Genomic DNA, 143,439 nt, shown 5'->3' with positions numbered 1-143,439 from the left:
ATATCCTGAACGCTGATGTCTCAGCTCCCAGCGGGCTAGGGCAGCGACAAGTGCCCGACTGTGTGCAGTGGAGACTTACAGCTGCTTCCAAACTGGCTTTTGGCCAGTCCTGCCGCTTTCTCCCCTCACGTCCACTTCTAGAGGCGCCTGGAGCTGCCAGCCCCAGAGCTTCCCGGAGCTCTGCAGTAACACCAGGTCCTCAACTGTTCTCGTTTCTTTCCTACGATGTCATTTTCTTGGGCACTTCTAAGTCACTTACCATTCATCTATTTTCTTGAGAGCTTCCAAAACTTTGTTGCCATTTATAGGCATTTTAGTGGATTTATGTTTTAAAAAATTAAAATTCCCTGTAATTTTAATGGGATTTCAGGAAGAAACTATGATAAATAGCCACATCTAGTTATAAGAAGTCTGCGAAGTGAAGACTTATTCAGAGCATTCAAGTCTCCAGTAATAACCGTGGATTCTGTTATCATAGACACAGACAATGGATAGTGAAGAACCAGCAATCCCTGCCACACGGGCAGCTGGTTTTTGAGACAGAAAGTGAGGCCATTTTTCAGCAGAGCAGGAGAGGTGTACATCTACAGATGGGCCTGGGGACTGGTGTGAGGAATGAAGAAAATATCTGAAATATTAATAGCAAATACAGAGACATGCCATGGAGTCATGGAGAAATGAATAAATGCTTTATTTAGTTCATTCATTCCCAAAGCTTCACAACTCACCCTCCCACTGTCAAAATAAGTCACATGTGACACAGTGCCCACCTCCCAGCCAAGAGAGCGCTGTAGGGACAGTGTCACCACGATGCAGCCACGTGCTTCCGACATTTTAGGGGCTCTTTCTCTTCAGACTAAAACCCGCTAAGTGGAACAGGCTCACCCCAGTTTAAACCTGTGCAGCACTATGAGTGCCTCCCTGGAGCACCGGGGCCCCCGGAGCAGTGGAGAGAAGCCGGGTAGACTCCCATTTACTGATGCCCCCTCTGCAAACCATGAGAAACTCTCCGGAGAGCCACTCCTCTACCTGAAATGCATATACAAAGATGCCACGTGATCAATTCTTCTCTCCAATGAGATAAACAGTACACAGAATTAAGGCATTTGGGGGGAGTCAACAGGGACTAAAGCATTCATTACAGTTACAGTAACCTATCAAAGATGTCCATCCCATTTCTGAAAGCTCCTAACCAGGCCCAAGTGCAGCAACAGCCATGGTCCCAGCTGCCGCAGACAAGCGCGGTCACTACCCAAGAGAAAGGGAGGACCCAGGGCTGATGCCAGCGCTCCTGCAGCACGTGGGCTCCAGGGCATGTCACACGGCATGTGCCCAACACCAGACAGAAATCACGGGGGCTGGGCAAACACTGCAGGGAGGCGCAGGGGTGCTGCCGGCTAAGCCACAGCAGCAAACTGAGGTGCTAACACACGGGATAGCCGCGCTCAGACACCACACGGACCTGGACACATGTACACGCACACATCACACGGTAGAGGTCTGAGATCCAAGCAACGTAAAAAAGAAAGGATCCTCATGCCTCCAGACACTGAGCAACTATGAGTTAAGGCAACAGAAGCCACCTCCACCCTCACTCACGTCCGCATCCAACCGTCTCCCTACCATTTATGGCGTATGTTCCATAGACCGCTGCACTTCAGAACCTGCATGTCCCTCCCGCGGAACTCTCCGAGGACAGGATCGCACTGACCACTCATGTGTGCATTTCAGTCATTCTATTCCACATCAAAGGAGTCAGGTTGGAGGGCGGGGAGCATGAAAAGGAGAGTGAGGCCTAAGTGAGCCAGGGAGAGATGTCAGGCGGCTGAATGAGACACTTCCAGGAGGGAGAGCCGAGCTGGCGGGGCACCCAGGCCCCTCAGGCCCGGCCACTGAGTGCCTGGCAGGCAGCCCCAAGGGCACGGGAAGAGCCTGAGCCCCGGCACCAGAAGGCCCACCCCACCACCAGCGCCAAGCCTTGGGGTGCCTCAGGTGCCCAGGGTGAGCGGCAGCCCCACTGAGGAGCCATGCTAGCTTCCTGGGAGGGTCCTTCAGGGGTGGCCAGCGGCCCATCACCTCAGGGATGGCGCTGTCTTCACAGACACAAGCACGCGCTCCTGACCCTCCGGGTGATCACAGGGCCTGTCCCCAGACTACCAGGCAGCGGAACCATGGGCTCTCCTTCAGCTGCGGACAGGCCGCTGGAGACTCCAGGAGGAACTCCTCAGTCGTGAACACAGGCTATAGACAGACTGTGGGTCCCGACACTGGGTCTCAGAGCCTGGCCAACTTAAAAAGAAGTTCTGGGATCTGATGAATGGCAGCCAACATTTTATTCTACAACCAGGTGCATTAAAAAAAACCAACAATGTCGCCCTCTATTATCACCTTCATTACATAAAAGAACATTTTATCACCCAAATTAGGAAGAACATAATCTCAGACTAAAAAACAACCCTCTAAATGGAGTAAACTTGCCTTCCCATGTGATTTCACGTGCACCCTTGCCCTTCTGACCTGTGCAGGAGGCCTGTGTCACGGTCACCGTGACTCTCACTGTCCCCCGGGCACAAAGCCCAGCCGACCAGCAAGGCCACAGGCCGTCATCACCTCAAAGGCACATCCGCTGAGAAGAGGGACCACGCGTACAGAGACAGCGCTGACACGTCACCAGGACGGCTCAAGTGCCTGGTGCTTTCACAGACATTCTCCCGTGTGTCCTCACAAGAGCCCCACAGGAAAGGCATGGCCGGCCCGTAGCCGGGCCTGCTCAGGGCCAGACAGGAGGCAGCTCAGCACAGAGGAGCCTTCTTCTCCAAGGCGGATTTTCCCTGGCTGGGTCCAACCTTGCCTGCAGGCTCCTCTCTTACACTGCTCCATGAAGAAAGGGGAAAAATGATGGCACATAGGCCTGATAACAGAAACATATTCAACATGAGCAAATTGTGTTGAAAAGAAAAGAAACTGTCCTTTCTTTTTAAAACGTCCTGTTTAACAAGCACATGTTGACTAAAACTTATCAAACGTCAAAAGAGAACATCAAAACTAAGCGTGACGACCTTGAACCCTTTCCTGGAACAAAGCAGGGCATAAATAAATAAATACATAAATACCAAAAATAATATGAAAAGGCACGGATACATATGACATTGATAGGTTTTGGAAATACATTCAGAACTCCCACCAGGACACCAAAGCGGAACCCTCTGTGAGGTCTCAGCACTGCCCCACCTCCCTAGGTCCAGCCCCACCCGTCCACTGCAGCCAAGGCCCTGAGCACAGGATTCCTTCAGCCGAACGGCCCTCAGGCGCCCCAGCAAGTGAGCACACTCCTGAGACAGGCTGGGGGCCCCGGCTTCTGCCCACTGGTTTGTCGTGCCCCGCCCCATGGGCATGGTGCTCTGGGCCACAACCTCATCACCCATGTCCACATTTCCTGGCTATGTGGCAGTGGGCACCCTGGGGTTTGGAGACTGGGCTTTTATAAAGTGCTCTGTGGACAGAGTGACTCCTTCCTAGTCTGTACCCTACCTATCCCTGCCAACAACAGAAAAAGGGAGCTTTAGTAACGTGAGGCTCAAAACAAGAAGAAATGGCCCTAAGTATATATAGCTATGCTGTTTTCAGAGTTGTGTGTGGCACATACGGAATTTCAAGCTAGAGACTGAACCTCAGTCGCTGGGGGTCTGAAAAATTTATCTAAAGGCTGGCTGGACACAGAAAGTCAACCTGCCTCTATAAAGGACGAGTAGCCCTGAGCCCACCATGCTCTGGGGCGCACCATGCGGGGGCCCCCACTCCCTGGCTCAACCCCTCCCGAGTCCCAGTCCCTCCCTGGCCAGGTCTGGGCCAGGCCCAACAGTGAGGATCAACTCAGTCCAGTCCTCTAGAGAGACCCCAGAAAAATGGTTCCATCCCCCAGAAACAAGTCCTGCACTCACATCACCCTGCACAGCAGCCCGACAGACACCCCGCCGGGCCAGCCAGGGGCCCCTGCCTCCATGCAGCCCGACACTCCTGCCTGGCAGCGCCCCCGATGCTGCTTTCCAGGTCTGTGAACAGTCACCTCCCACCCCAGGAAAGCTCTGTCCCTAACAAACCCCTGCAGACAATGCCCAGCAGGGCACACAGGGTCTCGCGAGCCTGCAGCACAGCCCCCAGGAAGGGAATCCAGGCCAAAGGGCAGCTGCAGGAGTGCAAAGTGAGGTGAGCGAGCTGCTCCTGAGACCCCTCTAGCCAGACTGAGAAGGGGACGTGCTGCCTTGCCAGGGACACTCCCTCCAGTGGTTCCGCCCCCTGGCTGGCAGCTCCACCCCCTCCTGTGGCTCTGTCCCTCTCCAGCGGCTCCAGCTATCCTACAACCCTTCCCTATACGAGGGAGAGCCCTCCCCCAACAGCTGCGATGGAAGCCACTGCCCAGAGCTGGTGAGTCCCAACACGAGGGCCACCGGCACACTATTGCTCTCCCAGACCAAATCTCAGCAGTGCTCGGATCTGGTGGCAAAGGTGCCATCTGCCACCCGCCCGCGGCCCCTCCTCTCTCAGGACGCCTCTCCTGCTGCAGGTGGGACCCCAAGCTCTGAATGCAACCCACCCAGCAGGTTCGCAGCCAAGAGCAGCAGCCTACAGCCCACTTTTGAGCCTCCAAGGCCGTGGCCTCAACTTGCAACGAACTCCAGTGGCTGCATCTTCCCCTCTGAATCACTGAAGACTTCTCTCCCCTCAGACCTCATTCGTGTGCACAAGGGCCTGCCTGGCTTCCAACACATGTCCACCCACGCCAGGAGACAGACTCAGAACTCCATCCTCAATCACGAAGACCAGGACCAGACGCTGCTGGTCTAGTCAGTGAAGACACACAACAATGCTGATAATTAAATAAACCCATATCATTTGTTCAACTCTTATAGAAAATCTAAACGCAGATGTGAAATCTGTCCATTTCTAAACACTTTCCATGGATCCACAAAATGGTCCTGAGGCCTCAACAACCAGATGTGATTTCCCTGCAAACAGTGGCACCTGGATACTTCAAAGAGGCAGCCACTGGCCCACCTGTGCCGGCGTGACACACATCTGGCTACGCAGCCCTGACCACAGCCGAGCTGTCGGGTGATAACCCAGCTCAGTCCTCTCCCTCCCCCAGCCCCCGGCAGGCCATAGGAGACCTCTAACCTCACTGCTATCCCCTGTTCAGTTCTAGGAGCAACTACCAAGACATGAGGTCCAAACAACTGAAGCACAATCAACCAAACACCAGATGTTCTGTCCACAGGACACCACAGAACTGAAAGCTCTGAACTACCCAGAAGACGAGTCAAGTTTCCACTTCGCAGTGCATGCACGGACTTGTTAGAACTGGCAGTGGATGCTGCTGGACGGTCGTTGGTCCGAATGGAGGCAGTGGGCCTCCTGAAATCAGTGGACTTCTGGAAGCTCCCAGAGTGAAATGGCAGAGAACTCGTGAGACCTGTTGGCATGATGCTAGGCACGGCTGGGCATGGGGCTAGGCGTCGAGCTCTGAGCATTACCTAAAGAGACTGTGAACACTGTAGGTACTGACCTTGAGACAGTAAAGCCAACCCAAGTGGCCAGGAAACCATCCTTGAATGAAGCCAATTGACACGACACCCCCACCACATGGAGAGAACACTGAGGTGGCAAGGAAAGCGTGTGTGCGTGTGTGTGTGTAAACATCACATGTTCAACCCAAGAGCTGGGAACACAAACTCACAAGTTCAGGAACTGTGTCTCTGTACTCTACTTTTTACCAAAACTCCCTTTTTCATTTGACTGCAATCAAGCCATCAAGTTGAGAAGTGAACCCAGAAGCAGTCTGGAAGATGCCAGTCCTCTCTACTCAGGATATCAGCAGGCCTCCAGCCTCAGCCCCAACTTGCTCACATTTCAAGGCCCACTGCATTAATTTCCAAACAGACTGAAGAAGCACAAAATAAAGTTGTGTAGGAGCCTCCCGGCTGATACTGATACTGACCCCAAGACTGTCCGATGCCCAAACACCTGAGATAGAGCACAGTCCGGGGGAACAAAGCCGGTCCTGCTTCACCTGCAGCCGGGCGGGACTCGGCAGCACAGGACGTGGTCACGGGGCGAGAGTCGGTGTCAACTTGCACTGCAGGTCACCACCGCCTCTTCACTGCAATCAACAGCACTCCGGAATTCTACTCGTAAAGCAGAAACTTTTTTACGGGGTCTGGCAGAGGCAGCAAGGGGATCAGATGAAGGCGGTATTTGCCGAGCGCTCTTCTCACAGCCACGCGGCACAGATTCAGCAGGGACCTGGGGACACCTGGAACGGGTGGGAGGAAAGGAGAGACAGAGGAAGGGGGGGTTAATCCAGTTTCTCCCCTATCACCTCAGACCAGAGGCTGGTGGGGACGGCAGGCAGGACACACCATTGCTTGCTGTCAGCATCCCAATTTCAGAGGCGAGCCGGCTCTGGTGACAAAGGCCTGTTACTTGCTCCTTCATCTGCACAAGGAGCAGAGTCTTCACTATCCAAGCATCTGCTCACCTCTGCTGAGTTCCCTACGCAGAGAAACTAGAGCTGACCACTACGAGCCCTGATCCTTGCCCTCTGTCAGCCTCTGCTCTTGGTCTACCCCAGAAGCTCCAAAGGGGTTTGAGGGGGACAGACCAAGCAACAGAGGAGGGTAGGCTGATAATTTTACTCTGGGTGAAAAAAAGCCTCATTGTGTCTCTGCCTCATGAAACAGGCATGAACACAGGCAGCCTAACTAATAGTGTGGCTCCAACTGACCAGTAACCAACTCTCAACAGGAGCAAGTTTTAATGACCGGTTTAGGGAAAGCCAGTAACAAGAACACAACACACAGAAGTTCTCAAGAGGTAAGGCACTGGGGAAAGGTGGTCACTCAGATGCTCTCAAGACCCAGGTGGGAAAGAGGCCGGGTGTGGGCAGGTCAGAGGGAGCACCGAGGGTCAACTCCTGAGTCCCGGAGAATGACAACGAGACCAAGCCACGGATCAACCCCAAACTCCCTGTCCATCAACTTAATTCCCTGGCAAAGCCTTCTTCATAAATAAGCAAACCTCAGACTTAATTCGAGCAAAAATCAGGCTTAGTTCACAATCCAGAATGATAGTATTTGAGTGGAATTGAAGAAGGGGGAGTGAGGGCCCCAGAGAAGGAAGAACTTGAAATCTATTGTAAAGCAAACACTCAAAAGCCATAAACGTAAAAGAATTACAGATCACAAAGTAGAGCAAAGGAGTAAAGAGAACATAATCCCAGGAACTCTGAGAACGTGTATTTTTATAGATTCCTTGTTATTAACCTCTGGTGTCCAGGAATTTAAAAAGAAACTAATCTGGAAGACTGTTCTAAAAATTCCTAATCCTAACTGAAGGTTCTGACCAAGTGCTAATTAGGAAATTTTATTTTCATTGCTGCAACTTGGTTCATTCAACCAATTTAAAGAGACTGCCAGGCAGAGCTGAATTAAAGCCACTTACTTCTGGCTTCTTTAAAGACCTGCAGCGCCTCGGGATCCACCTTCCTCCTGCCTCTCGACTCTGGGCCCAAGGACTCCCACTTGACCAGGTTCAGGTTGGCTCCGAACTCCACCAGCAGGCTGACGAAGGCCGCCTCGCAGCCGTGACGCAGGACGGCATCCATGACGCAGCCGGGCGAGCCCCTGTAGAAGCCCTGTGTGTTGACGGGGCCGTTGCAGTTGAAGTCCGGGTTCGCCCCCGCCTGCAGCAGCAGCTTGAAGCACTGCAGGTTGTGGTAGGCGGCGCTGATGTACAGCGGGCAGACCACCAAGGAGGTGAGCCGCCGCGAGAAAGGGGGCTGGGCGTCAGGAGTCAGGTGGTGGTTGACATCGACGTCCGCCCCATACCTGCAGGGAGACACACGGACAGTCAGGCTAGCACGGTCAGCAGATCCCGACCGCACCTGCGGGGACGGCCCGACACCCAAGCACCGGAGCGTCCCCTGCTCGCAGTGGACCCATGACTCCCAGCAGGCACCACGGGAGTTCAGAACCTTGGGATCCTCTCACACAAGAAAACTCATAAGGGAATTCTTTCAAACCTATGAAGACCCAACAATCCCACGGCTATTTTAACTATTTCAAGCAAAGATAAAGAAGGAAAATCCCCAAATTCATCTTATGCAATTAACGACAGAATAAACCCCAAACCAAACAAAGGTCACACCATAAAGAAAAATTACCAGTGACCTGCACTTATGAGCATCAACTTACAACCTCCAATAAAACGTCAGCAAAGGGACTCCAAAACATTAAGAAAGCAACACACGATGACCTCATGGGGGTTATTCCAAGGGTGGTTCCTATATTAGAAACTCTATTAACATAATTCATCATATTCACAGAACTAAGGGGAAAAGCTGAGGATGTGACTGGTGATGGAAGCAAGGTCCAGTGCTGTAAAGAGAAATATTGCATAGGAACCTGGAATGTTAGGTCCATGAATCAAGGCAAATTAGAAGTGGTCAAACAGGAGATGACAAGAATGAACGTCGACATTTTAGGAATCAGCAAACTAAAATGAACTAGAAGGGGTGAATTTAACTCAGATGACCATTATATCTACTGCTGTGGGCAAGAATCCCTTAGAAGAAATGGAGTAGACATCACAGTCAACAGAAGAGTCAGAATATGCAGTACTTGGATGCAATCTCAAAAACGACAGAATGATCTCTGTTCGTTTCCAAGGCAAACCATTCAATATCACGGTAATCCAAGTCTATGCCCCAACCAGTAATGCTGAAGAAGTTGAAGCTGAATGGTTCTAAGAAGACCTACAAAACCTTCTAGAACACCCAAAAAAGATGTCCTTTTCATTATAGGGGACTGGAGCAAAAGCAGGAAGTCAAGAAACACCTGGAGTAACAGGCAAATTTGATCTTGGAGTACAAAATGAAGCAGGGCAAAGGCTAATAGAGTTTTGCCAAGAGAACACACTGGTCATAGCAAACACCCTCTTCCAACAACACAAGAGAAGACTCTACACATGGACATCACCAGATGGTCAATACCGAAATCAGATTGGTTATATTCTTTGCGGCCAAAGATGGAGAAGCTCTATAGGGTCAGCAAAAACAAGAACGGGAGCTGACTGTGGCTCAGATCATGAACTCCTTATTGCCAAATTCAGACTTAAATTGAAGAAAATAGGGAAAACCACTAGACCATTCAGGTATGACCTAAATCAAATCCCTTATGATTATACAGTGGAAGTGACAAATAGATTTAAGGGACTAGATCTGATAGACAGAGTGCCTGATGAACTACAGATGGCAGTTCGTGACATTGTACAAGAGACAGGGAGCAAGATCATCCCCAAGAAAAAGAAATGCAAAAAAGCAAAATGGCCATCTGAGGAGGCCTTACAAATAGCTGTGAAAAGAAGAGAAGCGAAAAGCAAAGAAGAAAAGGAAAGATATATCCATGTGAATGCAGAGTTCCAAAGAACAGCAAGGAGAGAGAAGAAAGCCTTCCTCAGTGATCAGTGCAAATAGAGGAAAACAACAGAATGGGAAAAGACTAGAGATCTCTTCAAGAAAATTGGAGATACCAAGGGAACATTTCATGCAAAGATGGGCTCAATAAAGGACAGAAATGGTATAGACCTAATAGAAGCAGAAGATACTAAGAAGAGATGGAAAGAATACACAGAAGAACTATACAAAACAGATCTTCATGACCCAGATAATCACGATGGTGTGATCACTCACCTAGAGCCAGACATCTTGGAATGTGAAGTCAAGTGGGCCTTAGGAAGCGTCACTATGAACAAAGCTAGTGGACGTGGAGGTGATGGAATTCTAGTTGAGCTATTTCAAATCCTAAAGATGATGCTGTGAAAGTGCTGCACTCAATACGCCAGCAAATTTGGAAAATTTAGCAGTGGCCACAGAACTGAAAAAGGTCAGTTTTCATTCCAATCCCAAAGAAAGGCAATGCCAAAGAATGCTCAAACTATTACACAATTGCACTCATCTCACACGCTAGTAAAGTAATGCTCAAAATTCTCCAAGCCAGGCTTCAACAATACATGAACTGTGAACTTCCAGATGTTCAAGCTCGATTTAGAAAAGGCAGAGGAACCAGAGATCAAATTGCCAACATCCTCTGGATCATTGAAAAAGCAAGACAGTTCCAGAAAAACATCCATTTCTGCCTTACTGACTATGCCAAAGCCTTTGACTGTGTTCGGTTCAGTTCAGTCACTCAGTCGTGTCCGACTCTTTGCGACCCCATGGACTGCAGCACGCCAGGCCTCCCTGTCCATCACTAACTCCCAGAGTTCACCCAAACCCATGTCCATCGAGTCGGTGATGCTATCCAACCATCTCATCCTCTTTCATCCCCTTTTCCTCCTGCCCTCAATCTTTCCCAGCATCAAGGTCTTTTCAAATGAGTCAGCTCTTCGCATCAGGTCACCAAAGTATTGGAGTTTCAGCTTCAACATCAGTCCCTCCAATGAACACCCAGGACTGATCTCCTTTAGGATGGACTGGTTGGATCTCCTTGCTGTCCAAGGGACTCTCAAGAGCCTTCTCCAACACCACAATTCAAAAGCATCAATTCTTCGGCGCTCAGCTTTCTTTATAGTCCAACTCTCACATCCATACATGACCAATGGAAAAACCATAGCCTTGATTAGATGGACCTTTGTTGGCAAAGTAATGTCTCTACTTTTGAATATGCTATCTAGGTCGGTCATAACTTTCCTTCCAAGGAGTAAGCGTCCTTTAATTTCATGGCCGCAATCACCAACTGCAGTGATTTTGACTGTGTATATCACAACAAACTGTGGAAAATTCTTCAAGAGATGGGAATACCAGACCACCTGACCTGCCTCTTGAGAAATCTGTATGCAGGTCAGGAAGCAACAGTTAGAACTGGACATGAAGCAACAGACTGGTTCCAAATAGGAGAAGGAGTACATCAAGGCTGTATATTGTCACCCTGCTTATTAACTTATATGCAGAGTACATCATGAGAAACGTTGGGCTAGAAGAAGCACAAGCTGGAATCAAGATTGCCGGGGGGAAATATCAATCACCTCAGATATGCAGATGACACCACCCTTATGGCAGAAAGCAAAGAAGAACTAAAAAGCCTCTTGATGAAAATAAAAGAGGAGAGTGAAAAAGTTGGCTTAAAGCTCAACATTCAGAAAATGAAGATCATGGCATCTGGTCCCATCATTTCATGGCAAATAGGTGGGGAAACAGTGGAAACAGTGGCAGACTTTGTTTTTTGGGGCTCCAAAAATCACTGCAGGTAGTGACTGCAGCCATGAAATTAAAAGATGCTTACTCCTTGGAAGGAAAGTTATGACCAACCTAGATAGCATACTAAAAAGCAGAGACATTACTTTGCAAACAAAGATCTGTCTTGTCAAGGATATAATTTTTCCATTGGTCATGTATGGATGTGAGAGTTGGACTATAAAGAAAGCTGAGCACCGAAGAATTGATGCTTTTGAACTGTGGTGTTGGAGAAAACTCTAGAGAGTCCCTTGGACAGCAAGGAGATCCAACCAGTCCATCCTAAAGGAGATCAGTCCTGAATATTCATTGGAAGGACTGATGCTGAAGCTGAAACTACAATACTTTGGCCACCTGATGCGAAGAGCTGACTCATTTGAAAAGACCCTTGTTGGGGGCCGGCATGAGGCACTCCGCCCATGGCAAAGGTCATGAGGAAGGAGGCTCGACATACGCAAAGGCGGGATCGAGCCTCAGGAGTCCCGCTGGAAATCCTCGAGCATCTACCCCCATAACCAGAGCCTGCCTACTTTACTACTTTGTGCTCTCACCTACACCTCTGACTTTACGGGGGGCTGTCCCCCACCACCTCTTTCGGAGAAGGAGTTAACTTAAAGCTCCAGTTGATAAAAACCCCTGGGCGTGACAAGAGTGTTTTAACCTACAAACTCCTCTGAAGGTTCTCTAGCCTGCCTGACAGGCTTGTCCGGCCACATGTGATTGCTCACAGCCTCCCAACCATGAGAGGCACAAGATGCTTTAAACCTTCTAAAAACAGGTTCCTTAGAAAAGTTAGAAAATTATTAGTATAAGTATAATGGGCTGATTAGAAATCATATTGGTGAAGGGTTTTTCATTTGTTGAGCCAATGTTTACTGCTAAGTCTCCACATCCCCTGCCCTTATACACATTAATGAATATATAGAAGAAATAAGTATTAACCTTTGATATTAATCACGTTAGACCTTAGGCTAAGTAAATTCTTTCCTTAACTAAAACCCACTACACCCTCACCCTATAGGAATGTAACTTTATTTGGGTGGCGTCTGTTTTAAGAATAATCACCCCTGGAGAAATAAGTGTCCTGGTTGACTGACCGCTGTCACAAGGAGAGGGTCATAAATTGTCAGCAGGCCCCCTGGCCAGAAGATGATGTAACACCCCTAAGACCTCTGTATACATTTGTATGAAGCACCTGACTTTGATAAAAGTCAGGACTGCTGACCCCACGTGACTTTTGCATAACACCTCAGTGTATAAAAGTAGACCATGGAAAATAAAGAATTGGGATCAGTTCCTCGAAAGACTGGTCTCCCCATGTCTCTCTCTCTCTCTCACTCTGGTTGAGTCTCCATCTGGAGCGCGGAACCCACCATGCTTACTAATTATGCCTGGGCTTCTAAGATCCGACCGGGGAGGCCTCAGTGTCTCCTCTCCTTCGGGAGAACGGAAGGACGCGTGCGGCCTACGTAAGTGGTGCAAGCTTCTTGTCTTGAAGTTTTATTGGTCCCCCGCGTAAACCAAGCTACTCAGCCTCTTTTCTCCACTGAATTTTCCTACTGAGCTATCCTTATTCTATTCCTTAATTAACGTTTAATTAAGCAGTTGTTCCCTGACCCTCGCCTAGCCGTCTCTCCTTCGAATACCCTGGATCAGCTGGGGCTGGTCCCCGGCAGACCCCGATGCTGGGAAAGACTGAAGGCGGGAGGAGAAGGGGACAACCGAGGATGAGACAGCTGGATGGCATCACCGACTCAGTGGACATGAGTTTGAGTAAACTCCAGGAGCTGGTGATGAACAGGGAGGACTGGCGTGCTGCAGTCCATGGGGTTTCAAAGGTCGAACACGACCGAGAGACTGAACTGAAGGGAAAAAGCCATAATTCTTTCTCAAACACAAAAGAGGCATATGACAAAATTCAGCACTTCAGTTCAGTTACTCAGTCGTGTCCGACCTTTGAAACCCCATGGACTGCAGCATGCCAGGCCTCCCTGTTCATCGCTGGAAAAACCATAGCCTTGACTAGATGGACCTCTGTTGGCAAAGTAATGTCTCTGCTTTTCAATATGCTATCTAGATTGGTCATAACTTTCCTTCCAAGGAGTAAGCGTCAAAATTTTAATTTCATGGCTGCAGTCACCATCTGCAGTGATTTTGAAGCCCAAAAAAATAAAGTCTGACACTGTTTCCACTGTTTCCCCATCTATTTCCCGTGAAGTGATGGGACCAGATGCCATGATCTTCGTTTTCTGAATGTTGAGCTTTAAGCCAACTTTTTCACTCTCCACTTTCACTTTCATCAAGAGGCTTTAGAGATTCGACACTTAGACATGTTTAAAAACACTTGATAAAATAGAACATGAAGAATACTTCCTCAACATGATGAAAAATATTTCTTCATCCCAGAAGTCCGCATCTTACCTAATGGGCAAACATGAGCAGCAGCTCAGCCAGGAGCAAGACACACCGTCCCACTTTCTGGCCACTATTTCTAAAGGCATGTTTTTCTTTTAAAGTATTAGTGCAATTAGACAGAGAAAGCAGTTAGCTGATTAAAACTGGAAAAGAAGAGGTAATTTTTCCTATTTACAGAGGACATGACTATGTCTGGAAAGCCCTAGATAATTAATGAAAACACAATTAAGAAGCAATGAAGTACCACGTTTTACACCAATAGCCTTTACATAAACAAAAACAAGTCACAAGATAAAGTGACAAATACTTCATTTCTAACGGCAAAATAAACTTTAAAGTGAGACAGCTAAGCATAAACTTAACAGTAAACGTCCAAAGTTTGCATGAGGAAGACTGTATTTTATAATTAGAAAAAAACTTTTTTTGAAAGTCACAAAAGCAGACACAAGCAAGAAAGACATACCAAGTCTTGGATAAGAACACCCAACACCATTAGGATTTCACTAAGCATATTAATATAAATGAAAATACTCTTCCTAGACCTAAATAAGTTGATTATAAATATAAATACATAAAAATAACATCCCTGAAGCTAAATAAGTCAATTATAAAGTTCATTTGGAAGATCAAACAGGACAAGATATAAAAACAAAGTTTTTTAACATGAAAATTAAAGAAAACCTTTTTCATGCCAAAAAAGCAGCAACAGTAAGTGAAAAATTGGAGAAAAGGTAACGAACAGTTAACATCCTTACTCTATAAAGACGTTCTGAAAGGAGATCAACAGCCCTACAGGCACATGAGCCAGAGATAGAGGAAAGGATGGTTAGCCTCGCTCATAACAGAAACGCAAAGTAAAACTACTCAGAGACAGCACTTCTTGCCTATTGGACTGCAGAAGATCCAAAAGCTTACTGACCAGGCTTTAAAGAAAAAGGAAGTCTTATCCATTTCTGGGGTCATACAAAATGGAGCAATCCCTGCAGATAGAAATCTGTAAAATCTGCAAAACTCCGAACAGCCGATACACAGGCAGTTCATTAAAACAGCACCCACAGCAGCCGGAGGCAGGTGACAACCACAGGTTCATCAGGAGGGACTGAGTGATCGGTGGCCAACCCAAGGTGGCCCATCCGACAAGGGACAAGGGGCAGGGCAGGTGCTGCCCTGGAACAGTCTCCAGGCCACTGGCGAGTGCGGAATGCAGGACGAGGAGCAGGCAGTACACTGCTGCCCACCCTGCAAAGAAGGCTCCACGGCAAACATGCATATGACACACACCTAGACACGCAAGCGTGTCTGCTTAGTGTTCAGTATGCAAGGATAAACCACAAAACTTCTTCAGTGGTTCTCTACAGGGCAGGGATGAACCAGGTGAGGACAGAAGCTAGACTTCTTTTAATACACTTTGTTTACAGATTTGACTTTGGAACCATGTAAATACACAATGTAAAAAACTAAACAGCAATCCCTAAAAACTGAAAGCAAAAGCAAACACCTTAACACCACTGTGGGTCCAGCTGGTGTCTGTCCATCCTGCCCACCAAGCTGGCTCTTCTTTCAGGCCCATGGAACATCCAGAGCAGCCAGACTGTTCTGAGCACCAGATTCGCCTGCAAGGCCTACAGCTTCGAGCAGCCCCAGAGGTGGGAGCACTCTCCCCAGCCCTGAACTAACCTTTACAGCTGTCCAGGAACCCCTCTCCCGACTTTCAAAGGCAGCCTGGATGTGAGGACGAACACAACACCGGCAGACACAGGAGCCACCTGACCTGGAAGCCTCATTCTCCAACAGAGCCTTCAGGATGCCCTCGAGGCACCTGCCCTTGTCACTGCGCTCAGAGACACCCAAACACATGGCTTTCTATCAGGCGTGTAAAGTTCCCCAGGCTGAGGGCAAACGACCTGCTGGTCATTTCACTCTAAGCAGAGGCCACTGACCACAGCAGGGAGGGTGGCCTGGCTCAGAGTGCCGCAGTCCAGGCCTCGTCAGGACGGTGCCCGCTAAGGATGCTGCCTGCTGAGGGAGGTGAGGAGCCCCACGTGGGAGGGGCAGGAGCACAGGAAGCTGGTTACACCGAGGAATAAGAAGCACATCAGAGGTAAGCGGAGGGGCTTCCACGGCGGCCCAGTGGTTAAGACTGCTTCCACTGCAGGGGGTGCAGGTTCGAGCCCTGGTTGGGGATGCCATGATGTGCGGCCACAGAAGGAAAGAAAAAAAAGTAAGGGGAACCAGGTCTTTCAATGTCGAAATCATAAATTTGGAAAGGGAGAAGGGCAGGATGACATGGGGCAGCTCGGAGCAGCCCCACAGGTGGGAGCGCCCTCCCCAGCCCTGAACTAACCTTCACAGCTGTCCAGGTGCTGAACTGGACTAAGGCCGCGGGCTGTACTCTTTAACCATCGGTGTATAATAGACACAGGAATGTAGGCGGAAACGTGTCCAGTAAGAGGGCCTGCAGACAGCAACACCTGACAAGCAATAAGCACTCCCAGTGTCCAGATCTTGGCTTTTCAACATCATTCTCCTTGGAGAAATGACAAAGCCCAGGGCTGAATCAGGCAAAGTACGTATGAGCCCAGAATAACTCTAACTCCACAGGAAACCATAAGTCGAACATACATAAATGGATTAAAAATTTGATGAGGAATAAGATATATACATGGTTGCAAAGTACCTATCCACGAAAGTATTTATTAATCACAGAGGGAAAAAGAGGAGCTTCACAACAGAGAAAGCTGGCAGACACCGCCCTGGTCAAAGAGCGAAAGGGAACATCAGTGGTACTGGGACCAATGAAACCACGCTCAGCTTGATCGGATGCACCGAGAACAGAGCCTGACTTCTGGGCGAGTCTGCCCCGCCCTGGAGCTATCACGGGAAGGCAGCACTGCGCACGGACCCCCACCGCCCTCCCAGCCCCCAGACGCCTCACGACGCCGTCGGCAGAGTCTGTCTCATGCGAGGGCAGGAGGGATGATGACGGGGTCCGCCATGCAGGGGTCCAAGGGTGGAGAGAAGAGCAGCGTTGTCAGGGCTTGGTAAACACGCGGGCCAACACTCACAGCCGGCAATCCTGTCTCATCACCCATCTCTTCCCCAGAACAGACACCGTGGTGTCTCAGCAGCACAGAGCTGAGGAAGACAACGGCGGCACGCGGACCCAGGGGCTCACAGGACACCCCGCTTCCCCTGTGACGCCGTGGAGCACCATCAGCCCTACAGATGCACATGTCACCTGTTCTATAAACTGTCCTAGGAACAACCTTCTGACACACAAACCAAGCCAGGCAGAAACCGCTATTTCATTTCACACAACCAATTAAGAGGCCCAGATTTCAAGCACTGAAATCTGCTTCCTCCTTACTCTTAGGAAGAGGTTTCCCAGAATGTTTGTCACTTTGGGCAACACGACAATCTGGTATTAGCTGAGCTGTGGGAAAGACAGCCTTCATTCGCTCATAAAAACCTACTGGCTGGGATCCAGTTAATTTTAATCCTGAGTATTTTCCAAAATTCCCATACTGCTTTTAATATCGCTGGCCAGGAACCATGGAACAACTGCATAAATCAACATAACTTTTGCACGCACAGAAATACCACTCCTTACCTTTATAAAACAAAACACCAAGGGAAATGAGAAGTAACAAAACGGAGGCTACTTGCAGAGGGACGTCAGACCACAAGAGTGACAGACAGTGCCCTGCCCGTGAGGGACAAGGACACAGGGAAGGCAGGAGTTGAGTTTGGACTATATGTAGGTTGTGTTATTTGTTCAGTAACTTAACTCCATTCTTCAGAAGTCAATTATCGGGTCGTTTAGAACATAGGAAACTTTACAATACAATAGTATATGCTCTTGGTACCTTACCGCACAAGTGACATCCTGCACTCCAGCAGGAAACAGAATGTCTGAGTGACGCTGTATCAATAAGGGCATCTGGGCATGTATCTCAGAGCCAAGCCTGCGGCTAGTTCAAAGCAGCAGTGCATCATGAACTGACTGAAGTGCCCAGCGGGATGTGTGGAACCAGGACGAAATTTCATGGACTGATCCTCTGCCTGTGCTCAGTCATCAGTTGTGTCTGACTCCTTGCGGCCTGTATGGAGCCCGCCAGGCTCCTCTGCCCATGGGATTTCCCAGGCAGGAATAATGGAGGGGGGTGCCATTTCCTCCTCCAGGAGATCTACCTGACCCAGGGATCAAACTCACATCTCCTGCATTGGCAGGCGGGTTCTTTATCACTGAAAGTGAAAGTCGCTCAGTTGTGTCCGACTCTTTGCAACCCCATGGACTATACAGTCCACAGAATTCTCCAGGCCAGAATACTGGAGGGGGTAGCCTTTCCCTTCTCCAGGGGATCTTCCCAAACGAGGGATCGAACCCAGGTCTCCCGCATTGCAGGCAGATTCTCTACCAGCTGAGCCAAGAGGGAAGCCCAAGAATACTGGGGTGGGTAGCCTATCCCTTCTCCAGTGGATGTTCCCGACCCAGGAATCAAACTGGGGTCTCCTGAATTGCAGGCAGATTTTTCACCAGCTGAGCTACCAGGGAAGCCCTGGATTGACCCTACTGGATCCATTTCCAAATTAATGACTTACATTCTCCAAGATGCAAAGATACGGGACTGAAGTGCCTTCGATTCTTGGGCTAGAAATCCTTAAAAAGAAGGGGGTGGGGGGAAGCATTGCATTCCTTTATCCCTCTAACATAACAACCATGTCACCCTCATTTATCTTTCCAAAAGCCAATTCCAGAGCCATGTGATACATAAAACCTTCTGATATAATAAATATATTTTCAACACCTAATTTAAAAACCATGTCTGCACTGGGTTAGATGCCCTCAGAACCGCCCACTGTGGCCTGTAACAATGCTGTAGTCCTCTGCAATCCTTCCTGACACAGACAACCGGCTAAATAAACTCCACTCAGTCCAACCACAGAACAAACTGCCTCCAGAGCAAGGGAGGGGAGAGAAAGCATCAGTGATAGAAAGAACTCACTGGAGCACAGGACTGAAGATGCAATCTCGATCAAACTGATTAAATGACAATCATTAGTGCAATTAAAGTAAGACCATAAACCGTCTAAAACAACAGAAAGGGAAAGCAAAGAAAACACAAATCATGGAACACAGACATTGTATAGTTAAGACAGAAAGATAACAGAAACAAACCTAAAATCAGCTATAGCGATAATGTTAATTGTATTCAGAAACGAAGAATCCCAGACAGTCAAATAGTAACAGTGAGCACACAAAGACACAAAGAGTTACTTAAACCCACTAAGATTCAAACTAGAAGTGACAGAATGTTACCTAAATGAACCCTCAATGAAACCAATGGTTTCCTCCTGCTCTCATAAAGGGCATAATCCACAGGCAAGAATTTTAATGAGCCCAATTAGCATCAACATACAGTAAGCAAAATTATGAGAAATACAAGGGGAAACTGACAAATCACAACAGTAATTAGATACTAACAGACTTCTCTGAATCTGGGGCAGATCCAATGGTTAAAAATGTAAAAAACAGAGAGAGGGAGTCTGAATAGCATTAACTGAGGCTACCACCTTGTCCTATGAAACTACAACACCTGTGATTTGTACTTTCTTTCAAGGAGCCACAACAAAGCAGCCTGATTTTAAAAAATAATTTTTTAAAAAAAGAATCTTCAACATGGACATTATATGGTCTGTATTATCTGGGCACAATACAATAAAATTAAAAGTTCACAGAGGTTTTTATTAAACTGTTAAGAGCCTCAAAACCTATAAAAACAAAGAGGAAATCAACTTCACTTATACCTATTTTAAAAGTTAAGCAAAAACAAAGCTCTAGGCAAAAGTAAGTTAATAACCTTAGATGTTTACATTGTTATATCAAGAAAACAACGAAGAAGCATGCAACTCAAAAGTTAAGAGAAAAAGTAAAGGAAAATCAAGGAAAACAGGGAAAAAGATAGATAAAAATAGAAATTAACCAGTAAGAAAATAAGAGAACTGATAAAGCTAAGAAGCAACTCTTTAAAAAGACAAAACGGACAAATCCTGTCACAAGCCTGCTTTGAGATGGGGAGAAAATAAGGACTGAGGAGGTGGCTGCAGGCACCGGCCCCTGGGTGGCCGCTGCGGCGGCGGGGCGCAACCCGAGCACTGACCTGATGAGGGCCTTCAGGATGTCCGCCCGGCCCACGCGCGAGGCGTGGTAGACCGGCGTGCTGCGGTGGTGCCGGCTTCCGTTGGGGTCTGCGCCGGCCTCCAGGAGGATCTGGGCGCTCTCCAGGTGCCCGTTCACCACAGCCACGTACAGGGCCGTCTGTCCCTTCACGTCCACCAGGTCCACCTCGGCCCCCTTGCGGATCAGGAAGTCCACGCAGTTCCCGTGGCCCGCGGTGGCGGCGATGCGCAGGGGCGTGCAGGGGAGCCAGCCGCAGCACCACACGGACTTCTCGTTGATGCGGCTGAGAGAGAGCACAGGGAGCCAGGCTGGGAGGTGCAGGACACGCCGCTGGGAGCAGGGGGCAGCCCTCGCGTTAAGAACGCCTCCAGGGGCTCGGCTGCAGGAGACGCTTTCACACACTCCCCCTGCCAGGCCCACGCCTGCCGCAGGAGCCCCAGCCCATGGACCAGGAAACCTGAGGCACAGCTAGACAGCACCGGCGCCAAGAGCGCCACAGCAGAGGGACACCGGCCAGGCTCAGCCCGAACGCAAAGCGGCACTCAGACCGAGAGCCCCGTCAAGGAACACCACGGCCGTGCAGTACACGGACCCACCTCATCATCAGCTGAGGCGCACGTCACCTCACGCTCCCCGCTCCGAACAAAGCCCAAGGACCCAGATCACCGAAGCAGTGACCCAGAAACACACAGCGCGCCAGGGCTCCTCCTTCAGCTGTGAACTCGCTTCCACTGGCCAAGGAGGCCAAGGAATGCTCCAAGCACTCATCACCAAAGAAATATATCCCAACAGAAAAATACCATCAAAACACTGGAGATTTGTGGATCCCAAGTATTAGAAGAAACAAAAACAGTACTTGAAAAAGCAGTACGAAACTGGTCTAACACCTAGCTTAACTCTCCTTTGTTCTATTGTTACATCTGCAGTACCACAAAAGTTTGATGCTTTCTTCTGACTTGAGTCATTGATATTAGATACTCGTGCAGTCCATCTATTCGCTCTGTATGATGAGCCTTTCTGGACATTTGAGACTATTTTTAATAAAATTATCTGTTCTAATGAAATGATACTAAGACATTAGAAGAGAAGGAGAAAACCTATTTCTGTATTGTCAGAAATCCTTCTCTAGGGAACTGTCCACAAAAAAGGGGGTACAAATTTCAGGATCAATATGCAGGCATTTCTCCCATCAACTCACTGCCAGCCAGCCTAGGCCCGAAGGGGAAACAGACACACAGAAAAAGCCTGGAGTTTCCAGCTGCAGATGAGTTTCAAACCTATCTGAGACTCCAATCTCAGACACATAGACAGCCAGCAGAGTCTCTGTGCTCCCCCGGGTGTCTCGAGGAGGGAGACGTGATAGCAAGACTCTGATGCTACTGATCAAGGAAGGGCTTGCACTGGTCACGGGAGGTGGCAAGGCAACAGGCAGGGTGCTATCAACAAAAGGAGCCAGAAGGTAGACACCCAGACCTCCCTGGGCGACGAGACAGCAGGCCAGAGGCTGAGCCCTGCGCCCTGCAGGCCGACGCCTGAGGGCCTGAAAAGCCAGGGCAGAGCACGTCAGGGGTGCTGCCAGGTGCGGTCCATCAGGAAGGCTGGACACACGGGGGACCCGATGCAACACTTCAAGGAGGAGACTTTCTGTACCCGACTTAGGGTAAAAGCCAGATGAGGCTCACAAAGGGGCAGGGCCGCTGCTGAAGAGATAACGAGGCTGGCATCAGGGGTAACCTCAGGGAAACTGACACCCAGACAGCACCAGACGGTCACTGACGGAGCTGGACCTGAATTCGGGTCTCCACACCCTGCCTCTCTGGCTACCGCCCACAAGCCTGACGGTGCTTCCCTCAGTCCCCTCTCTCCCCGCCCTCTGGAGTTGGAAAGTATCAGAGGCTCCCGGGCTCCGGGCAGCACCTCAGCAGCGCTCACCTCCGGTAGCTCTCTTCCTGTAGCAGGTTCCGCAGGGTCTGCAGGTCCCCCACGTAGGCAGCGTCGTGCAGCCTCGTGTCCTCGCAGTGCTCCAGCGGGTGGTCACAGAATTGCTCCCTCAGCCACTCCTTCAGATTAGGACCTGCACTGAAGAGAGGGGCGCCTGTCAGCTCCGGGAGGCCTGGCAGGGGAGCCGCCCACCAGGGTTAGTCCTTCAGTTGTGTCCCACTCTTGCCGACCCCATGGACTGTAGCCCGCCAGGCTCCTCTGTCCATAGAACGCTCCAGGCAAGAGTACTAGAGTGGGTTGCCGTTCCCTTCTCCAGGGGATTTTTCCGACCCAGGGATCGAACCCACGTCTCAGCACTGCAGGTGGTTTCTTTACTGCCTGAGCCACCAGGGCCGCCCTTCCCACCGAGAGGGTGCTCTCCAACTTTCAACAATAGTACATCATTCCCCTGCCTCCAGAAACTTCCAGAGCCAGAGAGACGTAGAAAATCTCCTTGAATAAAGCTAGCATGTGCCCAACATCAAACCAGGCAAGAATATAATGTTTAAAACTTTTGGCAGGGTAAGGCATCAAAATCCAAACCTACTTAAGAACAGAGACGATCCTAAATAATATATTAGCAAAGCAAAATTTGAAATATACATCAAAAAAAGTCATCACAGGACTTCCCTGGTGGTCCAGTGCTTAAGACTCCAAACTTCCACTGAAGGGGGCCTGGGTTCCACCCCTAGTCAGGGAACTAAGATCCCACATGCCTCAGTGTGGCCAAAAAATAAAAAATAAGTCAACATAAAATTACTCTAATTTATTCCAAAAATGTATTGGGGGAAAAAACATATAATCCTCTCCTACGTTACAAATAGATGCTTGAATTTAGCAAAATTCAGTACCAAAAAAAATACTGGTCCTTATACCACAAATGACTCCGCCACGCTGATCTAGGCGACAGCCTCGCCACACAGGAGTCCCCGCGAGTGACACACATTTTGGTACCTCAGATGGGTGCACTTTACTGAATGTAAGCTGCACCTCAGTAAAAAGGAAAAAAGTTTAAAATACAACGATATAAATAGAAAGCCAGACCTATGTAATGAAGACTATAACACTGAGTAACAATAAAGGCTGGAATGGATGGTAAAAACCGCAGTGTACAGGATGAGAGTCAGTGCTAGGGAAATTTTAAGTGATACCAAATAAATTAAGGGATTTAACAAAGCTCTCTGGGGCCTTTACATGAGATATGACCAAAATATTCTAAAGGTTTATTTGGAAATAAAAATAAGAAACACTTTCAGTTTATTCAGTATGTATGAGAAGACATCTACCCTACTAGACAATAGAAATTCTCTCTCATTAGAATTAAAAGATAAATAGAACAATCAAGTGCCCAGAAAAGAGCTTAGCATAAATAACATAATATGTCAGAGTGAGTGAAGTCGCTCAGTCGTGTCCGACTCTTTGCAACCCCATGGACTGTAGCCTACTAGGCTCCTCTGTCCATGGGATTTTCCAGGCAATAGTACTGAAGTAGATTGCCATTTCCTTCTCCCAAGGGATCTTCCCAACCCAGGGATCGAACCCGGGTCTCCCGCATTGTAGACAGACGCTTTACCGTCTGAGCCACCAGAGAAGTCAGAAAGGGGCATCAAAGTTAAGTGAGGAATGGGAAGAGTAGTTGCTATAAACGGAATGCTCGTGTCTCCCAAAATGTTCTGCCAAATAATATGCTAGGAGTCCTAACACCCAGGTGATTATTAAGAGGTAGGTAGGACTGTAGTGGTTAATTAGGTCATGAGGGCGAAGCTGTCATGAATAGGATTAGCACCTTTATAAAAGAGACCCTGGAGAGTTCCATGGCCCTCTGCCACATGAGGACACGGCAAGAAGATGGCCATCTATGAACCAGGAAGCCCTCACTGGACACGAAATATGCCAGTGCCTTGGTCCTGGACTTACCAGCCACCAGAGCTGTGAAAAATAAATTTGTTGTTTATAAGCCATCCAGTCTACTCTGCTATCACATCCTGAATGGACTAGACCCCAAATACTGCTCACTCTTCAACAATGCATGTTTGATCTGCAGGAGTCCACTTACACGTGGATATTTTCAGCAGTAAACACCACAACACTGCACTGTGGTTGGTGACTGGTGGAATCCCCAGATGTCCGGGAATCGCACATGCAGAGGGCCCCCAAGTTGTCCCAACAGTGAACTGTAGTCAACAAATTTGTACAATGACATACCTACAGCTGACCCTTGAATAGCATGGTCTGAACTACGTGGGTCCATTCGCACACAGATTTTTTTCACTAAAAACACACTACACTACACAGTCCATGGCTGGCTGACTTCTTGGATGCAGAACCTCAAATATGGAGGGTCAGCTGTGAAGTCAAAGAAGGATTTCTGACTGTGGCGGAGCTCTGGTAACCCTCTGGGTTGTCAAAGGTCAACTGTGATTGAGCTCCTCACCTCACCGTGGAGCCTTAAATGTCTCCAGATAATTAAGAGTTCTTTAAACTTAATTACATAGACAGGAGGCAGAAGGAAAGAGCATGAACTCAGACTGCTTCACCAAGTCCCCACAGTGCCAGGCGGCCTAGCCTGTGACCCTGCCACAGGTGGGCTCTCCAATCCTGAAGTTGCTTTTCATATCCAAATCAGATGTTTTGCCTACCTACTGTGTACAGGGCTGGGCCATAGTACACTCCAGGATTTGACAGTTCATTAGCAGAGGTTAGACACAAAGGCCCCAGGTCACTGGGCAGAGCAAGGAGGGTCACTCAAGCACCCGCCACGACCAGGCCTCAGCAGATCAAGGCATCAAGAAGCCCTTGGGCCCCCAGGCCAATCCTCCTCCAGAAGTTATTCTCCACTGAGTTACCCACAGAGTGGAAAAGTTCAAAGCAGGAATAAGATTCAGAAGGTGTAAGGAGACTGACACACTTTTGCGAAGTTCTCCTCCAAGCGTGCCCTGTTGGCCTCTTCCAACCTACCACCACCGAGCTCCAGATTCAAGATAACTTTGTTTGCATTTTTCTGATCAGCTTCTCCAACGACCATACACCACTTAAGCATCAACCTTGACCCCTCTACTCCCAGGCCAGCAACACAGTAAACGCTAAAACAGCACCGCCTGGATATTAGGGTGCCTGTGTGCAGGGCAGAGTCAGTCTGCCTTCCTTCCCCCAGACCATCCTCCACACCGGGAAGCAGCAGGCAACCCTCCTCGTCCTACTGGACTCCTCTCAGTCCTTCCCTCACTCTCATAGGAAATGATGTTCAGGACCCTAAGGTCTGGCTGTACCTGGGGCTAGTCGATACCAACCAAAGCCTGGGATGGAAGGGGCTTTGTTTGTGTTTTTGTTCACTGGGGTATCAGTTCCTCAATCAACTGTTCATTGGATGAATGAATGGAGGGAAGGATGAAAAGCACTACTTGCACCTGTCTCCAAATCAACATTATATCTTAAATTCTGGCACATTTAGGAGTAAGAGTAAAAAAATTCTTAGTTTATTACTACCTAACGAACTCAGTGGAGGGGTGTCTCATTGGACGTGTGTACCGTCCGCAGCACAGAGAAGCACCTAGTACCCAGGGCAAACTCAAACAGGCAAGGAGGGGAACCGCCACCCACCCACCCCAGCCCACAGATTGAGAGGAAGCCGCTCCCGACCGCGAGCAAATGCACTCCCCCTGCGGATTCACACCTGCACAGCAGGAAGATTTCAAGGTGGTGACCCCCCAGTCCCGTGGCTATTCTGGGCAGTGGGCGTGAGCCTTTCTAGCCCGCTAGACTCTGTCAGGGCTGCCTCCCCGGCGGGGGGCCAGGGCCCCTGCAGCGGACCTGCTGTGTCACTGACAGCTCGCTGGAGGTGGCGTTATCGCGGTCCCTTGCCCGTGCTAGGGCTGGAGGCGGGGCAACAGAAAAAAGGGCTGACCCCTGGGGCTCTCCACACCTCTGGTGCGCTCAGAACTGGAGAATGACCTACGTCCTCTCTTGACGGTTGGAGGCGGGGGGTGTCGCCTCCAACCCCCCAGGCCAGCGGGCTGGCAGTGACCACGCAAGCTCCACAGGAGAGGAAGCCGAGCACCCGGGCCCCGGCGAGCCGCGCTGACCGACCCCGGCGGCTCCGTGAGGCCCTGCCGGTCACGAGCCGACGCGGCTTCGGCGCGACTGCCTCGGCCCCCTCCCCGCCGCCGCCCCCGCCGCCCGGCGGCCGCGCGCGCACGTTACCTGCGGGCGCCGGCCCGGCCCGCCCGCCGCCCTCCGCCATGGGCTCCGGCCTCCAGCCCGTCCGCAGCCGCCTCCCCCCGCGCGGCCCGCCTCAGAGACCCCGCCGGCCGGAACCACTTCCGGAGCCACAGCGCGCGCGACCGCTTCCGGCGCCGAGGGCAGTGGCCGTGCCGAGGACGCGGCTTCCGGCGAGCGCGCGCCTCCCTCAAGGGCTTTTGGGGCCTCGCGCTCCCGCTACGCTCGCGACGTAAGGCCCAACGGGCGCGGGCTGCCGCGGACGAGCTCTGGGGAGTGGGGGTGGGGCGGGGGGCGGGGCGGGCTGTCGGAGGCGCGCCCCGTCGGGCACGGCCAGGGCTGTTTGTCCACAGGAGGAGCGGAGGAGTCTGGGAAAATATGCCGCCTGGGGGCGGGGCCTAATTTGCATATCCTAAGAACTCGGATTAGTCGGGCCCGCCCCCGCCCCCACTGGGAGGGCGTAGCCTTCTGCCTGGAGAATGTGGGAGGGACCAAGGGAGGGTCTAGCTCCGGGTTCGAATCCCAGGGAAGCCAATCTGATGGGGCAGTGCGCTGGGGTTGCTTCAGTCATGTCGGACTCTGCGACCCCATGGACTGTAGCCCTCCAGGCTCCTCTGTCCATGGGATTCTCAAGGCAAGAATACTGGAGTGGGTTGCCAGGCCCTCCTCCAGGGCATCTTCCCGACCCAGGGATCAAACCCACGTGTCAGGTCTCCTGCCTTGGCAGGAGGGTTCTTTACCACTAGCCACCCGGGAAGCCTAATTCCTTCCTTGAAGTCAAGGATCCTATCTATCAAAGTATAGCCCAGTGCCTGACACAAAGCGCTTATTGAATAAATTAGTGAACAAGGTGATCATTTTCTTGCACACGCGCTTATTGAAATATTGTCAGACCTGAGTTTTGGTTTGTAAGCATGGATTCCTTTGGCTCCTTCCATGCTCCCCTGGGAAAAGGGCTCCAGCAGATGGAAGTGGGGGGTGGGAGGGGTGGGGGGGAGGGGTCGGGGGGAGAGCAGGTGGCTGAGGACAGGTGAGACTGGAGACCCCCAACAGTTGTGTTGTGACCCGCTGGCCTGCCCTGCCTTGTAACTACAGGACCACGTCAGTGTAAGAGGAGCCACAGCGGCGGGGCTGGTGTCCCCAGGGGGGTGCTCAAATGCAGTAGGTGGTACCACCGGGCTGCAGGTCTGCAAGGGTGTTGGCTGGGGGGAAGGGAGCTGCCTCCAGCTCTGTTTGGACGTGATAACCCCCGAGAGCACCAGTGGCAGGAAAGCTGGGCGTGATGACCACATGCTACACTCCAGGGAGCCAGGGGCACGCCCAGACCCACCCGGCCTGCACCTCAGAACACCTGGGAGCTTGAAAGGCAGGGAAACCTGGTAACAGTTCAAGTGTCCATCAGAGATGTTGGGTAAACGGTGTGGCCTGTCACGGGGTGGGTTATTACTAGCTTTAAAAGGGAAGGAAGTCCCAACAAATAGGAGCACATGCACGAACCTTGAGGACATGATGCCGAGTGAAAGAAGCCAGCCAGCAAAGGCGAAGACTGCTGCTTGATTCCACTCGCGAGTTTCCTAGAGGAGCCAGTTCATGGGGACAGAAAGTGGATGGTGGAACCAGGGGCTGGGGGACAGGGGAGTTGTTTAATGGGTATGAGTTACAGGTTGGCACTGCAGGCGGATTCTTTACCAACTGAGCCACAAGGGAAGCCCAGGAATACTGGAGTGGGTAGCCTATCCCTTCTCCACCAAGTCATCCCTACCCAGGAATTGAACCAGGGTCCCCTGCATTGCAGGCGGATTCTATATCAACTGAGCTATCAGGGAAGCCCATCTTACCACAATTTGTTTTTTTTTTTAAAAGCAGGCCTGATACCACCCCACCCCAGAGATCCTGATGCAGGCGATGTAGGGTGTGGGCTGGGCATGGGGATTTTGGAGGCTCCCAGGTGATTCTCATGCAACCAGGCTGAGACCTCTGTCCCGCCAGCTTCAGCAGCCCTGTCCCCCAGCCCCCTGTCCCCTCATGAGGGCCTGGGCTCCAAGGGGTTAAACAGCCTGAGCAGGTGTCACTTCCTGCGTGCACCTGGCTCTGATGCTGCTCTGGGATCTTGTCTGTTCTCTAGATAGACCTGAGATCCCTCTGGATCAGAGGCATCCCACCCCTCCCTCTAACTGCCTGCTGGGCCCGGTGCTCTCAACACCAGCAGGGACTGGAGGTGGCACTGACCCTCGCCCTGCTTCTCAGGGCCCTGATGTCAGGGAGGCTCGGTGCTGTGCCCACAACACGCTGCCGCCCAGCCGGGGCTCAAACCCAGGACTGTCCAGCCCTGCAGCTTCTCCTCAGGCCTCACCATCCCGCCAGGGTCCAGTAAGCCCAAAACACCCACCAACACAGGCTGCAGGTGGATCTACAGACAGAATCATCAGATCATGCAACCACCCTGGGCACACCCGTCCTGGGTGGACACAGGGCCAGCACTACCTCTGGCAGAGTGGAGACTGTCCCTGCCCCTTCCAGGTCCCAGGGGCACGCTAGCTTTTTCCCACCTGCATTGCCTCCTGCCATCTGGCAGCTCAGGGCTGTCCCTCAGCCACCCACTCATCTGTGTCCCCAAAATAAAAACACCCTACATCCCCAAATGACCCCTCCTTGAAGTCTGGCCCAATCTTTCTGGAAGGTAGCTTGGCATAAAACGTTTGTAATCCTTGACCAGAAATTGCGCACCCCGGGCGCCCCTGTCTGCACCCTCGGCCATAGGACCTGCCCCCCAGCTCACCAGAAGCTCCCCCGGCCCCCACCTCGCCATCTGGGTGACCGGGCTCCCTGCCAGCCTCCACCCACACATTCTGGGCCCCCATCTCGTCTCACCTTGACTTATAGCTCGGGAGGAGCCGTCTTATCTCTCTGGGCAGAGACATGGCTCCCTCGAAAGCTGTTTCTGCTCAGACAGATGTCTTAATTCACTTGCAGGAGCTCGCCGGGACTTGATATTGAACAAATGGTCAGAAGTGACAGCCACTCGGCCTGATGAGGGTGAGCCGGAGTGGACGCTGACCACGGAGCCTGTGGTCCAGTGAGGGAGTGAATAGGGTTCTCTGAAAAGATAAGTCCCCCTCCTAACCCCTGGGACCTGTGAAATGGACCTGATTGGAGGAAAGGGTTTTTGCAGATGTAGTTAACTTAATGATCTCAGTCATCCTGGATTTAGAGTGACCCTAAATCCAACAGGCCTTTAAGTCTGAAACAAAAAGGGAGATTTGAAACTCGGACATGGAGTGAGAAGCCCGTGTGAGCAGACAGAGCCTGGAGGGATGTGGCCCCAAGCTAAGGAAGCCAGGACCACCAGGGGCTGGAAGAGACAGAAAGGGTCCTGCCCGAGAACCTCCATAGGGATCATGGCCCTGACAACACCTCGAGTTCAGATCTCTGCCTCCAAACTGAGCAAGAACACGTTTCCATTGGTTTCCGAGTGTGTAGTAATTGTCATGGTGGCCACAGAAGTTCACACCCAGTCATGGACGAGAATCACAAATCACCCTGGGAGTGAGGGCCAAGAAGGAGGCTGGGGAACAGGAGGCAAGGTGTAGGGAGTTAACCACAGAGAAAGGCCCCAAAGTCAAGGGACCAGACAGGTGGGAGAGGCCCTTCCTGAACCCAGGAGGGAGGCTCTGTGGGCCGGGTGATGCCCGGTGCTATCCCATGTCACCAGGTTTTACCAAGCAGTGTTGTGATCTGACCCAGGTTTGGGCGGGCCACACTGACTGCTTGGGAAATCAAGGAAGAAGAGGGTAGGGGGGCTCCAGAGAGACCCAGGTGACCTTGCCAGCCATGCCACCCAAGGCGACAGAAGATGAGGGCCTTCGTAGGGCCACTGCCCCCACGTCCAACACCGCATGGTTGCTTGCATCCCTGGGAGCTAAGAGTTTGTGCTGCAAGAGACGGTCAAGTGACAAAACACAGACCAATTCAGTCCATTTGCTCGGTCGTGTCCGACTCTTTGCGACCCCACAGACTGTAGCATGCCAGGCCTCCCTGTCCATCACCAACTCCCGGAGTTTACTCAAACCCGTGTCCATTGAGTCAGTGATGCCATCCAACCATCTCAGCCTCTGTCATCCCCTTCTCCTCCCACCTTCAATCTTTCCCAGCATCAGGGTCTTTTCAAATGAGCCAGTTCTTTGTATCAGGTGGCCAAAGTATTGGAGTTTCAGCTTTAGGATCAGTCCTTCCAATGAACACCCAGGACTGATCCCCTTTATAATGGACTGGTTGGATCTCCTTTCTCAAGAGTCTTCTCCAACACCACAGTTCAAAGGCATCAATTCTTCAGTGCTCAGCTTTCTTCACAGCCCGACTCTCACATCCATACATGACCACTGGAAAAACCATAGCCTTGACTAGATGGACCTTTGTTGGCAAAGTAATGTCTCTGCTTTTGAATATGCTATCTAGGTTGGTCATAACTTTCCTTCCAAGGAGTAAGCATCTTTTAATTTCATGGCTGCAATCACTATCTGCAGTGATTTTGGAGCCCCCAAAAATAAAGTCTGTCACTGTTTCCCCATCTATTTGCCATGAAGTGGACCAGATGCCATGATCTTAGCCAGACATCCCCTAAAGCTGGTTCAAGTCCAAGGAGCCTTTGGTTTGGTCTGGGGATGCGGGGTGGCCAGGGTGTCTGGCTGAGCTGACCTCAGAAGCCTGGCTGCCTGGGACCAAGGAGCCTGTCTGATCCTGTCTCTCTCCTTGACCTGCTGAGCCTGTGTCTCTCTGTGTCACTGGCTAACAAAGCAACAGCCTCGAACCACAACCAGCTGGTGTCACCGCGTGTAATAACACGTGGTTTCTGTGGACAGGAGTGTGGACGGGCACAGCGGGAGCGGCTTGTCTCTGCTTCACGACTGGGGCCTCGGCTGGGAGACCCCGAGGCTGGGGTGGGGCTGCCTGACAGGACAGTGCTCACAGGCTGATGCTGGCTGCTGGCTGTCCAGCCTCTTGGCTGCGAGGCCTCCTCTCTGTCTGTGGTTAACTTCTCACCTTCCCTGCCTCCCATGGAAGCCCCCTGCTCCCTGGCTCCACTCCATCCTTCTCAGCCCTCATTCCCAGGGGATCAGTGATTCTGGGTATGAGCTTCCTGTGGCCGCCACGACAATTTCTACACACTCGGAAACCAGAGGAAACGTGTTCTTGCTCAGTTTGGGGGCAGAAGTCTGAACTCAAGGTGTCATCAGGGCCATGATCCCTACGGAGGCTCTCGGGCGAGACCCTTCCCGTCTCTTCCAGCTCCTGGTGGTCCCGGCTTCCTTGGCTTGTGGCCCCATCCCTTCCAGCTCTGTCCGCTCGCATGGCCTTCTCACTCTGTGTCTCAAATCTGGGGCTGTGGTAGGAACACCCACACTTTGGGCTTCTCACAGCATGGTGACTGGATAACAGTGGGAGGTCCGGGGGTGGGGAAGACAAAGAAGAACAGGCAGGGGCAGAGAGGGAGAGAGTTGGGGGGGACGCCTGTCCTATGACCCCTTGGAAGCTGTGAGCATCACTCCCGCCACATTCTGTTGGTCCAAGAAGTGACTGATGTCCACCCGAGGTCAGGGGGCCAGCAGGGACCCCGCCCATCTCTCTGTGCAGGAACGTCAGTGTCACTTCCAGGGAAAAGATGTGAGAGGGGATATATTTTGCTGGAGCTGTTTGGGGTCATACAGTCTCGCCTTCTCTGTCTCTCTCTCTGTCTCCCTGTTTCCCTGACCCTTGGTGTCTCTCTCTCTGTCTCTCCTTCTCTCTGTCTCTCCAGCACGCTCCCTGTCTCTCTGCCGGCTTGTGCAGGGCACGTGCCCAGCCCCTTTCTGCCAATGGACTTCCTCGGGCTTGCTGTCTCTTGGCTTCTGCCCTGGCAGCCCTCAGTCTCACTGTGTGAGAAACTCCAGCCTGACCCTACATGACCATCAGTTCAGGCGTTCACCTCTCCCATATGTGGACGTTCTGGGGACAGAGCCCTGGCCAGCCAGTTGGCCACGGTCAGCTTCCTGTGGCCGAGGAACCACCGCTCCAAGCCTGAACTCCAAAGGCTGTGCTGCCCGGCAGAGTCTGGCCACCTGAATAATTAAAAGCCTTTGGCACGGTCTATGGGTGAGGGTGAGGGCATCCCTCCTTCACACAGGGAGTGGACGCTGTGTCAGAAGAGGCTCTGCTCAGACCAGTGAAGGACAGTAGACTCTGTTGGTCTGCTGTAACCCACGGGCTCTGGAATGTCTGCAGGGGGAGAGAAAGGAGGGCCCGGGAGTGGCAGCCCCTACTTAAGGCAGGGCAAACTGACTGTAGCTCACACCTCGGAGGCCTCAGGATCTGGCTGAAATCGGAACCCACCATTTCCACCCTTGATGACATGCACACAATCCTTGCCTTGGGGTCCGTCCTGGGGACAAGGAGTTGGCTGGCAAGTCTGAAATCTGGCTGGCAGGTAGAAACTCAGACAAGAAATAAGTCTGTACGGCAAATTGTTGCTATTGTTCATTCAGTCACTAAAACATGTCTGACTCTTTAGCAGGTTAGCAAGCTGGGCACTCAGACAGGGTTTCTGTGCTGCGGTCTTGGGGCAGGATTCCTTTTTCTCAGGAAACCTGTTTTTGCTCTTAAGGCCTTTGACTGATTGCCTAAGACCCACCCAGACTATTCAGGGTGATCTCCTTAATTTAAAGTCAAAGGGGGACTTCCCTGGCCAGTCCAGTGGTTGGGACTGTATGCTTCCAATACACGGGGCATGGATTTGATCCCTGGTTAGGGAGCTAAGATCCCACATGTCCATGGCACAGACAAAGGGTTTAAATAAATAAATCAGTCAGTGGATTGTAGATGCTGATTCCATTTATAGTATACCTTCATAGAAACACCCAGGCGGGTGTTTGACCAAATAACTGGCATCGTGACCTAGCCAAGACGACATACAACTTGAATCATCACACCCACAAGACATCTACAGAATGGGAAGATGAGGATGGGATGGTCTTCAGGCACAGCTGGATCCAGGAGCTCAGGGTCTGGCGCTAGACCTCATCTTTCTCCAGACTTGTGCTCCTCCGTGTTTGTTCTGCGTTGCATCCCCACAGGCCTTCAAGCTCCTCACTCAGTAGCTGCAGGAGAAACCTCTCGGCCTGCATCACACATCCATCCCGGAGAATACTCTGATTGGCCTGCTGGGCCACACGCCCACCATGAGGACTGGTGCACACCCGTGGCTGTGTCCTCCACCAGGGCACTGGGATGAAGGCAGAATTCCCCAGAGAATTCGACACAGGCCATTCTAACCATCCGCGGGCCCTGAAATGGTCACCTTCGTCCAAAAAAGGAGACAACACGGGGACTTCTCTGGTGTCCGGTGGTTGGGAACCTTCATGTCATTGCAGGCAAACAGGTGTGATCCCCACAGGCCACGAAGCAACTGGGCCCCCAGAGCCACAACTACTTAAGCCTAGAGCCTGCGCTCTACAGCCAGAGAAGCCGCCGCAATGAGAAGCCTGCACGCCGCAACTAGAGAAAGCACTCACACCGCAAGGAAGACCCAGCACAAACAAAAATAAACGAAAAAAATTTTTTAAAAAGGAGACGATATACCACGTAGCTCCCTAAGCCGTGTAGCTCAAGGCTCATGACTCTGGTCACTTTCTCCTTTAGAATTTATGATGTTTGAAGATAAGAGGAATGTATTTTATTTTTTCAAAGGTGGCAAGTCAGAAAACACAGGCCATTCGACCGTCCGTGGGCCCTGAAACGGTCACCTTCGTCCAAGTGACACCACGCAGGCTGCTCTGCTGTTCCCAGCAGGGGTCGGTCACACTGCGGTCAGGACCAAAGGCGCATGCCCTGAACACAGGTCCCGGTGAAAGGCTGCTTCTGAATCTGCAAAGGAACAGAAGAACGCCCTGGGTTACAGTTAATAAAGGTCATTGTTCCTAGACGTGAACAAAGCCGGCCTTCATTTCTTTATTTGGTGGCCCATTTGGTGAAGCACTTAAGACGTGCCCAGGCCAACATACACATATAATGGTTTTAATTACATCCTGTGAATTTATTTTTCCAGAGAGAAATATTTCTGGGGGAAATGTCCATAAAAGCAGCGTTCGCAGCAGTGTGATTGTGTGTGTTTCCCAGAGGAAGTCTGTTTAGTTCAAGTCCCACTTTGAGCACAACTTTTTGCAAAGACAGGGGTCCTGAGAAGGCGGCCAGCAGCCCCAGAGGTGGCGATGTCATGGGCGGGGATGCCGGGTACGCTGGGCGAGCGGTCCACCCCCCACGGAAGGCAGGCAAAGTGACGGAGGGCGGCGTGCTTCCCACTGACTCGCCAAGCTTTAGTGAGATGGCAGGGCTCTTTCTACCCAGTTCTGCCTGCTGCATCACAGGTTCCTTAAAGGAAATTTTGAAGGACCAGTTTTAAAAAAGGACACTTACAGAAAGAAGGAGGTGGTTCCAGATGGAAGGTCTAAGATGCCAGAAGAAATGATGAGCAGATATTGGTAAATTTGTGAACGAATGTTGACAAACCTTGGCTGCCTAAACAACAACAAAATCCTTAATTTGTAAAACTACAACAAGGTGCCACCTCACACTGGTCAGAATGTCTGACCAATCAGACATCATCAAAAGTCTGTAAATAAATGCTGGAGAGAGTGTGGAGGGAAAGGAACCCTCTTACTCTATTGGTAGGAAGGTAAATTGGTGCAGCCAGGATGGAAAACAGTATGGGAGGTTCCTTAAGAAACTAAAAATAGAGCTACCACATGACCCTGCAATCTCATTCCTGGGCGTATATCCAGAGGAAAACACGGTCAGAAAGGATGCACACACCCTGATGTTCACTGCAGCGCTGTTTACAGTGGTCAGGACAGGTAGTTAACCTAACTGTCCATCAACAGAATAATGGACAAAGAAGATGTGATGCACCTATACAATGGACTGTTACTCAGCCATAAGAAAGAAAGAAATAATGCCATTTGCAACAGAGATGGACCTAGAGATTATCATACTAAGTGAACTAAGTCAAAGACAAATACATGATATCACATGTGTGGAATCTAAAAAATGATACAAATGACCTTATTTACAAAATAGAAACAGGCTCACAGACTTCAAAAACAAACTTAACGTTAACAAAAGGGATAGGGAGGGGGAGGAATAAATTAGGAGTTTGAGGTTAACATATGCACTGCTGCTGCTAAGTCGCTTCAGTCGTGTCCGACTCTGTGCGACCCCATAGATGGCAGCCCACCAGGCTCCCCCATCCCTGGGATTCTCCAGGCAAGAACACTGGAGTGGGTTGCCATTTCCTTCTCCAATGCATGCAAGTGAAAAGTGAAAGTGAAGTCGCTCAGTCGTGTCCGACTCCCAGCAACCCCATGGACTGCAGCCTACCAGGCTCCTCTATCCATGGGATTCTCCAGGCAAGAGTACTGGAGTGGGGTGCCATTGCCTTCTCCAACATATGCACAATACCCTGTATAAAGTAGATAGTCGACAATGACTTACTGTATAGCACAGGGAACTCTAGCCAATATTCTACAATAACCTATATAGGAAAAGAATCTGAAAAAGAATGGACGTATTTATATACATACCTGAATCGCTTTGCTGTACACCTGAAACTACACAACACTGTAAATCAACTCTAGTATAAAATAAAAAACAAATTCAAAAAAGGAAATCTATAAAATTTTAAAAATTAAAATTAAAAAACTTTAAAAACAATTTGTGAGCAAAAAAACAACAGGATAAAGCTAAAAATCAGATGATACAGTATTTAAGTAGAGGTTGTCCTTGTATTATTGGAAGAAAGTAAAGATATTGATCAAACTTAGTGGGATTAAAGCAGATTAGATATCAAATTAACAACCAAAAAGTACATAACTCTCAAATTAGAGAGCTCTAGGAAAACTGAATATGAAAAAGAAGCTAAAAACTTTCCTGTTTCCAAAACAAGGCCAGAAAAACAAACACCAAAAGAGTAGGAAAAGTAAAGTATTCTTAATAAGACAGAATAATAAATCCAAGTAGGGTAAATTATCCAGGTTAAAAACAAAGGTTACACAGCTTTAGTGTTTACAAGAGACACAGATAAAATGTAAACATTAAGAAAGATTTAAAAGCAAAGGATGAAAAAATATATCAAGGAGAAATCTATCATCATAGTGAGTTGTTGTTTAGTCACTAAGTCGTGTCCAGCTTTTTGCGACCCCATGGCTTATAGTCCACCAGGCTCCCCTGTCCATGGAATTTCCCAGGTAAGAATACTGGAGTGGGTTGCCATTCCCTTCTCCAAGGGATCTTCCTGACCCAGGCATCGAACCCGCTTCTCTTGCGTTGCAGGCAGATTCTTTACCACTGAGCCACCAGGAAGCCCCACAAATCGTACAATACCTTTTTATAAACTCCGTGTAGGTCGACAGTCAAGGTGCTCCCCTTTGTTGCTTCTCATCGCAGCGACTTCTCTTGTCGGGGAGCACAGGCTCTAGACACACGGGCTTTAGTATTTGCCGTGTGTGGGCTTACTTGCCCCACAGCACGTGGGATCTTCCTGGACCAAGGATCGAACCTGTGTCCCCTGCATTGGCAGGCAGGTTCTTTACCACTGAGTCACCAGGGAAGCCCCTGAGCAAATAGTAACTAAGCAGAAAGCTATGAAGGCCAGTAAGACAAAGTAGAGCAGTAGCTGTGTGAGCAGAGCCCAGGGAACCCCCAGGGCCACCTTCTGGTCCCCGGGATCAGCCACTCAAGCAGGGTCAGCGGAAGGGCACTGGGTGGTCAGAGACCTGCGCCCGCACCCCCTGCCTTCCCAGGTGCAGGATGCCACTGGCGGGACCCCAGGTGGGGGCAGCCTGGACCCTCCCCTGGAGTCCATGAGGCCAGCTCCGCTCTGTCTGCAGTGCTCCCACCCCACCCCGCCCCCAAGTCCTCTGGCTCTGATCCTGGAGACCCAGCTGATCCCAGGGAGGACCTCAGTACCCCTGAGCCCACCAAATCCAGGGGCAGGGCCCACACCCAAAGCCCCTGAGTGTGTCTGTTTGAGAAAGCAGAGCCTGGAGGAGCTGTCAGCTCAAAGGCTGTTTGGTCGGGAAGTGGGACAGGTGTGGTCACTTAGAAAGCAATCGGCACACGTCGCCTGCATCCCCTGCATCCCCTGCAGCTCCAGCGGACCAGCCCTTTACAAGGACCTCGGGACCCGGCAGAAATGCAGCCTGAAGACCCCACTGTGGAAGGTCAGGTCTGGGAGGGGGACAGACACCCCCACCCCCGCCGTCACTGCTCCTGAGAAGGGTTTGCAGACCTGCCCGGGGCTGGGAGCCTCTGACCTTTCCCGGAGCCCAGATCCCCTGCCTCCCGCAGGGATGAGGCCCAGAACTTTGAGGAGGCCCCATCAGAACCAGAGGCCACACGGAAGACCTCTCCTCCCCTGACCCGAGGGAGGGGAGTGACAAATAGCATCAGTGAGACCGTAGCTAACAATATAGTCTCAAAATGGTCGTGGTGCAAATATGTGCAGCACATAATTTACAAATAATTAAATACACGATGTTGTTTAGTCACTAAGTTACATCTGACTCTTGAGACCCCCTGGCCTGTAGCCCGTCAGGCTTCTCAGTCCACAGGATTTCCCAGGCAAGAATACTGGAGTGGGATTCCATTTGCTTCTCCGAGGGATCTTCCCGACCCAGGGATCGAACCGAGGTCTCCTGCATAGGCAAGTGGGTTCTTTACCGCTAAGCCACCTGGGAAGCCCTATAAAATACACAATACTCTATTACAAATGCCATGTAGGTCGATAATCAAGTCTCATAGAATGCTTTTGTGGATTTTTGCTGAACACTTGGGTTCACAGTCAACCTACGGTGGCAATTGCCAAATGCAGCCCTGGCCTAAATGTGGGTTAAGAGTTCCACTTGTTTCCACGAGTAAGAGGAAAGATATTCGACCAATATCTGCAGAGGAACCTGGCTCGTTCAGCAGTGACGTGAGTGATTTACTCTGCTGAACTGAATGATCATTTTTGAATACTGAAATGAACTGCCTCGATTTCTCTTGTGCTATTCCGCATGGAATGGCTGCAGATACACACACTTTATTATCACTCTCACTGGGTCAGATCTTCCAGTTTCCCTGATGTAAATACTCCAGCCTTAGCCCAAAGTGACAACTGACTTTGGATCGGGCAAAGTACAGATAGTCTATACTCTACTCACCCGACAGGTGGCCCCGAAGGTGCAGACGAGAGCAGAAAGTAAGCTAAGCGGCGATGAATTTTCAGCATCCACTTCCTTCATTTTTAACACAACACCTCAGAGTTCCAAAAGATTTAGCAATCACTTGTGCGAGCAGCTCCAGCCCACCCTGCACCCCCTGACCTGTGCTCAGGCCCTCACGATGCCAGTGTCTGTGGCAGGGGGCTTTGGAGGTCCAGAGGGGTCTCTCGGGCAGGGCCCTGCCAGGCTTCTCCTGGAGGGTTGGTGAGGGGAACGCTCACCCCGGAGACCCACGCTGCTCTTTCCTCCTGTCACTAAGGAGTCTAAGAATCTCACTTTAAAACCACAAATGGTGTTTTGGCAGGTGTCAAAATAGGGGGAACCCTGAGAGGGGCGTGCAGTTTTACAGGCGGTAGGGGACAGTCTTGTGGGGGGCTGGAGGCTGGTCCACAAGCCCCGTCTCGGGGGCATGCTGGCAGAGGGTCACAGAAGCCACCGCTAAGGGGAAAGGCTCCTTCCCCGGTACCGCGGGCTGAAGGACCACGGTCATGCGGGGAGGTGTGATTTTGCCCCCAGCTGAACGCACTTAATGCCTGCCTGAAAGCCATGGTTTCAGGGTTTCTATTTGCGAGTTCTATTTTTAAGTGCATCCTGGTGTTTGTGTTGAAACTGCCCCAAAGACGCTTTCCTTCAGAGCCCTAATCCCTGGAAATGGAAAACCCACTGGAAGAACAGGGTTCCGCTCTGCTCTGGGGCGCGTCCGGGAGGCGTGGGGGTGAGGTCCCCTCCGCGGTGGGTCCAGCCACACGGGGCTGGGACGGCCTGAGTCCCAGCGGCCGGGAGGCCTCAGGCTGCACGAGGGCCCACGGCAGCTGAGCCTCTGGGGGCCCTTCCTCCACAAAAAAATATTAAAAATTCTATTTAACAACCACATTGCTATAAGGGCAGATGTATAACCATTACACACTTAAACATTTACTCCGACCTGAAAGTTAGTTTTTTATTATAAAAAAAGCACTTCCCTGGGCTGGTAGAAGCGCCCTGAGCCCTGGCACTGTGCCTGATGGGTCGGTGGGTCCAGCCCACAAGCCCAGTGCCTGTGGCCCCCAGGCGGATGGGCCAAGTACTAAGGTCTGGGCTCTGGTGTCCGGTTTGAGGCCGGACAGGGGATGACCCGCGGCCGCTGCGGTTGGTCAGCGCACCGTGTCCACACCGGCCGCGGCTGCCCTTGCTGTGGCACCAGCCAGAACACCCAGGTGTTTGTAGAAATCACCCACTCACCCTTAGCTTTGTGCTCACCCAGACGACACAACAAGCAAGAGGAACCCACCCCGGGGACCCGCAGGCCACGTGTCCTCAGCCCAAAGGCCAGCGATACCCTCTGAGCTGCCTGCCCCCCTGGGATCCGGAGCCAGCCTCGTGCTCCGACACCCAGCCCAGGCCTGCTTACCCCAGAGGCCACTGGACGACACACCTGGGACTTAGACCTGGCCAAGACCTGTGCTCTCACGGCCTCGGTTTTCTCATCTGGAGAACGGGCAGCTAAGGCCCGACTCCCAGCCCCGGAGAGGCTCACAGGATGGAGTGTTAGTCGGCTGTGTCCGACTCTTTGCAGCCCCATGGACTGCAGGATGCCAGGCCTCCCTGTCCATCACCAACATTATATGAATACTTTTTTTTTTCTGGCTGGGGTCTGTGCAGAAGGGAATGGGTGGGGGGAGACCCCAGGGTGGGCTGTGTTCTGAGAGCCGAGTCCTCCCTTGTGGAGGCCGTGGCTGCCACGGACCCCGCTCACTGGTACCTTCCTTCTCTTTCCAGAAGGAAAGAGTGCTTTTCAGTGCTTATAGAGAGCTACTACAAGCCAATTATAGATCTTTGTACTTTATAACCAGTCACACATTTATCCTCTGACAACATCCTGTGAAGCCGTAACCATGTGGATGAACCCAACCACACACAGGGGAAAGTGAGGCAAAAATGTAGGCCGTTTGCCCCAAGTAACCAGCTAACAAATGAGCCCTCCCCTCCCTGGGATGAGGGCTGGACACCCTGACCTGCCAGGGTCCCAACTCCGGCCACTCTCTCCAGCCTGGATTCCCAAACTCTCTGCCCTGTTATTCCTGTAGAATAAGTCCAAATGTTGGTCTCCGGATTCTTCCACGAATTGACTGCTTATTTATATCTTCCTTCCATCATTCAACTGGGCTACAAGTATTTTTCTTATTAAAGAATATTATCAATATTAACTCTTTGTTAAGAGATATTGCAAACATTTCTCCCAGTGAGCCATTTTTTACTTTTGCTTGGTTACATAGAAGTTTTTATTTCTTACAGAGCCAAGTATCAATATAATTTTTTTTTTCATTTATGGCTTCTGAAAAAGGAAGTTCTTTTTCACCCTAACATGTTTAGCACTTCGTATGCGCTCATCTTTTTAAATGTCTATATTTACCTGTTTGGCTGTGCCGGGTCTCAGCTGCAGCTGGGGCCCGTGGGATCTAGTTCCCTGACCAGGGGTCCAACCTGCGCCCCTCGCGCGGGGACCGTGGGGTCTAAGCCGCTGGACCACCAGGGGAGCCCCTGTGCTCTCCTCCAGTGCTTTATTCCCACGTATCACACTGCCTCTCACAAAACAGAATTATCACAAATAAATTTATAAATAGTATGATGCATATATCAATATATTATATAAACAGTTTTACACATGCTATACGTATTCTCCGATTATTTTCTTCTAGTATTCTCGTATCTTTGGAACTCTCTAATTTTTTTGGAATTTATTTTTGTATGTAATAGTCTTTGCCATATGGAGAACCATATGTTCCAACACCATTAATTTGGACAACGATCTGAATTATTTCTGAAGTACCACATTTATTAGAAATTAAAATTCCTAGAATTTATGTACCTGGCTGAGGGTTCCTATGCTCTTTCACTGATTAATTTATATTTTCCCAGACTGGTACCATCCTGCTTCATCACTATAGTGTTACAGCGTGTTACCAGCTTACATTTCTTCAGTAACGTCACGGGGATTTTTGTTTTTACTCTCCAGTTTACAGACTGGGGAGAAAGGTCGACGTGTGTCCCCGAGGGCTGCACCCGCTGTGGGCTCTGCACCCACCGAGCACGTGGACTCACCTTCTCTCGTGCCCTGCCCTGCGGTGTGCCCTGGCCCACCTCCATGGCCCCCTTCTCCACTTCCCAGGCAGCGGTACCCAAGGGTCCCGTCCCGTGTTGGGGAGTCCTTCACTCACTCAGCCTCCTGTTCTGGGGGGGCGTGGGCACCCTTCCTTATCTGTTTCCGTCCCTCTGCGCTCCCTGTGGCTAGGACCAGGAGAATGGCTGGGCCCGCCCGGCCCCGTCTGTCTGTCCACCAGGCAGGGTGGTTAGCGTCTGCTCGGGGTCCTGGCTGCTCACTGCCCAGGCCAGAGGGCTTGATGCACTTTACAGAGAAGCCTCAGCCCCGAAGGGCCCCACGCTCGGCTTTGGGACCACATCCCTCCTCGGCACCAGCAGCTAGGAGGCCCGAGTCCCCCGCAGTGGCCACAGGCCGAGGCAAAGACGTGTCTGTGGCGTCCAGCCCTGTGTGTCCTCGGGTGGAGGCTGGACAAGACTTGCCTCGGCGCACACCACGGTCTTGGCCTCCCCCAGGAAAACGCTCGCGACCAGCACTCCACACACAGGAGGGAGCAGTCCCGGGCTTAACGTGCGTCCAGGGCACGTTCGCACCACGGGGCGGGAAGGAGACGTGGGGCCCCCTGCCAAGCTGACGGGGACCAGCTGCCCTGCAGGATGGAGGGGTGGGCAGGAGCCCCATGTGAGCCAGAACTCTCGAGAAGCCCTTGGTACTGAGGGGCTGGTGACCCTGTCCCGGCATCTGAGCTCAGGGGTGGGGTGGGAGGCGTCCAGGCCACACAGACCCAAAGTCCTGAGCTCTCCCCAGACCCCTGGCCTCCTTCCCACCAAGTTTCCTGCCTTAGCCTGTGGGGTTTAGGGGAAAGAAGCGCCTGTCAGCAAAGGAGACCACCTTGACGAGGGCAGAATTCACTTGGAGAGGTGGGGTCTGGCTGGGAGCAGGACCTGCACTCCCCTGCATGGTGCACTCTGGTCCTTCTCTGCCGGTCAGCAGGCAGAGGGGAAAGGTCCAGGAGTCACGGAGCGGGGCACATCCCGGCCATAACCCCGGTGGCCAGTGAGATGTGCCCCCGGCCGGCAGGCCACCCCCAGCTTCAACAACTGGCCCATCTGCCCTTTGCTGTCCATGACGAACCTTGTCTGGGCTTTGAGACACCAAGGTGCTACCCACGGACACGATGGAGGGCAGTGATGGGAGCAAGTCAGTGTCCAGGCCCAGCCTTCGATCTTCAGATGTGTAGGGGGCCTTCGGTCTACAGTTCAGAGCAAGACCCAGGGCCCTTGGCAGTGAAACCATGGAGTCCTAACCACTGGACCACCAGGCAAGTCCATGAACTTCATTTTCTTACCAGAAAGACCAACTTCCTCGGTTTAAGAAGCTGATAATCAATCTGGAACTCAGCTCTAAATATGGACTTAAACGCTAGTTTTCATAGCTTCAAAAGCCATTTAAATGTCATTTCTCTCAATGAATTTTTTAAAAAGTCCTCTTCAACTTCCCTCCATAGAAACACACATAACCAGAGGGGGTTCTTTCAGGAGCTTCCTTCCGCCCGCTGGTAAAGCCTGTGTTAAACTGTGCTTGCCAGGACACTTTTTAGAAAAACACACAGCCTTTTTATTAATAAAGAGCATCACGGGACGGAGGTGAGTTTGCTCAGGGAGTGGACCTGCTGGAGGCTTCCTCCTGTCCCAGCAGCCCTGGGACTCACACACCTGCTTTTCTGGCTGGTGGGCTCCTGACGGGACGGGGGGCGCGGGGGCCATGAGGAATGAGGTGACCTGTCTCTGCCTCCCTGCGCGTGGGTGGAAGACCCGGAGCTGGGAGTGGAGTCCAGTCTGTGCGGAAACCCTTCAGGGTGGGCCACCTGAGCACAGGGTCCTACGGGCAATGTCATTCTTCTTTTTTTTTAGGAAAAAGGAGAAACCAAATAATTTTTATTCCTTTTTGGATTGTTTCTATAAACTTTTCAGGGAAGATACATCCAACGGCAGTCTCATTCTGAACCCAGTTTTTGTGGGAGCTCAAGCTGGTTGGTCACCCTAAGCCTGTGACTGGGGACACCACGCTGTTTATTCAAAAGCCGGGAGAGGTCTGGCCGCCTCTCCTCTTGCTCAAGTCCCACCACGCTGCACACGTCAGCGGAAGACACATCCCGGTCAGGTCAGGGCGGCTTGGAGAAGTCGTCCAGGAATACTTCGGGGGCACCTGTCGACAGGCTGAGGACTCCAGACCCCCCAAGGCCCCAACTCCACTTACACTGTCACTAAACACCACCACCTCTCTTCCTAGAGCCCAGTTACTAGTTTTCAAGTTGCTTATTGAGAAGAAAAATAAGTATGAATATCAAAGTAGAAAGCTTGAATTTTAGTCTCCAAGTTATTTTTTCAAAGGTTGACATATTTCCTTTAAATATAAATGTGTCAGTCCAACCAGCTCGATTGTTTTTAATTAAAATGTCTAAAGTATGACTCCAGTACTTTCTGAAAACTTACATGCCATAGCAGAAGAAAACATTTAATAATCCTATTTGCGTATTTTATCGAAATCATTAATAACAGGATTTATTCATCTGTGTTGAATACAGTCATAACCACATGCAGCGACTTCCTAGGACTTCATGAATGATCATAAAATTACTGAAAAGTGTTTACCTGTCTTATATAAGACTCCAATTTATACAGAAAAGGGGTGTCATGAGTGAAAATATAAATTTGCCTGAACTGTCTTCACAGAAAAAAAAACTGCACACATGCTGAAGTTTTAAAAATCCATATGCTTTTTTCCAGGTGTGAACTGAACTGCATAACCCCATATGCTGATAGAAAAAAAACAGGTGATTATTTTTAATGATTTATGTATAAAAGAAAAATAAATTTTATGATACAATTTGAGAGACTATTCCATACAAAATTTGACTCACATACAATGTATGCGATTTTTTTGCAACACAAGAACTCTAGTCTTACGTACAAATTCATAAAAGGTAGACTTCTTAACCTGACGCAAAACAGGGTCCCTTTGGGGTGGTGGCTGTCACTTGAGTCAGTGGAAAAGAGACTGTGGACGTAGGAAGGCCTGAGTCACTGGTCCACCTCCCCTCCTCCAATGACGTGTTAATATCTAGTGTCATTTCAGCAGACAGAATTTTATGGTTAACTACAGAAAGGAGAAAAAGACCAGTGTTTCACAATGGCACATCTTAATAATCCAATCTTGAACTTCGCTTCAAAAACCATAGAACGACCTCTGTAACAGATTTACTTTGGAAATGACACTAAGGAAAAACTTAACTGTGCCATCTGTGCTAATCTTTTAAAGAAACAAAACTCTCTCAGGAAATTCTAACATTTAAAATGACACTGTTCGGGTTACATCATAAATAATAGTATGTAGAACAGAAGTGTCAGGACCCAGACTTTAAGACCCGTAAGCATGTCTCCAAACAGTGAGATCCTTTATACACAAATACAAGACTTAAGTATTTACAATATTATACGTAGTGAAAAACTAAATATAAACCATGTTTTTTTAAAAAAACTTTCGCTTTAAAAAAAATTTTCTAAAAAATGGTAACATCAAAAAATTTTGCAAATCTGTGCATCCTTTAATTTTATTTTCTGTGCATCCTTTAAAGTCTTCCTTCTGCAGGTTCTTCCTGAGCCACCTGTCTCTGAGGTGCCCAGATGCTTACACCTGGGCAAAGGAACAGGCCTGGGCCGTTGGCTTGAAGAGCAAGCTTTGCCTCTAGAGAGGATGAGGGGTCCCGCAGCTGCACTGATGTGCTCGCGGGGAAGCCCAGGGGCTCGATGTTGAAGAAAGTGAGGATGCGGCCTATAACACTCTCAGGTCAGACGATGCCCGCAAAGGCCACAGTCAAATCTCCTTTTTAAATATATGAACTTTTAAGGGCTGGAAAAATAAGCAAAACATAATAGGGAGCAATAAGAAAATTGCGTTAAGGTACACGCAATGACAGAGAGGTTAAAAACTAGAGTTCGTGGGTACCTTATAAAGACACGGGCTGAAATGAACCCTTTGCAAGTGGAAGTGAGCTAAAAATATAAGTCTCTGCTTTTTGGGCCTCATTGTATTTATAAGGCTCCTGTTAAAATGTGCAACCAGCCTCACTCGGGGCTCGAGCAGTCCTGTCAGCAGGCTTGGAGTCTGCGGTCTTGGACACCCGTGTCCCGGGTGGTCCCAGCACCGCTCACCCGCTGGACGGACCGGCCCAGAACCCAACAGCTGACGGCAGAGACCAGGCTTGCAGAGAAATGTCTCACACCGGAGGTGTCCGCAAGAGCCGTTTGTAACTAGTGAGTGTTCCAGTGGAGGAAGGCAGGGAAACACGGTCTCTCCCAGACCGAATGTGCCTAAGGTGGTAAAGCTCTGAAAACCAGGAGGATGATGCTGTGAGCTGCTCACCGCCGCCTTCAGACTGAAACCTCACACCGGGAGCGAAGAGCCAGCCTCCTCCTTAAGTGCAGGCTGAGGGACCCCCTGGAGTCTGCAGCTTTGAGCTCTCACCTCCTGGAACTCAGGTTGATGCTGTACACCATCTTCTGGATCTTCTCCTCGTTCTTCAGGATGTTCGCCTTCACGGCACAGATCTTGTCCTGCTGGTCCCTGACGAGCTGCTCCAGCTCCGCCAGCTCCGCCTTCAGGGGCTCCACAGCGCCGTCAGTGATGCTGCCGGGACACAAGCCGGGGCTCGTGAGGACCTCTCTCCTTTCCCATCTGATGCTTTTCGTCGTGCGGCATGCGGGGATCTTAGTTCCCCGACTGGGGACTGAACCCAGGGCCCCTGTGTTGGGAGTGCGGCGTCTTAACTACTGGACCACCAGGGAAGTCCCTACACTGGCTTCTTAATTAAAACAATGGAAGGTAACAAAAGTAAATTACTCATTATATCCAAAGGGGTGGGGGGGGGGAGATAAAAATATAAATGTTTTTTCAAGTAAAAAATTTAAAATACTTTCAAATTACAGTCACAAAACTTTGGGGATTTTGATAAGACACAAGGTAAACATGGTATCCAAACTGCTAAGTTTCCTGCCTTTTGAATGTCTAAATCTCGGGATTCTGAACACTGAGTGCAGATCTTTCCTAGCTGCTACAGAGAAATGCACATTATGTTGTGAATGAAGAAGTAATGTACTTTCCTTGGGAGAGGAGGTAAGAAAGAGGGTTGAGAGGGCTGGGTTCTCCAGAGGTCTCCCCCACCCCTCTCCCAGTCCCCCACGCCCTTACCCTCCCTCCCCCCGCCACTCCCCCAGTCCCCCTCCACCGACCTCCCCCCCACCTCTGCTCCTGCTGCAGGGCCTCCACTTGCTGCCCAGGACTGTTTCCCCCTCTGTCCCCCCACCCCTCCCCCAGCCCCCCTCCACCGACCCCCCACCACCACCTCTGCTCCTGCTGCAGGGCCTCTGCGTGCTGCCCTGGCCTGTGTCTCCCCCTCCCTCCCCCCCCACCTCTGCTCCTGCTGCAGGGCCTCCACTTGCTGCCCTGGCCTGTGTCTCCCCCTCCCTCCCCCGCCCCCCCACCTCTGCTCCTGCTGCAGGGCCTCCACTTGCTGCCCTGGCCTGTGTCTCCCCCTCCCTCCCCCCCGCCACCTCTGCTCCTGCTGCAGGGCCTCTGCATGCTGCCCTGGGCTGTGTCTCCCCCTCCCTCCCCCGCCCCCCCATCTCTGCTCCAGCTGCAGGGCCTCCACATGCTGCCCTGGGCTGTGTCTCCCCCTCCCTCACCCCCCCACCTCTGCTCCAGCTGCAGGGCCTCCGCATGCTGCCCTGGGCTGTGTCTCCCCCTCCCTCCCCCCCCACCTCTGCTCCAGCTGCAGGGCCTCCGCGTGCTGCCCTGGGCTGTGTCTCCCCCTCCCTCTCCCCCCCCCACCTCTGCTCCAGCTGCAGGGCCTCTGCGTGCTGCCCTGGGCTGTGTCTCCCCCTCCCTCCCCCCCCCACCTCTGCTCCAGCTGCAGGGCCTCCGCGTGCTGCCCTGGGCTGTGTCTCCCCCTCCCTCCCCCCCCCACCTCTGCTCCAGCTGCAGGGCCTCCGCATGCTGCCCTGGGCTGTGTCTCCCCCTCCCTCTCCCCCCCCCACCTCTGCTCCAGCTGCAGGGCCTCCGCGTGCTGCCCTGGGCTGTGTCTCCCCCTCCCTCCCCCCCCCACCTCTGCTCCAGCTGCAGGGCCTCCGTGTGCTGCCCTGGGCTGTGTGTCTCCCCCTCCCCCCCCACCTCTGCTCCTGCTGCAGGGCCTCCGCGTGCTGCCCTGGGCTGTGTCTCCCCCTCCCCCCCCACCTCTGCTCCTGCTGCAGGGCCTCCGCGTGCTGCCCTGGGCTGTGTCTCCCCCTCCCCCCCACCTCTGCTCCAGCTGCAGGGCCTCCGCGTGCTGCCCTGGGCTGTGTCTCCCCCTCGCCCCCCACCTCTGCTCCAGCTGCAGGGCCTCCGCGTGCTGCCCTGGGCTGTGTCTCCCCCTCCCCCCCCACCTCTGCTCCAGCTGCAGGGCCTCCGCGTGCTGCCCTGGGCTGTGTCTCCCCCTCCCCCCCCACCTCTGCTCCAGCTGCAGGGCCTCCGCGTGCTGCTGGTTCTCAGCATGCCACAGCTGCAGCTCGTTCTGCATGGCGTCCACGTCCTCCTGGATGTAGTCCATGATCTTGCCCAGGGGAAGGGCGCTCCGGCACAGGGTCTGGATGGACACCCGGAGCTTCTCTATTTCCTTGGAGACGATGTCCTTCTCCTTCTTCCAGGACGACTCGAAGACGAGCAGCTTCTCCTGGGAGGAGTGTGAAGGGAGAGGAGCACACTTACTCCTGAGGGCAGAGGGGCGCGGGCGCGGGGACAGCACTGGTGCGGGACCTGCCGGATTGTAGACGGGGCTTCACACCCGTGACCCCGAGGCTCGGCCAGCAGGGCCCCGTGAGGGCCTGTACAGTAAGATCTTCATCTCCCAGGTGACCGGAAACCTACAGCTGTTCTTGTTACAAGAGCTCAGGCAGGGACACAGAGGACAGTCCCCAAAGGAAAAGGACCCAGGGCGCACGTCACTCCCTGAGGGCCCCACCTCCCGACTTCACGGGGCTGCAACCCCGCCTGCCCGGAGCAAAAGATAACCCGCCCAGCAGAGAAGGGGAGGGGAGGGGAGGACCACTGCAGAGGGAGGAGCCAGAGCGTGTGGACGGAGGGCATGGCCAGGGCAACGCAGGGCAGCAGGGGAGGCTGAGGCCATGGGGCCTGGGGCCGGGTAGGTGGCGGAGGGGCTCCCACAGCTGCTGCTGAAGGAGGGGGGCAGGGAGGTGACCAGAGACCTTCAGTCGGTTTTGGCCAGGGGTTCTTGGGCTCTTTCACACAAGCAATACCTAGAATTCTCTTTGTATGAGACTTTACCACTGACATCTCTGAATCTCAAGAACCGACAGGCATCTTGGCTTGGGGACCTTTCCTGGGGAAATTAACACTCTTCAGGAACACCCCCCCCAGCCCCCGCCCCGGTGCTCCCACTCCACACAGGCTGACTACATGCCCCTGCTTTACCCACGGACAGCAGGAGTCAGATGAATTAAGTTATAACTGATCAACTTCTTTTATTTCTAGACTTGTTTAACGAAGTGACACATAATCGCTCGTGTCACTTCTAATCCGGTTTCAGACCAAGAGCCCAGAGGGCAGGAACCTGCGTCTGGTCCATGTAAGTGCTCCTTAAAAACCTGCCAAATGAACAGATGATGTGAGTAAGAGATTTATGTGTCAAGATCTGAGCTCCACTGTGTTCTGGCCTTTAGCAAACACATGGAAAGCCTTAACACAGTGCCCGGCACGCAGAAGCATTAAACGAATAGGACTACAAACAGAAGGCAAAGCTCACAGAACTAGTGAGTTCTGCAAGGTTGCGAGATACAAGATAAACATACAAAAATCAACTGTTTCTATTTGCTGGCAATGAACACACGGCTACCAAAATTAAAGATACATCGCCATCTATTACTGCTCACGAAAGAGAAGTACCATTTGTAAATCTAACAAAATATGTATAGAACTTGTGTTCTGAAAACCATACAACGTGGATAAAACAAATCAAAGGAGGTCTAAAAAGTGAGAGCCATACCCTGTCCATCAACTGCAAGATTAACACAGTAAAGATGTCAGTTCTCCCCAAACTGATATACAGGTTTAATATAATTCCTACCACAGTCCCAAACGGTTTGTAGACGTGGACATGACTGTCCTAAAACTTACACAAAAAGGCACAGGATCTAGCATGGCTGAAACATTTTGAAAAAGAAGAAATACGTGGGAAGCATCAGGCTGCTGGATCTCAGGGCTTAACTAGAGCAACAGCGCTCAGGACGGTGTGGTCAGGGCAGGGTGGACACCCAGATCAGGGGACAGAGCAGAGAACCCAGGTCCTCCTCACAAATACACCCAGCTGAGTTCTGACAAAGGTGCTACGGCAAGCCCGCGGAGGAGAGGCAGGCTGCAACACGCAGCACTGTAGCTGCTGGACACTCAGGCAGAACGGGCCCCTGAGCGCAGTCTCACACCTTACACAGAGACCGCCCTGAAACCGGCCACGGACTGAAATGTAAAACGCAAAACTATAAAACCTCTAGGGAAAAAACCTAGAAGAAAGGCCTCGGGATTTAGGGCCAGGTAAATAAACAGTTTTGACTTGACACCAAAACATGATCAGTTGAAGGAAAAACTGATACATGGGCGCTGTCACCATTAAACGCTGTCCATGGGCAACAACCCTGCCGACAGTGTGGGAGGCACGCTAGACGGTGAGGGCGTGCGCTCAGACATAGGCCTGGCAAGGGTCAGGGCCCAGGGCGCACAGACTCCTGGACATCAGCAGCAAAAGCAAGCAATCGAGCTGGAAAATGGACAGAAGAACAGACACTTCACCTAAGACGACACACAGAGGGCCGAAGAGCACGTGCAAAGACATGCAAAGTCATTCCCCGCCAAGGAAACGCGATTAGCAGCACAATGAGATGTGACCCACACCTATCTGAAACAGTGACCACGGCAGACGCTGGGAAGGATTCAGAGCCTGGACCCCTCAGTCCCGGCTGGTGGGAACGCAAAACGGTACAGCTGCTCTGGAAACAGTGTGACCAGGTCTTTAAAACTAACTGTGCAACCGCCATACAAGCCAGCAACTGTACTCCTGGGCACTGACCCCGGAGAAGGGAAGACGTGCTGACACAAAAGCCTGTGTAGGTGTGTTGATGGAAGCTTCATTCAGAGCAGCCAAGCACTGGACACAGCCCAGATGCCCTTCAGGGAGTGAATAAATACACTATGCTACAGCCATATCATGGAATACTACTTGGCAAGAAAAAGGGAATGAACTGCTGATTCACACAACAACCTGGATGGACCTGCTGAGAGTTACACTGAGTGAAAAAAAGCCAGTCTCAAAATTTACATGCTGCACGATTCCATTTCCATAACAGTCTTAAAATGATAACACTATAAAATAGAGACCAGATTAGCAGTTGCCAGGGGTTTGGGACAGGGTGGGGTGGAAGGCAGAGGGTGGGTGTCATTATAAAAGGGCAACAAGAGGGATCCTTGGGATGCTGGAGATGTCCTGTATCCCGACGGCATCAAGGCCTGCATCCTGGGTGTGACAATGCACTCAGCTTCGTCAGAGGTTATCAGCAGGGAGGACCGAGTAAGGGGTCCCTGGGGTCTCTGTTATCTCTTATAAATACATTTGAATCTATAGTTATCTCAAAATAACTTCAATTTTTTTTTAGAAAAAGGTAGTGGCTATAAAAGTGCTTTTGAATTAAAATGCTAAGTGACTAAAATGAATCAATACAATGATAAATTACTTCCCAGGAAAAAATGTGCTGTCCTTATTATACTGACTACTTTTTGTGAACTATACAAAAAAGATCTTCATGACCCAGATAACCACCATGGTGTCATCACTCACCTAGAGCCAGATACCCTGAAGTCCGAAGTTAGTGGGCCTTAGGAAGCATAACTATGAACAAAGTTAGTGGAGGTAATGGAATTCCAGCTGAGCTATTTCAACCCCTAAAAGATGATGCTATGAAAGTGCCACACTCAATATGCCAGTAAATCTGGAAAACTCAGCAGTGGCCACAGGACTGGAAAAGGTCAGTTTTCATTCCAATCCCAAAGAAAGGCAATGCCAAAGAATGCTCAAACTACCGCACAACTGCATTCATCTCACATGCTAGCAAAGTAATGCTCAAAATTCTCCAAGCCAGGCTTCAACAGCACATGAACTGAGAACTTCCAGATGTTCAAGCTGAATTTAGAAAAGGCAGAGAAAACAGAGATCAAACTGCCAGCATCCGCTGAATTATCGAAAAAGCAAGAGAGTTCCAGAAAAACATCTACTTCAGCTTCATTGACTACACTAAAGCCTTTGACTCTGTGGATCACAACAAACTGTGGAAAATTCTTCAAGTGATGGGAATACCAGACCACCTGACCTGCCTCTGGAGAAATCTGTATGCAGGTCAAGAAGCAACAGTTAGAACTGGACATGGAACAATGGACTGGTTCCAAATTGGGAAAGGAGTACATCAAGGCTGTATATTGTCACCCTGCTTATTTAACTTCTATGCAGAGTACATCATGAGAAACACTGGACTGGAAGAAGCACAAGCTGGAATCAAGATTGCCAGGAGAAATATCAATAACCTCAGATATGCAGATGACACCAGCCTTATAGCAGAAAGTGAAGAGGAACTAAAAAGCCTCTTGATGAAAGTGAAAGAGGAGAGTGAAGAAGTTGGCTTAAAATTCAACATTCACAACACCAAGATCGTGGCTTCCAGTCCCATCACTTTATGGCAAATAGACGGGGAAACAATGGAAACAGTGACAGAGTTTATTTTCTTGGGCTCCAAAATCACTGCAGATGGTGACTTCAGCCATGAAATTAAAAGATGCTCGCTCCTTGGAAGAAAAGCTATGACCAACTTAGACAGCATATTAAAAAGCAGAGATATTACTTTGCCAACAAAGGTCCATCTAGTCAAGGCTATGGTTTTTCCAGTGGTCATGTATGGATGTGAGAGTTGGACCATAAAGAAGCCTGAGTGCCAAAGAACTGATGCATTCAAACTATGGTGTTGGAGAAGACTCTTGAGAGTCCCTTGGACTGCAAGAGATCCAACCAGTCCATCCTAAAGGAAATCAGTCCTGAATAATCATTGGAAGGACTCATGCTGAAACTGAAACTCCAATACTTTGGCCACCTGATGCAAAGAGCTGACTCATTTGAAAAGATCCTGATGCTGGGAAAGATTGAAGGCTGGAGGAGAAGGGGACGACAGAGGATGAGACGGTTGGATGGCATCACCATCTCGATGGACATGAGTTTGAGCAAGCTCCAGGAGTTGGTGATGGACAGGGAGGCCTGGCGTGCTGCAGTCCAAGGGGTCGCAAAGAGTTGGGCATGACTAAGCGACTGAACTGAACTTTATTATAGTGATGATATTGATGACTGACTTAATTGAGACATTTAAAATTCTGCTTAAACCCACTCATAATGATATGAAGTAATTCCTATGTATCTGGCATCGTACTGACTCTAACATGAAACTGTGCAGGGCAGAGACCTCGGGACGGGGACGAACGCGCACAGCACCTGCTAAACTCGGCGCGCCCCGCCTGGGACAGCACACCCAGGGGCTGTCTGCCAGCCTCCGTCAGGATTCTGTGTCGACACCAAGTGCCACCGGGGACACACACCGCGAAGTTCACAGTCTTACTTTTGAGGGGTTACGGACTTTTAACACAAGATTGGGATAGGATTATGATAGCTGGGAGAGGCTTTTCCCATTGCTGCAAAATATCAAAATTCTGGCATTTTCCAAGCTTTCATTTAAGGCGGCGGGTAGAGTGGGTAAGTCAAGACTGACTCTGTGCTTTAAAAAGCACCCCCACTGACGACAGGCTCTGATTTATACACAGCTCGTTCTGCTGTATCAGCAACTTTCCAGACAAACGCAACCATTATAAACCCCAGTTTTATAGACTTTTAATATGTACAGTAAAATCTGAGAATCCACCACTGTACTCACCACACAGGAATTAGTCATATGAAATATGCTTAATTTTTGAAAATGGAAGAGAAAAAAAACAAGAGAAACTGTATCATTACCCCCAAATAGTGCCTAAAAGCCGCTGGAACGTGGGTGGACTAGGGGGCGGGCGTGGGCGGTCAGGCCCGGGCGCTCCGTGGGGACCCAGCCGGCCTTCCGCCTCCTCCGAGCTTTACGGCCTTCGGAGCGCGGCCTGACCTCGCCCTGCCTCGGTCTCCTCACAATAAAATGGAAATGCTAATATTTACCCTGCAGGCAGGATTCTATGGGGTAACATAAAGCAAGCCGCTCAGCGCCTCGCACATAGTAAACCCTGGACGAACGGTCGCCGCTGTCATAAACGCCAATGCCGCGACGGACGGGGCGCCGGGCCTCGGGAGAGGGCGCGGGGGACGCTCCTGCAGGCGACACTCGCCTGCTGTGTGCTCAGCGCCAACCCACGCCGCGTTCGCCCGGCTTCAGGCGGACGGCTCTCAGGTAGGAACATCATTTACTTTCCTCCCTGACACATTGCTTCCTGTCGTCACTTTCTGAAACACACACAGCCCACCCCATGAGACGCGCTCTTGAAGCTCTTCACGGAAAGGCTGCGGTTCTGGGCTCGGAGCTGAGCTGAGGCCGGCGGGCGGCACCCCAGCCGTGGGGGGCCGCTGCAGGTGACGCGGGGACACTCGCCCGTCCCCGGCGCCCTCCAGCCTGCTGCCGAGCGGGCTCCAGACTGTTGACTCAGCTGCTGTCGGGCAGCGGGGACCTCTGGCAAAGCGTTTCCTCGTTTGGCTGGCCACATCACACATGCTTCGGAAGAAGTGACTTTCCAGGATCTTTCGGGGGAACAGGTGCCTCTGGGACTGAATATTAATTGCATTTGCCACACACGTACTTGTCCCCAGAAGTGTGGGCATTTAATTGTGTTTATAGTGACTTTTTAAGTTTATAATTATTATTGTAAGTCATACACATAAAAAGCATTAACCTGAGAGGTTTGTTTCTTGACATTTCAACACAAGGCTTCAGGAGAAGAAAGTACTGTCGTTAAAATAATGCTGCAAACCCTGACCTGCAGGTCTCGCCAGAATCTCTCAGGAGCGGGATCAGGCACAGCCCTTCCCTCCATTCGGTCGCTGATCTGAGGGGTCCTGGGACCTCCTGGGAGAGCTCTGCCCCACATTAAGCAAACCCAATAAACAATGGCCTGATGAATCAAGGAGGGGGCAATAAATCAGAGCATGTGGGCATCTGCTTTAAATAGCATGCTCCCCCATGACCTCAGGAAGTGATTCATATACAGCTTGTCAGAAGTTCCTTTTCTTCCTAAACCGAGGAATGCCTGTACCCAAGCTACACGAGGAAAGCAGAGACCCCCCAGGAGGACTATTCTGAGGGTCCCATCCACCCAGGGACACTCCGTCATCAGACTTCTCCGTTCACATCCGGTGTGGGTCAAACGGAACACATGGGAAAACGGTGTGGAACCAAACACTTTAACGTTTAACCTACAGGAAAGCACCTAAGGCAGAACTGCACAGCCTGAGAGAACGACGCGGTGCCACCTGCAGCCACCGCCTGCGTCAGGAGAGCAAACCCTGCCAGGGCCCCCGGAGCCCGAGGTGCCGCTGCCGGCTCGAGTCCTGGGTCTGTGTGACCAGCTCTGCTGTTCGCATACCCGCCCGCCTGTTCCACGTGTGCAGGATGGAAGGAAGGAATCTCACAGACAGACAGACACACACACACACACACACTCTCTCTTTCTCACGTGTCCGTGTGTGTCAGCCTCCGTCCCTCGGCACTGCTGAACGGCGACGTGACCGTATGAATACACCGACCACCCATCCACTGCTGTGCTGGTGGACACGTGGTGGTTCCTGGCCTGGGGCACAACAGACCACACAGCTCTGAGCCGTCTCACAGGTGTATCCCAGCACACGGGCGCACAGGACCCTCCGGCACACGCAGTGAGAAGCGGCGCTGCTGGGCCAGCGGGTGTATCTGTCTTCAGCTGCGGCACAGAGCTTTACGACGTGGTTGCACCAACGTACATCACGTATTTTCCACCAGCCAGGACTGTATTTCTGTGCTCTGATGCCAGAGCTGGTACCTGTGGGCCCAGATGCCCTGTTTCTTTGGCATGGCGCCCTCGCAAGGTGCTGTGACTATTCTAACTCACCCACATGTGGCACTGAAAAGCTGAAATCTGTAATTAATCTGCCAAGGAATAAAGAGAATAACAGGAAAACAGCAACAACAACGCTGATTCCAATCGTACTACCACAACCTGACCGCTGCAGGTAATGACTGCTGAGCACCGGCCGCAGAGAGAAAGCCACCGCTCCAAGTCAGCGGCACGCTGTTAAAAAAAACCTTCCAGATGACTAAAAATCTCACAGGGACTTCCCTTGTGGCCTTGCAGTCCAGTGGTTAAGAATCCGCCTGCCAGTGCAAGGGACAGGGGTTCAATCCCCGGTATGGAAGATCCCACACGCTACAGAGCGCCTAAGCCCACTCACCACGGAACTGCGGAGCCCGAGCGCTACAGCTGCTGAAGCCCGCACGAACCTGTGGTCGGCAGCAAGAGAAGTCACAGCAGTGATCGGGCCCTGCATCAAACACGAACAGCCCCGCCTTGCCACATCTGGAGAAAGCCCGGGTGCGGCAACAAAGACCCCAGGCAGCCAAAAAAAAAAGAAAAAAATCCTGCTCATTACGGCCACTACAGATAAGAAATAAAACACAAGCAAGAAAGCCTTTAGAAAGCACATGCGCGAAGCTGTGTAGTGTGAGGCTAACTCCCAGACTGGATGCAGGCAGACCTGGGTGACATCCTCCTGTCTATGTAATCTCAGACACGATAACTTTTGTGCCTGTTTCCCAACTTAGCAAATGGGATAACACCTATCTCGTAAGTTCCCGTGAGGATTAAATGGAGTGACAGATGCAAGTCCCAGGGGCAGTAACTGATGTACTGACATCAGCTGTTGAGAACAACTAAGGGGTAAACCTCAACAGGAGAAGAAATGCTTATATGGAACCACCCAGCACCTGCTGCAGAGGGAAATCAAAAGATCATTAAACGTCAGCTACTTCTACAGACATTACTGTCCATGGAAAGGAACAAGGAACACTCTCGGAAGGCTGTGTGAGTTCACTGCAGCTGAAGCCCGAGGTTACTGCACAGAATAGAGAAGACGCAACTCCAGACAGGTCTTTCTGACTGACCCCAAAATGGAAATAATTTAAAAATCATCTTGTCACATGGAAAACTGATCAAAATGACACCAACAGAGCAGGCAACAGGGAAATGTGGAACTCAGACTCCCAGCTAGAGAGATTCTTTCTCTATTTAAAGGAATGAAAGTGAAGAATACATTACTGGCCTAAAACTGGTCCTTTCGAGCATTTTTATGAAAGGCTATGACCATGTCTTTATTCTTTCAGATAAAACTTTTTTATTTTGGCTGCACTGTGCAGCAAGTGGGATCTTAGTTCCCCATCAGGGATCAAACTTGCACCCCTGCCCTGGAAGGCATAATCTTAACCACTGGACCACCAGGGAAGCGCCTCACAGAAACTTTAGAATATCCTTCACCAAATTCCGAAACATCCATTGAACATTTATTGGGATTGCATTATACTTATAAGTCAATTTGAGAGAAGTGACATCTCTGTAATAGTGAGTTTCCATGCAGAACACAATGTCTCTCATGACTTTTTCCAAGCCTTCTATATCTCTTGGTAGAATTCTGTGGCTTCTCAATACAGTTACTATAAATTCTTAATAAATGCACACATGCTGTGGAAATTTACATTTTTGTTTCCAGTTCTGGAGGAAGAGCTTGATACACATTGTTTCCAACTGGTTATTGCTGACATATAGGAAAAATACTGACTTTTGTCTATTTATTTTGTCCCTGGCCACCTTACAAATTTTTTAAACATATTTAAAGTTTAAGGGGTTGACTGACTTGGTAGACCGCTGTCATCTTCAAATGATGACAATCCTGTCTCCTTTCCGGAATCCAGCCACATTTCTCTCTGCACCGGTTAGCCCTCCAGAGGGCATCAGAAGGTCTCACTTCACTTCCTTGCTCCTGAATTCCACGGAGACACCCACAGCCCCGTCCTGCTGTGTAGGATGCTGACCACTCCATGCAGGACCTCTCCCTCTTGCGGCCAGAAGCACCTTCCTACCCCAGTTCACTGCAAGCTTCCAGTAATAGTGGACACTGAATTTTACAGTGCCATTCCTTCTCTCTTTTTTTTGTTGTTGTTGCACTGGGTCTTCACTGCTGCACGAGAGCTTTCTCTAGTTGCTCCCCATGAGTGATCCCCACGGTGGTGACAGTGAGCTTTGATGGACAGCTAGTGAACTCAAGCAGAAAGCCGTCCTGAGTCTGCAAAGGGAGAGAGCACACCTCCAGCGTTGGCTCCACTCCTGGGAAGGCGGAGGGAGGCCGTGAGTACCCAGCATGGAGCTGCAGGACACAGAGAAGGCACCGAAGCGGAGGAATTCCACAAGGGACGAGCAGGAAACAGGACTGAGTGCATCCAGAGGAGGTGAGAAAGCCTCGGGCTCCCTAGCAGTGCTGGTGGAGGATTTATCTCCCAAGTCGCTTAGTAAAGACTGGAGGGGCTGCTGCTACTTCTAGTGTGAGGACAGCAACATAAGGCGCAGGGAACGTGAAAAATCAAGGAAATACAGCACCACCGGCGTGCTTCCAGTGTGACTGACTCCACAGACACGAGGGTCTGCAAGTTAGCCAATAGAGGACCCGAAACAGCTATTTTTAGGAAGTTTGATGAGCAGAACAAAACACAGACAACTCAACAAATCAGGAAAATCATACAGGGAAAAAATAAGTTTCACAAGGAGAAACAGAAATTCTGGAGCTGAATAACATACTGACTGAAATGAAAAATGTGACCAGAGCATCAACAACAAAACAGTTCAAGTGGAAAAAGAATGTGAGAAGAAGACAGGACCTTCAAAATTATCCAGTCCAGGGGGGAAAAGAGTGAACAAAAAAGAGTGAAGAAAGCCTATGCAAGCAATTGGAGTGAGAAAGAGGCAGAAAGCTTGAAGAAATAATGGCTGAGAACTTCCAAAATCTGGAAGACATCTGGACATCCAATTCGTGAAGCTCACAGTTCATCAAACAAACTTCACTTAAGGAGATCTTGGGCTTCCCAGGTGGCACTCACGGTAAAGAACCTGCCCACCAATGCAGGAGACATGAGAGGCATGGGTTGGATCCCTGGGTCAGGAAGAGCCCATGGAGGAAGGCATGGCAACCCACTCCAGTATTCTTGTCTGGAGAATCCCCATGGATAGAGGAGCCTGGTGGGCTACAGTTCATAGGGTCTAAAATAGTCAGACACGACTGAAGCAACAATGGAACAAAATAGAAAGCCCAGAGATAAATCAACACACATATGGACACCTTATCTTTGACAAAGGAGGCAAGAATATACAATGGATTAAAGACAATCTCTTTAACAAGTGGTGCTGGGAAATCTGGTCAACCACTTGTAAAAGAATGAAACTAGAACACTTTCTAACACCATACACAAAAATCAACTCAAAATGGATTAAAGATCTAAACGTAAGACCAGAAACTATAAAACTCCTAGAGGAGAACATAGGCAAAACACTCTCTGACATACATCACAGCAGGATCCTCTATGACCCACCTCCCAGAATATTGGAAATAAAAGCAAAAATAAACAAATGGGACCTAATTAACCTTAAAAGCTTCTGCACATCAAAGGAAACTATTAGCAAGGTGAAAAGGCAGCCTTCAGAATGGGAGAAGATAATAGCAAATGAAGCAACTGACAAACAACAATCTCGAGAATATACAAGCAACTCCTACAGCTCAACTCCAGAAAAATAAATGACCCAATCAAAAAATGGGCCAAAGAACTAAATAGACATTTCTCCAAAGAAGACATACAGATGGCTAACAAACACATGAAAAGATGCTCAACATCACTCATTATCAGAGAAATGCAAATCAAAACCACTATGAGGTACCATTTCACACCAGTCAGAATGGCTGCGATCCAAAAGTCTACAAGTAATAAATGCTGGAGAGGGTGTGGAGAAAAGGGAACCCTCTTACACTGTTGGTGGGAATGCAAACTAGTACAGCCACTATGGAGAACAGTGTGGAGATTCCTTAAAAAACTGGAAATAGAACAGCCTTATGATCCAGCAATCCCACTGCTGGGCATACACACTGAGGAAACCAGAAGGAAAAGAGACACGTGTACCCCAATGTTCATCGCAGCACTGTTTATAATAGCCAGGACATGGAAGCAACCTAGATGTCCATCAGCAGATGAATGGATAAGAAAGCTGTGGTACGTATACACAATGGAGTACTACTCAGCCATTAAAAAGAATACATTTGAAGCAGTTCTAATGAGGTGGATGAAACTGGAGCCTATTATACAGAGTGAAGTAAGCCAGAAAGAAAAACACCAATACAGTATACTAACGCATATACATGGAATTTAGAAAGATGGTAACAATAACCCTGTGTACGAGACAGCAAAAGAGACACTGATGTATAGAACAGTCTTATGGACTCTGTGAGAGAGGGAGAGGGTGGGAAGATTTGGGAGAATGGCATTGAAACATGTAAAATATCATGTATGAAACAAGTTGCCAGTCCAGGTTCGATGCACGATACTGGATGCTTGGGGCTGGTGCACTGGGACGACCCAGAGGGATGGAATGGGGAGGGAGGAGGGAGGAGGGTTCAGGATGGGGAACACATGTATACCTGTGGCGGATTCATTTTGATATTTGGCAAAACTAATACAATTATGTAAAGTTTAAAAATAAAATTAAATTAAAAAAATAAAAAATAAAAAAATAAAATAGTCAGACACGACTGAAGCAACTTATCACACAAGTAAGGAGATCTTCCCTAAGATGTATTATAATAAAACTGTCAAAAATCAAAAACAAGGAGAGACTCTTAAAGCAGCTGGTAACTTCCTGCTATAAAGCAATCTGAAGATTTGTCAGGAGAAACTTTACAGGCCAGAAAAGAGTGGGGCAAAATATTCAAAGAGATGAAGGGGGAAAAAAAAGGCGTTAGCTCAAGAATACTCTATCCAACAAAGCTATCCTTCAGAAATAAAGGAGAGGTGAGACTTTCCCAGACAAACACAAGTTGAGGGAGTTCATCACTACCAGACCTGCCTTAGGAGAAACACTGAAAGGAGCTCTTCAGGCTGAAACAAAAGGATACTAATTAGTAACAAGAAAACATACAACATAATAGTGAAGGTAAGTATACAGTGAAATTCAAAATACTCTACTGCTATAATATGATGGAGGTATTAATCACTTAATGAAAGTTTGAGATAAAGTATTAAAAATAATTAAAGTCACAATAATTTTGCTAATTAATAAAGAATATAAAAAGAGGTAGACCATAACATCAAAAACACATGAAGGGGGAGTAAAAGCATCGAGTTTTTGTACACAATTGATGTTAAGTTGCTATCAGTGTAAAATAGACTGTTTTATCTACAAGATGTTTTATGTAAGTTTCAGAATAACCACAAAGCAAAAACCTACAGTAGATACACAAAGGATAAAGAGAAGAGAACCAAGGCATACCTCTATGGAAAGACATGAATTCACAGAGGCAGGCAAAAAAGATAGAAGAAAGGAACACGGGAACCACAAAAAGTCAGGACAGCAGCAGGGCGGCATTATTCAGCACTTTGTTGTTGTCCAGTCGCTCAGTCGTGTCCAACTCTTTCAGACCCCGTGGACCGTAGCACGCCAGGCTTCCCTGTCCTTCACCATCTCCCAGAGCTTGCTCAAACTCACGTCCGTTGAATCCATGATACCATCCAACCATCTCATCCTCTGTCGCCCTCTTCTCCTCCTGCCTTCAATCTTTCCCAGCATCAGGGTCTTTCCAATGAGTCAGCTCTTTGCATCAGGTGGCCAAAGTATTGGAGTTTCAGCATCAGTCCTTCCAAAGAATATCCAGGACTCATTTCCTTTAGGATTGACTGGTTGGATCTCCTTGCAGTCCAAGGGACTCTCAAGAGTCTTCTCCAGCACCACAGTTTGAAAGCATTATTCTTCGGCACTCAGCCTTATGATCCAACTCTCACATCCATACATGACTACCGGAAAAACCACAGCTTTGACTACACACATATTTGTTGGCCAAGTGATGTCTCTGCTTTTTAATATGCTTTCTAGGTTGGTCATAGCTTTTCTTCTAAGGAGCAAGCGTCTTTTAATTCCGTGACTGAGGTCTGCATCCACAGTGATTTTGGAGCTCAAGAAAATAAAGTCTGTCACTGTTTCCATTGTTTCCCCTTCTATTTGTCATGAAGTGATGGGACCAGATGCCGTGATCTTTGTTTTCTGAATTCTGAGTTTTAAGCCAGCTTTTTCACTCTCCTCTTAGCTTCATCAAGAGGCTCTTTAATTCCTCTTCACTTTCTGCCATAAAGGTAGTATCATCTGCATACCTGAAGTTATTGATATTTCTCCTGGCAATCTTGATTCCAGCTTGTGGTTCATCCAGCCGGGCATTTGGCATGATGTACTCTGCATATAAGTTAAATAAGCAGGGTGATGATATACACCCTTGATGAACTCTTTTCTCAATTTGGAACCAGTCCATTGTTCCATGTCCAGTTCTAACTATTGCTTCTTGACCTGCATACAGGTTTCTCAGGAGGTAGGTAAGGTGGGCTGCTGGTATTCCCATCTCTTGAAGAATTTTCCACAGTTGGTTGTGATCCACACAAAGGCTTTAGCATAATCAATAGATTCTCTTGCTTTTTCTATGATCCAACGGATGTTGGCAATTTGATCCCTGGTTCCTGTGTCTTTTCTAAACCCAGCTTGTACATCTGCAAGCTCTCAGTTCATGTACTGTTGAAGCCTGGCTTGAAGGATTTTAAGCATTACCTTGCTAGAATGTGAAATGAGTACAATTGTGCAGTAGTTTGAACTTTCTTTGGCATTGCGTTTCTTTGGGATTGACTTCCCCAGTGGCCTAGATGGTAAAGCATCTGCCTACAATGTGGGAGATCCGGGTTCAATACCTGATTCAGGAAGATCCTCTGGAGAAAGAAATGGCAACTCACTCCAGTACTCTTGCTGGAAAATCCCATGAATGGAGGAGCATGGTAGACTACAGTCCATGGGGTCACAAAGAGTCGGACACAACTGAGCGACTTCACTTTCTTTCTTTTCTTTGGGGTCGGAATGAAAATTGATCTTTTCCAGTCCTGTGGCCACTGCTGAGTTTTCCAAATTTGCTGGCATATTGAGAGCAGCATTTTAACAGCATCATCTTATAGGATTTGAAATAGCACAATTATTCTACATGTAAATGGATTAAATTTCCCAATCTAAAAGACAAGAGAAAGACAAGTCCTGTATGGTAGGGGGTGAGGGGAGAGGGAACTGGAGGCACCAAATTCCAGTTATTAGACAAATAAATACTGGAACGCACTGCTCAGTGAGGACTACAGTGAACAGTGTACGTCATATACGACAGCTGTTAGGAGAGCAGACCCTGAGCGTTCTCAACAACAGGAAAAGATTTCCTTCTTTTTTTCTATCTATATGAGATGATGGATGTTAGCTAACCTGTTCTGGCAATTATTTCACAATATATTTAAGTCAAGTCATTATGCTGTATACCTTAAAAGTACACAGTGCTTCATGTCAATTATATCTCAGTAAACTGGGGGGCAGGAAAAGGCAGAGAGCTGGTGGGATAGATGAAGCAAGACTCAAGTATCTGCTGCCTACAAGAGATTCACTTAATCTGTAAAGACATACAGAGGCTCAAAGTGAAGGGAGAGGAAAAGATATTCCACAAAAATAGAAACCAAAGGAGAGCAGGGGTATCTATACTTTTGGCAGACCGAATAGACTTTAAGGCAATAACTGCAACAAGTGACCAAAATGGTCAGTATATGATGATATACTGTATATAAGTGGTCAACTCATCAAGGGATTACAGCAACCACATGCATATGCTCCCAACGCTGGAGCACCTAGATACAGTAAGAAAACTCTAATAGGAGGGGGGAAGGCAAACTCCTGGGCTCCAAGCTGCCCATCTGGCCTAGAAGTTCCATGGAGACAGAATTCTGGAAACCTGCCAAGCCTCCTACTGAGCCCTGCCATCGAGGCAAGAAAAGCCATGGCCCAACATTTTATAAAGAGGACAGATGACTCCGGGAGTACCCTCAGAAAACCAGACCAGAGGTGCCAGGCAGAGAAAACTGGAATTGAGCACGCAGAGGAATTTAAATCTAGAGAAGACATTCCCAGGAGGGCCGTGCTTTCCATCCACATCTCCATTGCCACAGTGCCCACATTTAAAGAGGCAACTGATAAACCCTCAAGGACAAAGTCACTGACATCCTTTTACGCCATTTTCTTTACATCTCACGTTCCCTTAGCCTCTTGACAATCCTGTATTTGCTATTTAGATTTCTCAGGAGCTCAGAGATTAAAAAGGTATGTGCGGGCATTTCTTGTAAAAAAAAAAAATACTGTTAGGATGCTGTCACCTTGGGCAAGCGGGGAGAGCCCTGGGGTAAGCGTATAAGGGTGGAGGGGCTGGGCTCAAGCAAGCCAGGGCCCACAGGACACAGCCCTTCCCCCACCCCCGACACAGCAAGCTGGGCAGACACACCCCCTGCACGTCAGCAGGAGGAAGGCGTGCAGGGACACACAGCGCAGGCGGGGGTGCAGCGCAGGCGGGGTGCGCACTGTTGGTTAGGATGAGGCTTTTAGGTCTCCTTAAGTGCGTAGCTCCCAGCTCCCCACCCACATGAGCCAGGTCCAGGAGGATGGGGGCAGTGGACGGGCTCCTTCTTCCCCAAGCATGAAGGCCCCGGGCCTTCTGAGCCCTTGTGGCAGGTACCGGAAGCACAGGTTAAGCAGCCCCACCTCACGCCCCCAGGGACGAGTGACCACCTGGAGCAGAAGCTCCAAGGTACCGTCGTGTTCCCAGCTGTGCCTCCAAATCACCTGGGAATGTTTCAATCAAAGGTATCGTCGTGTTCCCAGCTGTGCCTCTGAATCAGCTGAGAATGTTTCAAACACATCCACCCCGGCATCCTGGCCAAAGACCAATCCGTGGATCTGGGGCAGACCCAGCACCAGTATCTAACAAACTCTCTCTGGGTGAGTCTCATGCACAGACTGCTCTGAGCAGATGCACCTTAAGTAAATTTCAAAGGATACAAGGTTCTAAAGTTCACTTGCTTTATGATTTACAATTGCCTCCCATGATACAGGCAGTGGCAGCGAATGAACCTAAGTTTAAAAATACACTTTAAAAGTATTTTTCTCTCTCCCCAATCATGGCTGGCAATGCGCATTAGGATTATTAAATTATTTTGCTTTTCCTTTCCATCCCTTTCTTAACTAGTAGAATCCGCCATTTTAAATTCTTCTAAAATATTTATCATTTTTCTATTGAGCCTATTGCTCCCATCTTTTCTTACAAGTTTGGCTCCAGTTTCATTTTTATATATTTGTACTTCTAAATTCAGACCACAGCTCCAAAGATATCAGATAAAACAAGCACAGCCAAATTAACCATTAATCCCAAAAGGCCGTTACTGGGCAACGGGAACCCAGTGGATTTCCTGGTTGGCATGTGAGCTGGAGAAGAATTAAGACCTGTAATTGGAAGTAGCCAGAATATCAGAGATCTCAGCAGTAAATGAACTTCACAGAATTAGCAATGAACATAAGGAGTGTGCCCAAGGAAGGAAGAGCAAAGGACATTCAAATACAGGAGGTGGGGTCCCACAAACCCTTGAGGCAGGAGCGTGGATGCAGACGTCATGGTGAGGTTGGGCTCAAGCTGGGACTCATTATTAGTTGTGCCTCCAGCAACCAAAAGTCAACCCAAAGATACACCCTAGAATTCAACACGTCTTACCCTACAGTTCCTGCATTCTTCATGGCGACTGATGTCAGGAAGAGAATAGTCGGGCCGGAGACTGGTGGGTGATGGCTGCATGGAGGACCAGTGTACCCAGCAGACAGGCAACGCCCCTCTGAAGAGGGGACATGTGGGCAGGGACCCGATTGGGGGCTTTCTGTTGACAGGTCCTGATATGGCCCACCAGGCCGGGATTGCCTTCAGATACCTGCAGCCAAGGCCACCTGCACAAATCCGGGGAGGAGGAGGCCCCTACAGTACCCTCCAGACCGCCGCCCCGCCTGCCTCCCACGGACAAAACTCGAGCAAGCACAGAGGGACAGACCTCAGCTCTAGGACATCACTGAGAGCCCTGTCCCAGAGCTCCTCCTGGGGCTTCCCGGGGTAGGGGCGGCGAGCTGAGCCCCGTGTATGGGAGGAGCACAGACACTCCAGGTTAATTTCACTGGAACACAGATATAAACTTCCATTTGAAAATATCAGTAAAGTGAATATAGTTTTGCAGGCGACAGATAATTATCTATGAGCAAAGACATGACTGAACAACAAAGCAAAGATCATTTTAGGAATGTAACAACTGCTCAACATCAGTAACTCTATTAATATGTGATCATCTCAACAGCTGCCAAAAGATATCTGATAACAGTTAGCATCCGTTTCTGATGAGACACCTAGAGCAGTGGCTAGGATGTGGCACGGGATGAATTAAGTGGCTGATGAATGAATGAACACTGACTTTTAAAACCAGATAACTTATCATCATAAAACAACTTAACATTAAGGTTTAAAAGAGGCTAAGTAAAAACCAGTAACTGTGGGAATCAAGGTCAAGATCAAGAAGCTACAGTTAGAACCAGACATGGAACAACGGACTGATTCCAAATTGGGAAAGGAGTACGTCAAGGCTGTATAGTGTCAGCCTGCTTATTTAACTTATATGCAGAGTACATCAGGTGAAATGCCGGGCTGGGTGAAGCACAAGCTGGAATCAAGATTGCCGGGAGAAATATCAATAACCTCAGATATGCAGATGACACCACTTTTATGGCAGAAAGCAAAGAGGAAATAAAGAGCCTCTTGATGAAGGTAAAAGAGGAGAGTGAAAAAGCTAGCTTAAAACTCAACATTCAAAAAACTAAGATCAAGGCATCCAGTTCCATCACTTCATGGCAAAGAGATGGGGAAACAATGGAAACGGACAGACTTTATTTTCTTGGGCTCCAAAATCACTGTGAACAGAGACTGCAGTCGTGAAATTAATTTTCTTCTTGGAAGAAAAGCAATGTCAAACCTAGACAGTGTATTAAAAAGCAGAGACATCACTTTGCCTACAAAGGTCCGTATAGACAAAGCTATGGTTTTCCCAGCAGTCATGTGTGGATGTGAGAGCTGGACAATAAAAAAGGCTGAGCACCATAAAGAATTGATGCCTTCAAATTGTGGTGCTGGCAAAGACTCGAGAGTCCCTTGGAATGCAAGGAGATCAAACCAGTCAATCCTAAAAGAAATCAACCCTGAATATTCTTTTAGAAGGAATACTTTGTCCACCTGATGTGAAGAGCCAACACATTGGAAAAGACCCAAAAGATGCTGGGAAAGATTGAAGGCAGGAGGAGAAGGGGACGACAGAGGATGAGATGTTTGGATGACATCACCGACTCGATGGACGTGAGTTTAGCAAGCCCCGGGAGTTGGTGATGGACAGGGAAGCTGGTGTGCTGCAGTCCATGGGGTCACAAAGAGGCAGACATGACTGAGCAACTGCACGACAACAAGAACAAGGGAACAAGGGTCCAACTTAATTTAAAACAACAACAGAATAAACCCAAAGAACAGAAGGCAGGAAATAAAGAGAACTGGAGAGCTCAGTGAAAAGGAGAACAAAGAAACAAGCTGGTGTTTTAAGAGACTGACGGACGAATTTCTGAAAAAACAGAAAAGCACAAGCAAGTAGTAGTATTAATTTAAAAAAAGAACAAAACTAAACTGCAAATAAAGCAGACATTTAAACAGATTCTATCCAAAGCTTCTTTGCAATAAGCTTGATAATTTAGGAGAAATTAATAACCAGAACTGACTGTGCAGAGAAGGCACCCATGCAGGGAGACGGTCTAGTCCAGGAGTGACCGGGAGCTCATCCGCAGGGGAGCGGCCACCCTGGTGTTCCAGTGACGGTCACTGGAGCCCAAGGTGGGTGGAGCCACATAGCCCAGGGGTAACAGCAGTGATGGGAGATGGGTTACAGACAAGGGGGATTCACGTTATAGTTTCATCTATGAAGCACAATGAGAGCCAGGTTTCACATTGTTGGAGAAGGGAAATGAAAATACAGAAAGGGAAAAAGCTGGCGCACATGCACACACACACGAGGAATAAACCCTGCCGTGTGTGTACACATTAACACTCACACACACTTCTCATCTGTAGCTCTGACCAACGAGAGGGCCTGAGAGAAGAAACACTTGAAAAGCAGTGAGCACCCCTAGGGAGCAGACCGTGGTTTCTAAACACCATCCTCCACTGAAAGGAACCAGGAGGAAACGGCTCACGCCAGGGCTGGGACAGCACAGGAAAAGCCTATGACGTTCTGGTGGGCCAGAGAGTAAGGAAGGGCTCCAGGAATGACACAGGCAGAATGAAGGGGCGCAGGAGCCTATCTGAAGGAGCCCCACTGGCCAAATCAGAGGCAATTTGAGTGTAAAAATAATGATAGAATAAAGTTGGAAACCATGGTGAGCCCACAGTGACATAAAGAATCAAACTGAAAATTAGTGAAGAACGGGATACCTATGGGGTTTGGAAGTACCTCCCCACCATGCAGCATGAATTACAGAGAGTAACAGGACAGTGGAGAAGAGACCCAAGGGCGCAGCAGCCATAACGGGACAGATGAGAACACGTGCCGCATGACGGGACATGGCAAGAAGAGCAGGCCTCCCTTCTGGGCAGTCCCCACCCAGGATGGCCACGATGCTGAGGAGGTGTCCGCTCACTTCCTGGGCGGGGTGGGGTGGTCCTGCTGCAGGGATGGAGAATGGCCCTGTTCAGAGAAACTGTTCAGGAACGTATCTGGGGGTGATACCTGCAATCTGTTCTCAGAGTACAGAATTTCTTTATCCCTTATATGCAACTTTTCTCCAAGTGCGCGAGTCCTGTGACATCACTGTGGCCCCATAGGGGCACGTGTTCGGGGCACATTAACAGAAGCCCACAAGCTCTGGGACCTGGTGATCATGGCCACCACTTCCAGGATGGGCTTCACAGAAGGCCTTCCTTCCTTGGAACCCAAGCCGGCTTCACTCCCCCGGGGGCTAGAGGTGAAGCCGAGACTCACCAGAGGACCAGTGCGGGAGTGGGGCAGGGGTCCAGAGCGAGAGGACCACAACACACACTCCTTTCTCACACAACACTCCCCCGTTGGTCGTCTCTGAAGCATCTGAAAGTTCTCAAAAGCGCCCCTCACAACCTTAAATGGTTGACCTGCTTCTAAATCTGCTTTTCTTCACAAGTAGCTTTTAAAATTGTTTAAAAGCCATTTGCTTTGCTTTACTCGGCTGTTACTATTACAATATAATCATCCATCATTTTTCACTGCAAATGACCTTACTTGTAGCACAATCAAGCTTTTTAAAGCTACCGAGAAACCCAAACTATTAATATGTGGAAATTACTCCTGAGTACCAAAACCTAACAAATAAACCTTTTATAACACGTATGGAGTATACTTGAAAGAGTCTTCAGACACAGTGTATTTTATTTGTAAATAATTTATAAATAGCAACGTCTAAAATAAACACATTGCTGCTTTAACATCTTTTCTCTCTTTAAGGGATTTAAGAATATTCTCTGAAATTTATAGCTTACGTAGAGCAAAGCCCTGACATAACACAAGCCCTCCACTAAGTGGCCGTCCGTCTTGGCCTCTGTGACAACAGGAAGACGGAAAGGCTTTATCAGTCATCAAAGGGTTCCACCTGGTGGGAGGGGTCTTTGGCCAGAAGGAACGTTCTGGAGACTTTGATCAGAAAACCTTGATAGTGCTGCAATATGAAAAATTGTACTGCTGCTATAAAGTAAGAAATCGAAGCATTTTAATGCCAAGCCTTTTTAGTTTTCCTTGACTCTGAAATATTCCTGTGACCTGGACCCCGGAGACAGAGCCAGGGCCTGGCACCCTTGGGCCATACTCTTTCTCAGTCCCTCCATTCCACCCGGATTACATTAAAAACTCAGGAAAACCTAACTCGTGCATCCAGGTCTGGTTCCTCCAGCAACAGCGCTTCCCAGGGAGCTGCTTTGTTTTCAAGTCAGAAGGAACGATAAAAAAAAAAAAAAAAAAAAGAAGGAACGATAAAGAGATGGGACCAGAAAACTAAAAGTGTTTCTCACCTAAAACAGTAAGCACAGATTAGGCATGTTTTAGGGAGGACAAAAATAACTAAGAATAAGAACAGCTGCCGGGAAATACACCTCTTTTTTCAAGGGAAGATGAGTAATTACAGGACCTCGGGATTCACACGGCTCTAGAGGGAACGAGTGGCTCTGCTTCATGCACGCAGCACAGGCCCTGCCCCTGCAGGGCGGGCGGCTTCTGGTGAACCTGGGATGGATCCCCAGGCCGCGCACAAGCTCTGCCCAGGAGGGGTTGGGAGAGCTGGCACCTGGGCCTGGGGCGGGAGACCTCGGCTGAGGACACAGTCACCCAGACCTTCAAGTCCCTCAGCAGTGCAGGCTCCCCGGGCATTTGGGGATGGGTTTAGGGCCCCCGTACACACCTCAAAGTCTTCAGATGCTCAAGCCCCTTATATAAAACGTTGAAGTATTTGCATAACCTAGCACATCCCCTCATATACTTTAAATCACCTCTAGATTATTTATAATAATGAATTATAAATACGGTATTTATAATACCAAATACAGGCTATTCCCATGGTCCAGGCCTATCCTGTATTATACTATTTACTGCTAAATCCCATTCAGAGGAATAAAGGACTTAAATTTTACTGACCCAGGTTGTTTATTTTCTTCTAAAAGCATGTCATGGTTTTGGCAGGAAGAGACATCATATTTCAGATGACCTTAGAAAGAAGGCAAGTGAAGTTGCGCGTTTGTGTCCAACTCTTTGTGACCCCCTGGACTGTAGCCTACCAGCCTCCTCCATCCATGGGATTTCCCAGGCAAGAATACTGGAGTGGGTTGCCATTCCCTTCTCCAGGGGATCTTCCCGACCCAGGGATTGCACCCAGGTCTCCCCCATTGTAGGCAGATGCTTTACCATCTGCGCCACCAGGGAAGCCCTGGAATACAGTGTAAATGCTACATAAACAGTTGCCAGCACCGCAAATTTAAGTTTTGCTTTTTGGAACTTTCTGGAATCACTTTTCCCTCCAGATATCTTCCATCTGAGGCTGGCTGGATCCCTGGGTTCGGAACCCATGGGTGCAGAGGGCCCAGTGTACGTTGTCTGTGGTACTGGACGGGGCTCTGAGCGCAGCGCTGAGGTTACAGGGCATGTGCGGGACCACGGCTCTCTGCCTCTGCCACCCCCGGACCCGCGGAGACGCCCGCCCACGAGGCTGCCCCGTGCTGCACCGCAGGGACCAGCGGGCCGGCCCAGGCAGAGGAGGAGAACTCCAGGAGATGGTGAAGGGCAGGGAAGCCTGGCACGCTGCAGCTGTAAAGAGTCGGACACGATTTAGCCACTGAACAACAACAAATCATTTTTGTGGTCTATAATATAACCAAGGCGTATATCTGTAAATATTCTGAAGCAATACTGTTGATGATTTTGTGGTGACAATTCAATTTTATATCCAAAATCCACAATCTCCAGCCTGCGTACTAGAAAACATAAAACTATCATCTTATTTCTAAATAAATAAATACAAAAACCCTATAACTCTTCATGATTAAAATGAATTTCAGTGGTTTCCCAGTTCAGCTATTAAAAGTCTCCTCAGTCTAGACATATCGCAGCACATGTCCCTTTTATTTCTATCACAGCAATTTAAATGGGAACAATATTCCTAGTATAGGAACATCCAATAAGACCAGGACCATAAACTTTCAAACGAAAAACACGTTTTTCAGGTGCAGAACTTCAGTTAGCGAGGATGTGGAACCGCATTTTCCTAACACGGTTACGGAATTTGTAATGAAATTGCACCATCTAGCCACCAAAGTAAGAAATGACTATCTCAGATCTATTCAGATCACCAAAGCAAGAGAGAGTATGACCCTAACCCCTGGCTTCTGTGTAAGAGTTTAGGTGATTACTGTTAGCTATATTCTGTTTATTACCGTTAAAATATAACATGTTTGTGATGTGGTCATTTTATCCATCAAGAGCCATTTCATGATACGAGAGGTTCTCAAATTCCCAGACAAGAGCTTCTTGGAGACAGTCACCCACAATCTGTACTGACATGTGGGTGTTACACGGGCCCTTATGACTGCTTTCCTTCAGAAGGGCACCAAAACAACATCTGGAGGTCCAATTCGGCACACACTCAGGTTCTGGTCTGTGGGGACAGGTGACTTCTAGCAGCCCCAGTACAGCACGTGGTTCACGCGACCAAGAAGATGAAGAGAACAAACCCACCAAAACTTTAAATAAATGAAGAGAAGGAAATCTACAAAGAGAAGGAGACTCTCTGAGCCTATTTCAAAACAAAGAATTTAAATTAAAAGAGAAAGCAGCTGAAGTTTACAGTCACAGAACAGATATAAAATGAAAAAAAAAAAAAATAGCACCCAAGAAAAGACTGTATAAAAGGAGACTGAGAAATTAGGAGCGAGAAATCTTTAAACAGTGCTTTAGAGCGAGTGAGGCTTTGACACCGCTGTTATTACTCCAAAGCATCTTCATTTATAAAGCTTGAAAAGCAAGCATTTTTAAAGCATAAGAAACACTGTAGTAAAACTGCTTTTCTGGCTGTTTTTTCAAAAACTTCATAAATCTGAAGGAAAAAAAATGCTTGGCATGAGCCAATATCTTTCTATTAACAAAGTTTATATTTCCTCTTGAAAAGAGAGCAAGTAAGTCCGGATGAGGAGAAAAATGCTCAAAGCAATCCGACTCACATATTTATTCCATAATGTATTCCTCAAGTCCATTAGCACAATAAGAAAGGGCTTTTCTTCCAACACAACTTCAAAGACAGGCTGGAGAGATGCCCAGATTACAAATATGTATTTCCTTAGCATTGGAAAAAAACACTCCCTCCAAAAAAGTACAAAGTACCGAAACTCAGGGCACACTACAAGCTATGTGAGAGCAGAGAAAACACTATTTGAATTTTTGAATGAGCTGGAGAAGATAAACAATTAATATTATGATTAATACATATAAATCAAGAGTGACCACAGGTAGATATGACCTACAAATAGACAGTCTTTCAATCACCTCTCCGTGAAATCCACAGTGCACGCTGAAGTGTGGACTGACCCCAAAGAGAAAAAGAAGACGTACTCTGCAGCCATGAAAGCAACATTTACAATAACCAACCACAAACTAGGCCACAAAGAAAGTCTCCATTCCAAATAATCAACATCACAGAGACCACGTTCTTTGAAAATACGGTAATACTAGATATTGGGAAATTAAAAAAAAAAAAAAAAACTTGAAAAAAAAACCTCTGTGTTTAAAAGCTAAAAACCAAACTCCCAAATAGCTCATGTGCTAAAGAAGAAATAACAACCAACTACTTTATACTAAAATTCAAGGAGTTTTTAGTATTTAAAAATTTTAAATTTAAGGATAAAACATGCTTAAAGGGAGATGTATAGTCTTAAATATATTTGTTGAAGATGACGAAGACTAAAAACAAATGAGTTAAGTGTCTTTTACTCAAGAGGCTAGAAAAAGTAAACACCCGAAGAAATTAAGAGGAAGAAGAGAGTAGAAATCAGTGAAAGGAAAACAGAAGTCAGTACCTACAGAACCTAAAGCTAATGCTTTGCTACAGTGTCTCTTTCAATAGTTTTTTCAAAGTCTTATCAAAGGAAAAAAAACACAAAATTTTTGGAAAGAAAGAGAACTATAACTATAGACCAATTTCTTAAATCACAAAGTATCTTGAAGCATCTTTTTGCCATGACTTTGTAAAATGGGCATGAAATAAGCGATTTCCTAGAGAAACACTATGGAAGGGACTCCTGGCTGGCTCCTGTGCCTGCTCGCCCTTCTTTTCTTTTTTTTAGTGGGGTTTTCGGTTTATTTGTTGTTAATTGAGGTATAGTACTGATCTCCCTTCTTAATAGCAAAGCTTCCTGCCCTGTGAGCAGCCCACGTGTGGTAGACGTGCCAGTTCCAGAACCCTCAGCCCTTAGCCAGGCAGGCGGCCTCCACCATTTAACCCAAGTGCCTTGCAAAACTGTCATTCTCTGCCCATGCCAGGCAGTGAGAAAATCTGGCAAGTTTTGGTCTGTATGATGGAACCTCTGTGTAATGGAACCTGTCATTGCTAGCTAAGCACATGGATGCCTGGAATTAAGATGTCACTTCACAGACCCCTTAGCAACGAAGATCTGACCAAATATAATGAAAGCTGAAGTGGTGTGCATTATTCCACTAAATAGTCTAAAGGATTAGTTTGAGAACAGAAAAGCTAGCAACTCAGAGGCTCCGATACTAAGAAAACAGCGAGAAGAGAAGGAACTAGCAATGGAGTGACTGAACCAACATCAGAGGGTTGATGTGAGGACCACAGCAATGAACACAAAGTGCCCCTAGCACAGAGGAAGCAACGGCAAATGTGAATTTATATTAATACGAAAGAAACAAAAAGATTCAATTGCACATCCCTCTGATCGGCCAAGAAAAATTGCTAAGTATGACAATTTAACAAATGATGCTGAAACATCTGGTTACCATATGCAAAAATAAATAAGCTTCAATCCATACCTTGCATCCTATACAAAAATCAACTCAAAATATAAAACCTAAACTATAAAATCTCCAGAAAATATAAGAAGAAACCTCTGTGACCGAGGGTTTGGCAAGACTTCTGGTATACAACATCAACATTCGACTGCTTTAAAACTTTAAACTTCTACTGTTTGAAAGACACTTTTAAGGGAAGGAAAAGACAAGCCCTGGACTAGAAGAAAACATTTATGCACCGTATCTGATAAGAGTCTTATGTCCAGAATATATGAAGGATTCTCAGAACTCAACAGTAAGAATACAACCAGCCTAACTTTCAAAGGGGCAAAAAAAAATGTGGACACTTTACCAAAGAAGATATAAGAATGGAAAATAAGCAAAGAAAAGATATTTAATATCGTCAGCAACTAAGAAAATGCAAATCAAAACCACAAGACAATTTTAGAAACTGACTGTATCAAGTGTTGATGAGGACGTGGAGGAACTGGAACTCAACTGCTGGTCAGAAGGTAAGTGGTGCAACCACTCTGGAAAACAGCCTGGCAATTTTTTTTAAACGCTGAACACATATTTATCACACAACCCAGCAGTCCCCTCCTAACTGTTTACCCAGCTGGACGAAGGTACTTGTCCACACAGACTTGTCCACAGCAGCTTTATCTGGAATCATCCCAAACTAGAAGCAACCCAAATGCTCCCCGGTTGATAAAAGGGTAAACACACTGCAGTACATCCATTCGGCGGTAAAAGAAGTGAGGTGTCGACACACACTGCGATGTGGACACGCTGCAGAATAATCATGGCCAGTAAAAGGAACCAGACCCAATAAAGAGCGTATGCCAAATGAGTCCATTCACATACAATTCTGGGAAATCAAACTAAACTACAGCAACAGAAGGAAGGTGAACGGTTGCTGGGGATGGCAGGGTGGAGGGAGGAAACAGGTGACGGAGGACACAGGCCACTTCTGAGGGCCGTGGGCATGTTCATTATTGGCTCTGGCTGCAGAGATGTGTGAAAACAGGGACTTTCATTCCACTGAGAGAACAAGTCAGCAAAGCGTCCATGGAGCCTGGTGAAACTGAAGCCCTGCCCGTGTTCTGGCAGAGAGATTCCAGTTCTGGCACTGCCTCGAGAGTGGGGGCGGGGGGCGCAAACCACAGGCCGAGGCCAGGTCCTGCTGTTGTGATAAAGCTTTATGGGGACGCGGACACGCGGTCACGTACCAGTGTCTACGCAACAGCTGCTTGTGGAGGCATCAGCAGAGCTGAGAAGCTGCGGCAGACACCGTGTGGCTCTCAAGCCTCAAGTATTTACTGTCTGGCCTTTTACAGAAACATCTGATCAGTGCTGGAGACCGACACTGGCTCTTGTGTGCCAGGACACAGGCAAAGAAGCTCAGGGAAGCACCCTGCACAACAGCGAAAGGCTGGAGAGCCCGAAGCGCCCACCAGTGAAGGAGCTCATTACTAACAAACGCTGCAATACCATTCATCAATTAGAATGAATAAACTAGACCTACAGGCATCACAACGGGCAGGGTCTCAGAAACTCCAAGCTGTCTGAAGAGAGCTGCAAGCAACAAGCTGAGGTCACAAACCCACAGGAAGAAGGCATCCCACCGAATCCATCTTAGTCGCTGCCCTAGTGAGAGCAGGACTGAAGCAAGCCCAGAAAGGACTTCAGCTTTCCCTACACGTTTTCATTTATTTTTATAAAATCTAATTAAGATATTTTAGAAGACCCACGAGTTAAATAAATTTAAATGTGACGTCTATAACATACCAAAGAAGAAAAAGCAGAGAAACTTGCTGGGTTTTCCTACCCGACTATAATACACATCACCCCCAACTTTAAAAGTTTGCTCACTAACTATACTTTTCAAAGCAGCGAATGTTCACTCAACAAAGGAATTTTTTCCCTTTTATCTTCTGAAGACAAGAGATCTACCCATCTGAAATTTACTTTCAGAGGAAACCGAAACACAGGCCCAGTGTGCTTTGCATAAAAACAAAGAGCTATAAAATTCAAACCAACTGAAGCTTCAAAGGTTACCTACAGTACCAGCCTGAGGCACACACTGGAGGGTTCCGACAGGTCTGCACAGACGCTGCCGGGGACAGCGGACCACTCTGCAGGCTCACGAGAAGGACGACGACACAGTGAAAGTCCACAGCGGCAGACCGCCGACCGCAGAAAGGGCTTCTCCCCTTTGAGAAGAGCGGGCGGCCGCGCTCTCCTCCTGTTAATGGTGCGAGGGGCTCCCTCTAACGGGGGGTTTCAGCCCTACAGGTCTCCTTGCAGCTGCTTCTTCGTGACAAACCAGGACATTAAATTAAGCAGAATTATCTAAAATAAATAACCGTTAATCCAACTAGAAGGAAAGAGAAACGGCTGCGTGAGTGTCTGCATATAAACTTACTGGATTGTTGGCTCCTGACAAAGCTAAGAAACCCAGAAACTTACGTTAAAAAACCCAGAAGTGAAGATTTATTCTTATTTTTTGAGGCGCTAAGACGGAAAGCTCTTGGTGGCATCTGAGGCTCACCACCTGGGCTGCAGGTATTCACCCCGCGTCACGCGCCCCAGGGCAGGCGCTGGAGGGAGGGAGGCGGGGGTCCTAACAGAGCCAAGCCACACACCTGGAAGGGAGGCAGCTGGGAGACCAGACACAGACGGCACACGTGCTCAAGTCAGATCTGAAAACTTCCCAGACTCCTGCTCTGTCACCAGCTGGGGTTGCGCGCACGGATAGCCTGCCTGCCCCCACACAGGCAGAGAGAAGGGGCGGGCCGGGCAGGAAGGGGTCAGCATGGGGTCAGCGCAGGCCGAGGGAGGCCACCACCCCACCCAGGACAGGACTAGACGTGGGTGCAGAGGAGCGACATTAGGCCCCCAGAGCCCCGCGTCATCTATCCTGCCAACTGGGGGGGGGGGGGGCAGTGGGGGGAGGCTTGTAAACATGTCCACTGACGTCACTGATAATCACAGGATCTGAAGGGTGCACCTAGTCTTTGAAGGCAAATGTGTGAAACAGAGGCTAAATGCCAGTGTGTACAGAAGTCATTTCGTTACCTTCTCTCCAGGTCTGGATGACTGCTGCAACTTCTCATAATCTTTCTTAGTCTCCAGAATTTTTTTGACAAGTCCTCCTGTTGGAAATCAGTGGTTTAATGTTAAAGCAGTTCTCTGCCCTAAGGAGCCAGCTTACTCTAAGTGCGGGTGGGGTGAGGAGGAATGAATGCTAGATTCTTTCTCTTTCTATACAGAAACAGCTTCAAATACTCTTTACAAGATAAAAAAGCAAAGCAACTCTTTCAGCCTGTTGTAGACTAAGTACTAATATTTCTTTATATTGGGGAAAGAGCATCAACTCTTTTTTTATTATATTTTAAAAAAAGGATTAGTCATGAGATAAATACCATATGAAAAATCATTTGAATATACCTTGGAACCATGTGACTATTTTACATTAATAAACCAAAATTAAATCAAAAATTTTAAACCCTAAAGATCAAAAGCAAAAGAAAACTATAAACGTAGCAGTATCATATCGGTATGCATAACCTAACAGAGAAGAGTTATTTCACCACTTAAAAACAGAGCCATTGGCTGTGCGTCCCTAAGGGGGCAGCTACTAAGAGCCAGAAGGCAATCCGATCTGCCAGGAGCACCCTGACGTGTCCTCAGTAGGCACACGGGTGTTAACCACTGCTGCTGCGTGTGCTCAGTCGCTCAGTCGCGTCCGACTCTCAGCCACCCCGTGGACTGTAGCCCGCCAGGTCCCTCTGTCCATGGGATTCTGCAGGCAAGAATACTGGGTCCCTCTGTCCATGGGATTCTGCAGGCAAGAACACGGGAGGGGCTGCCATTCCCTACTCCAGTTAACCCCTGGCGGTGCAGGTGTAAATCGCTGAGTGTGTGAAACGCAGGATAAAGAAACACACGGCTGAAAGTTTTGGCACGAGCAGAGATGTCCACGGACAAATCAAAGAACTTGGGGAAAACATAAATCATAAGTCTAAAGTGAAAATACCAACATGAACTCAGGATTTGACTTTCTTACGAAAAAGTTAGAAAACCCCTAGATGCAATGACCAACCCAGAAGTGACGTGCAACCAGGCTCCTTGGAGATACGGGGCGGGAAGGAAGTACACAAAAGAGCCTAAAACCTCTGTCCCACCAGAAACCAGGAAGCCTCAGAGTCTACTGGGCAAACACGGGCAGAGGACACGGAGAAAACTCAGGTGGACTGAAGCAAAACGCACCAAGCGTGTTAAAGCCGTGACGTCAGAACGACGTCAAAACCACCACCACCACCACCAGCACAGGCCTCAGCAGTCAGCCCTCAAGGTGCCAGGGGACAAATGCCCTGTGAGGAAAACCCATCAGTAAAGGGGGAGCATGGGGCAGCAAACACCAGGGGAGGGAAAGCCTGACAACGTGGAGTCGCCAACCAAAATGTGCTGGGGGGTGGGGACGAGAAGGCCACCCGCCACGGCCCCCACGGAGTAACAGAGCGAGACCCACGTCCGGGCACAGAGACAGCAGGCGTGACCAAGAGCCAACACCACCACCACCGCCTGCTCTCGTCCAAGCAAACCGAATCTGACCAGGTTTCTAGAACCAATTCATAGGAACAGAAGAACATGAAAAAAACCCCCACGACACCGGTGGGTAACAAGCAGCACCCAACTGTGAGGAACCCTAAAGGACAAGCAACCAGCCTCTTCAACAAATAAATCACAAGTGGGATGGGGTGGGAGGGGGATCCTACAGAGAGAATTCAGAGCTAGATCAGTCAGCTGCAAACACAGGGACCTTACCTGGATTCTGACTCAAAGAAGTAGGAAACAAACACAAAACAACTGGGGAAAAAACAAGCACTAGGTGATATAAAAAGCAGGAATGACTGCTTTTTATAGGCAATAATGGAAATATGGCTATTATTCTTTAAAAAAAAAATGTTTACAGCAGAAATGATGCTCTCCAGGACCTGAAAAGTGTGGGGAGTCGGGGGTCACCTTGGGTGGAGACGGAGGTAAAACAAGATGACCGCTCACTGCAAAAGCTGCATGATAGCCCAGGGTTCGCCAAACTACTCTCTCAGCCTTTACAAACGTTGAACTAAAGGAAGACATTGTGGGGGCCTCCCTCGTGGTGCAGGGGTGAAGATGCTGCATTCCCAACACAGGGAGCAGGGGTTCAATCCCCAATGGGGGCACTAAGATTCCATTTAACTCGTGGTGTGGCCAGCAAAAAAAAAAGAAGACATTGCTTGGGAAGAAAACAGTATTACGGAACTGTCGATCTGGAGGGGACCTCAGGAGTCCTCCAATCCCATGGTCTAACCGTGTGGGTAAGAAGGGACATCATCTCCACAGCTGCCCACTCCTGACCTCCAGGTCCTGCCCCCACCCCCAGCGGCTTCCATCGTCCCCAGGATGAACCACACAACCAAGGAGGCATCGGTGCCCACGGCATCCTCTTTACTGCTACTCAGACCCCTGGGCAAACCGCGGCAGACCAAGCTCACGTCACCAGGCCCTTTCAGAGCACAGAGGGCACACCCCGGGACACACGCAGCAGCCCATGACTCACCGTGCTTCTCGTCTTCCTCCAGTTCCACCGCCTGGGCCTGAGCGGGAGAGAAAGCAAACAAAACGGAGGCTCAGGCTTGCTGAGATCCCAAGACCATGCCCGCGTGGATCTCATCAGGGGAGGGACTGGGTTAAAGAGGGCGGAAAACTAACTGCAACTTCAGAGGAGAACTCTGTGCACACAGATCTCAGGGCGGGAGGGCTCGGCCCGGCGTGTGGCGCTTCACCCACCACTTCGAGCTCCGACATCTCGGGGAGCTGCGGGGCGGCTTCCACCACAAACTGATCATCGTCCTCGTTGTCAGAGTTGTGCGACTCGGTGATCACATTGGACACGGTTTTACCGCTCCCCGTCCTAAACGAAGAGAAACTGGGTTCCGTTAGAAACCTTCTCCCGACCACACGCCACCATAACCCCAGGCGTCTGGAACTATGTGCCCAGTCCTCCCCAAGTCTCACCCCTGGCCCCATCTTCACCCCTGTGCCCTGGGGAGCCAGGCCTCGCGGAGCCTTCAAGCAGCTGCTGATGCCCCTCCAGGCCTCCACTCCCCAGGTGCAGGAGAGGGCGTGGTTTTCCCTGTGCTTACTGTGCCTTCTAGACTACGCTTCCCAAAATCAGCTCTAAATTTCGTGTTGTCTGAGCTTCTCTGACAACAGATGAATGTTGTCTGTCATTTGACAGAGGATGAGATGGCTGGATGGCATCACCGATTCGATGGACATGAGTTTGAGCAAGCTCTGGGAGTTGGTGACAGACAGGGAAGCCTGGCATGCTGCTGTCCATGGGGTTGCAGAGTCGGACAGGATGAGCGACTGAATGGAACGGACTGAGCTTCTCCGAGAACCAGCGCTCTCGCCCTCGACCCCAGCCCTGATGGCCCTCACCGGCCAGCTCCAGGGCTCACACTGCGCTCTGGGCTGCTACCTTAACTCCAGGGAGTTCCCAGTGCTGGAAAGGCCCCGCCTAGTCGCTGGGCTCTCGGGCCCCCACATGCTCCCACATCCCTCTCTCAGCCACAGGCCTACAGGAGGACCTGGTCACCGCGGTGGACAGCAGATGCTCAGCCCCGAATCCAAGCCCCTGCTCCATGACCACCCCACCCCACCCCAGAGTCTTCCCATCTCTGGCTGGAGAACAGTCCACGCGAGGCTGACTGGACCCTTCACCTCGTGCCCTGGGGGCGCCCGTGAACACACCCTGCCTCTCCACGCTCTGCGGACCTCTGGGGTGGGCGGCCTGTCCTCTGTAGGAGGCTCAGCAGCACCCTGGCCCTGAGCCCAGCTGGACACCAGGCGCCTTGTCTCCACGTACTCCCCAGTCCCGATGCCACAAAATGTCCCCATGGGCGGCCCCGAACGAGGACCTCGGCCCTGGTCCAGTCTGGGCACCAGGGCCTCCTCTCTTTCCTCTGAGCCCCGAGCCTCCATCCCCAGACTCACCGTCAGCTCAGGAGAAAGACAAAGAGCCAGGAGCTCACCGCCCAGGACCTCACCCACCCACCAGCCCCCGCTCCGTGAGGCCAGTCCCTCCACATGCTCGCCGTCCCCCCAACAGCCCACCCCCAACCCACATTACCCAGCTTCCCGTCTCCCCTCCCGACTGGACCATCCCCACCGCCAGAGAAACTCGCTGCTTGTCTCACCTTAAAAACAGGAACTCTCTAACTTCTCTCAGGCCTTCCCACCACCACCTGCTGCCTCATTCCTTCGCTTCCCTGGCCAACAAGGCTTAAAAGACACACCCACGCTGCCTCCAGGCCCTGCCTCCCAACCCGGCTGAAGCCCCTCCGGCCAGCCCGTTCTCCTTCTCCTGTTCCTTCACTGTGATGTTTTGTTCTGTGTCCACACTGGATCCACAGGGAGATCCGTAACATTTACGAAGCCCTGCGTGTGGCCTGTCTTTATACTACTCACGACTTTGTATCTTTTGTTTCTAGTTTTTGTGCGATTAAGCCTTTAAATTCTTTTATCCGATTTTCCCCCCATTGTTTTTATGCTCAGAAAATCCTCTTATCTGGAGATGGAAGGCATACACTTTCCCCGTAGTGGCAAAGACGTGATTGCAGAGCATGAACCCCTGCGTGGAGGCGGTCTGGCCTGTGCTAGAGGTCAGGGCCCCCCCAGGTGCTGCACTTCCGCCTCAGCCTGTGCGCCAACCCCGCCAGCCCCACCCCCACTCCCGGTGCCGAGACACCGGCGTGGCTGCCCGGGGCCCCACCTGTCCGTGGTCAGCGCCTCCACACTCTCCTGCTGTCGGACCCGGGGAGGCGCGGGCCGTGCGCTCCCAGGCCGAGGTATCCTCCTAAAAAGAGACACAGAACACTTGTGCGTTTCAGTGGACGGAGGAACACCCACGCTAATGCTAACTTTCAGGCCACCCTCAACCTGCCAGTTAGGACACGGTCTGCAGGATATTAAGAACGTCCCACTGACCCGACAAGTCTAAAGGCAACCCCCTCTTCATCTCGTTAAGGTAAAGAGTGGTAAACACAACTACCAGGAATCAAACCCGTGACAAAACTCAGCCGTGAGCACGAATCTCCCTTAGTCTCTGAGATGCTCTACAGCGGTCAGGTGCACCTCAGGTGCGAGGAGACCACACGGGCTTTGCTTTCTCTGAACAAACGGTTGAGCTCAAGAGCTCACGAGCTGGGGCAGTACGGAGAGGCGGGGGCGGGACCGGGCGCACGGACCTGGCCGCCGCGGGGGGCTCGCCGGGCGGCTCGGGGTTCTCGGGCACCTCACTCTTCTCCTGGCCAGGAGCTGCAACGTCTCCTTCTGGACGGGTGGCCGGCCCACCAGCAAGTTCACAAAGGGAGAAAAAAAAAAAAAAAAACAAGTAAACGTGTGAAGAGACAGCCATCAAAACAATGACAAATATGAATGAAAATTTTCTCATCATTTTGATGAAATTAAAACAGACGCTTGGCATCTGCATTTGGGGGAGGTGTGGGGACATGGGCAGACTCAAAATACAAACTGGGTCAACGTCTCAAGAAATCAGAATTCAACAGGTAGGTCTGTCAAGTCAGCATTTAACTGAAAGGAAAATACAGACTAAGGACAGAAGCAGACACATATGCGTAAACACGCGTCGAGGTGCTCAGGCATCGCTCGCCGCAGGGACGGACACTGGGAAGCTCAGGGAGCTGTGGTTCGGCCCCGTGTCACACGCTCGCATGAAACCGTCATGTTAATACACGCATAACCAACAGCGTGCTGTGCTCAGTCGTGTCCAGCTCTCTGTGACCCCATGGACGGCAGCCCGCCAGGCTCCTCTGTCCACAGGATTCTCCAGGCAAGGACAGTGGAGTGGGTAATGTATCTAATAATTACATAGCATACATGGGGGTCTAGAAGGACATTCATTCAAGTTATGAGCACTGGGATTACCAATGCTTTTCATTTTCTTCATATTTTTCTGCATTTTTAAAGTTTTTTTTATTTTGGCTCTGTACCATATTATTTTTATAATCTGAATAAAGTTTTGTTCATTTTGATAAAGATTTAATCAGTAAACAGTAAACTCAAACTATTAAGACAATTAAATTTACCCTACTATTTAAAGTGAAAGTGCTTTATATGTTAGAAAATAGTAAAACCAGAATTTGATTATTGGAAATATAATTTATACTCAAGAAAAAAATTCCTGAAATGCATTCTTTTAAAACATAAAAAGTTAAATCTTAAATTGGTGGCTATGTTTCCTTAAGCTACTTTCACTAACACAACGTATAAAACATAAATCTGAGAGCACATGTTAGTATCTGTACACACGGACACAACTGATACCAAACAGATCTACTTAAGGCCATTACTTACCTGCATCACTAGGGCAGTCACCTAAAAAAAAAAGTACATCAGAGAATCAATTTCTGTCAGGAAACCTCAGTATATTTAACGATCAGAACAGGATTTGAGAAAAATATATTAGTAATAACTTTGGATGTCCATTAGGAGAAAAATGGTCGTTTCCTCATAGTCTTTTTTCCAGCTTCCTAATGCCACTGTTTTATTTTTAGAGAGAGACAGACAAACAAAACCATGAATCATGATATGTCATTACTTGAAAACAGGAGATAGGAATGAGGAGAAAGCATATCAGTCACAGAGACGAGTGACGGGCACAGAGGCGGGAGGTGACAGAGCCAGGCACAGGCAAACGGGCCCGTGTCATGTAAGTCAGCCACGAGTGTCTTTCCATCGGGGCGTCTGCCCCCAGCAGCCCGCCTCGGCACTCGTCACCCGGGACTTTTCCTTCAAGTGCCACGTGATGGGGACAAACGTGATGGCCGAAGCCACAACCAAGGAGGGAAGCGCCGCAGGGTGGGTGGACTCAGGACAGCCTCTGTACTACACTCTTAAAATGCACGAACACGTGCGCAGAAGAGCCAAAGCTCCCTGGATGCAGGACAAGAACAGACACCCCCAGGGATGGCCAGGTGACGCGGAGGACACATGCTTAAACGTGGGGAAGGCCAGACCGCAAAAGCGGCCTGTGGACACCAAGGTCAGAGCCACAGACACACTGCCCCAAAGGGGCCAGCTCTGGGAGTGCAGGGGCCCGGCCTTGGACACCTGCCTCCCAGAGGTCCAGCCCCGCAGAGGGCAGTCTGGAAGACGGGGCCGCCTGGGAGGACGCACTGGGTGTTAGGGAAGAGACTGGTGCGAGAGCTGCCTTGACCCCGAGGCCCCGACACCACGGCCCCGGGCCTTCAGAGCCAGAAGGGGCTGTGGGCCCCGGGGGGCTCCGAGGGCGGCGGAGTCCTGAGCTGACCCCGGGCACTGCACACACAGAGCGGCCTGCCCCCAGCACAGCTCGGCGCCCCGCCTCACGGACGCCCCGGCCCTGGGCTCCGCCTGCACCACCCAGCCTCCACCCCCAACGCCCGGGGCCAAGGCCCCCTCTGCCTTCCTCCCTTGTCCCTGGCCAGCCCCCGACCGCCGGGCTCCCAGCCCCAGTCAAGGCCGCCAGCCCCGCCTTCGGGCGCATCCGCCCTCAGGCATCGACACGCCTCCAGGCAACCCCACTGCTCCGTCCCTCCCCATCACCCCACAGCCGGGGCCAGTCTGGTCTCTGGACCACGCGCTACGCTTCCCACACGATCTGAGCACCCTGAAGCCACTCACCCCTAAAAACGGCATCAGCGTCCTGTCTCCAAACTTGCAATATGGCCACTGGCCCCAGATTCCGCCCCTGCCCGGCCCCAAGGCCCTCCCTGGTGTGAAGGCTCCCCGCAGACCACCCAGAGCATCTGCTGCAGTGCCTGCCCGCTCAGCTCACTCAGGCGCTCTCTGCCCGAGGGCTGAGCGCACCGCAGGCCTCTGACAGACACTTTCTTCTGAACAGGCTGGCAAACACCAGCCCTCACCTTCCCACACCTCCGCGGCCCCAACACCTGTGCCGAGCCTGGCGCTGGGGCACGACATGGGGGCAGCGGGCAGGGTGCCCCTCCATGCCCAGTGGGACCTCCAGGGCCTGAAGAAGCGCACAGTGGTCCAGAAAACGGGGGATGTGTGCGCACGTACGCTGGTTCACTGTGCTGTACAGCGGAAACTAACACACCATTGCAAAGCAACTGTACTCCAATAAAAAACCTTTTTTAAAAAAAAGCAAAAACTGAATGTATAACTTTACTATAATTTTTTTTTTTTAATGCTGAGGAAAAAAAATCATGCTTGAAAGCAGAACCCTAGTGAGGGAGGCCTTGAGACAGAGAACATCACAGAAAAGTCAGAGTGGAGACGGCCTCTGAGCTGCTGGGAAGTCCTCTTTGGATGGGAAACCTGGGGCGGCAGCCTGGCCTCCAGGACCCCCAGCAGCAACTAAGGCTTGTCCCTGGGTCACCCCAACACTTCTGGGCTCAGGAGGAACTCAGGACTCGGGGAGGTCTGCTGCCCTCGGGCTGGGACTAGGACGCTCTCCTCTAGTTTATTAAACAGGCAAGAGCGAGTCACCAGCCATGTTCAGTCCTGAGTGTGGATGACAAGGGGCTGGGCCTCGGCGGGGTCAGAGGCCTGGGAGCCTGCAGCTGTGGCCATGACCCCGGGACACCCCGTGTGGGGGACGCGCGGGTGACCAGCCTCCCTCTTACCTTTCTGCTTCACGGCTGGCTCTGACTCAGCGCTGCCTCTCCACAGACTGGCTGCATTGTCATCTGAAATACTAGCTGAGTTAGTACTAGCTTCTTTCGTTTCTGACGTCAGACAGTTAAGGCGGGTGATTAAGAGGGAGACGTGCAGCGGGGTCACGGGCAGCACCTGACGCCTCTGTGCCTCCCCACCACCAGTTCCCCAGGGATGACCCAGGGCGGCTTTCTAGAGGATGCACCTGGACCACTCCCCCCAAGCCTGGCTCTGGGATCAGGAGCGGGGAAGGGGCGCCTGGGAAGTGGGCAGGCCCCACCCACCCAGTCGAGGCAGAGGCAGGGACCCCCCCCGTTTCCAGGACGGCCTGATACCACCAGTCCCCCCTGGTCTCCCCACGATGGCCCGGCCTGGGAGTCATGACCTGAGGCTGCAGCTTCAGGACGGCAGGAGCAAGAGGGAAGCGCTCCTGGCTCTGCAGAGCCCTACACACGTCGGAAGCTCCGGCACACCTGCCTACTGTTTACTGACTGACGTGCAAATGTTGACCAAAACAGAAAAAAATATCAAGTACCCGAGAAATAAAATATTTCTATTAAAAACAAAAGCAGGAGGGCTGGGGGGACACACTTTGAATTGTGGCAAAAACCAGGGAGGCAACCTGACCCGTTACCAAAGCACCGACCCCCTGTAGCTAAGATGGACCTGGAGACAAACACAGAACGGGGAAGATGCTCCCTTTCCTGAGACACAATCTTATACTTAAAAGTACTCAAAGAAACAGTTTATGTCAGAATTACACTGTCATTATAAAATAATCAATCTTTATTCTTAGCAAATAAAGAGTTGCTTTATTTTATGTAATAGAACTACATAAAACAGACAACATATAATTTTCTGAGAAAATATTTTTTGATCTGTTAAGAACGATGTGGACCTAAACACCCTGATTCAAGTAGTTAATTATTTATGATATCTCATGGACAGCAACCAAAGAACCAACATGAAGTACCATTAAGTTCTAAAACAAATCTAAAAATCAGATTAGATGACCGTAGATGACCAATTTTAGAAGAAAACACCCCAATTACTTTAAGTTATCACATACTATTCAGAAGCGTCAAATACTTTCTATACTGTGGCCAACTCCACCAACACAGTAAGTAAATTACAGGCGCGTTCTGTCTGTAGCTTGAGGAGACCAAGGACGCTTTGCACAATTTCATCTCCTCAAAGTTCTTTCTCTATTTTTCAAGAGGCCGATGATGGTTGTTTTAACATTTCTAGCAGTAGTCTTAAGTGAGGTTTATTAAACCCCCAATTCACACAAATAGAAAGTACATAAAAAAACAGACTATACCTTCACTAATAATACTACAGCCAATCCTTAATCAGAGAGCATAGGTTAGCCAGCTTGGCAAACAATAGCTTTAGAAAAAAAATTAGAAATTAAAATCACTATGAATTGGCAAAGGGAAAAACCACAGCGCATGAGCACCACCTGTTGACTGAATTACTGGTAATTACCGGGTCCCGCAGGTGAGGACGAGGGCAAAACGTGGCACCTGGAGTGGGCTCTCGCCCCAGTGAGAGCACATGCGCAAAGCTGGGCGCCTGGTGCATCTACAGTTACTCCCCAGAAACGCCTCAGCCAGCACTGGCCCGCAGCACAGCACGAGCCCCCCGCTCTCTGCCAGGGCTCTGTGCAGCATCTAACCACACAGAGCTGCTGACCGTGTCCAGGTGCAAATGCAAACAACCAGGGTTTACACCGGGGGAGCTGCCTGGCACAGGGATCAGCCCCAGCCTCGTATCCTGGGGTGCAGAGACGCTGAGTGCATCCTGACAGGACGTAAGGCAAAGGGCACAGCGGCACCTACGCAGGGTGAGGGCGAGCAGGCTCTTCAGCCCAAGTCTGATCAGGCCTTTAGATCCAAGGGAAATACGGGAGGGGGGGCGAGAGGCTCTAAGCTAAATGACACCATGAGGAACGAGCAGACAGACATGCTGCACCCAACCAGCAACCACACCGCTCTGCAAAGTCAACATTCTGAGACAAAAGTCGGGGCGGGGGGATATTCCAGACTCAAAGCGGCTGAAGAGACAAAAAGCAGAGGATAAAAAGGCAGAATGCAGCCTGGGTTCCAGACGCTCCGGGGGAATCAGTGTGTTAGGTTCAACAGTCACTTCATGGCCACGTAAGTGCATGCTGAAGTGTTCAGACGGAATACTCAGAGTATTAAAATATTTTTTATATACTTTGAAATCATTCATAAAACAATGTCACTATAGGTGACGCAAACACGCCAGAACCTTCGGACCACCAGGCCCAGGTGAGAGGCACACAGGTGCGGATCACTCTCCTCTTTCTTCTTTCATGTACTTTTCATAATGAAAACTTCTACACAACGGAAGGACATGAAACGAGGGAACCCAAGCAAGATAAAGAGACAGATGGAGAAGGTTCCAGACCTCAGACTGTCAAATGGCTGCGGGAGGACCAAGTCTCCTCAGCCTGCGTGGGAACGGGAGCAGGGAAAGACAGTGCTCGTGTTTTGAGAAAAAAATGGACAAATCTCTTGCTGAACTTTTCAATAGGCCTGAAAAGGCAAATGAGAACCACCAAGCCCGCACGCTCTCCAGGGACTCCCCATGGCAACGCCGGCCGGCTGGCCTGGGAGCGGTCAGCATGACGAGGCACAGCTTCAGTGGGAAGTGCTGGTCAGGAGTGGACGGGGACTATGAGAGACCGGCACCACTGGACCTGGAGGCTTAAGGAACCCCAACACCGGCTGCAAGCCCTGGATTCCGAGATTCCAGGGACGGCTGGGGTAGGATGGCACCTGTGATGACGGGGACCCGGGGGCGCAGGGACGGGCTCGAGGGAGGAAGGGCCTGCGAGGAGGGCCCCCAAGCCCAGGGCGCCAGGACCACACCCGGGCACAGCAAGCGCTTGGGACTCGGCGCGTGGCCACCAGGTGGCACCAGGCTCCCCTCATCTCCGCAAAGCTCTGGTCTGGGGCCCAGGTCAGGGCTCTGTGCTCCTTCAACGTGCAACTCCCATCATTTTCACAGCTGCAAAGATCCATACACTGCTAAAGAACTCTCTGACTCGACTTTAAACCCATCACACCGTCTCAGCACAGCGCTGGCTCACCCTGCCGGGGCTCTGCCAGCCGTGTAGCGACCAGCACTACGGCCATCGTGCACGGCACGCCTGTGACACAGCAGCCGCTGCATGGATCCTCCAGGCACGTCTTCTCACACCTGGCACCCACGAGGAGACACCCGCTCAGCGAGCACACCCTGCGGCTCGCTCCAGGCCAGCGGGGACGCGGGTCCAGGTCTGGAGGCGAGGTGCGTCCACGTGGGCCGCCCAGCTGCCCACCCGGGGCAACCTCTCACTCCAGCTTCACCCCTGGCCCGCTCCCCTCTCCCACGGCTCCAGGACCCCCGAGGGGCTGAGAAAAGCTCCCGCAGAAGTGAAATAAACCATCACAAGATGCGGCTGAACGGCACAACCCGTGTGGTCAGTGAGAACGGCGCGTCCATCCGTAAGAAAGCGCTCCGCCCCGATGTAGGTCATCCGTCCCCCACACTGCTCAAGACCCAGATAAACCGCACAGGGCTGACCTACTTGGAACAGAACAACCACGGACCGTCACTGCTGAACCGACGATGGAGCAGAAGGCTTGCACACACATCTCTTAGAACAGCAAAAAAATGAGGAAAGGCAGAATGCACACAAAAACGGGCAGCAAGCTCAGCCCAGAAAAACGTTTACCTCTCCCTGAAGTCAAGATTTACACTATTTTCCCCCTTAAATGTCATTCAAGAATTGCCACACTGCTGAAGAACTGAGCTAAACATCGCAGAAGACGGCACGCAGCTGTCATCTCGGATGATCCCACTGAAATTCCGAATCCGCACATCTAACCTCACCGTACCAGCAGGGCGAGCACGTGTGCACACGTCACGCTGCCAGCCTCAAAAGTCAAGGGTGCGCTGCAGGGACGCCGTCCCCAGAAGCTCCGAGCAGGCACCGTAAAATATTTCCTGCGGCAAGGCCATGCTCGTGCCCAGTCCTGTCCGACACTGCAACCCCACGAGGCTCCTCTATCCAAGGGGGTTTCCAGGCAACAAGACGAGCCAGCTGCCATTTCTGCCTTCAGAGGATCTCCCCAACCCAGGGATGGAACCCGCATTGCAGGCAGATTCTTTACCGCTGAGCCATGGGGGAAGCCCATTTATGGTGGAGCATTTTCTTAATAGAACAGAGCAGAGGAGTCTGGAGAAATGAAAGATAAGTCTCTATCTATCTACACCATTTTGTAAAATTCCAGCAGCCAAGATAAAAGAAAGCACTTTGACTTAGATTCAGAAATGTCACACATAAAAAGGCATGAAAAGGTTAACGTCAAGCTCAGTAACTCTTTTTCATTATAAAACAGCAGATTAAAGCAAACAGAATATCAAGTCATTTCGGGTCTTCAATACATTGTGAAAAGAATCGGATGAACATTAAAGTGGTGGGAATAATTAAAAAAAAAAGAAAACCATACTGAGGTGTAAATATTTCTTATCAAAGCAGTGAGGAATCTAAACTAAAGAATATATTTTTCTCACCTATTTCTGAAGTTGTAGTTTCCTGATCTGGTTCATTATTTAATCCAGGCACTATGGGGTCTAAAATTTTAGCTGAAACAATATTCTTCTTTCTTCCTGACATGAGATAGTTAACGACAGATTAAACTATTGCAAAGGCTTTTGTATCCGGTTGCTTTGGTTTGTTGGGATTTACAGGGGTTTCTGCCACGGTCACCAACTAGCTGTCCCGTCTACTCAATGGCCAGTTCTCCGTCTCCACAGGATGCTGGTAAGATGCCCCCCTTGCCTGGCTTCAGGACGCCCCTCTCCAAACTCGCCTCCACCGCGCTGGCCTGTGTCTCCTCTGCCAGAGCCGCCCCCTCCTCTCCGACCCTCGAATCCCGGGCGCGCTGCTCCTCGAGTCATGAGTCACTGCATGAAAGTCCTATGCTCCCCTGGGAATTCCCAGCTTCTTTCATGTTAACGCCGGCTTCTCCAGGTCTCTCCCTGAACCCCAGGCCACACACCCATCCGTGCTCCCAACACTTCTACCCAGCTGTCTCACGGGTGCCTTGAACATAATGTCTCCAGAACAGAAATCCTGGCCCAGCCACCCGATCCACCAACCAGCTTCTCCCAAAGCTTTCCCTGCGTCCATAAACGACACCACCCAGGGTCAGGCTCCAGCCCTCAGGACTGACCCTCTCTCCAACTCCTCTCCTCGTGAACACATGCCGCCCACTGCGCCAGCACGCCCATCACCCCACCCCGGTCTCAGCAGGGACCCTTGAGCCCCGCCATCACGGCCTGCCACCCGCACACAGCCTCAGCCCCTGGCGGCTCTCTGCCTCACTCCTGCTCCCTGCAGTTTTAATGGGGGCCCTTCTCAAGCCTGGGCTCGTCTCCATCCTGCTGGACACCCCCAGGGGCTGCGTTCACACTTAAACAGCCTGCCCGGCAGATGCAGCCCCCGACGAACCCAGCCTGCCACTCAGGAGCCAGGTCTCTGGTCACTTGCCCTCTCTCTGCTCCAGTCTCTCCACCCGGCTCCCAGGCTCACAAACAGGCAACGCTGTCCCAGCTATGGGCCTCTGGCCAGTCCTGGAGACCCGCAGCTCATGTGCTCAGTGACCCGAGCTGACTCTGTGCAGACACCCCGCCCCCCGCCCCTCACTCCTCTAAGCTTCCTTTCCCTTCAAAACTCTTTGCTAAACTAATAGGAAGGTGTACACCCTGACCTCTCCTTATTATCTAATAGAGAGTATACACCCTGACCTCTGCTTATTATCTAATAGAGGGTATATACCCTGATCTCTCCTTATTATCTAATAGACTGTGTACACCCTGACCTCTCCTTATTATCTAATACAGGGTATATATCCTGACCTCTCCTTATTATCTAACAGAAGGTGTACACCCTGACCTCTCCTTATTACCCAAGAGAAAGTATACACCCTGCCATCTCCTTATCTAATAGAAGGTATACTCCCTGACCTCTCCTTCTTATCTGTCTTCTCCCTCTAGAGCAAACTCTCCATGAGGGCAGGGACCCCACAGACATTTGCAGAACAATGGAAGGCTCCTGTGGACCATGGGCCAGGGCCTGATCCGTGGCTGGGAACCTTCACTTGGGGGTGGGGCACCCTGTGGCTCAGACCCCAGGGTCTGCGGCCCCTCTGCCCTGCCCGACCCCGGCCGCCCGAGGGCAGTGCTCCAGCACCAGGGCCCTCCCAGAGCCGAGCAGGCGCATCTCCGGGGCAGCAGCCACAGGGCTCTGTCTGCTCGGTGGCCAAGCAGAGGATCCGGCAGCTAAAGGTTTCGACTCACCGGTGAGCACTCTCAGCTTCCCCTGGGGCTCACTCAGTCTTACCGAACTGTTTCACGGCATGCTCCTTCTTAGCTTTACTGTAGGATGAGTTACATTCTTTTTCAGGGGAGAGGCTATTTTCACTGGTTCTAGAGTCCTTTCTTCCTGACGTGAAATTGCACAATGAAAATATGTATTAATTGGTAATGCTGCATATTATTGAACAAATGAAATCAAAATGCATTCCCTAGCTGAAAGTGCTTCACTTTGCTACAATTCACTAGTTAAGAATAAGCAAAAAAAAACTCATATTCTTAGGCAGAATGCTTTTTCGATCCTCTAGAGATTTTGGAATGGCTTTCAGATTCTGAGTATGTTCAACAAACGTGATACTCCCCCCGCCCCCACCCTTCTAGTAAACTCAAGGCTTCTCTTCTCAGCAGGAACACAGAGCACCTGTGTCTCGCACACCTCCTGGGCACCAGACACTTGCCCAAACGCTACCCGTTACAAGAGGGGCAGTGCCAGCTGTGCCAGTTGAGGACCTGGGGTTATTAGGTCCACGCTTGGCGAGTGGGCAGGGAAGAAAAAAAGTTCACCTATTTGTCAGTAGCTCAGTAGAGCTTAATATCGTAAAGCCAGCAAATCTCTGATAAACAAATCTCTTAAAGATCATATAAAAGGAAACTTATGGTACAAGTTCGCCAGTCAACCCAGATGCAAACATCCTGAGTTATTAGACGAGAAAAGCAGACGACATGACCATCAGCTTAGAAAATGAAAAGAATCAATGCAACAACTCTCTACTAAGATTTGATACAGGCTAGATTGAAAACACAGCTACATAAATCAGTAAAGCTTCTATGTATATTCCAACAATGATCACCAAAAAATTAATGAGGTGAAGAAGATACCATTTCCAGAAATCTGAAAACAAAACAACTGCGCGATCCCTGACTGGCGGACACACCCAAGCACCGCACACAGGTCTCTGGAGAGGGAACCCCCCGTCTGACTTGAAAGCAGCAGGATCCAGGCGTCCCAGGAACAAAGCCTAGGCTTCACCCAAGTGCAGGCACCTCCTAACTAGTCTGCTTCGTGGGAGGTGGGAATCTCTGACTCATGGAACTCAAATGACTGGAAAATGTCTCTGCAATAATAAGCAAATGAAATGGCTTTGTATTTTTTTTTTTTTTTGAAAAGAAAAATGACAAGGCACTGACAGTGAAACAGAAGAGTAAAACAGAAACAGAAACAGCAGACTCCAGAGCCCAGAAGGCCTGCGGGGAGGGTACAGAGCAGGCAAGAAGGCACCGCCAGTCAGGGGCGACCCTGGGGCACCCGGGGAGCGACCATGGGGACAAAGATCTTCATATCTCAAACCTCTGGGCAGACCATACAAACAGACTGGTACTGCATAAAAATCCCAGTGCATAAAAATTAAACACCTAGGCAAGTCAGAAACCAAACATAATCAGAATTAAAAACCTGAAAAGATACAAGAAACAGATACTTATTTAAAAATTGGCGACTATATAGTCCATGGAATTCTCCAGGCCAGAATACTGGAGTGGGTAGCTTATCCCTTCTCCAGGGGATCTTCCCAACCCAGGAATTGAACTGGGCTCTCCAACATTGCAGGCGGATTCTTTACCAACTGAGCTATTGGGGAAGCCAAAAAAAATTGGCAGATGTCCCTAATGTTAAAGGAGTTCAGCAAATTAAGAGCACTCAGACTCTGAGTGCTTTCTTTCTATGAACATCAGCAAGGGCTCCAAACAAATCCTGGAAGAAAGTATAAGGGAGAAGACTGGGACAGTGCCCACAGCAGCTGAAACCTCAGGATGTCCACACCAGCCTTTGTGCCAGGAATCACACCTGGCAACCTCTCCCACAGAGATGGCCCGAAAGACAGAAGCTTCTGGCACAGTGATGTTCACTAACGCATTTATCAATGCCAAAAATTGAAACGTACCATCTAAGTTTAATGTCTCCGTGAAGAATTTCAACTACTACATCCTTGCTACACTTACTTTAAGGTTTACAATTTAGGGAAAAGATCACTCTCAGGAACAACTACTGCTCATTCAAAGCTACTCCAGGCTTCCACTGAAAGCCTCCAGCACTGCTGGGCTCCATCTGTCCCTCCGCGCCCTGGACAGACTGACACTCTTTCCCTGGTCTGTCATAACAAGGCACCACCCTCGGGCAAACCCAGGCCAGGCTCGCCTGCTTCAGCTCCAGCTTTCAGAATGACCCCTAGGGACAATTTCTGCTCTTGTTTTAAACACTGTTTTAGACAGCCCGTAAAATAAACACCACCTGTCTAAGGGCAGGATGCTGTCCATGTCCACCCTATATCAGGACGAAACTAGCCTACCCATTCAGAAGAGTCAGAGAGACACGGAAGCCTAACAAATACTTCTAGAAAAATAACACTGAATCATATCTTTTAGATGAGAACATAGGTCTCCAGCAAAGAGGTGTCCTCTGTCCCTGGTGTCGTGAGCTCACACACGTGTGCAGGTGCACACTCGTGCGTGTGGGTGTGAAAGCCACATATCTGCATCATTTTTGCATGGTCTCTGTTCATGCCCTCCAAAGGCAAACCTGCTTTCTATCCACAGAAGCTTTTCCCTAGTGGATGCTGTGGTTAAGGCCAAGAGTCTAACGCTTTCAGATACATCATGTGATAAACTCAGCAGTACCTTCCACGGAATTCCTGGATCGCTGCTTTGACGTCTTTGTTGTCACTGACCTGGATGCTCTGGTGGGAATTTCAGGCTTTAAAAAAAAAAAATGAAAAAAAATTAACTGATGCCCCACATAGCAACATCATGCATATGCATCATGAGCAGATTTATTATTCAAGCGCAAGGAAAGAGCCAGTAGGAAACAGGACAGCACGCAGATGCTCCGAGAGGGGAGCGGAAGGCAGTCAGGGCAGCAGGGCCTGAGTGTGGGGGTCAGAAGGAAGCTGAAACCTCCTTCACCCTAAGGCAGAATTCCACATTTTTTGTGTAGCCCTAAAAAGGTCAGCCACTGACCATCCCTTGAGAATCACTGTCTTATCAGCTGAGTTTATGAGGACTAGACCTCTGTTGATACAATCTTGAGTACTTCAGTGCGCTTGTGAACAACTCTGAGAGTGCAAACCTACTCGATGTTGTCTAAACAGAGCAATAAACCACAGGAGATACCACAAGCCGACCCTCTGGCCGCTCGTGCAGTTCCCCGCCCAACCCCTCTCTCAAGCCACCATGTGGAGCCCTAACCAGCCCCACAGCGTCCATTCCACGCCTGTCCATCTTCCCTGTGGCTGCCCGGATACACTTTTCGAGCTGCAGTTTGGATGATGAAGTAAGGGGCAGTCTAAACACCCCCAGGAGGGCACGGCCTGGACTGTACCCCATCCACGGGGAGCACAGTGCAGGCTCCCCCCAGGCCAAGCGCAGCAGGATGGGCCCCTCGAGCCAGCCCTCCGTCCCCATCTGCCTGGTGACTTAATCCCCCAACACTGACCCGAAGAGCCACCCCACCCGCTCCCACACCATGACCCGGCCCCTCTGCACGCCACCCGTCACACCCGTCAAACAAAGGTTCAAGGAGGCCCTGGAGTCTGCCCCAGAAACCCAGAGGATGCACAGCCCCATCTACTTCACAGGCAGGAAACCACCAACACCGTTCCTCTTACAACTGAACCAACGTGGGCTCCCGCGCCTGAGGCCCCGGGCACCGGGAAGGACCGCGGCACAGCACGTCCTGTCTCAGCACGGCTACGGGTTTACATCTCTTAAAGTTATTTTTCAAATTTTACCTCTGTTTCGGCTTTGGGGTCTTTAAAAGATCCATCTGATAACTTTTTAGACATCTCTCCTGAGCTTGATAACTGTAAAAAAAAAAAATTCACACTGTAGAATTACTCAAGACCGTAACATCTAAAAAAGCATCAAGACACTTTCTCTAAGGCTGACAGACAGCAAGACAAACTGCTCACACAGAAGCACCACGTCGTGCCCCAGCCCAACCCCCAGCCCCGACCCCCAGCAGCGGTGGGTCAGCCAGGACCCCCGCCAGGGGCGGCTGGAAGGCCATGGGCGTCAGAGGCAGGGCCCGGGGGTTGGAGGGGTGGTGGAAACAGCAGGGAGCAGCGTCTTCCCCACGGTCCCTCCACCAGGCCAAGCTTCCCGCAAACATTCCAGGGACACACAGGGGATCTGGAGCGGAAAGGAGCTCCGACACCCAGAGCAACATTGCCCTTGTCCCAGCTTCCGAGAAGAAACCACTCTCACTTCCCAACAGAGCAAAGGCTTCAGACTCTGCAATGGGAATGCACTCTCAAGACAAACATGACGTGAAACCTGTAAGAGGTTAAATCAACACCTTAGGAAGCCTCGCGCTTAAGTCAACTCTCTGACACGTGTCAACATAAGGAGAAGGGACACAGTTGCTGAGATTTTCCTCCATGAAAAGCGATGGGTGCCTGCTCAATATTTCAACAATTCAGTGTCCTCGCGACTTCATTATGAAGTGGCAGACTGCATCCGAAGCAGTTCCTGTGTGGGCCGGGCTCCGTGCCCGGGTCCCCCGCCCACAGCACACAGCTGCCCACAGACACGCAAGGAGGGAGCAGCCCGACATGGCCACTCCGACCTCACACTTCCACCGCCACACAGGGACACACTCGGGGTTCACAGGCTAAGAACATCTCACTAGCGTCTCTTCTATATCAAGAGATCCAATCAGACCACCCGGCAGGACCCGGGTGAGAGCCGTCTCCTCTTCCCAGAGCTGCCCTCACAGAAGCCTCGGAGCTCGGGCCTCTGGGGGGCTCCCGGGGGAGAGTGCAGCCTGCCCCCCCAAAACCCTGCTCCACAGAGGAAACCCAGATGGACACAGAGAAGCCGGGCCAGCAGGATCACCAAGACAGGTCTGTGCACACCCACTCAGGCCAAGCATGACCAGCTGGGAGCAGGATCGGTCCCATTACCCTGTCTCAGATGCTCACTCAGTGCAGCACAGCCCGGGTGTCCACCCATAGCAGCAGGCACACCACCAGGAACCCCGGGACACATCACAGGGGGGACCCTGGGTCTGAAGGCCTGGACGGCAGAGAAGGTGCCCAGGCAGGGCACAGCAAAATGCACGAGAATGTCTGAGCGCCACAAAAACCCAGGTCAGAGGAAAAGACTTTCCTTAGACCCCATTTAGGGGAAGGCAATGGCACCCCACTCCAATGTTCTTGCCTGGAGAATCCCAGGGACGGGGGAGCCTGGTGGCTGCCGTCTATGGGGTCACACAGAGTCGGACACGACTGAAGTGACTTAGCAGACCCCATTTAAACAGAGGCAAAAATGGGGGGGTGGGGGGCGGGGGCGAGGGGTATCTCAGTTTTTACAACACATACAGCATGGTGAGCTACCTCATGGTGAGGACTTCTGGACGCTCCTGGGGGACCCCAAGGTTCCAGGCGGCACACTAACATTACCAACAGAACCACCAAAAAGACCAGCTTCCAGGCCTGGCGCTGGGCTGGTCCTAGGGGCCCGCTCACCTCCCAGAGCCACACCCCTGGGATGCCAAGTCACAAAACCAGATGGCCATCGCAGCAGAACAGAGTGGGGCTCAGCCTGGCCCCTCGCCACCTGCCACCCCCTAGGGTGGACCTTGAACTGGTCCAGACCTCGGCTTCCTCCTTCCCAGTGGCTGGAGAACTTCCAGGGCCTTGCCAGGACACTTTACAGTTATGCGACGTCCCCCAAGAACCAGAGTCTGCAACGCCAGCCCTGACAGGAGGCTTACCCTATCTACAGAGTCTCCAAAATAACCTGAACATCTAGGGAAACAACAACAAAAAACACTGCCTGAAACCAAACGAATTTGCTGGAAAATCCTAAATTTACCTGAGAACTTGAATTGACCAGGAATTCAGTAAGCTGGGGTCTCGCTGTACTGACCTGTCTAATGCCTCAGAGACTTAGAAAGCGGCCCTCACCCTGAATGCAGGCGGCCAGGCCCACAGCCCGGGGGGAGCCCCCCCACACAGAGGGCGGCCTAGGAACCGCTCACAAGGTCGCGGGGTCCGCGCTCCCAAGGAAAACACCCCGACACGCGTGCACGTGGCAGACAGCACCCTCGGGTTATGCAAGGACTCCGGGCTGGCCGTGATTTTAGGGGGGTGACATAAGAAATGCGGTTTCCCCGTCACAGGGCAGCGAAACGCGGTTTGAATCTTAGCGAGGAGCCCGTGCCCTCCGCGGGCGGGCGGCGGAGCGGTCCCGGGGCGCGCACCTTCTTCTCGGGCCGGTCAAGCTCGAGGCTCCGCTCAGGCTCGGGGTCCCTGCAGAGCTCCCCGTTGCGCAGCCGCCGCCGCTCCCGCTCCCGCTCCCGCTCCTTGCCGCGCTCCTTCTCCTTCCCGCGCTCCTTCTCCTTCCCGCCCTGGCTCCTGCGCTCCTCGTCCTTGTCGGGCTCCCGGGGGCCGCGGTCCCGGTCCCTCTCCCTGTCCGGCCGCGCCCGGTTCTTGGCACGCTCGAGGTGCTTGTCTCGCTCCGGCTCTTTATGTCTGTCTCGCTCATTCTCCTTGGCCTTGTCCTTGTCCCTTTCCTTCTCTCGGGGTTTGCTTTCTTCCTTTGGGTCCTCTTTCTGTTTCTGATCTCTGCTTGTACTTCTCTCGTTTAGTTCAGAATTTCCTCTATCCTGGAAAATAAAAAGACAAGTAACAGCATCACTTACAAATTATCTACCTGAACCACAAAAGGCCCCGCTATTTTAGACACACGTAACCTGCATTCACCTCTTTGTCTTTCTGGACCCTGGACTCGTCTTCCCTCACATTCTTATTATCCAGTTCCTGCGGTTTGGACGTCAGTGAGGGCCGTCCTTTCGTGTCCCCCTTCTCTCCGGCCAACACCCTCTTCACCGCGTCGTCACTGGAGAGCTGGTCCCAATGGGAGGAGAGAAAACGCAAGGTTGCAATGAAATCAGTACACTTAATACACAAGCGTCAGCAAAGACTGCTCATCAAATGGACTCTTTGTCTCCTAAAGGAAATGAATTTTATCACAGACAATGTATAGCATTGCCTAGAACTGTCCCCTCCAGCATTTCCAGTCCTTAACACCAGAGTCCACTCAAGCCAAGCGAACCCCACTTCCCTCCACCCAAGCTGCCAAGCATGGTCGTGTGTGCTGTCAAGGACTTCGAGCTGCCCCACACCTCTCACAGAGCCACAGAGGCCAGCCTAAGGAACGATCTCACTGGAGCCCCGTCAGATGCCAAAATCCCCTGGGCAGTCAGCGCCCCTGACTGCCCCCAGAGTCCCGGACACCTCGGTCAGGCTTCCCCCTTGCCCACACACTTCCTCTTTCCGCAAGCCTGTGCCGAGTGCCCGTCGCACGCCGGGAACTAGACCAAGGGCCAAGGCCATGCTGCGCACCAGCAAGACGGCCAAACACAACCACCAAGTCGGTGCAGTGTGCCAGGGGACCATGACGGGGACCCCGAGAGGAGCAGCCGACCCCACAGGCTGCGGGGAAGGCATCTCGGCCCTGAAAAACCGGCAGCGTGAGCGAGGGAGCAGGCAGGACAGGAGACCTGTAGGCAGGCAACAGGGGGCGCTGAGAGTCGAGGACCGGAGGGGCGGGGCTTCGCGAGGCGCCCGGGGCGGGGGCAGAGGATTCAGCAGGAATCACTTGTCAGATCGCTTCTGGAAAGGGAGCGTGGAGCAGGATCTGGGGCAGCTGAGTCGCCAAGCCTTGGACCCACCGGGCGGGGGTCTTCTGCGGCCCCAGTAGCCAGTCTGACCCCACTCCCCACTCCCTGCCTGCCGTGTGGGCTGGAGCCCGCCTCTCCCACCTCGGCAGCGCGGAAGGCGAGCCCCCGGCCTCCAGCCCATCACTTCCATCAAGGGCTGTGTTCGCCACGCCCCTGACAAAGGTCCAGCTCTGCTCCGCTGGGGGCTACTCAGATCCCAGGAAGGAGGAGAGTCCCAGGGAAGATCTCCTCCAACGGCCCCAGAGGGACGGCAAGGCCAGAGAGGCCCGGATTCCAGCCGGTGGTGAGGACCCCAGGAAATCCGGCCCCCTCACAAGCGCATGGGGTGGGTGGGTGGGTTGGTGGGTTTCTCAGAAGGCAGCAGAGCTCTGCATACACTCCTCTGGGGAGAGGGAGGGGAGGACGGGAAGCGGGAAGGGGGCTGGAAAGGCCGGCAGAGAACAGGGACACCCTGTAAATCTCACAGACGGAGAAAAACAGCTCCTCCGACCACTCCGGCCACCCGAGCTGGAAACAGTTACGGGCCCTGAAAGGGGGCCCAAGAGGAGAAGCAGCGCCGGGCTTCAGAGGCTGGGCGCGCAGCCTCCAGCCATGTGCCCCAGGCAGGGCGCCCGAGGCGCCCCCACTGCACACCGACAGCTCGTGAAGCCTGCACCCGGTACTCGCTCGTCTGTTCACTGCAGAGCTTTACACCCTGGCTGATAACTCCCAGGCTCCAGGAGAGGGGGGATCGGACTGCGAGGACAGGGCTAACCCCCACTCCTCCAATGCTGCCCACTGCCCGGGGTGGCCCGCCTAGTTGCCCTCCCAGGCGTGTCACCCTCCCGGGTGTGCACAGCTCCCAGCTCTGGGGCGGGTGGCGCTACCTTGCTGAGACAGCACTTGCCAATTCTCTGCAGCAGCTCGTTGGTCCTCTCGGGCTCGTGCCCTGCCACGATCCGAGTCGGTTTCGCCAACAGCGGCTCTCCAGAGACAATGACCACCACGTCTATGGCCTTCTGCAGGAAGCTAATTTTTGCATCTTTATCCTGAAAGATATCCATTTGAAACACCGATATTAAAATATTTGAAAAAGAGCTTGCACTATCCTGAGCACGTTCAACAGGCCCAGTTTCCTGTTTGGACAAAAAGCTGTTTTTAGGTGTGTGTTGGATTTAGAACTCCTGACGCTTTATACCCACTACCACCAAATAAAAGTTTGGTGATGGGCTAGCACCCACCTCCGGAACACTAGCTGTGTTTCTGAAGGCTGTCATAGCGTGCCATGCAGCTGCTGGAGGAAGCTGAGGTGAGGAGAGTGCTAGGCACTCCCGGAGCCACCAGCCTCGTGCTCCAGCCCCAGAGCACAGCTTCTGAAGTCCCCGGGGAGAGCACCTCCCACCTACCTTGACATTGTCGGACTTCATCTCGACATCCGTGTAGAGGCCCTTCATGAAGCCAGTCATCCTGATCACCTTCAAAAGAAAAGTCGAGGCCACGGTTGGCACCCCAGGACAGCCCGGGGCTCAGCCGTGCCCACCACCCCACACTGAGGGCACCAGGCTCTGTCCACACCCAGCCATCCTCCATCTGCTGATATGACACGCATTCCAGCGTCTACCATGTGCGGGGACCTCGTCCTAGGCAGAGTCCGCCTGATCCTCATGGAAGTCAATCTGGCTGCAAGGACAGGTAAACACGACGGACCTGCAGGGTGCTAAGTGAGCACAGGATCTCCCCTGATCCAAGTGCAGGACGGCCCAGGGTGTCTGGGAACACTTCCAGGAGCAAAGCCTATCCAAGCTGAGACTGGAGAAGAACTGGGGGAGCATGTGCCAGGCCAGAGAAATAGTCCCACAAGGTCCGGAGCCAAGCGGGTCCGTTCAAGGGGCAGATGGCCTTTGACAGGAGGGGCCTAAGGCCAGGGAGCCAGCAGGGGCCTGACCCAGGTGGCCTTCAAAGCCATTAGGACATACAGACTCAGCCTCAGGACCACATGGAGGCCCCGAGAGGTCCAAAAGCAGAAACAGGCATCTTTTGAGGGTCACCCACAGCAGTGGAAAGCAAGGATCTGGGGAAGAAAGGGGACTTGCTGGCCTGGGTTTCTCCGCACCACTGCATCAATCGCTTCCTGGGACCCTGCAGGGGGGTCTGGGGGGAGGGAGTGGTCTGTTGCCACATCACCTTTTTTTGCTCCCCTCACCACTCCCTCTCCCCAGTCAACCTGGACCTCCCAGCTACCCCTCAGTCAGGTTTGGTGATGCTTTCTGCCCCTCCCCACCCCCAGACACACCAGGGTCCTCTCAGACCACTGGTTCTCCTGTGGCAGGTCACTATAAAGTCAATGCAATGGGTAGCAGTAAGCCCATTTTTACAAAATAAAACCGATCGGAAAATATCAGACTGCATTCGTATGTGGTAAGGATGAATATGCCTATAAGTGTGTGTCCTGGCAGATATAAAGAGTACTTATTACCATAAGACATGCTTTAAAAAAAAAGACAAGACAGTGGCCCACTAATACCAAGTTCCTTCTTTAAGACCAAGAGACAACTGGCTAGCTATACTTCTCAAACCGCTCAACAGGTGTGCTGTTATTTCCCCTGATAAGACAGGTAGAACATTACGAGTTGTTGTTCGGTCATTAAGTTGTGCCGGACTCTGCAACCCCACGACTGCAGCACGCCAGGCTTTCCTGTATGAAGCAACATATTAAGAGCATCTAATATTCCTAGAATTTCTTCATTTTGCTCCTTTTGAGGTTTTTCTAGTGTGCTGATAGTGTAAACTTATGAGCAATCATTTCCAGCAACAAGAGGCATTAATTTCACAGGATCAATGCTTCAAGTTATGAAAGATACGGAGTTAGCTTAGCAGTAACTAAAACTCTAAAATATGGCGATTTGAACACTATACTCAGGGATAGTAAAGAATTTTGCTAAGAGAATCGCCATGTATTATTTGAAAACACTTTCCATATGTCAGTTGTTCTAACATCTTTATCAAATAAGTGAAAATTAACATACTTATCTTTACACAGGTAGAGAAATTACTTTTGACCGTCAGTTCAGTTCAGTCAGTTGTGTCTGACTCTTTGCGACCCCATGAATTGCAGCACGCCAGGCCTCCCTGTCCATCACTAACTCCCAGAATTCACCCAAACTCTTGTCCATCGAGTCGGTGATGCCATCTAGCCATCTCATCCTCTGTTGTCCCCTTTTCCTCCTGCCCCCAATCCCTCCCAGCATCAGAGTCTTTTCCAATGAGTCAACTCTTCCCATGAGGTGGCCAAAGTATTGGAGTTTCAGCTTTAGCATCAGTCCTTCCAAAGAACACCTAGAACTGATCTTTAGAATGGACTGGTTGGATCTCCTGGCAGTCCAAGGGACTCTCAAGAGTCTTCTCCAACACCACAGTTCAAAAGCATCAATTCTTCGGTGCTCAGCTTTCTTCACAGTCCAACCTTTGACCTTAGATTAGCAAAAAAGCAGACCAGTGGATCCCAATGGAGAACACGGAACTCCTCCCCCACAGTCTAGCTACCTGGCAACGGAGTCGATTCCTGCCTGAACTCTCCTCCCCTTTCCAACCTTGCAGGAGGTGGGGACAGCAGCCACCATGATAATCCCACACCAGGACCCACAGAAAGATGTAGCCCCCCCAGCCTCTTTCCTGGCTTTCTGGTTTCAGTGAGCAAACAGGACTAACACAGAAAATCAAAATGTCCAGCTGGGGCAGCAACTGGTGCGATCAGCCACTCACCTCCTGGCTAAGTGACTGGATTCCTCCTGGGTCAGAGGATACCACCTGCCCATTTCACAGGAAGAGGTGAGGCCACTCAAGGCCTGGCTCCCCCTAGAGGCTCCCTACACAGCCCTGTCCCACCAGGCTCTCCACACAGCCTTGTCCCTTCCCCAGACACTGTCCAGGGCGGTCTAGGTGCTGCACTAGCTTAGGAGGAGAACAAGGAGGCCAGTCAAGATAGCCCTGGGGATGTGGGTCGGTTTTGAGAGTTTTAAGCACAGCTTATAAGCACAGAGAGGTCCATATCATAAGCTAAGCGAGCAAAGACAAGTAAAGCACGTTTGTGGAAGAGTAAGATACTGAACCTGTTGGAAGGATCGAGAAGTGAAGTTTAAGGACCAACATGGGCAAGAGTAGGAGCCCGGGACACCTGCAAGGTGAGCCTGATTCCTGAAGCCCAGAGAGCACGCCGGGGTTCCCAAAGGCACCGCACACTCGGGCACACCATGGAAACGGGTGCTGACACTGGAGTCACAGGAGCCGTGACTGACTCCATTCAGCACTGAGTGTTCGCTGTGCACCTTCTGTGTACTGTGCCCGGGATGTGCCAACAAACAAGTCTCCGTCACTCAGGAACCGTCCAGCCAGCGGGCAAGAGAGTGAGACAACTAATCTCAAGGCATGCTCTGCCATCGATCAGCAAATACAGCCCTGCTCTTTTATAGTTATATCCTTCCAGGTCCCCCAACAACCACCTTCAATAAGTCCACCCACAGGCATTGATTAAACATCCAATATGGGGAAGAGCTGACTCATTGGAAAAGACCTTGATGCTGGGAGGGATTGGGGGCAGGAGAAGGGGACGACAGAGGATGAGATGGTTGGATGGCATTACCGACTCAATGGACATGAGTTCGAACAAGCTCCGGGAGATGGCGAAGGACAGGGAAGCCTGGCGGTGCTGCATGCAGTCCATGGGGTTGCGAAGAGTCGGACAGGACTTAGCGACAGAACAACAATAGGGTGACCACAGCAGGAGCAGGTGAAGGGAAACTTGGGTGGGGCGCTAAGAAAAAAATAATGTCCTTCTCCTGGGATTTGTAAACACTCTCCATCTGCCAGACGCTGCAAGGGAAAAAGAGTCTCAGAAACAGCCCTGCCAGGCTGAGTGGAAGATCTGCTCTAAGAAGAGTAGGGCAGGACGGAAGACATAAGAATGCTCCCCAAGAGCCGGGACACTCCCGGGAAAGGTGGCCCAGGGGATCATGCGTCCCGCCGAGGCCGGGCTCCTCGGGCAGGGTCAGCGCTCGGCGACGCGAGGTCCGATCCCGACGCCAGCTTTGGTCCGAACCCCCCAGCCCCCGCCCCCCGACTCCCGCCCCAACACCGACCGCCAATCCGCATCCCGGAACCCGGACCCCGACCCCCACATGGGCCCCGACCCCCGGACCTGCACACTAGCCCGCACCCCGACACCCCAGATGGGCCCCGACCCCCGGACCTGCACGCTAGCTCGCACCCCGGCCCGCACCCGGTCCGCGCACGGGGACCCGGCCCAGACCGCAGTTCCGATCCCGGCCCGGCGCTCACCTCCGTGATGATGTCGTGCAGGTAGCGGAACGGGGGCTTGTTCAGCAGCTTCTCGGTCAGCGGCGGCCTCCGGATCACCTTGCCCAGAGCCTCCTGCGTCCGCTTCACCACCGCCGCGTTCATGGCCGCGCCCCGCCGGCCGCAGAGCCTAAGCCCGGCTCCCGGGCCGCCGCCGGCCCCGCCGCCGCCGCAGCTGCCCGCTCCGGCCTCGACGCGCCGCTCGGGTTCCCATCCCACAGTGCACCGGAGTCCGCCCAGGCGCGTGCGCCGGGCCGCGGCCCTCGGTCGCCAGGGGTGGCGCGGCCTTAGCAACGGACGCGCCGCGGGGCCCCGCCCCCTGCTCGGCTGCGCGCGCACGCGGAGGCGCCGACGTGGGTGGGGCTACGTGCCCGCGGAGTGACAGCGCCCAGGCCCCGCCCCTCCAAGCCACGGCTCAAGGAAGAAGCTTCTCCGCGCGCGACTGAGGAAAGCGCCAGAGGACTGGGCGACGGCCACAGCGCTTCCAGGATTCCCGGTGCCTTTTCCTCAGGTTTAAGGCGGACTGGACTGAGTGCTCTCGAAAGACATGCCCTTTTCTGTATGCTACTTAATACGGCTTCCTGAGCGAGTACTAGCAGCAGAGACATTACTTTGCCAACAAAGGTCCGTCGACTCAAAGCTATGGTTTTTCCAGTATTCATGTACGGATGTGAGAGTTGGACTCTAAAGAAAGCTGAGCGCGGAAGAATCGATGCTTTTGAACTGTGGTGTTGGAAAAGACTCTTAAGAGTCCCTTGGACTGCAAGGAGATCAAACCAGTCCATCCTGAAGGAAATCAGTCCTGAATATTCATTGGAAGGACTGATGCTGAAGCTGAAACTCCAATATTTTGGCCACCTGATATGAAGAACTGACTCATTTGAAAAGATCCTGGTTCTGGGAAAGATTGAAGGCAGGAGGAGAAGGGTATGACAGGCTGAGATGGTTGGATGGCATCACTGACTCAATGGACATGAGTTTGAGTAAGGTCTGGGAGTTGGTGATGGACAGGGAGGCCTGGCGTGCTGCTGTCCATGGGGTCACAAAGAGTCGGACACGACTGAGTGACTGTAATGAACTGAGTGAGTAACTTCTTTTCTCTGAGTCTCTGTTTCTATAAAGCAGGAGAATCTGTGCCAGCCTACCTAACTCCCAGGGAGGTGAGGACCAAACGATGTGCCAGGGCTCTGTAACCAGCACAAAGCCACACCCTTGTTCTACCGGGTGTTCGTGGTTGTGTCCCATCTGTCTTCCGTCCACCATGCACAGGCTCGCAGTAGATCCTTTCCACGCTTTGTGGTCTCTTTTTTTAGTTCTTCTCTTGGATACCTTTGGGCTTCCCTGGTGGCTCAGATGGTAAAGAACACCTGCAGTGCAGGAGACCTGGGTTCAATCCCTGGGTTTGGAAGATCCCTGGAAGAGGACATGGCAACCCACTCCAGTATTCTGGCCTGGAGCATCCACATGGACAGGGAAGCCTGGCGGGCTGCAGTCCATGGGGTCGCAAAGAGTCCCACATGACTGAGCGATTAAGCATGATGGATACCTTTATAGTTTTTATTTACATTCATTTTTGCCATTTTCAAAGTGCTCCATGCTTTATGTGTTCTTTGCTTACGATGTATCTAGATGTGGAGTTTTTAACTTAAAATTTATATCTGATTATTATTGACATTCAATAAAATTCACCCATTTTAAGTGTAGAGACTGATGCATTTTGGTAATTATATACAGTTATGCTACCACCACCACCACCACAATCAAGATACAGAATATTTCCAGCACCCTAACACATTTTCTCCTGCTCATTTGCAGTTCATCTCCTCCCCCACGAGCCCTAGGCAACTGCAATTGTCATTATAACCATGCCCATCAAAAGATGAACGGATAAAGATGTGGTACATATACACAATGGAATGTTCAGTTCAGTTCAGTTCAGTTGCTCAGTCGTGTCCGACTCTTTGTGACTGCATGAATCTCAACACGCCAGGCCTCCCTGTCCATCACCAACTCTCGGAGTTCACTCAGACTCATGTCCATTGAGTCGGTGATGCCATCCAGCCATCTCATCCTTTGTTGTCCCCTTCTCCTCCTGCCCTTAATCCCTCCCAGCATCAGAGACTTTACTCAGCCATAAAAGGGAACACATTTGAGTCCGTTCTAATGAGGTGGATGAACCTAGACCCTATTAAACAGAGTGAAGTAAGTCAGAAAGAGAAAGATAAATATTATATTCTAGAACTAACATCCAAAAAAGATGTCCTTTTCATTATAGGGGACTGGAATGCAAAGTAGGAAGTCAAGAAACACCTGGAGTAACAGGCAAATTTGGCCTTGGAGTACAGAATGAAGCAGGGCAAAGGCTAACAGAGTTTTGTGAAGACAACGTATTGGTCATAGCAAACACCCTGTTCCAACAACACAAGAGAAGACTCTACACATGGACATTACCAGATGGTCAATACCAAAATAAGATTGGTTATATTCTTTGCAGCCAAAGATGAAGAAGCTCTATACAGTCAGCAAAAATGAGACTAGGAGCTGACTGTGGCTCAGATCATGAACTCCTTATTGCCAAATTCAGAATTAAATTGAAGAAAGTAGGTGAAACCACTAGACCATTCAGGTATGACCTAAATCAAATCCCTTACAATTAAACAGTGGAAATAAGAAATAGATTTAAGGGACTAGGGTCTAATACAGTGCCTAATGAACTATGGATGGAGGTTCGTGACATTGTACAGGAGACAGGGATCAAGACCATCCCCAAGAAAAAGAAATGCAAAAAAGCAAAATGGCTGTCTGAGGAGGCCTTACAAATAGCTGTGAAAAGAAGAGACGTGAAAGGCAAAGGAGAAAAGGAAAGATATACCTGTGTGAATGCAGAGTTCCAAAGAATAGCAAGGAGAGATAAGAAAGCCTTCCTCAGTGATCAGTGCAAAGAAATAGAGGAAAACAATAGAATGGGAAAGACCAGAGATCTCTTCAAGAAAATTAGAGATACCAAGGCAATATTTCATGCAAAGATAGGCTCAATAAAGGACAGAAATTTTATGGACCTAACAGAAGCGGGCGATGGCACCCCACTACAGTCTTCTTGCCTGGAAAATCCCATGGGCGGAAGAGCCTGGAAGGCTGCAGTCCATGGGGTCTCTCAGAGTCGGACACGACTGAAACGACTTAGCAGCAGCAGCAGCAGCAACAGAAGCAGAAGATATTAGGAAGAGGTGGCAAGAATACACAGAAGAACTGTACAAAAAAGATCTTCACTACCCAGATAATCATGATAGTATGATCACTCACTTACAGCTAGACATCCTGGAATGCAAAGTCAAGTGGGCCTTAGGAAGCATCACTACGAACAAAGCTAGTGGAGGTGATGGAATTCCAGTTGAGCTATTTCAAATCCTAGAAGGTGAGGCTGTGAAAGTGCTGCACTCAATATGTCAGCAAATTTGGGAAACTCAGCAGTGGCCACAGGACTGGAAAAGGTCAGTTTTCATTCCAATCCCAAAGAAAGGCAATGCCGAAGAATGCTCAAACTACTGCACAATTGCACTCATTTCACACGCTAGTAAAGTAATGCTCAAAATTCCCCAAGCCAGGCTTCAACAGTATGTGAACCATGAACTTCCAGATGTTCAAGCTGGTTTTAGAAAAGGCAGAGGAACCAGAGATCAAATTGCCAACATCTGCTGGATCATGGAAAAAGCAAGAGAGTTCCAGAAAAACATCTATTTCTGCTTTATTGACTATGCCAAAGCCTTTGACTGTGTGGATCACAATAAACTGTGGAAAATTCTTCAAGAGATGGGAATACCAGCCCACCTGACCCACCTCTTGAGAAATCTGTATGCAGGTCAGGAAGAAATAGTTAGAACTGGACATGGAACAGCAGACTGGTTCCAATAGGGAAAGGAGTACATCAAGACTATATATTGTCACCCTGCTTATTTGACTTATATACAGAGTACATCATGAGAAATGCTGGGCTGGAAGAAGCACAAGCTGGAATCAAGATTGCTGGGAGAAATATCAATAACCTCAGATGTGCAGATGACACCACCCTTATGGCAGAAAGTGAAGAAAAACTAAAGAGCCTCTTGATGAAAGTGAAAGAGGAGAGTGAAAAAGTTGGTTTAAAGCTCAGCATTCAGAAAACTAAGATCATGGCATCTGGTCCCATTACTTCATGGCAAATAGATGGGGAATCAGTGGCAAACTTTATTTTTGGGGACTCCAAAATCACTGCAGATGGTGATTGCAGCCATGAAATTAAAAGACCCTTCCTCCTTGGAAGAAAAGCTATGACCACCCTAGACAGCATATTAAAAAGCAGAGACATTACTTTGCCAACAAAGGTCCAACTAGTCAAGGCTATGGTTTTTCCAGTAGTCATGTATGGATGTGAGAGTTGGACTGTGAAGAAAGCTGAGTGCCAAAGAATTGATACTTTTGAACTGTAGTGTTGGAGAAGACTCCTGAGGGTCCCTTGGACTGCAACCAGTCCATCCTAAAGGAAATCAGTCCTGAATATTCATTGGAAGGACTGGTGTTGAAGCTGAAACTCCAATACTTTGGCCACCTGATGAGAAGAAGTGACTCATTTAACAAGACCCTGATGCTGGAAAAGATTGAAGGCCGGAGGAGAAGGGGACGACAGAGGATGAGATGGTTGGATGGCATCACCGACTCAATGGACATGAGTTTGGGTAAACTCCGGGAGATGGTGATGGACAGGGTGGTCTGGCATGCAGTCCATGTGGTCACAAAGAGCCGGACATGACTGAACGACTGAACTCAACTGAATACATATATATGGAATCTAGAAAAATGGTACCAAAGAATTTATTTGCAGGGCAGTAATAGAGGAAACAGACACAGAGAACAGACTTACGGACATGGGGCGAGGGGAGGAGAGGGTGAGATGTATGGAAAGAGTAGCATGGAAACTTACATTACCATATGTAAAATAGATAGCCAACAGAAATTTGCTGTATGGCTTGGGAAACTCAAGCAGGGGCTCTATATCAACCTAGAGGGGTGGGATGGGAAGGGAGATGGGAGGGAGGTTCAAAAGGGAGGGGATTATATGTATACCTATGGCTGATTCATGTTGAGGTTTGACAGAAAAAAAAAAACAAAATTCTGTAAAGCAATTATCCTTCAAGAAAAATCATTTTTTTTGAAAAGCCCATGCCTTTTCTAGTGTGCTGAGTCATCTCTGACTCTACGACTGCCTGGACTATTGCCCTCCCATCACCCCACCACCCGCCGGCTCTTCTGTCCATGGAATTTTCCAGGCAAGAATGGAGCAGGTTGCCGTTTCCTGTTCCAGGTGATCTTCCCTACTTATGGGTGGAACCCTAGTCTCCTGCGTCTTTTGCATCGGCAGGCAGATTCTTTACCACTGTGCCACCTGGGAAGCCCTGTCTTTTCTAGGGTTTCATATAAATAGAATCATGCAGTACACAGTCTTTTGTGTTTAATTCTTTCTCTTATAATGTTTTGAGATTCATTCGTATGTCATTCCTTTTGGCAGCTGAGTAGAATTCCATAGTACAGTTTAGTTATCTGTTTACCAGTTGATGGACATTTGAGTTGCCTGTAGCTTTTTATTTTTGTAACTAATACTACTAAGACCATTCACATACAAGTCTTCACATAAACATCGTTTTCATTTCTCTTGGATAAATACCTAGGAATAGGACTGCTGGCCTATATGGTGTGTGTGTGTGCACGTGTGCGTGTGCATGTGCATGAAGAATATGCTCAACCTTATAAAATCCTACCATCCTGGTTTTAAAAGGGGCTGCACCAGTTTTCATTCCCGTCAGCAACAGATGGGCTTCCCAAGTAGTGCCAATGGTCAAGAATCTGCACGCCAGTGCAGGAGACACAAGAAATATGGATTCGATCCCTGGGTCAGGAAGGTTCTCTAGAGTAGGAAATGGCAACCCGCTCCAGTATTCTTGCCTAGAAAATTCCACGGACAGAGGAGCCTGGCAGGCTACAGTCCATGGGGTCGCAGAGGGTCTGACATGACTGAGTGGACATGCACACACACACAGCAACACGTGGGATTTCAGCTGCCCCTCACCCCTAGTGACACCTGATGCCAGTCTCTTTAATTCTAGTGATTCTAGTATGTATGTAATGTTATCTTAGTATGATTTTAATTTGCATTTATCTAGTGATTACTGATTCTGAGCACTTTTCATGTACTTATTGGACATTGATATATATCTGGTGAAGAGAGCCCAGCAAATATCATTTAGGCATTTATTAAATAACTGCTGGGTGCTGAGTGCTATAGATCCTGGAGAGTTTTACAAGTGGGCTGGCTGTTAGAGACTTTACTGAGAGGCTGAGAGAAGCCTAAGAGTTGACAGCCCACGAGGGAAGGCAATCAATAACTGCCCATGTAGAACTACTCCATGGTCCATGGGGAAGAAAGTTCCCGGAGAACCACACTCTCAGATTTCCTCCTGAGTGGCCCTCGGTTAACCCTGCTTCCCAACTTCCAGGTCCACCCCTTGGCCAGAACGCTTCCATCCTCTGAAACCTGCCTTATCAAATCTCCCTGTCTCCCAGGAAACCCCACTCTCTACCCATGGAGGCTGTTGTCTTCCCTTCCATTCCCTCTCTCCCAGCAGTACATTTCCTGGAGTCTGGGTCCTTCAGGCCAAACTTTAATCCCAAAGCCTCGGCAGAGCAGTCCCCTGTGGCATCCGGCGCGTTGGTCCCTTGGGTGATGGTGTTCACTGTGAACTAAGCTCCATCCAGGGCTCCCAGATTCCAGCTGTTCTCCGGATTGTCCATACACTTGGCTTTATCACACACACATCCTCCTTCCCCAAAACAAACCTTCCTTCTTAAACAGTCCATCGAGCCCCTTAAAGAAGAATAAAATAGTTTCCCAAACCGCCTCTTATCTCGAAGCATCCTCACCCACACTGATACTAATAATTCACACGACAGTGACGAACGGTATTCACCCCCTTCCTTCCCCTTCCCCGCCTCAGGGGGGTCACCCCTGAAAGTCTGTTATTAAAAGGGAAGCCATTGTGAGACTGTGTGCTTCTTCTTGGCTGGGCCCTTAGTTCATGATGGCTGGCCCAATGCTCTGAGGTGATTAGGCCCTTAGACAAGGATGCAGCCCCTCCCTGCCCTCCAGGTGTTAGGGGCAGAGAAGGGGCATCCCTGGCACTGGGTGCCAGGTGGAGCTCCTCTGGGGCCGCTCCGGAAGCAAAGGGCGCTGTAGAGTCTGAGAGCTGGAGCGTCCCACCCAGGCCTCTCCCCCTGTGTGCTCCCTGTGGCCAAGCTGGGAGCCCCCTCCTCTGAGCTTTGAACCCCGGCTGTGGTTGTCCTGAGCAGGATGGGGCAAAGGGGGCACTCAGGGAGGCCTCTGACCCCAGGCACCCAGCCTTCTCAACAGACACTCCCCAGCCTCATGCCCAGAAAATCCATGCCGGGCAGAATCCTCCTCTGAGCCTCGGAGCAGGCAGGGCCGCTGTGGCCAGTTACCAACTGGTCTGAGGAGTAGAGGGGCAGGAGTGGCTGTGGAGAGCCCTCTGGCCCTCAGGGCCCACCAAGGAGCCCAGCCAGTGCCACCTGAGGGGAGTCCTGGCTCCAATTTCTCCCACAACCTGGGGACATCAAGTGGCCTTCCAGGCTGAGGAGGCCTCATAGGGGCCCGAGGTCACAGGTCCTGCTACTTCTGTGAGGCCACAAGAGAGGGTGTGAGATCTGAGAAGGTCTGGGACCAGGAAGCAGGCTTGCCTCACTCCACTGAGGGCCTGTCCCCGGGGAGCTGGCTGTGGGGTGGACATGAGTCCCTGTGTGTCGTGTCCTTAACGCTGTCCCTAGGCGAGTCCACACCCCCACCCCAAAGACAAGCTGGCCCTGGGGTAGCAGGGCTAGCGATACAGCTAAGGACTCCGGAACAACAACAAGAAAAGAGACCTGGAACCAGGGCCTCGGGAATGGGGGAGGGAGGAGAAAGGGGTGGGAGGCCAGCCTGGAGCCCCCAGTTCTGGGAGCTGGCTGCAGGGGTTGGGGGGGAGGTGTCTGTAACCTGAATTCCCTCTAAGCTCCTCAGAGTCATGAAAGGATTAGAGAAAAAGGCAGGGAACATTTTTTTTTTAAAGTGTCATTCACAACAAAAGATAATTGATTAAATATCAATAACTCAAGAAAATAACAGCTGAGAAAGTGTTTGAAACATAAAAGCCTGGCAGGAGATGCTTCTGAAATCAGCAATGTCTGAAAGAATGAATGAGATAGCCATGGCCATGACTCACCCTGGGAGAGAAAGTCCACAAAGCAAGGTGGCTTCCAGCCCCACCTCCCCTTGCCCGAGAGGCGAACATTCCTAGAGACAAAGGCCCACAGAGGTACAGAGGCATGACCCCTGAGCTGCACATCTGAGAAGAGCCCAGAATGTAGGTCAGCCAGAGACAGGTACCAGGACAGAAGTGACCGGAGCCTGGGGACAGCCTCCCCAGGCCTGGGGCCCCGACAGGCTCAGAAGAGCAGGCATCAGTCTGTATGGCCAGCCAGGCGCCTCGCTGTGTACTCCAGCGTCGAAACTGACATCATTCTGTGAAACCCGAAGGGCCTGCCTAGAAGGCGTTGCCCCCTCCTCTCCAAGTGAGCCTGGAGACAACACCTTTTATCTGTTCCTAAGCTTCTAGGATCATTTCTGCCCCAGGACCTTGGTGACTTGCAGGTCCTTTCAGCTGAATAACACTCATGCCCCAGATCCTCATGTGGCGGCATCCTTGCCATTGTCTGGGTCTCAGAGATGGCGAAAGTAAACCACGTCTGGGACTTGCCTGGCGATCCAGTGGTTAAGACCGTGCGCTTCCAATGCAGGGGCTCGGGTTCCATCCTTGGTTGGGGAGCTCAGATCCCACAGGGCACATGGCATGGCCAAAAAATAAAACATAAACAAAAAAAGTACACCACATGGGAACGCTCCAGCCAGTTATCTTGATTTTCTTCAAAGCACTTATCACTCTCTGGAAATAATTTTTTATTCATATCTGCCTTTTTGTTTTCTGTCTTCTCTCCCACACAATCACCCCCAGAAAGTGAGTTCTTTGATACAGGTCGATTTGCTCAGCCCTGAATCCCTATACTTACTTCCACACTGTCAGACATACGTAACACTCAATACCTGCTTGCCAAATGCTGAATAGATTATGCTGTTAGTGCAATGGCTTTTTCCTAAGGGCTCTTAATAATATGGTTTAATTATACCACAAGTTTAAATGAAAAAACCAAAGTAAGGTGTTACGTAGACAATATGATCTCAGTTACGTGAAGTGTCTCCTGTGCGAGTGTGTGAGTAAGTCCAGTGGTTTCAAGGTTTCAGACGTGATCTTGGAGTTGGGATCATGGGACATTTCCTCTGCTTCTTTGTACTTCATTGTGATTTAGATGTATTTCTCAATAAATAATAGTTTTTCAATCAAAAAAAAGTTAAAAGTTGTCGAAAGAGGCCCCCTCCTAGGGGGAAGCACGGTATTGATGCCTTGTTGGTAAATGCCCTGGATGGCCACTTCTACCCCATTCAAGTGGAACTGTGTCCATCAGGGTCACAATGAGACTGACATTTACCTGGTCCTGGGGTGAGCTCCCCAAATCAGCAGTGACCAGCTGTCACTTTACCTGTAACCAGCCCTGTGATTTTCATCCATTCTGGCTTTAATCCTTGTCTATTTCACCAGGAAAGTGAGGGATTGGAATCAAATAAGCTCAAATATGGGCTTCCCTTGTGGCTCAGCTGGTAAAGAATCTGCCTGCCATGTAAGAGACCTAGTTTCATCCCTGGGTCAGGAAGATCCCCTGGAGAAGGGAAAGGCTAACCCGCTCCAGTATTCTGGCCTGGAGAATTCCATGGACTGTTAGTCCATGGCGTCACAAAGAGTCGGACAAGACTGAGCGGCTTTCACATTCAAGTTCAAACACCGGTTCCAATAATTATCCCTAAAGACAAACCCTTTTAGAAACGCCCCACAGAAGAGTGGAGGCAGGGCCAGGATTCCACCAATATTCCTACAAAGGAGGGTCTCCCAGGACCTGGGGACCTGATGGAGAGACCTTGAATCCATGAAGACACATACAGAGTAACTGGGGCACCTTCCTGGAGTGGGGGTTCATGGCTTCCATCTTACTTGCACAGGGGAGGGCTGGTCCTCAAACGAAGGGCAAGAATCAGCTGCTGTCAGAATCCCCAGCAAGCCCTTTCCAGAACAGTCCGGTTAACTAGTGTCCAAAGTCAGCCTCTGAATGCCCGAAAGCACGAGGACAGCTCACATGTGATGCGGGGCTTCCTGCCAGGGTAGGCGCCACAAGGAGGGCAGGCTGGCAGGTGCCAAGCTCCGGGGGGCCCCACCTCCTCCCCGTGCCCAGCCCGCCACAGAGCTTACCAACCACTTCTGACGGAGGAGTTGAAGCACACAGCTTCTGTCTGAGTGATATAAAGCCTGAGTTTCCCCCCAGAACTATGCCAGCCTACCACTCCCGCATGACCTGTGGTCTCCCACTGGCTTGTGGGTCCCTTCTTGGGGAGCCTCCTCTAATCTGTATTCCACGGTGCCTCGCCAGGGGGCATGCGGATACCTGTCAGCTTCCTCCGGGCGGCACTTCAGTGAGAATTGTGTAGCTTGGGGGTGCAGGGTCTCCTCCCCACCACAACACAAGCTCCAGGCAGGCAGGAGCCGTTTCCACCGTCTCCTCCAGTTCCACAGTGAATCTCGGCTGAACTGAGCCAAAGTCCGGAGCCACGGATGTGGACGCTGTGGGCGGCCACCCAAAGCCTGCTCTGCAGGACTGCTGGTCCTTGTTGGCTCCCAGCTAAGCTCCTCTCTGGGGAGACTTAACCAAAGGGGCTTACCTCACTCCTTGGGAGGACTCCAGGGAGTCCACGTGTGAGTTGGGGATACAGACCCGCTTTCCCAGGGGCCACCGCCTAATATAGTTGCTGTCAGGAGGGGCCTGAGGAAGTGGTTGGTAACCTGAGAGTTTGAAGCTGAGTCAAACTCGCCAGCTGAACTGAAATGGTCACAATTTTCATAAGAGGGAGAGCTGAGCACCTGGTGCCCTGTGAGAAATCACCCCAGCACTGGAGGGATGGCGGTCCAGCAGGGGACGCTATCTGCAGTACTTGAAAGGACCCCCATATCCCTTGGTGATTGTGGGGTTGCCAGGACGGTGGATAAAGACCATGAAGCCCGGGGCTGAGAGTCAGAGGACCTCCTTGGCTGGCTGTAAAGAAACTAAAACTCTTGTCTCTTGAAGCCAAAGGTCAGAAATAGCCAAGGCTCTAGTTCAAAAATCATTTTAAGGGCTCCAGAGAAGGTTTGTTTCTCAACTCCAGGAAGACTGGTGTGCCAAGAGGAAGTGTCCGATTCGGGATGGAATGGGACTGAGATTTTGAAGACGAAGACATCTGGATTGATGTGCTCAAATATAAAAAATCCTGAATCCCCCCAGAATCTTCTGGTCTTACAGAAGTGGCCCACTCCTTCCTGCCAAGGGCTAGCGTTTCCCCTTTTCTCGAGATGACACAGAGGTCACTGCATGAAAGACAACACACTCCCTTCTCGGGGTCTTCCCCGTTAACCCTCTGCTGGTCCCAGACCACTCACTAGGGTCAAGTCACAACATCTCCGGTCTGGGCCTGCTGGGCCTGCTAAGGGAGAAAGGGGTAGACCCCACAGGAGCGGCAGGACCCAGCAGAGCCTGGAGACCGCACATGGGTCTCGTCCCAGCATGCCCTCTGCAGGGGATGGGATGAAGAGCTGGATGAGGGAGAGTTGGTCAAGATGGGAAGACTTTCCCAACATGGGATTTATGACCCTGGCAAGGGCCCTGGGAGATGGAACTAACCATGTTAGCTCTTTGTATGGTTCTTGAAAGCCTACACAAAGCTGTGGCCTTCACTAAAAGAAGGAAAACCACCTGCCCTGCCACGGGAGACGATGGAGGAAAGGGTTGAAGGGCTCAGAGAATTAGGCCTGCTAGACTCGATTAAGTGAGGCCAGCATACCCACCAGCTGACTTGCTTCCATGGAAGGTCCTGGCGGAGCTTTTTTTATAAATTAATTTGTTTGTTTACTTATCTGTTTTGGCTGTCCTGGGTCTTAGTGGAGGCATGTGAGGTCTTTTAGCTGCAGTATGCAAACTCAGCTGTGGCGTGTGGTCTCCAGTTCCCTATTGTTGTTCAATTGCTCAGTCGTGTCTGACTCTTTGCAACCCCAAGGACTGCAGCATGCCAGGCTTCCCTGTCCTTCACTATCTTCCAAAATTTGCTCAAAATCATGTCCCTTGAGTCGGTGATGCCATCCAACCATCTCATCCTCTGTCATCCCCTTCTCCTCTTGCCCTCAATCTTTCCCAGCATCAGGGTCTTTTCCAATGAGTCAGCTCTTCACATCAGGTGGCCAAAGTACTGGAGCTTCAGCTTTAGCATCAGTCCTTCCAAGAATATTCAGGGCTTATTTCCTTTAGGGTGGACTGGTTGGATCTCCTTGTAGTTCAAGGGACTCTCAAAAGTCTTCTCTAGCACCACAGTTTGAAAGCATCAATTCTCTGGCATTCAGCCTTCTTTATGGTCCAACTCTCACATCTGTACATGACTACTAGAAAAACCATGGCTTTGACTGGACGTATATTTGTTAGCAAAATTATGTCTCTGCTTTTTAGTATGCTGTCTAGGTTTATCATAGCTTTGTCTGACCAAGGGTCAAACCTGGGTCCCTTGCATTGGGAGCGTGGGGTCTTAGCCAGTGGACCACCGGGGAAGTCCCCAGGATCACTTCTTTTACCGTAGCAATGACTGGTAAGGCATGTACTCAGCTGTGGCAGGAGATGCTGATGTAAGTCTGGGCTCCCTGCTAACAAAAAGGATGCTAGGTTCTCAGAACAATAGACGCCAGGTAGCGATGCTGAAAGATCAGAAACAAGGCAGATACAATTACAGTCAAGAGCGACAAAGTTGGGGTGGTAGCCAGGAGGAGCTGGCATGCAGACAGCCATGAAAATGGCTTAGAGAGCACAGAGTTCCTGGGGGCCAAATGGACGGGCAGTTAATGAGGTTTAAGCAACCGAAGAAAGATAACCCAGAGGTTTATAGTATCTGCCCCAACCAAACGCCTCAGTCCCTTCCTTTTCAGACTTGGACCCCACTGCCTGACCGAAGGCCCTGATTCTCATCACTGCCACTGTATATAGTTGCAGTCCTGAGCGGTCTTTCTCCAGACGGACCTAAGTTCACTCATCCAGCTAATGTTACACTGGGGGAGGATATATATAGGGCCAGGGGACCTGAAGCACCATCTTGACCCCTATTAGAATGAGGGCATTCAGGGTTGGTGATAAACAGAGTCTGGACCAGGGTTTGCTTAGGTTAGGGTTAGGTTTGTTCTGATTTTGTGAGGTCCTCTGAATCTATTGACCCAGCTGGTCATCATTTCCCAAGCTCTTAAATGCTCAGTCGAAATGGACATATCACCAGGTGGGATAACCCCCGTGTTGGCCAGGTCCTCAGACTGTGGAATAAGAGCTACAGCAGTGAAGAGGGCTGCGTGGGAGCCCCGATACGGCCCCTCCGCAAACTGAGCCACAAGGGTGAATCCAAACGATACCGTAGAGCGGCGTGAGTGAACGGTGATATGAATGGGTTCTACCCCACTCTTAAAATGGATCTTCTTCCCCATCACATATCCATTTATCAGTGTAGCTCTTATAAAATTCAGATGGATCCTGGACAATGACAGTGGGTGACTGCAAACCCAAGCAAGCAGTAGCCCCAGTCATGGTGTCTTTGCTAGAGCAGGTCAGCACAATCTCAGATCCATGGGCCACACTTTCCCATCCCTACTAAGAAGGAGGACCAGTTCACACTCATTTAGGAAGGACAAGAGGACACACTGATGGTCTTGCCCCAGGGTTATGCTAACTCTTTTCCCTCTACGGAACATGGTCTGGACTGTCCGGGCTCTCAGCATGACATCATATTGGTCCAGCATATTGATGATATTGTATTAATTAAGCTGGATGAGCAAGAGGAAAACATATCAGAGACTTTGGTAAGATCTGCATCCTGCAGAGGGTCGGGGAGAAATCGTGGGATGATTCAGGATACTGAAATGCCAACATTTAAGAGTCCAGTGCTTTACAGCATAGCAAACGTCTGCTCCAAAAGAAAGGACAGATACTACATCTCGTGCTCTGCACCACTAAGAAGGACCCGCAATGCCTGGTAGCCTCTTTGGATGCTGGAGGCAGCACGGGCCACACGCGGGAATAATGCCTGAATACATTTGCCAACAAAGGTCTGTCTAGTCAAAGCTATGGTTTTTCCAGTAGTCATGGATGGAAATGACACTTGGACCGTAAAGAAGACTGATCGCTGAAGAATCGATGCCTTTGAATTGTGGTGCTAGAGAAGAACTCTTGAGTCCCTTGACAGCAGGGAGATCAAACTAATCAATACTAAAGGAAATCAACCCTGAATATTCATTGGGAGGACTGATGCCAAAGCTCCAATACTTTGGCCACCTGATGCAAAGGGCTGACTCATTAAAAAAGACCCTGATGCTGGGAAATATTGAAGGCAGGAGGAGAATAGGGTGACAGAGGATGAAATGATTGGATGGCATCACCAACTCAATGGACATGAACTTGGACCAACTGGGAGTTAGTGAAGGACAGGGAAAGCTGCAGTCCTTGGGGTCACAAAGAGTTGGACACGACTAAGCAACAGCAACAACAAAAACAAGGCTTACCCAGTGGGTCCGGGAAAAGTCCCAGCACAGCTCTGAGTGCGTCCCAGGACCGAAAAAATTCTAGCAGATGCAGACTGTGGTATAACCATCCCTACTACTTACGCCATGCAATCTGGAAGGTTCTATGTTTATAGAGGTATGCTGGGAAAAGAAGCCGTGTTCCTTTAAAGCACTCAGTTCAGTTCAGTCGCTCAGTCGTGTTCGACTCTTTGCGACCCCATGAATCACAGCATGCCAGGCCTGCCTGTCCATCAGCAACTCCCAGACCTTACTCAAACTCATGTCCATTGAATCAGTGATGCCATCCAACCATCTCATTCTCTGTCGTCCCCTTCTCCTCCCGCCTTCAATCTTTCCCAGCATCAGGGTCTTTTCATATGAGTCAGTTCTTTGCATCAGGTGGCCAAAGTATTGGAGCTTCAGCTTCAGCACAGTCCTTCCAATGAATGTTCAGGACTGATTTCCTCTGGGATGGACTAAGTCTGTGGTAATATCATGGCAAGCCCCTGCAGGAGAATCGCAGAAGCCTAGGGTTCTGGAGCATGGCCACACGCTGCCTGCAGCCCAAACCAACAGCTGCCAGCATGCCTCTGTGCCCCAGCAGAGACGGAGCACCTGACCACGAAATGCCAAGCAGTCATCATGCCACCAGACCCTCCAAGTCACATGGTCAGGCACAGCCAACAGCAACCCCCGGAAGAAGAAAGTAGTACTTCAGGAGAGGGCACAAGCAAGGCCAGAGGACAGAAGTAAACCACATAAAGGACTTCCCTGGTCATCCAGTTGTTAAGAATCTGCCTTGCAATACAAGGGACTCGAGTTTGATCCCTGGTCAGGGAACAAAGCTGCAGGGCAAGTAAGCTTGTGTGACAGAACTACTGAGCCCGCATTCCACAACTGAAAGTCCGTGTGGCCCAACAAAGATCCCCCGTGATGCCGCTAAGACCTGACTTGGCTAAACAAACAAATAATTTTTTTTTTTAAGTAAACCACCTAAACCCAGACCCTCACATCACCCACCGCTCTTGTCCCCATTGCCGTTCCTCAGCTCCGCTTATTGCCGTGTTGGGCTGGGGTGGCTCCGTCCACAGAGGAGGATGCATTTCCAACAGGAACGGGCTGGCAAAAGGTGCCTGAGAATAGCAGCTGCCACACTCCAGCCTCACTCAGTTGTCTCTGAAAGGCAGAGGTGAAGGGAAGTCGTCCCAGTCTCCCAGGCAGGAGACATGTGATGCGTTCGTTCACTGTTGCTGCTGCGATAAATTTCCACAAATGTTAAAACAATGGAAGTTTAGCATCCTGCAATCCCTGAGGTTAGAAATCCCAAAAGGGTCTCGCTGGGCTAAAATCCAGGTGCTGTGAGGGCTGTGTTCTTTCTGGAGACTCGGGGAGAATCCACTTCCTTGACTTTTCCAGCTCCTAGAAGCCACCTGGGCTTGTTGGTTAGTGACTCCTTTCCAGCCATCACATCATTCCAACCTCTGCTTCCATCGTCACACCTTCTCTGACTGACTCTCCTGTCTCCGTGTCTAACTTTTAAGGATGCTTATGATTAAGGTGGTGCTTCCCAGGTGTCTTGGTGGTAAAGAATCTGCCTGCCAATGCAGGAGATGCTACATTGATCCCTGGTTTGATCCCTGGGTCAGGAAGATCCCCTGGAGAAGGGCATGGCAACCTGCTCCAGTATTCTTGCCTGGAGAATCCCACGGAGAGAGGAGCCTGGCGGGCTACAGACACGAAGAGTTGGACGTGACTGAAATGACTTAGCATGCATGCACACGATTCAGTTGAGCCTGCCCAGGTAACTTGAGATCTCCATCTCAAAATCCTCGACTGATTATGTGCCAGCCTGGATGGGAGGGGAGTTGGGGGAGAATGGATACATATATATGTACGGCTGAGTCCCTTCACTGTTCACCTGAAGCTATCACAACGCTGTTAATCAGCTATGCTCCAATATAAAATAAAAAGTTTAAAATAATAAATAAAAGAAAATTCATGCTTGGAAAAAATCCTCAACTTAAGACATCTGCACAGTCCCTTTGGCCATGAACATGTTCAGAGGTTCTAGGGATCGGGTCGTGAAAATCTTTAAAGGTCATGATTCTGCTCACCACCCTTGGGGAGCACGTTTAGCCATTCGTTGTGTGTAGACAGGGAAGTGACCTGGCTTTATTCAAACCCATGGACGGTGACTAAAGGCTTGGCTGCCACTAGTCTGGGCCTGGAAGGATTCGAAGATTGAGGGCAGGGAGTTCTATGGAGGGGCATGTGTGTCGATCAGCCCTGGTGAGTGTCATGACATGAAGACCTTCGGTCTCCCACACTGACACCCACCAGAAAACACCCACCAGGAACAGGCAATGACCGAGCAGCTAGACAAATGGTTTGACCAGCTGAAGTCAACATGCCCCTGCCATTGGCCATTCAGAAGTCAGCCGCAGTGGTGGGAAATAGGATGGCCTGGGCCCAGCCACACCAGCTCCTGCCCACCGAGGCTGGACCAGTCAGCCTCTGCTGAAGCTCAGCCGACAACACCAGGAGCCAGAGCTGGCCCCCACCCTCTCACCATCCCTTGAGGAATCTCACAGGCCACTCGGTGGAAAGCTGGTCACTCCGGACTTTTTGGCCATGTGAATTATGAAACCCAAGCCACCATTCTGCACAGTATACACCACACACATTTTCAGGATAAGAAAAAAAAATAAAAACAAACCAAAGCTGCTCAGGATTGCATCTCCTGAGAGACCTTCAATTCCCACCTCTGCTGGTCCCCACAGCCCACTTATCCAACCCTTTTCTCAGGCCACATTCTGGGTTCCTTTTTTTATGGCTGAGCCCTGTGGCATATGGGATCTTTGTTCCTCAACCAAGGATCAAACCCATGCTCCCTGCATTGGAAGCATGGAATCCTAACCACTGGACCGCCAGGAAGCCCCCCTGGGATCATTTTGATGATCAAACTTCAGAGGCCCTTAGCTCCTCCCCCACCGTGCCTGACCCCCTCCCCACCAACCTCAGTCTTTCTCCTTGACTTTGTCCATCACGCTGGTCTCTGATCCCCCCAAACAAGCCTGTTTACCACCTTCTAAACAAGGTTTGATATGCCCTTCCTTCTGATGTGCTCACCTACAAATCAAATCAACACTGGAAGAACAAAAACAGCCAGAGAAACAGGAAAATAACATTCATATTAATTCCCACAATATTCACTGCACAGCCAAGAAAAAGCTGAGACAGAGATCCAGGGGTGATGTGTTCCTTCAGAAAGGCAGTATACAGCTAACGGTTTAAACGTTAGTCTCGTCCTTTTGCTTTGTTCAATCAATGCAAACAGATGAACTTTATATGTGCCCAACAGCTGTTAGAGATGTATGACAGGTAACAGGAGGCATGATACCAGCTGCCGGAAGAAAGCGGGGCTGGTCCACCTGAGACTCCTGGTGGGTCCATGTGCATGGAATAGTTCAAGAGTTAAAGTAACTGTTTTTATTGTAAGTGCAATGAAATTTTACGAACGGACTAAAACCAGTTCCACTTTCTGGGACTTAGTAGGCTCTCGGCAAATGCTGAGTGCACTGGGCTTGTCTTTCCTTGAGGCTCTCCGCCATGTGCAAGAGCTGAGCCTGGTGCCTGTGAGGCGTCCACCGCCACCAAGAATGGGGGTATTCACAGGCCTGAATCGCAGGTACCAGCAAGGAGTGATATTTTCAGGGTATTTCCATTGCGCCCTGTCAACTTTATATCTAAAGAGAGGGCTTAAGTTATCACTGAGAAGGAGGAAACCAGAGTCTTACCAATTTTCCAGAAAGAAAGGAGGTTTACAGAAGAGTCATGGCCAAGCTTCCTTCCCACCTGCTAAGCCCCCAGCACTTCTTTGAAAAACAACTTGGCCTGCTGGAGGTGCATTTCAGATCTCCCACACAAACAGAACAAAGGCTTCGTCCGCTGCAAGAAGGTGGTTGTGGAAAACGGGTCAGTCTTTTGATGCCAGTGAGTCTTTTGATGCTGGTGAGTCTTTTGATGCTGGTGAAAGATGCTAGTCCCTCGTGATAGGCATACACACACACACACACACAGGCGCGCACGTACAGACACACACACACAGGCCATGCAGCTAGAGGCCCAGAGCCACCAGGGATGGACATGTTTCTTCCAGGAACCACTTGGCTTAGCCTGAGAACCCTCCAAGGACCTGGAAGGACAATTCCCAGTAATGGGAGCTCCATGTACAAGCCTTCAGGGAGCTCCTTTATTGGCCAGCTAAGGGCACGTAGAGGAGAGTTCATCTCTGGACTGATGCACATGCGGCCTGAAATCTTGGTGACCTGAATATCAAGGGGAGGGAGGGGAATATTGAGGGGAAGATTGGGGACAAAAGAGTTCAACAGAAACAAAGCAAGAAGCTTTGGTAGGACGAAGTGGAGCTTGTCCTTGGAAAAACAGGGAGTGAGTTTCAAACAGGTTTGAGAACAGGGCTTCCTTTGTGGCTCAGCTAGTAAAGAATCCACCTGCGATGCGGGAGACCTGGGTTTGATCCCTGGGTTGGGAAGATCCCCTGGAGCAGGGAAAGGCTACCCACTCCAATATTCTGGCCTGGAGAATTCCTTGGACTATACAGTCTGTGGGGTCACAAAGAGTCAGACACAACTGAACGACTTTCACTTCGCTTCACTTCACTTTGCTTAGACCTACAGACCAAGCGGGCGCAAACTTTGTCCCTCAGAATAAAAAAGCTTCCATGGTCCCAGGCAGGGATGTCATCAAATTTTTCCCCAATAGGGCAGTTGGACCATAAGTTCTGAGTGTGAGAAGAACCCTGGGGTCCTGAGAGGTGAGGAAGGAAAGGAGGGCAGGAGAGGAAATCGGGGACAGGTGGTGGGCGTGGGCACAGTGTCCCCAAGAGAGGACAGGCAGAGGTGAGAGCTGGAGAGGGTGGAGACTCCCTGCACGAGGCAATGTCCAGGATTCAAGTCAGCCCACACCCAGCTCTGACCATGTCTTTTCTGGGCTTGATGTCCCCACCCAGAGGACACCCAGGGCCATCTTCACAAATCAAAGAACACGAGCAGACAGCACATGTTCAAACACGAGACCTGTGGGTATCAGAGGAGGAAGAGGCTGCAGAGTGACCCAGAGGCACGCTGAAGCTTCAGGGGTCTAGCTGTGAGCAGGCAGTACACAGGGGCGGGGGTGAGAGAGCTCACCGCTGCCCTGACTGCTCCAGGAGGAGCCTCTTGCCAGATCTCTGCCTTCGAGCCCCCAAATCTCACTCATGACAGATGCATGGTTTTTTTTAATTGAAGTAGAGTTGATTTATCAATTCTATCAATAACCTCAGATATGCAGATGACACCACTCTTATGGCAGAAACTGAAGAAGAACTAAAGAGCCTCTTGATGAAAGTGAAAGAGTAGAGTGAAAAAGTGGGCCTAAAACTCAACATTCAGAAAAGTAAGATCGTGGCATCTGGTCCCATCACTTCATGGCAAAGAGAAGGGGAAACAATGGAAACAGTGACAGACTTTATTTTGGGGGGGGCTCCAAAATCAATGCAGATGGTGACTGCAGCCATGGAATTAAAAAAATGCTTGCTCCTTGGAAGAAAAGCTATGACCAACCTAGTTCAGTTCAGTTCAGTCGCTCAATCGTGTCTGACTCTTTGCGACCCCATGAATCACAGCACACCAGGACTCCCTGTCCATCACCAACTCCGGAGCTCACTGAGACTCACGTCCATCGAGTCAGTGATGCCATCCAGCCATCTCATCCTCTGTCGTCCCCTTCTCCTCCTGCCCCCAATCCCTCCCAGCATCAGAGTCTTTTCCAATGAGTCAACTCTTCGCATGAGGTGACCAAAGTACTGGAGTTTCAGCTTCAGCATCATTCCCTCCAAAGAAATCCCAGGGCTGATCGCCTTCAGAATGGGCTGGTTGGATCTCCTTGCAGTCCAAGGGACTCTCAAGAGTCTTCTCCAACACCACAGTTCAAAAGCATCAATTCTTCGGCACTCAGCCTTCTTCACAGTCCAACTCTCACATCCATACATGACCACAGGAAAAACCATAGCCTTGACTAGACGGACCTTTGTTGGCAAAGTAATATCTCTGCTTTTGAATATGCTATCTAAGATGGTCATAACTTTTCTTCCAAGGAGTAAGTGTCTTTTAATTTCATGGCTGCAGTCACCATCTGCAGTGATTTTGGAGCCCCCAAAAATAAAGTCTGCCACTGTTTCCCCATCTATTTCCCGTGAAATGTTGGGACCAGATGCCATGAGCTTCGTTTTCTGAATGTTGAGCTTTAGGCCAACTTTTTCACTCTCCACTTTCACTTTCATCAAGAGGCTTTTGAGTTCCTCTTCACTTTCTGCCATAAGGGTGGTGTCATCTGCATATCTGAGGTTATTGATATTTCTCCCGGCAATCTTGATTCCAGCTTGTGCTTCTTCCAGTCCAGCGTTTCTCATGATGTACTCTGCATATAAGTTAAATAAGCAGGGTGACAATATACAGCCTTGACGTACTCCTTTTCCTATTTGGAACCAGTCTGTTGTTCCAGGTCCAGTTCTAACTGTTGCTTCCTGACCTGCATACAGATTTCTCAAGAGGCGAGTCAGGTGGTCTGGTATTCCCATCTCTTGAAGAATTTCCACAGTTTATTGTGATCCACACAGTCAAAGGCTTTGGCATAGTCAATAAAGCAGAAATAGATGTTTTTCTGGAACTCTCTTGCTTTTTCCATGATCCAGCAGATGTTGGCAATTTGATCTCTGGTTTCTCTGCCTTTTCTAAAACCAGCTTGAACATCAGGAAATTCATGGTTCACAGATTGCTGAAGCCTGGCTTGGAGAATTTTGAGCATTACTTTACTAGCATGTGAGATGAGTGCAATTGTGTAATAGTTTGAGCATTCTTCGGCATTGCCTTTCTTAGGGATTGGAATGAAAACTGACCTTTTCCAGTCCTGTGGCCACTGCTGAGTTTTCCAAATTTGCTGGGATATTGAGTGCAGCACTTTCACAGCATCATCTTTCAGGATTTGAAATAGCTCAACTGGAATTCCATCAACTTCACTAGCTTTGTTCGTAGTGATGCTTTCTAAGGCCCACTTGACTTCGCACTCCAGCACGTCTCGCTCTAGGTCAGTGATCACACCACCGTGATTATCTGGGTCATGAAGATCATTTTTGTACAGTTCTTCTGTGTATTCTTGCCACCTCTTCTTAATATCTTCTGCTTCTGTTAGGTCCATACCATTTCTGTCCTTTATCAAGCCCATCTTTGCATGAAATGTTCCCTTGGTATCTCTAATTTTCTTGAAGAGATCTCTAGTCTTTCCCATTCTGTTGTTTTCCTCTATTTCTTTGCACTGAGGAAGGCTTTCTTATCTCTTCTTGCTATTCTTTGGAACTCTGCATTCAGATGCTTATATCTTTCCTTTTCTCCTTTCCTTTTCGCTTCTCTTCTTTTCACAGCTATTTGTAAGGCCTCCCCAGACAGCCATTTTGCTTTTTTGCCTTTCTTTTCCATGGGGATGGTCTTGATCCCTGTCTCCTGTACAATATCATGAACCTCAGTCCATAGTTCATCAGGCACTCTATCTATCAAATCTAGGCCTTTAAATCTATTTTTCACTTCCACTGTATAATCATAAGGGATTTGATTTAGGTCATACCTGAACAGTCTAGTGGTTTTCCCTACTTTCTTCAATTTAAGTCTGAATTGGCAATAAGGAGTTCATGATCTGAGCCACAGTCAGCTCCTGGTCTTGTTTTTGCTGACTGTATAGAGCTTCTCCATCTTTGGCTGCAAAGAATATAATCAATCTGATTTCGGTGTTGACCATCTGGTGATGTCCATGTATAGAGTCTTCTCTTGTGTTGTTGGAAGAGGGTGTTTGCCATGACCAGTGCATTTTCTTGGCAAAACACTATTAGTCTTTGCCCTGCTTCATTCCGTATTCCAAGGCCAAATTTGCCTGTTACTCCAGGTGTTTCTTGACTTCCTACTTTTGCATTCCAGTCCCCTGTAATGAAAAGGACATCTTTTTGGGGTGTTAGTTCTAAAAGGTCTTGTAGGTCTTCATAGAACCGTTCAACTTCAGCTGCTTCAGCATTACTGGTTGGCGCATAGACTTGGATTACTGTGATATTGAATGGTTTGCCTTGGAAACGAACAGAGATCATTCTGTCGTTTTTGAGATTGTATCCAAGTACTGCATTTCGGACTCTTTTGTTGACCATGATGGCTACTCCATTTCTTCTGAGGGATTCCTGCCCGTAGTAGTAGATATAATGGTCATCTGAGTTAAATTCACCCATTCCAGTCCATTTTAGTTCGCTGATTCCTAGAATGTCAACATTCACTCTTGCCATCTCTTGTTTGACCACTTCCAATTTGCCTTGATTCATGGACCTGACATTCCAGGTTCCTACGCAATATTGCTCTTTACAGCATTGGACCTTGCTTCTATCAGCAGTCACATCCACAGCTGGGTATTGTTTTTGCTTTGGCTCCATCCTTTCATTCTTTCTGGAGTTATTTCTCCACTGATCTCCAGCAGCATATTGGGCACCTACTGACCTGGGGAGTTCCTCTTTCAGTATCCTATCATTTTGCCTTTTCATACTGTTCATGGGGTTCTCAAGGCAAGAATACTGAAGTGGTTTGCCATTCCCTTCTCCAGTGACCAACCTAGACAATATATTAAAAAGCAGAGACGCTACTTTGCCAACATAGGTCCGTCTAGTCAAAGCTACGGTTTTTCCAGTAGTCATGTACGGATGTGAGAGTTGAACTATAAAGAAAGCTGAGCGCCGAAGAATTGATGTTTTTGAATTGTGGTGCTGGAGAAGACTCTTGAGAGTCCCTTGGACTGCAAGGAGACCCAACCAGTTCATCCTAAGGGAAGTCAGTCCTGACTATTCATTGGAAAGACTCATGCTGAAGCTGAAACTCCAGTACTCTGGCCACCTGATGTGAAGAACTGACTCATTGGTAAATACCCTGATGCTGGGAAAGATTGAAGGCAGGAGGAGAAGGGGACGACAGAGGATGAGATGGTTGGATGGCATCACTGACTCGATGGACATGAGTTTGGGTGAACTCCGGGAGTTGGTGATGGACAGGGAGGCCTGGCATGCTGCAGTCTATGGGGTCGCAAAGACTTGGACATGACTGAGTGACTGAATTGAACTGAGAGTTGATTTCCAGTGGTGTGTTAGTTTCAGGTGTACAGTAAAGTGACGTGTATATGGATACGCATGTGTATGTATACATATAATTGCATATATATTCTCTTTCAGATTCTTTTCCATTATAGGTTATTACAAGATATTGAATACAGTTCTCTGTGCTATACAGTAAGTCCTGGTTGTTTATCTCTTTTGTGTATAGTAATGTGTGTATCTGATAATTCCAAACTCCTGATTTATCCCTCCCTCTGTTACCCTTCTGGTAACCATAACTTTGTTTTCTATGTCTGTTTCTGTTGTGTTAATCAGTTCATTTGTATCATTTTTTTCGATTCCACATGGAAGTGACATCATATGACATTTGCCTTTCTCTGTCTGACTTATTTCATTTAGTATGATCATCTCTAGGTCCATCCAGGTTGCTGCAGATGGTTTTATTTCATTCTCTTTTATAGTTGAGGAGTATTCCATTATATATATATGTGTGTGTGTGTGTGTGTGTGTGTATCACAACTTTATCCATTCATCTGCTGATAGACACTTAAGTTGCTTCCATGTCTTGGCTGTTGTAAATAGTGCAAGGTGATGGTCTTTAAGCAAACATGCTTAGAAGCTTGGTTTTTATTTTTTAATCCCAGATGAGAAAGACAGTACAGGAATTAGCATCCCCAGTTTGTTTGTAGAAGCAAAACAAAAGTTGGGAAACCAGGGAGGAAGCCTTTCTCACTCTATCCACCAGACAGAAATACGTTCCTTCCATGCGTTCCCTCCCTGTGCTCCCCATCAGCAGGTATGGGTCATATGGTTCAGTTCAGTTCAGTCGCTCAGTTGTGTCTGACTCTTTGCGACCCCATGAACTGCAGCACGCCAGGCCTCCCTGTCCATCACCAACTCCTGGAGTTCACTCAAACTCACGTCTATGGAGATGGTAATGCCATCCAGCCATCTCATCCTCTGTCGTCCCCTTCTCCTCCTGCCCCCAAGCCCTCCCATTTATATGGTCACACGTATTCAATATAAGATACATGCCCCCAGAAGCCCAAATCCTGCTTTGTCTTTTTGCCATGTTGCCACATCTGCTTTCTTTGGTTTCTCAGAGATAGCCGAGCTCGTCATTTTGTCTTAGTCTTCTACCGTCCTGGGGCGTCTGTGTCTCCGCCTGACTCTCGAGCCCCCGGATGTTGGTGTGCCCGGTCCCACCTGAGAGCCCACTGCTCCTGCTTCTGTGGTCTGCATGTGGTACCCATGGCTGCACCTGACTCATGTCTGTCAGATTGTTTTCTGAGGTTTGTTTATTGTTCTCTCATCTGACTTCGCCTCTGTAGACTATTTATGATTTCTGCCAAGGTTTGGACAAGGTAAATCTGCAGCGGTTGCTCAAAATTGCATGAAGCTCATGCTTGTGTAATTATGGAAGATGAAAACTGGGGAAAGAAGTCAAATAAAGTAGCAACTTCACAATATGAAGAATTCAGTCTCTTGACTTTTTACTGCTCTGGTCCCAATTCTCTATTGGAGTTACAAAGCAAGCCATTTAAAAGTGACACCATCTATATCAATGTAGATTACCTATAATTTATAATTTGTGTTTACAAATATATGTAACATGGAATGAATGCTTGATTCAGCACATATGAAGGACACTGCTGCTGCTGCTGCTGCTAAGTCACTTCAGTCGTGTCCGATTCTGTGCGACCCCATAGACGGCAGCCCACCAGGCTCCGCCATCCCAGGGATTCTCCAGGCAAGAACACTGGAGTGGGTTGCCCTTGCCTTCTCCAATGCAGGAAAGTGAAAAGTGAAAGGGAAGTCGCTGAGTCTTGTCCGACTCTTAGTGACCCCATGGACTGTGGCCCACCAGGCTCCTCCATCCAAGGGATTTTCCAGGCAAGAGCACTGGAGTGGGGTGCCACTGCCTTCTCCATGAAGGACACTGAAGAGTATAAAAAGCTTCTTGATGAAGGTGAAAGAGGAGAGTTAAAAAGTTGGCTTAAAACTCAACATTCAGAAAATGAAGATTATGGCATCTGGTCCCATCACTTCATGGCAAATAGATGGGGAAACAGTGGAAACAGTGTCAGACTTTATTTTGGGGGGCTCCAAAATCACTGCAGATGGTGACTGCAGCCATGAAATTAAAAGACACTTACTCCTTGGAAGAAAAATTATGACCAACCTAGATAGCATATTGAAAAGAAGAGACATTACTTTGCCAACAAAGGTCCGTTTAGTCAAGGCTATGGTTTTTCCTGTGGTCATGTATGGATGTGAGAGTTGGACTGTGAAGAAGGCTGAGCACTGAAGAATTGGTGGTTTTGAACTGTGGTGTTGGAGAAGACTCTTGAGAGTCCCTTGGACTGCAAGGAGATCCAACCAGTCCATTCTGAAGGCGATCAGCCCTGGGATTTCTTTGGAAGGAATGATGCTAAAGCTGAAACTCCAGTACTTGGCCACCTCATGCGAAGAGTTGACTCATTGGAAAAGACTCTGATGCTGGGAGGGATTGGGGGCAGGAGGAGAAGGGGACGACAGAGGAAGAGATGGCTGGATGGCATCACTGACTCGATGGACGTGAGTCTCAGTGAACTCCGGGAGTTGGTGATGGACAGGGAGTCCTGGCGTGCTTCGATTCGTGGGGTCGCAGAGAGTCAGACACGACTGAGCGACTGAACTGAACTGAACTGAAGAGTATAAAAAAGAAAACTATTGCCCACATCCCACAACCCGGAGAAAAATCACTGTAAAGCCTGGATGTTCCTTTTGTTCTCCTGTGCACATTCACAGAAACACAGGCTGTTAACTTGTGCAGCTCACTGGAAGCTGAGTCCATATTCTTTCAATAAAGTGCACATCTCAGTGTCACAGGCCAGTATCTGCGAGTGTGAATGTGTATATAGAGGAAAGCCAAAAAGGCACATCCAGACTTTTAAGTGACTTTTCTCTGGGTTGTGGAATGTGGGCAATATTAGTTTCCTTTTTTAGACTTCTCAGTGTCCCTCATATATTCTGTAATAGGCATCCACTCCACTCCATGTCACATCTATTTGTATACATAAATGTTAAATTCCAGATAATCAACATTTACATATAAGAAGAATTTTTATAATGAGAACAAAATATAGATCTAACTGAGGAAAAAACCTTGTCAGGGACACGGAGACTTTCTGGTGACCTCCTCCTGACCTTTGACCGTGAGGGCTGGAATCCATGTGGGGCGGGAACAGTGAGTTCAGCCCAGACTTCTAGCTCTCCAGGCTCAGCTGCGAGAGGCAGAGGGCAGGGGTCATTCCCAGCGGGTGAGACAGGGGTGCTGGCAGCCATCCCTCCTTCACTGGAGCCCTAATGATATACCCGAACCCCTGGGCCCTCGCTCAGGGACGACACACGAGCGGCCTCCTCTGCTGACAGTGGAGTTCATGGCTGTGAAGAGCGGGAGCGCCGTGACTGAGGCCGGGACTGTCCCCGCCCCAAGCAGCATCTCGAGAGCCACGATGTGAAGTCCAGCGTGAACGGACTCAGGACACACTCCTCCTCCAAGAAGCCAGGGGCCTCGACAGCCCTGAGAAGCATTTTTACGATGAACACTTTATTGAGATTATTGGACAACAATTGCCTCTCCTCCACAGTCTTTTTAGTGAGCTTTCTGTTTCATCTCGAGGTGTAGCCAGTTAACAATGCTGTGATAGTCTCAGGTGGGCAGCAGAGGGACTCAGCTAACACCCACAGGCGTCCGTTCTTCCCAGACCCCGCTCCTGCCCCGGCTGCCACAGAGCATGGAGCAGAGCTCCCTGCACTCGAACTGTCCCTAACCGTCGCCTCTTTTTCAAGTCTTCTAAATAAAGAGTCTGAAAATGAGCCTTTCAGGTGTTAAGCTTTGGAAGACGCATTTCTACTGGCAACCGAACAAATTCACTCCATTTTCTAAAACACTTCTGCAAGCCGTACCAGACTAATCCGCGGTGGGCCTTTTCCCTTCGCGGGTTGGCCAGGGTAGGCTTTGTCCCTGTCATAACAGAGTTCTGTTAGCAGCTGGAAGTTGGCCACAGTGGGGACATTTGCACCAGGACAAACTTTTCCCTCCAGGGACCTGGTCGTTACCCTTTTACCAGCACACCACTGGAGTCATCCCAAGAAATGATTAGATCCAGTTCCTGGTGTTCTTGCCAAAACATTAAGTTCTAAACCACGGAAGGCTGCCCCACGCCAGTGAATTCTTCTCCAGCCACGAACCTAGCCTTGTATTCCTCCCCTTGCAACACTCTGAAGACCCACCGTCACATGCGGCCTTCGGTCCTGTGGGTGGGTGTCAGCCAGGCCTGCTGAATTCTTTCGGCACATGGGCTGGTTCTCAGCAGGGCAGGGCTTATCTCCCCTGTGCAGCGTCAGTGCTGACATCCGAGCCTCCCCAAAGGCCTGGAATCACAGAGCAGGTCTTGAGGAGAACAAGCATCATTTGCAGGGCACCCACTCCAGGTGAGGCGTCCATCAAGGACAGTCTGTTCTCTGGAAGGGGGAAGGGATGTTTCTGACAGTGAGGAGGCTCCTGGGGACTCGGGGCTTTGAAATTCATCTCGAGACATCCTGGTGGTCTGGTGGTTGGGAATCCGCCTTACAATGCAGGGGACTATCAATCCCTGGTCAGGGAACTAAGATCTCACATGCCACAGAGTAATTAAGCCCAAGTACTGCAACAACTGAGCCCACGCGATCTGGAGCCCATCACAATTAAAGTCTGTGCGCTGAAACAGAAGATCCCCATGGGGCAACAAAGATTCTGTGTGCCACGGCTAAGAACGACTCAGCCAAACGCAAGTCAGGGTAAGAAGACTGAAAGAAAGAAATTCCAGCTCATCTACCTAGTGGCCCCCACCCATGACCCAGGATCATTCCCTGTCTAACTCCTGACCTTGACAGAGGGGACCTGTCCAGGCTGTGACTCATGGTCTCCTTTGTAGCTCTGTTGTTGTTATCGTTCATTTGCTAAGTCATGTCTGATTCTTTGCGACCTCATAGACTGCAGCACATCAGGCTTCTCTGTCCTTCAGTATCTACTGGAGTTTGCTCAAACTCTTGTCCATTGAGCCGGTGAGGAAATACAACCATCTCATCCTCTGCTGTCCCCTTCTCCTCCTGCCCTCAATCTTTCCCGGCATCAGGGTCTTTTCAGATGAGTCAGCTCTTCTCATCAGGTGGCCAAAGTATTTATTGGAGCTTCATCTCCAGCATCAGTCCTCCCAGTGAATATTCAGTGTTGATTTCCGTACTGGTTTGATGTCTTTGCAGGCCAAGGGAGGGAACCTCATAATCAACATCTAGGCATGATTTCTACCAGTCCACCCCACGGCTCTGGGAGGCATGAACCTGCTGGACTGCAAAGGAACCCTTAGCTTCACAGAGCTTGTCAAGTTGGCAGTGAACTTCTTCTTTTTCCAGGGTCTCCAGCACCAACATAATGGGCCTGCCTTCTCCATAATAAATAGAATCACCATGTGCCCCACTGAGAAAACACCACCTCTACCTGATCTATGAATGCCTTGCTCTCTGCCTACATCCATTACAACTGACCACAGGTAAACACCTGAGGAATTGTAATGCTCTTGCCTGGCAGGTTATTACCAGCCATCAGCAAACTTCCTATAAATAGAGAGTAAATGATCCAGGCTCATGTGATCACTGTAGCATTGTCTTTTATTTTTTTTTCCCCTCCTTTTTCTTTTTTAAAAAATTAAAACCATTCTTAGCTCAAAACTAAAAACCCCATTCTTGGCCATACAAAATGAGCCATGGCTGAACCCTGTTGCAATCCCACTTAACCCTAGGAATAGGGCTTCTGTGGCTTGGAGACAGATGGGCAGTCTGACTCAGAATGAAACTCTGAGGGTCTGCTCTCTAGAACCATTATCAGCCTCCAGGGTCTTAGTTTCGAGTCTCTAATGTGTCTCTTGACACATCTAGTGTCAAGAACTAACACTTCATCAGGAGGCGCAATCCCAGGGAGTGAGTGTGGAGGAAGAGGGAGGCGAATGCACGGTGACGCGTTTCCATGACGACCTCCGCTTCCCGCTGGGCCAACCGGTCAGCAGGTTCCTGCCCTCAGCCTGTGAACCCCTCTGGATGGCTGAGTGAAAAACCATGCCTGGGATTTCTGCCCATCAGAGGGTGAGAAGTGAGGAACTGGCGAGCTGGCCCTCTCCTGTCTCTTGCCTCCTGCCGCCCACTGGACAAGTGCAAGGCCAGCTCAGCAGTCCCACCAGGACAGCAGATACCACGGTGACCCTTCTCGGGCACCACCTGGGCCCTCGGGCCTGGGATCCCCACCCTTTACAGCATAGATGACAAGCAGTCCACAATCCCTCCTAAAGAGAGAAGAGGGCCAGGACCCCGGTCCTCATCTTCTGGTTTGAAGGACTCAGACAGGGTGCAGACAGGTCAGGCCGAGACTAGTCTGGCAGGGTGGACCCTACAGCCACCAGCGTTCCCATCAGGAATGGCTTTCCGTGTACTTGGCACGTGGCATGCCAGTTAGCTTCACTCTCGAGGCCTTCAGCGGGGCAAGAAGCTTTGCCAGGTGGGCCACAGAGGTGAGGGTGACAGGCTCAGCTCTCTTGGGGACTTCCTGGCCCGTCTTCCACCCATCCCCTTTCTCCTAGTCGTCACGTTCATCTCCCTTTACCATCTCTCGCCCCCATCCACACACTTTCTTTCCAAGAGTCCTTCCCTACTCCTGCCCCGGGCACCTCCATCATTCTTCTTGATCTACAGCCTTGCATGGGTAGGGCTTGGCCAGCCGTCATTTCCCTACTTAGCACCCTTTGCTCCCAAGCTACAGCCACGTGGTTTGGGAGGTGGCAGGGCCTCCCTCTCTCCGCTCCCCTTCCCAATCTCAGGCAGAGATCTGGGATGACCATTCCACCCCGGCACTTCCTCTGGCCTGGAGGACCAAAGCCAAGGACATCCGCCCACTTGGAGGCCACATCACGTCAAATCACTTGGCATTTTCTGACTCCAGAAGGCGTAGTCAGGGGTTCTTTCTGGATTCCACAAACTCCCTCAGGGAGCCCACAACCTCGGTGGGGTGTCGTAGTTGATCTCAAGGTCTCAGGAGCTCCCCCAGGTGGAGGGGGCCTGTGCCAGACTTCCTTGAGCTCCTGCTCCAAGACACAGGTGGGAAGGCGTGTCTGTGCAGACCACTGACTCCAGGGCAGGGGTCCTGGATTGGCCCCCTGCCCTCTGCTTTGCTCTGCAGCACCAGTGTTGGTTCTCATCGTGCAGACGAGCCCTCCCGGCTTCCTGAGAGTCTGGGGTGCTGCAGACAGCCATGCCAGGGGGACCCCGTCTCTTTACTGAGCGTCCACATAGATTCCCCCTTATGTGTGGTCTTCTCCCTGTATCAAAGGGCCCCAGAAGCCTCAGTAGTGCCATGGGGTGGGGGTCTCCTATTTCCCCTTCCCCCTCCCTTGCAGCCCTTGATCTGTTGAAGAGGAGCTGGGAGATGGGCCCATAGCAGCCCCTCTCTCCCTGAGGATCTCTTTCACAATGGGACCACCATGTGTGCCAAGGCTGCTGCTGTCCACAGCTAAGACCCCTGGGCTCCTGCCTTGACAACTCAGCCAGGCGACCCGTCCCCATCTCCAGAGGCGATGTTGGCCATCCTGAGAGAGAGAGAGCAGTCCAGCCAGAACCCTTTGCTGCTCCCACAGAGGTTTAGTCTGGGCACTAGTGGTGTGTTTTCTACCCCGAGCACCAAGGAGAAGCAAGTGAGCAACGACCAACACGGCAGGTAACGCAGGGTGAGTGGTGGCCCCAGTTTACAGATGGAAAACTTACGGGCAGAGGCTCAGCAGAAGGCAGGGGTCCTGCCATCCAGGAGGGGCACTGTGGGCGGCATGGCTGCATGGACCAGTGGTGGATGGGCGTCCACAGGCGGAACGTGCACTCCAGCCATCTGCACCCCTGACTCCCCCACCACTGCGAGCCTCTCGGTATTTAAAGGGGTGTTAGGAGGGAGCAGGGCCTGGCCAGCTGCAGTGTAGAGAGAGATTTGGGGCGGGGAGAACGTCCAGGGGGTAAGAGGAACACTGGAGTTCAAACTTTGGCCGCCTGGTTCCCAGGCTCCGCAGGTGCAGGCAGGGAGGGGATGGGACCGTTTTGCAAAGTCCGTCTCCTGTCTCTCCTCCGGGACACGAGATGCAGCTCCGCACGATTCCTTAGTGTGTCCTGACGTCGAGGGTGTCTTTGTAAAGGGACCGGGTAGCTCTGACACACGCCCCTCAGAGATGAGAATGAAAGAAGAGAGTGCGCACGGAGCACTGCACGCGGCGAGCACGTGCTGGGTCACAGCTCGTCCGCGGCGCGGGGGGCCTCCTGAGGCCCAGGCCCACTGTGGATGTGGACCCACCTCAGCCTCCTGGAGGACCACACAGCCTGCAGGGAGGGCCCTTCTTGGCCCGCAAAGCACGCGGGGCTCCCATTCCAGACACTGCCCTGGGATAGGCATGTTTTGGGGGGGGGTGCTGCCAGCTTCAGCACCAACCCCGGCAATGCTGGCCGAGCCCGCCTTGGGACACATGCCCGGCAGAGAGTGTTAGGGCGAGAGACTCTGTCCCAGGGGCCCTGGTCCAGTGCACAGCCCCGAACACCAGCTGGAGGGCATGCCAACCAAGGAGAGATGCTCTATCCTCCAAAGAAAGGGGCACCTTGGATATGCGAGGGTCACCACAGACAAGGGGGCCTTGTGGGCAAGCTGTCTTTCTAGGGCCTTTCCAGGAGAGTGAGGGGTACCAGTGGTCCAGAAACTCTGTGAAGGGGCCTCAAGCTTCCAGACACCAGAAAACCTGACCCATACATCAGCCCTCAAAGTCTGGAGGCAAAAATCTGACAGGTAAACTCAACCTACCCACTGCCAGCTCCCCCTGACCCAGAGCACAACTTTCATCTCAGTTAAACCCGGGGTTACCTTTAACAGCCTCATGACCAGGAAGTTGGAATTTTTAATCCTTTCCCATGTGACATGATAGCAAACAGTTTTTTGGCTTCTGTTAAGACCATGCCTTTTATTTGTGAAACAGCAAGCAAATTCAGCGAGGCACATGTTTAATCATTGGGTTCCTCTAGCAGAAAGACGAAACTGACAACGTGAAAAGGTGGAGTCTTGGGCACTAATTTTTTTTTTATTCATTTAGGTTTTTTGTTTTAAGATACAATAATGAACCAAGCAGGTCTATCCAGAGTGCTGTATGGTAGAGACAAAGTTATGGTGGTTTAAATTATCTGCAGATCTTCAAAAATAGATTAATTTGGGGGAGACATTTTTAAATAATAATAATTGCCATGGGTTAAACGTCATTGTGTCAGTGTATGATTTTAAAACACTCTCAGAGGAAATCCCCTGTTAGGACTCCAGTCTTCTACTGCTGGGGGCTGTGGTTCAAGTCCTAGTCAGGGAACTAAGATCCCTCAAGCTGTGTAGCATGGCCAACAAGGGAAAAGAAAACTCTCAGCAAACTATTAATATAATAATAGATAATAATATTTACTTTAATGTAGAATAGTATTAATCAATAGTAATTTTAGTCATGTCCAACTCTTTGCGACCCTATGGACTGTAGCCCACCAGGCCCCTCTGTCCATGGGACTCTCCAGGCAAGAATACTAGAGTGGGTAGCCATTCCCTTCCCCAGGGGATCTTCACAACCCAGGGATCAAACCCAGGTCTCCTGCATTACTGGCAGATTCCTTACCATCTGAGTCACCAGGGAAGCCCAATAATTATATTAATAATAATACAATAGGACACTTTCTCTATACGACAAAAGATGCCTACAGAAAACTAAACAACCGAGGCTCACGTCACAATTCATGGAGAAATACTGGGCACTTTTTGTCCAGCTGGGAACTGGGCAAGGATGCCCACCATCACCACTTTATTCTACTTTGTATGGAGGCCCTACCCTGTGCCCTCAGAACTGGGACACTGAGGATGTCACTTGCAAGGGGACAACGTAGATGCGGAGGCCAGCTCTCCAGGCCAGGCAGCGCTGTGCGGACACGTTCAGTGCTTTTCAGAGTCTCTTCTCAGGGCGAGGTGAAGAAAGTCAGAGGCTGCATACTCGTTGTCGATGACGCAGTCTACGACTTTCTGGGGAGGACTGTGAACACACACACATACACACACGTGTGTGGTGCACACGCAGCATAAACACACGTGTCCCCAAAAGAAAGGAAAACCTTCCCTGCATCTGTATTTAGTTTAAAAACCAAAAGCCCTTCTCAGTAGGTGGCCAGCAGAATATAGACACCTCTCCACTGGCTCCCAGACCATATTGCAGCTAGAGAGAAGTGCCAGCCCGCTGGTCACTGCCTGGTTCAGGAACCTTCCCAACCACAGGGGCAGGTGGGCCTTGCCTCACTCGTGTCTTCAGACCCTGGACAGAGCTGCCCATGAGCTTGGGTCCCACTTTGGGAGCTGGCTAAGGGTCTCCCGGACAAGAACTGCCTCAGTGCCCGGCATGGGGGAGGCTGGAGAGGGAGGTTCAGGGTCCAAGTTCTCGTCTCTAGGGTTCCTAAACCCAGGAAAGGGCTCTGCAAAGCCAGACAGGCCAACAGGGTCCCCTCCATTTGCCTAGAGAGGACATGAGAGCACCGCCCCCCCCCACTCACAGACCTCATCATTCTCTTCCCAGCTCGTGCCTTAGCTCACCAGCTCACAAATCACGGGATCCAGGACCAGAGAAGCGGCGGCCAGCACGTGCTCGGCACGCGGTAGCTGCCCAGTAAACAGCTGGCCGACTGAGTGCAGGAGCGAGTGAGTGAGCCAGCAAGTGTCCTGGCAGAGACACGGAGGCCCGGAGGCCCAGCGCAGAGGGGCCCTCCAGGCAGGGCCCAGGCTGAGTGGGTGGAGGTGCACGGCTGAGCAGCTCGGAGGCAGGGAGAAGGCTGAGACGAGAGGCCAGCTCTTTCCACGGACAGCATTCCTCAGGCAGCTGGGGCCCCGGGCTGCCAACCCCACACCCAGGTTTCCTTTGTGCTCGCCTGCCTTCCCCACAAGGCCAAGAGTCCTGTGCGAGAGGTGACAGCTAATCCAAGCACATTTCCGGGTATGTATAGACTGACCAGGAGAAGATATCTTCTCCCCTCCTCCTCCAACCTGAGAGCACTAATGTGTGCACCTGAATGCACATACACACATTCACACGCACACACACACATGCTCACCCATCACCTTGGCTCTGGAAGTTACCACCCCGCAGCTGGCAATGGGGTGGCTGCTTCCACCAGAACTATGCCATTCTCCTGGGACTCACAACCCATCTTATTTGAAATTGTCCCCAGACCTCCCTCATCACCCCTTCTACGTTGCAAGCTCCTTATAAGCAGAGGCTCCAATGAGATGCATCTTTGCACACCCCCAGTACTCAGCTGTCACCAAGTATCAGTGGAGGGAATGACCATTTCCAACAACAAGAATGAAGACAGGAGCCATGAGACACTGAACACAGATTCAGTTCCAAAGAGTTGTCAAGGTTCATAGTGTTTGATAATTCCTAAAAAATGGATTTCACTTTTTACCAGATTTATGGGTAGAAACTAAGATCATGGCATCCAGTTCCATCATTTCATGGCAAATAGATGGGGAAACAATGGAAACAGCGACAGACTTTATATTCTTGGGCCCCAAAATCACTGCAGATGGTAACTGACGTGACGAAATTAAAAGACACTTGCTGCTTGGAAGAAAAGCTATAACCAACCTAGACAGCATATTAAAAAAGCAGAGAAGTTACTTTGCAGACAAAGGTCAGTCTAGTCAAAGCTAATGGTTTTTCCAGTAGTCATATGTGACAGTTGGACTGTGAAGAAAGCTGAGTGCCAAAAAATTGATGCTTTTGAAATGTGGTGTTGGAGAAGACTCTTGAGAGTCCCTTGGACTGCAAGGAGATCCAACCAGTCCATCCTAAAGGAAATCAGTTTGAATATTCATTGGAAGGACTGATGCTGAAACTCCAATACTTTGGGCACCTGAAGTGAAGAACTGACTCATTTTTGAAAAGACCCTGATGCTGGGAAAGATTGAAGGCAAGAGGAGAAAGGGACAACAGAGGATGAGGTGGTTGGATGGCATCACTGACTCAATGGACATGAGTTTGAGCAAGCTCCAGGAGCTGGTGATGGACAGGGAAGCCTGGTTTGCTGCAGTCCATGGGGTCTCAAAGACTTGGACACGACTGAGCCACTGAACTGATGGGTGGAAATAGAAAAGGCTAAATTTAGATAGGAAATGACATTAGGCTGAAGCCTGGATATGGAGCAAGACCAAAGAGAAGTTGAGCAGGAGGAGAATCTCTGTGTGATGTGAATGAGCTGCCTGTTTTCTCTCACTTCCAGAACAAAGGAGCTTATCCTTGACGTCAATGTGGGTGAAGACACAAAAGGTTCTGGGTGTGTGCAAGGTGCAGCTGGGCCTGGATTTGCTTGGCATTTGTGTAGGTTTATTCAGGAGGGGGCAGGGAGTCATAGTCAAGGCGACAATATCAGACGAACGGGAGGGGCCGTTCTCAGCAAGGAGTGTGCAGCACGCAGCTGGCCTGCCAGGACTTATGTGGGAAGGACTGTCCTGATCAGCTTGGCGTTGCCCAGCTTTGCATCTGTGTCCGAGGAAGTTGCACACACACTTTGCCGAGGGCAGGGGAAATCCTCAAGGTGCGTTTGGCTTCCAGAACTAGCAGTTTAGTCTGCTTCAGGCCACCAGATCATGACTCTTCCTTCCTTCGCCCAGGAAGAAGAATGTACACGTGGAGGGAGATGCCACAGGCCCCCCTGCCCTTCCAAGCCCAACCAACCTTGCTTCCCACGTCGGACCCTGCAATTTTAGAGCAGGGTGCAGCTGAGCTGCCTTGGAGCCTGCCTGTGTTCAGGTCCCACCAGAAAGCCTTGGCCCTCTACCTTGTCTGAGAGGAAGTTCTACTCTCCTGACACTTAAATTTTTTTTTTTTGGCTGTGCCATAAAGCCTGTGGGATCTGAGTCCCTGACCAGGCATAGAACTTGAGCCCCATGCATTGGAAGCCAGGAGTCCTAACCACTGGATCACCGGGTAAGTCACTCTCCTGACACTTTATAGACAGAAGGCTGGGGGCTTCTTCACAAGCCCCAAACAGTGCTTACTGAAGAGCAAATGGCCGCAGCCAAGGTGCTCAGAGTACAGAGCTCTCTTCCCAGAGCCTGCTATACCGGGCTCATGTCTTTGTGGCGTCTGCCTTCGGGAAACCCTCCTTTTCCAAACGCCACTCTTCAAGTGCTGCCTCCTCCACGGAACCTCTGCGCATAACTCTTGCCCCGGTTAATTTCTGATCCACACCTCCCAGTTTAGTATTTAATTAAGTTCCCTTTTCACGAGATGGTCCTTTCTCCCGAATGACGCGATTTGGGGGCAGGAACAACATCATTTATTTCTTTTTTGTACATCCCCTTAGTAACAAGGACCCTATTTGCTGAACCAAAAACTTGCGACGCATAATCTGAAAAGTAAGAAAAGGCCATCTGTCCTGACAGATCTGGGCTAGAATCGACCTCGCTTGCCTGGGTGGGCGTGCACCCGAAGCTCCAGCAGAGCCGCCCAGTCTGCAGCTAGGTATGAATGGATACGGAGTAAATGAATGAAAGGGAGTGAATGAAGAGGTTTGCGGGGGGTGGGGGGACGTCTCTGGCCGTGGCTCGAGGTGACGGTCTCTGGGGGTGGGCTTCAGCGAGGATTCGGCTCCCGGGGAGGGCCTGGCAGGGGTGCCCTGAAGCCCCTCCCCGACCCGCGCCCAGCCCGCCCCTCGCCCCGCAGTGGTACGCGCCACTCCGAGCTCCCCGGGCCCGTGGATGCCCTTCGTCTTGAAT

General features: G+C 50.2%; 2 protein-coding genes across 7 annotated transcripts; both read right to left on the bottom strand.

Moving 5' to 3' along the window:
- Window positions 1-667: 667 nt before the first annotated feature.
- On the bottom strand, window positions 668-26,202 carry ASB1 (ankyrin repeat and SOCS box containing 1). 2 transcript variants are annotated; one of them, XM_055586607.1, is made up of 5 exons: window positions 26,064-26,202; window positions 21,816-21,957; window positions 19,864-20,166; window positions 7,498-7,883; window positions 668-6,310 (listed from the first exon to the last, which is right to left on the bottom strand). In XM_055586607.1, the coding sequence occupies exons 1-5, from the start codon at window positions 26,101-26,103 to the stop codon at window positions 6,183-6,185; spliced, it is 999 nt and encodes a 332-aa protein (XP_055442582.1). In that variant the 5' UTR covers window positions 26,104-26,202; the 3' UTR covers window positions 668-6,182. The 2 variants fall into 2 exon arrangements, with proteins under 2 accessions (XP_055442582.1, XP_055442583.1); XM_055586608.1 differs by lacking the exon at window positions 19,864-20,166.
- Window positions 26,203-43,875: 17,673 nt separating this feature from the next.
- On the bottom strand, window positions 43,876-105,772 carry TRAF3IP1 (TRAF3 interacting protein 1). Of its 5 annotated transcripts, XM_055586606.1 has the most exons (17): window positions 105,546-105,772; window positions 101,618-101,686; window positions 101,099-101,260; window positions 99,253-99,396; window positions 98,751-99,155; window positions 96,277-96,348; window positions 95,168-95,243; window positions 90,692-90,787; window positions 86,074-86,175; window positions 83,801-83,821; window positions 82,672-82,756; window positions 82,197-82,280; window positions 80,210-80,333; window positions 79,980-80,016; window positions 77,453-77,529; window positions 47,987-48,210; window positions 43,876-46,133 (listed from the first exon to the last, which is right to left on the bottom strand). In XM_055586606.1, the coding sequence occupies exons 1-17, from the start codon at window positions 105,666-105,668 to the stop codon at window positions 45,968-45,970; spliced, it is 2,067 nt and encodes a 688-aa protein (XP_055442581.1). In that variant the 5' UTR covers window positions 105,669-105,772; the 3' UTR covers window positions 43,876-45,967. The 5 variants fall into 5 exon arrangements, with proteins under 5 accessions (XP_055442581.1, XP_055442577.1, XP_055442578.1 ...); XM_055586602.1 differs by lacking the exons at window positions 86,074-86,175; window positions 90,692-90,787; XM_055586603.1 differs by lacking the exons at window positions 43,876-46,133; window positions 47,987-48,210; window positions 86,074-86,175; window positions 90,692-90,787 and adding an exon at window positions 48,994-49,141 and having other exon boundaries at window positions 80,132-80,333.
- Window positions 105,773-143,439: the final 37,667 nt, after the last annotated feature.

Source organism: Bubalus kerabau, chromosome 6 (genome assembly GCF_029407905.1).
Source record: "Bubalus kerabau isolate K-KA32 ecotype Philippines breed swamp buffalo chromosome 6, PCC_UOA_SB_1v2, whole genome shotgun sequence".
NCBI classification, from domain to species: Eukaryota; Metazoa; Chordata; class Mammalia; order Artiodactyla; family Bovidae; genus Bubalus; species Bubalus kerabau.
The sequence above is the reverse complement of the archived record's forward strand: the minus strand, read 5'-3'. Positions and strand labels throughout refer to the sequence as shown.

Bases quoted from the DNA above. Each gene is read 5' to 3' on its own strand.
- ASB1 (XM_055586607.1), bottom strand. From the start codon at position 26,103: ATGGCGGAGGGCGGCGGGCGGGCCGGGCCGGCGCCCGCAG. The intron at 7,884-19,863 runs GTCAGTGCTCGG...GTCTCCCTGCAG, and splicing joins ATCCTGAAGGCCCTCATCAG to GTATGGGGCGGACGTCGATG. The intron at 6,311-7,497 runs GTAAGTGGCTTT...CACCCGTTCCAG, and splicing joins GGTCTTTAAAGAAGCCAGAA to GTGTCCCCAGGTCCCTGCTG.
- TRAF3IP1 (XM_055586606.1), bottom strand. From the start codon at position 105,668: ATGAACGCGGCGGTGGTGAAGCGGACGCAGGAGGCTCTGGGCAAGGTG. The intron at 95,244-96,276 runs GTAAAATTTGAA...TTTTTTTTAAAG, and splicing joins ACCCCAAAGCCGAAACAGAG to CCTGAAATTCCCACCAGAGC. The intron at 77,530-79,979 runs GTGAGTCATGGG...GATTTCCAACAG, and splicing joins GGAGGAAGACGAGAAGCACG to GAGGACTTGTCAAAAAAATT.